The sequence below is a fragment of the Balaenoptera acutorostrata genome, chromosome 3, assembly GCF_949987535.1.
Source record: "Balaenoptera acutorostrata chromosome 3, mBalAcu1.1, whole genome shotgun sequence".
Taxonomy (NCBI): domain Eukaryota; kingdom Metazoa; phylum Chordata; class Mammalia; order Artiodactyla; family Balaenopteridae; genus Balaenoptera; species Balaenoptera acutorostrata.
This window is the reverse complement of record NC_080066.1, coordinates 39,010,970-39,126,501: the sequence shown is the minus strand read 5'-3', so window position 1 is coordinate 39,126,501 and position 115,532 is coordinate 39,010,970. Positions and strand designations below refer to the sequence as shown.

Here is a 115,532-nt window from a genome sequence, read left to right as displayed (position 1 = left end):
ATCCCTATAGAAATGGAATGGCAGGCGACACTTTTTTCCTTTACAGGAGTTACTGACACCTCCACTGGCACAAGAAGTAGGACACCTTCCTCCGCCTTCCAGACACTTCCAATGCAAAGACCTCTACAGCCATCACTAGATTCATCCCCTCTCTCACTGACAATTTCCCCAATAGTACACAAGAAGGCCTTAACTGGTCAAGACACCGTGGTGGCCACACCCAGGCCACACTGCCCTGGGTCACTCTGCGGTCCCGAATTGGAGTTCTTAGGCTGCCCCCCCCCCACAGTGAGTGGGATCGTCCCAGGAGTTCCCCACTCCCTTCTGCCTTAATGGTACGCCCCATGCGCGTGCTCCCGGGCGGCGGAAGTGAGCCGCGGGAGGCGGGACTCGCTGCTCCCGGTAACGGAAGTGCGGCGGAGTTGGGTTGAGCGGGCTTTTTGGAAGCTTGTGGAGGAGGTGAGGCTGCGGTGACCGTCTGGAGGGGCTTCGCGCGTTGCAGGGGCGGTGGGACTCAGCCCCGGGGAGGTAGCGGGTCTGGGAGGACAGGAGGACCCCACTTCCAGTGTGACGTTCTGGCGTTTTCCTTGGCCTGGGAGGGTCGATGTGCCCCGCCGTCTCCCTCCGCGTCGGTTGGCTCTCCCTGCTCCCCGGGCGTGCTACACTCTCGGCCCTCTTGTTAAATTCTTCCTCTCCATCAGCGTTTAGCTCCTACGCCTGAGAAATTTCTCTAAACCTGTTTCAGTCTTGTAGCTCGGTCACAGCGCACATCACTAGCTGCCTCATTTTATAGTTTCTCTATTTGTGTTTATTTCTTGCTCTCTGAGGAGCCCCGGTGCAAGACCCGTGGCGTTTCACTTCTGTGGTGCGTCACTAACCTCAGGGCCCCTTGACAAAGAATCTGCAGCCACCTATCTGTTACTCACCTTTGGTTTTAGGAAGAATTTAGCAAATGTACCTGCTGAAATAGAAAGAGTTCAGCATCTTCCCCTTAGGGCTGGACGTCTCTTTTAGTCGGTATGCCTTGTTTGCATCCTCTACTGTCACCCAGCCCCTAACAGAGGGTAGCAGGTAAAAGCATGGGATTTAGGGTCTGGAGCTGGACAGACTCGGATTTCAGTTCTGCTTCTACCCTTACTAGCCTTCTAACTTTGGGAATTTGGGGAAATTCCTGAATCTCTCTGAATCCCAAAAGATCTTTATCTAAATTGGGAGTAATAACACAAACCTCATAGGGTTGGTGTGAGGATCAGATTAATGAGTGTAAAGTGCTGGGCCCAGGGTCTTGCCCATTGTAGGGAGGGATTCAGTCATTCATTTGTTCAACAGATATTTATTGGGGACCTTTTATGAGCTAGATACTGTGCTAAGTACTGGAGGTTCAGTGATAAACAAAACCAGACAGGTCCCCCTGCCCTCCTGGAGTTTGTAGTGGAGTGGGAGATGTAGTTCCTAATCTAACAATTACAAATGTAATGTTAAAAGTGTGGTGATGGTGAGAGATTATAGTTGCCTTGAAAGGATGTAATAGGGGAGTGTTTAATCTAGACTGAGCTTCTAAGGAAGTGTGGATTGAGCTGAGATCTGAAGAATTTGTAGGAATTAACAATAAAAGATTGGCAAGCAGCAGATGAAAGGAGGGGTATTTCTATAAGTTCCAGACAGAAAATCATGTGTAAGGGTCTGTGGCGAGAGGAACTTGGGGGTTTGAAGGACTGAAAATGATTCAGTGTGGCTGGAGAATAGAGTGAGGAAGGGGAGTTAGCATGGACCAGACCTTTTTATTCTGAATTCAGGATTTTGGACTGATATGAGAGTAGTGGAAAGCCACTGAATAGTTTTAAGATGAGGATGGAGATTGAGAGAGGATAAGTCATATAATCTGGTTTGTGTTTCAGAAACATTATTTTAGCTACTGTGTGGGGGACAAGTTAGGAAACTGTGCAGTAGTTCAGGTGAGAGATGATGGTGGGTTTGGAGTAATATGGAGGTAGTGGATCTCAGAGAGAAGTAAACTTGAGAGATGTTTAGGGGGGTAACATCATCAGGACTTGGTAGTGGATGTGGAGGATGAAGGGGAAGTGGTTAAGAATGTTGTCCAGGTTTTTGGTTTAGCAGCTGAGTGGATGATGGTACAATTTATGGAGATTGGAAACAGGAAGAAATGCAGGAGGAGGAGCAGGTTTTCTTTCCATTAGTCTGCATTTCCCCCTTCCCATAATACTCCCATAGCTACACACTAACTCCTATCTGTCTAATGTGCTTCCATTTCACCCTTTCCTTTCTGCTCCCCAGAGTCACCACCCTAAGACAGGCCTTTGTCACTACCACTGAAATAGCCCCCAGTAGCCTCTTAGCCTCTGTTCTTCCTCCTTACTCCCTCCCTACTTTAATCTGCACATCGATGCCAGATTCAGTTTCCTCAAACACTGTTTCAATTTTGTCAGATTATCTTTTACTCCAGAAATTTTTGTTGCTATCTATTATTTACAGAATAAAATCTGAATTCCTTAACTTGGCTTTTAAGAGCTTGCACAGTTTAGTCCCACCCTTTCTTTCTAGACTTCCTACTCACTACTCCCCTACTTGAACTCTCTACTAATTTTCCCCAAATAAATTTTTCAAATTCTTTTATGAATACCTTTGTTCATGATACTCTCCTTCCCAATAATGTATACCATGTGGTTATCTTGACTGTCTAAATTTAATCTTTAAGTTCCAGTTTAAGCTTTCCTCTGCTGGGAAGCCTTCTTGATGTTTGAGCACACATTTATTTCTTAGCCTTTTTAACTTCTCATTTGTTTTTACACCATTTAATTGGTATAAATGCATTTACAGTGCTGTTGATTTATTCATTTATCAAGTGTTACTTTATTATATGTTATAATATTTTTGTGTATGTGTCAATAATAATTTTTTATATATTTGCTATACTGTTAAATGATAGCTTTGTTCTGGGCAGCATACTGGGTAGATGCTTAAAAAAAATGATAGAAATGTGACTTGGAATTAGGAAACCACTTGATTAGACTACAACTTTCTAATAAGGAAATTCCAGGGAATTCTCAAGATTATTTTGGTTTGGATAAGAATCACCTACTCACACTAGTTGGTAGTCCTTAGCCTGTTGAGTACCCACTGTGTACGCTGTCTATAATATGTATGAAATACTCAGTTAACAGGTAGAGAAGGGAAAAAAAATCAAACTTGTTTACTTCTGAAAGTTTCATCCAGCTCTGACATTTTCCCTTTCCAGTTCCTTGATATGTGCAACAATGGACCAGAAAATTTTATCTCTAGCAGCAGAAAAAACAGCAGACAGACTGCAAAAATTTCTTCAAACCCTGAAAGAAGATGATGTGAGTATTAGGATGTTCTGCCAAAAGCAAATGTCAAGCATGATAACAAATTCAAGGGACATGTTAGAAAAATTAATTCTGCCACTTCATCTATCCCCCACTCTCCTTAGGAGACAAGGATTTATTTGATAACAACTCATAGATACAAAGAAATGGGAGAGAGGAAGAGATATGGACAACTTAAGGGCATTTGTGTACATTTATACAACTGTATTTATTTGTTTGTTTATTGATTGATTGTTGCAACGTGCGGCATGTGGGATCTTAGTTCCCTGACCAGGGATCGAACTGATGTCCCCTGAAGTGGAAGCGTGAAGTCTTAACTGCTGGACCACCAGGGAAATCCCTACAACTGTATAATATTTAAATGACATTTATGCAACCGTATAAGCAAATTAGTACACTTTTTAGTTCTTAGAACAATCCTACTTGAAAGCAATATCCAAACTATAATTATTGATGTGAGACATTAGATTTGCCTGTTGATGCTTCTTTATTTATGTTTTTCCCTAAAGAAGATAAGTTCATAAGTAGTAAGATATTTTGAAATTATTAGTAAAAGCGAAAACCAACCAATTTACATTGTGTCTTCACTATAAGTATATGATTATAAAATGGGACAATAGTTACCTTCTATGTTAGGCTTTCTTTCTAATCTTTCTCTCCTGATATACTTCTCCTTATTCCATTATAAATGATCTCAGCTTATTCAGATCCCTACATGGAAAATAATCCCTCCTTAAAATTAACCTTAAACATTAGTATATATGTATAGACAAATTAAGACTTTGAGTATTATTATTTTTTTTTTAATTTCTTTAATGTTGTATCTATTTTATTCATTTTTGGCTGCATTGGGTCTTCGTTGCTGCGCGTGGGCTTTCTCTAGTTGCGGTGAGCGGGGGCTACTCTTTGTTGCAGCGCACGGGCTTCTCATTGCGGTGGCTTCTCTTGTTGCGGAGCACGGGCTCTAGGCGCGCAGGCTCGGTAGCTGTGGCTCACGGGCTCTAGAGCACAGGCTCAGTAGTTGTGGCGCATGGACTTAGTTGCTCCACAGCATGTGGGATCTTCCCGGACCAGGGATCAAACCCGTGTCCCCTGCATTGGCAGGCAGATTCTTAACCACCGTGCCACCAGGGAAGCCCCGAGTGTTATGTTTTTAAGGAACTTTTTATGTGCTAGTTTTTATGGTCATTGAAGCTAGGTGCATCTTAATCTTTGTTATCTTATGCTAACTGGGAATTGATACAGGGATGTGCTCTGATTTTTTTTTTCTTTGAAATTATCCAGAAATTGCTTTTTGTGGCACTTTTTAAGACAGCCTGTTGCATGAGTTGAGAGTTGAATCATCCTATAGACAATTTAAAATTTGGTTGAAACCTGCTTTCTATTTATTTATTTACTTAGAATTTATAGTTTACCTGCTTCCAAAAGGAATTTGAGGAGGCTTTAACATTACACTATAAAATAAGTAAAAAATAAGAAATAGAACAAAACCCATGAGAGATGCTATGAATTACTTCTCTGATTCATGCTTATCACAAAAAGAATTCCTATCTTGGTTTTTGTGAGGATGAAATGAGATACTGTATGCATCTAACATCTAATAGACCCTCAATAGGCATCCAGTAGACGCTGAATAAATATTAGAAAAGGTCCTTCAGCTCTTCCTGTTTTAAGTTTCTTCGCCAACATGAACACAGTCCTCTGAACATTTTTGTTTTGTTAACATTACCTTTAAAAGTTTTGTACCTCAAATTGAACACAGGGTTCCACATGTGTTCTACCACTAGAGTAGAGGGGCACTGATATTTCCCTAATTCTTCCATTAATGCAGAGTCAACTTTTTGGCAGCAATATCATATTATTGTCTCATTGCTCTTACAAGCAACTAAAAACCCCAAGTCATTTTTGCATATAGGCTAAATTTCCTTCATCTCTGAACTTCTATAGTTAGTTCTTAGAACCCACATTAAAATTTTTACTTTAAATCTGTTACTTATCTTTTTAGATTAATTTGATTTCACTCCATCAAGATCATCTTGTTGTATCCTGATTCTGTTGACCATTGTGTTAATCATCATTTTATATGCTCTATAAATTTGATAAGCATTCCAGCAATATATGCATTCAGTCCATTTGATAAAAATGTCCATAGAAGATGTGCTTAAGAGTAAAAAATTATAAAACACATAAGCAAGTCCATGACAAGGAAGACTGACATATCCAGCAGTGGGAAAATTTACATTCAAAGATTTAGAGAGAATAGAGGAATCTAAAAGGGACTGCTAGAATAAAAGTGGAAGTTAATAAAGTGGAGAACAGTAGATCAAATTAATACATAAAAATCCTGGTTCTTTGAAAAAATAGACAAAACTATTAACTAATCAAGAAAACAATGGAGTAAGCACAGATATACTAAATAAGAAATGACAAGGGGGAAATAACTATTCATATAGAGAAAAATCTCAAAAAATACTAAGAGACTACTCTGTATATATCTACTACAAATAAATTTGAAAATGTAGGCGCAATGGATAATTTCTTAGGAATATACAGTTTAATTAAATTGACCCAATTTGAGATGGAAAGCTTAACCAGATCAATTTCTATAAAAGAAAAAAAGAGTCATCAAGCAATTACTTGACACAAAAATACCAGGCCCAGAAGTTTCATAGGAAACGTCTACCAAATCTTTAGAGATCAGAGGTAAGAGATAGTCCCGATGCCACATAAATTGTTTTAGAGCATATATGATACATAAGGAAAAATGTGCATATATAAGGAAAACTTCCAAATGCTTTTTATAAAGTATAACATTGATACCCCAAACCTGATAAAGACAGCTTGAAGGGGCTTCCGTTGGTCAAATTTGAACATTGAAATAATCAAGTTCAGTTATGAATTATAAACCACTGAAAAATATAGAAATTTGTGAGTCCATATTGATAATAAATGATGAGAAGGGCTCTTGCTTACCACAGAGTTAGAAAATCATCATTTGGCAACCATCATGATAAAGATTGGATCAGGCAGGAAACATCAGTGGATGCTAAATCCAGGAAGAATTTTTTAACTCTTTATTTTGAACTGATTTTAGACTTACAGAAAAGTTGTAAAAATAATAGAGTTTCCATCTACCCCTCTCCCAAATGTTAGTATCTTACATAATAACTTTAGTAAAAATTTAAGAACCAGGAAATTAACATTGGTACAATGCCATTAGTGGAACTAAAGACCCTATTTGAACTCTACCTGGTAGTTTTTTCACTGATGTCCTTTTTTTATGTTCCAGAATCCCACTCAGGATCCTACACTGCACTTAATTGTCATTTTTCCCTGATTTTCTGCAATCTGCAACCATTCCTTAGTCTTTCTTTGTCTCTTATGGTCTTGATAACCCTGAAGAGTACTGATCCGTTACTTGGCTGAATGTCTGGTGTGTCTCATGATTGGACTCAGGACATGCATCCTTAGCAGAAGGACCACAGAAATGGTGCCATGCCCTTTTCACTGTGTGTCATATCATTGAGCTCACGATGTGAGTGTCCTTCCTGGTGATACTGACTTTGAGAACCTGATACCAGAGGTTGCTGCTGGGCTTTTTCATTATATGAGGGGAAAATTAGATGAGGAGCAAGATGCCTGCATGGTCTTAAAGTTTCTTCCTACGAACTGCATACTGGTTGCAAAGGGAGGGGAAAGAAGTAATTACAGAGTGGGAAAATCAGGCAGCGTATTTGGGTGATCAGACTCATATTACCAGTGAGGGACAGATGGATATCACATGCCTCCATGTGTGATACTCCAAGAAGGGCACAGTATCACCTGTGTTCTGGCCAAGAATGCCTAAACTCAATCTAGTCATGAGGAAACATCAGCACAAAATGAGGAATGTTCTGTTTTTTTAAAAATCTGTATTTGGACTGTGCCATTAACTTGGTAGTTCCAGTCTGTCAATTAAAAGAAAAAATTTTAAGCCTTCCAAAATAACAAGGATACTTAATCTTACTTGGTTTACTTCTGCATTTTAAAATGCAGTATAAAGCATAACTGAATAAGGTCAAAAAAGTAAGACCAAAGATCATGTAAGTAGGGGGAGTAGAGGACAGAGGGAGTGGAAGAGAACTAAATTTTGTTGAGTACCTTTTGTGTGCTAGGCCCTGTGCAAGGTCCTCTACCTGTCATCTAATTTAATCCTCATAACAGTCCTTTGAGGTAGGGAATAGACACCCATAACAGAGATTAAGTAACTTGAGGTTATAAAGTTAATAAATGGTAAAGCAAGGATTCATACCCAGCTCCTCTGATTCTGGGTCCCATTTTTTTCTCCTATGCCACATTGCCTTCTGTTGAAACTGAATTTTTTTGAGAAGAGTCGGGGTTTCTCAGTCTTGGCACTGTATTTTGGACTGGATAATTCTTTGTTGAGGGATGTCGTCCTGTGCATTGTAGGATGTTTAACAGCATCCCTGGCCTGTACCCATTAGGTGACAGCACCCTTCCAGTTATGACAACTAAAAATGTCTCCAGACATTGCCCTATGTACCCTGCCGGGGGTGGGGTGCAGATCACCCCTGGTTGAGAACCACTGCTCTAATGGTTATGTCAAAGGCTGTTGGAGGTTCCAGGCAGAAGGTTGGAGGTTTCAGGTACTTCCTTATTATGTATTTAAGAAGGTAGGGATGGACTCCAGTTGGAAAGACCAGGCACGTGTAGAAGAGATCGAATTCACTGTTTTATTAGTTTTGGCCTCTGTGACAGTCCTTTGGATATTACAACCTCACCTTCTCCGTTGTTTTTGCTGGCTGCTGCTTTTTTAATCGCTGAATGTTGGTGTCTCTTTTCTCTTTACATTTTCTCCCTGGATGATCTTACATGTTCTCACTGAGCTCCACTTTGGCATATTCAGTTATTGATTTGACATCTCCACTTGGATATCTTAAGAGTAACAGTTCTGAGCACCACATCAGATCTGCTGAATCAAAAACTGCAGGTGGAGTTCTCTGTTTTAACATTCTGTTTTAACAAGCCCTCTGGATGATTTAGATGCTTGCTTAATCCGAAATTTTCACCATGTCAGTAAATGGTGCCAGCATCTACCCAGTTAGTTGCTTAAGCCAGAAATTTGAGTCCTCCTTGATTTCTTCTTTTCCTTCATCACCACACCCATTTCACGTCTAAAGCATGAGGAAGTCTGTCTTAGTCCATTCAGGCTGCTATAACAAAATACAGTAGACTGGGTGACTTATAACAACAAACATTTATTTCTCATAGTTCTGGAGACTGGAAGTCCTAGATGATGGTGCCAGTGTGGTCGAGTGTGGGCCCTCTTCTGGGATGCAGACTTCACATTATACCCTCATATGGTAGAAGCAGCCTGGGGGCTCTGTGGGATCTCTTATAAGAGCACTAATCCCATTCAGGGGAGTTCCACCCTCATACCTAATCACCTCCCAAAGGCCCCACCTCCAAATACCATAACACTGGGTATTAGGATTCTAACACGTGAATTTTGGGGGGACATAAACATTCAGACCATAGCGAAGTCCTACTGATCAAGCTCTCAAATATATCTTCAGTCTACGGATCTTCCCCAAATTTTGATGGGGTTACATCCCAATAAACCCATTTTAAGTTGAAAATATTCTAAGTTGGAAATGCATTTAATATACCTAACCTACCAAACATCCTAGCTTAGCCTAGCCTTACCTTAAACGTGCCAAGAATGCTTACATTAGCCTACAGTTGGGCAAAATCATCTAACACAAAGCCCATTTTATAATAAAGTGTTGAATATCTCATGTAATTTATTGAATACTGTACTGAAAGTGAAAAACAGAATGGTTGCGTGGGTACAGAATGGTGTATCGGTTGTTTATCCTTGTGATCCCGCAGCTGATTGCTAGCCCAGGAAAAGATAAAAATTCGAAATACAGTATCTACTGAATGCCTATCACTTTCGCCCCATCGTAAAGTTGAAAAATCATAAGTTGAACTGTTATAAGTTTGGGACCATCTGTACTTTTCTTCATCTTACAAAGTACTACAAACTGAGTACCTTAAACAATAGACAGTTATTTTTAAAGTTCTAGGAACCAGAAGTCCAGGATCATGGTGTTGGCATTGTTGGTTCCTGCTGAGGGCTGTGATCATCTGTTTCGTGCGTCTCGCCTAGCTTCTGGTGGTTTGCTGACAATCTTTAGCATTCCTTGCCTTGTGTCACCCATGGTCTCTGCCTTCATTTTCACATGGCATTCTCGCTGTGTACGTGTCTCTGTCCAAATTTCCCCTTTTTCTAAGGACATTAGTCATACTGGATTAGGGCCTACCCATATGACCTCAGCTTAACTAATTACACCTACAATGACCCTATTTCCAAATAAGATCACATTCTGAGATGCTGGGGGTTAGAGCTTAAACATGAATTCTGGAGAGGGACACAGTTCAACTCAGGACATCTCCCCTGCTATTACCTTGCTGTAGGCCACTGTCATCTCTCATTTGATCGCTGATAACAATCTCCTAACAGATGTCTCTATTTCACTCTTAAACCCTCCCACAACCTATTTTCTACAAAAGGAATAAAACTGATTTTTTTTTTAAAAAAACATCTATCATATCACTCTCCTCTTTTCTCGTTAGTTACTTCTGTTGCACTTAGAGAAAATCTAAGCTTCCTACCATGGCCTACAAGATTCTTATTATCTGGTTCTTGCCCATCTCTCCAAATTCATATTGTGCCACTCTTTTCTTACTACTCTTCAGCCAAATTGGTCTTTTTTTTTTTTTTTTTCAGGCCATCCACTATGCCAAACTCTTTGCTCCCTCAGGGCCTTTGCACATAACAATACCTTTATCTGAAATGTTCTTCTTTCCTCCCTTTGCATAACTAGCTCTTTCTCATCCTCCAAGTCTCTATAGAAATGTCACCTACCTCAGAGAAGCTTTCTCCCTGACTGCTCTAGCTAAAGTTGCTTCCCTTTCCTCAATTATTGTCTCAGTGTTTTGTTTCTTTTACAAATTTTTTTTCTGATTTTTTTTCTTGTCGTACTTTTCCCTCCTGCTCTACTGTAAACTGAGTCAGGTTATCATGTTCATCCTTGTATCCCTAATGCCTAGGAAGAAGAACATGTTCAAAGAGTATTTGCTGAATGAATGTATATCCCCAAGAACATAGCTCGATACCTAGTGCTGATTAAATACTTAATAAACGTTTGTAGAATGTATGAATAAATTTCAGTCTTGACAACCCAGCATCATGTTAAGATCTACCCTGCTATATGTAAATAAATGTTACTTGTGATACCTGGAGTCTCTGAAGGATATGAACTTGACAGATGGGTGTTTTTCATACCGGGAGTTTAGGTCATTCAGGTAGGGAAATTGTTGCCAGGGACTTGTAGCTTTTTCTTTCTTTGCAGCTGGCTAATCTCCTTCAGAATCAGGCAGTGAAAGGAAAAGCTGCTGGAGCACTCCTGAGAGCCATCTTCAAAGGTAATAATAATGCCACTTCTATCTCTCTGGATTCATTGATATATTTGTTTACTTTGGGCGCATATTGCTACTTTTCTTACTGTTTGAAGCCCCACTGAGACTTTTCTGTTTTGGGGATTTTACAGAATCAACTAAAGCAGCAGTCTTCTGTCTTGTGGACTTAAATAATTTTGCTAAAGGGGGTTGAAGTGGCTACCTGAGATTGTATTGCTGGTTTTGGAGCCTGTAAAGGATGCACTTCATAAAATCCGCTTTGATTTATTTGTGCTTTTAAAATTGTGGAGAAGAGGACTTCCCTGGTGGTCCAGTGGTTAAGACTCCGTGCTTCCACTGCATGGGGCACGGGTTCTATCCCTGGTCAGGGAAGTTCCACATGCCCTACGGTGCAGCCAAAAAAAAAAATTGTGGAGAAGAGAGCAGCAATGTTTAATAGTTAATCTGTGCTTAACAGAAGAGGCTAGGGTGCTCTGAGTTTTAATGAAATGGAGTATCTTAGGTGACTTACGTAGAGATTCTTAATTCCCAGTGGGGCATATTTTTATTCCATATCTTGAACAAGGGCCAGTTCTACATTGTTGCTGGTTGTGACTCATAGTTGTTTTATAAATTGTAGTAGAATGAAATTCTACAAGCAAAAATTAAAACTCGCTTTACACTCTTAGCAGGTTATTTTAACTTGGTGTATTTTTCTTACCCCCTCAAGTAAATTGTGTCTCTTCTTGCAAGGGTTCAAAAACACATCTTCAAAAAAAAAAAAAAAAACATCTTCCTATGCATGAAAAAAAATTTTTTAATTGGTTAAAAATTGGAAACTTGCTAAATGACTGTTTTGTAGAAATATCAGAGAAAAGGAAATAATGAAAGATCAAAAGCAGCTGTCTATACATGCTAAGTGACAGTAATAAGAATAAGTGGAAGAAATAAGAGTAATTTCTTTCTTGGGTAGACAGACCTGGAACAGACTATCATGGCTCCCACTTCTGTAAATAACCTTATTTTTACCTTATTTAAAAACATAGATTTGGAAATCCTAGTTTAAAAGTAGCATGAATTACCAAGTATATATGGAAACTACCTCATAACCATTTTAATCCTGTTAAATCAATGGCGTAAACCAATAGTTAGCTAATGATGACATTTTAGAAAATTGAGATATAATCCACATACTAAAAAATTCACCCTTTTAAAGTGTACATTTTTTGTTGAGATATAATTGACATCGTACAATTCACCACTTAAAATAATGCATTTCAGTGGCTTTTAGTATATTCACAGAGTTGCACACCTATCACCACAATTTTCAAGTATTTTTATTACTCCTGAAAGAAACTTTGCATCCCTTAGCTGTTGCTTCCCTAAACTTCTGATCCACGCCAGCCCTAAGAAACCACTCATCTACTTTGTCTGTAGCTTTGCCTATTCTGGATATTTCATATAAGTGGAATCATACAATATGTGGTCCTTTGTGACTGGCTTTCACTTACCATAAGGTTACTAAGATTCATCCATGTTGTAGCCTGTATCAGTATTTCATTCCTATTTATTGGTGAATAATATTCCATTATATGAATATATCATACTTGTCCATTCATGAGTCGGTGGACAATTAGGTTGTCTACACTTTTTAACAATTATGAATACTGCTACAAGTTTTTGTGTAGACATATTTTCATTTCTCTTTAGTAAATAAGAGTAGAATTGCTGGATCATATGGTAACTCCATGTTTGTTTGGGGACTGCCAAACTGTTTTCCAAAGCTGCTACATCATTTTACATTCCCACCAGTACTGAAATAAGGATGCCCATTTCCCACATCCTCTGTCAACACTTGTTATTGTCTTTTTCATTCTAGCCATTCTAGTGAGTGTGAAGTGGTATCTCAGTGTGGGTTTGATTTTCACTTCCCTGATGGCTAATGATGTTGCGTATCTTTTCTTGTGCTTACTGGCCATTTGTATATCTTCTTTGGAGAGATGTCTATTCAAATCCTTTGACCTTTTAAAAATTGGGTTGTCTTTTTATTACTGAGTTCTAATATTTCTTTAAATATTCTGGATACAAGTCCCTTATTAGATATATGATTCACAAAATTTTTCTGTCATTCTGGTTGTCTTTGCACTTTTTTGATGGTATCCTTTGATGTGCAAAATTTAAAATTTTGATGCCTACTTAATTTTTTTGTAGCTTGCGCTTTTAGTTTTATATCTAAGAAGTCATTGCTTAATCCAAAGTCACAAAGATTTATACCTGTGTTTTCTTTTCAAAGTTTTATAGCTTTAGCTTTTTTTTTTTTTTTTTTTTATCCATTTATGGCTGTGTTGGGTCTTCGTTTCTGTGCGAGGGCTTTCTCTAGTTGCGGCAAGTGGGGGCCACTCTTCATTGCGGTGCGCGGGCCTCTCACTACCGCAGCCTCTCTTGTTGCGGAGCACAGGCTCCAGACGCGCAGGCTCAGTAATTGTAGCTCACGGGCTTAGTTGGCCTAGTTGCTCCGCGGCATGTGGGATCTTCCCAGACCAGGGCTCGAACCCGTGTCCCCTGCATTGGCAGGCAGATTCTCAACCACTGCGCCACCAGGGAAGCCCAGCTTTAGCTTTTAAATTTAGATTTTTGCTCCATTTTGAGTTAATTTTTGTATATGGTGTGAGGTAGGAGTCCAGCTTCATCTTTCCCCATTTTCGGTAGCACCCTTATTGAAAATCAATTGCCCATAAATGTGACAGTTTGTTTTTGGACTCACAGTTGTATTCCCTTGATCTATGTGTCTCTCCTTATGTCAGTACCACACTGTCCTGATTAGAATAGCTTTGTAGTAAGCTTTAAAACTGGGAAGTGTGAGTCCTCTAACATTTTTTTTTTTTAGGATTAGTTTGGATATTCTGGGTTCCTTGAGTTTCCATATGACAAGATTAGCTTGTCAATTTCTGCAAAAATGGAAGCTGGGGTTTTGGTAGTGATTGTGTTGAATCTGTATATGAATTTGAAAAGTATTGCTATCCTAATATGTCTTCCATTAATGAACATGGAATATCTTTCCATTTACTTAGGTCCTCTTTCATTTCTTTCAACAGTATTTTGTACTTTTCGGAGTACAAGTCTTACACTACTTTTATTAATTTATTCCTGAGTATTTTATTCTTTTTGGTGTGATTGTAAATGGGATTGTTTTCTTAATTTAATGTTCTCAGTGTTCATTGCTAGTGTATAGAAGTGCAATAGACTTTTGTATATTGATCTCATATCTTGCTACCTTCCTGTACTTGTTTATTAGCTCTAGTAGTTTCTTCTTTGTGGATTCCTTATAAACAAGATTGTGTCATCTGTGAATAGATACAACTTTACTTCTGTTTCAATCTAGATGCCTTTTGTTATTTTTCTTACCTAATTACCCCAGTTGGAACCTCCAGTAGAATAGAATTGGTGAGAGTAAACATCCTTCTCTTGTTCCTGATCTCACGGAAATCTTTCAGTTTTTTATTATTGAGTGTGATGTTAGCTGTGGGTTTTTCATGGATGCCCTTTATCAGGTTAAGGAAGTTCCCTTCTATTCTTAGTTTGTTGAGTGTTTTTTATCATGAAAGGGTATTGGAATTTTCAAATGCTTTTTCTGTGTCTACTGAGGTGTGGTTTTTATCCTTTACTCTATTTCTATGGTATATTACATTGATTTTCATACACTGAACCACTCTTCTATTCTTGGATTAAATCCAATTTGGTTATAAAGTATAATCCTTTTTAAAATGTTGCTGGATTCAGTTTGCTAGTATTTTGTTGAGGATTTTTGCATCTATAGTCACAAGGGATACTGTTCATAGTTTTCTTAGGATGTCTTTGTCTGGTTTAGGTATGAAGATAATAGTGGCCTTGTAGAATGAGTTGGGAAATGTTTCCTCCTCTTCTTTTTTTTGGAAGAGTTTGTGAAGGGTTGCAGTTAGTTCTTTAAATGTTTCGTGAATTCACCAGGGAAGCCATCTGGTTCTGGGCTTTTCTTTGTAGAAGAGTTTTGATTGCTAATTCAGTCTCTTTTTTTTGTAGGTCTGTTGTGGTTTTCTATTATCTTTTTTAGTCAGTTTTGATACTTTGTATCTTTATAACAATTTATCCATTTCATATAAGTTTTGTAATTTATTGGTATACAGTTATTCATTGTATTACCTTATTCTTTTTACTTCTGTAAGATTGGTAGTAATGCCCCTCTTTCATTCCTGATTTTAGTAATTTGATTCTTCTCCCTTTTTTTCTTGGTCAGTCTGAAGATTTTTCAATTTTGTTGATCTTTTCAAAGAATAAGCTTTGGATTTCTTGATTTTTCTCTATTCTATTCTCTGTTTCATTTATATCTGATTTTACTTTTATATTCTTTTCACTTGCTGAGTTTAGTTTCCTCTTTTTATAATTTCTCATGGTGGAAGATTGGGTTATTGATTTGAGATCTTTCTTCTTTTTTAATATAGGTATTTACAACTATAGATTTCGTTCTAAGCACTACTTTAGCTGTATCCAATAACTTTTGTAATGTTGTGTTTTTGTTTTCATTCATCTCAAGGTATTTTCTAATTTCTCTGTGCTTTCTTCTTTGACCCATTGATATTTAAGATTATGTTAATTTCCACATATTTGTGAATTTTCCAGATTTCCTTCTGTTATTGATTTCTAGTTTCATTCCACTGTGGTCACAGAACATAAGTGATATGATTACAATCCTTTTAAATGTATTGAGAATTTTTTCATGGCCTAATGTGTGGTTTATCCTGGAGAATGCTCCATGTGCACTTGTGAAGAATGTGTCTTCTGTTGTTGTGTGTAGTGTTCTATATAGATGTTTGTTAGATCTGGTGTGTTCAAGTCTGTTTCCTTGTTGATCTTCTAATTGTTGTTCTATTGATTATAGAAAGTGGCGGGTTGAAGTCTCCAACTATTGTTGAATTGTCTATTTCACCTTTCAGTTCTGTTAGTTTTTGCTTTGTGTATTTTGGAACTCTTTTGTTAGGTGCTTATATGTTTATAATTGTTATGCCTTGATTCTTTTATCATTATAAAATGCCCTTTTTTGTCTTTAATAGTAATTTTTGTCTTAAAGTCTACTTTTTTCTGTTATTTTTAGAGCTACTTCAGCCCTCTTTGGTTAACTGTTTTCATGGTATATCTTTTCTAAACAATTTGTATCTTTGAATCTAAATTGTGTCTCTGATTGACAGCACATAATTGGATTTTTAAAAATCTGTTCTGCCAATCTTTGCCCTTTTTTTAATAAATCTATTTATTTTATTTTATTTATTTTTGGCTGCGTTGGGTCTTTGTTGCTGTGCGTGGGCTTTCTCTAGTTGCAGTGAGCAGGGGCTACCCTTCGTTTTGCACAGGTTTCTCACTGTGGTGGCTTCTCTTGTTGCGGAGCATGGGCCTTAGTTGCTCGGGCTTCAGTAGTTGTGGCTCGCAGGCTCTAGAGCACAGGCTCAGTAGTTGTGGCACACGGGCTTAGTTGCTCTGCAGCATGTGGGATCTTCCCGGACCAGGGATTGAACCCGTGTCCCCTGCACTGGCAAGCAGATTCTTAACCACTGCTCCACCAGAGAAGCCCCAATCTTTGCCTATTGATTGGAGTATCTAATCCCTTTACATTTACCATAATTGCTAAGAAAGTAGGATTGATATCTGCCATTTTGCTGTTTGTTTTCTTTATGTCGTGTTTTTTTGTTCCTTTGTTATTACCTTATGTGTTGTATGTTAAGTAGGTGTTTTCTAGTATACCATTTTAATTCCTTTGTAATCTTTTTCACTATTTTTTTTCAGTTGCTTTGTTAGTGCTTGCCTTGGCAATTAGAACTGACATCTTAACACATTATTGACCGGAGACATATCAATACATTTTTAGAGAGTGCTACAATTAACATCACCATGAGAAGTTGTTAGAGCTTGAAATTGATCAAGGGTTCATTATACAACTTATGATTGTCATTATCATTCACATTTTGTTCTGTTTGGTTTTTGCTTCAATCTTGTGTATATTATAAATGTAAAATTTTCAAAAATGACACATCATGAAATTTTGAGTGAAAAATTTTTTGGTGAATTTTATGCAGATACTTTCTCTGATTGTCCAAGTGACATATATACTAGTGTCTCAGAAGATGATAGTTCTTCAGAATATAATTCTGATTCAGACGATGTGAATAATAGACCAACAAAAAGACAAAAAACCTTAGTGATTGATTCTGATACAGAAAGTGAAAATGAAAGTCATGGTGCAGGAGAATGCTCCTTTGCTTCTACAGAAGAGTGGCTTGAAGACAGCATTTTACAAAAATTAGAAGACTTTACAGGTGTGTCAGGTCTAGCTATTGAATGTAATAACCCACAAGTGTTAGTGAAATAACAGAATTAATTTTTTGGCTGGCCAAAATAAATATCGCCGGCCACAGGCATTAGTTTCTGCAAAAATTCCCCCAGGCAATAATGAGTTAATTTATAACAATCTAGTTCAGAGTAATACCAGCTTAGATTTAATAGTTATAAAACTTTGCTCTACATATAGCTTCATTCTTCCCCTTCCTCCTTTGTGCTATTATTGTCCTACAAATTACATCTTTACACATTTATTCCCACCAATGCAGATTTGTAATTGTTGTTTTATGCAGGTGTCTTATAAATCAGATAGGAGAAAAAATAATTACAAAGTACATTTATACTGTCTTTCATATTTTCCTATGTAGTTACCTTTACTGATGTTCTCTATTTCATGTGGATTCAGATTAGTTCTGGTGTCCTTTCATTCCAGCCTGAAAGACTCCCTTTAGCATTAGGGCAGGTCTTCTGGCAGCAAATTCTCTTTTGTTTATCTGGGAATGTCTTAATTTCTCCATTTTGGAGGGATAGTTTTTCTGGCTATAGAGTTCTTGGTTGACAGTTTTGGAGGGATAGTTTTTCTGGCTATTGAGTTCTTTCAGTACTTTGACTATGTTATCCCATTTCTGCCCTTCAATGATTTTTTTAAATGAGAAATCAGCTGTTAATCATATTGAGTACTCCTTTTACCAGATGAGTTGCTTCTCTCTTGTGGCTTTCCATATTCTCTTCTTGTCTTTAACTTTTTTATTTAACTGTACAGTTCAGTGGCACTAAATGCAATAATTGCTCTATTTAGAACTTCCAGTATTATGTTGAATAGAAGTGGCAAAAGTGGGCATCCTTGTATTTTTCCTATCTTACGGAAAAGTTTTCAGTCTTTACTTATTGAGTATGATGTTAAGTGTGGGTTTTTCACATATGGTTTTTTTTATGATGAGGCATCTTTGATTTTGATAGTTTGCTATGGTATGTCTAAATGTGGATCTCTTGGGTTTATCCTGTTTGGAGTTCTTTGAGCTTCTTGAATGTGGGTTTTGTTTGTTTGTTTGCTTTGTTTTTTGTTTTTTTGGTTGCACTGTGCAGCTTGTGGAATATTAGTTCCCCGACCAGGGATTGAACCTGGGCCCTCGGCAGTGAAAGCGCGGAGTCCTAACCTCTGGACTGCCAGGGAATTCACTGAATGTGTAGATTAGTGTTCTCATTAAAATTGGGAAGTTTTTGGCCATTACTTCTTTCTTCTCCTTTCTCTCTTTCCTTTCCTTCTGGGACTTTCATTATGTCTATGTTGGTATTCATGGCGGGATCCCGCAGGTCTCTGAAGCTCTGATCATTTTTCTTCTTTTTCTTTCTGTCCCTGAGACTGGATAATCTCAATTGCTCTATCTTCAAGTTCTCTGATTCTTTCTTCTACCAGATCAGATCTCCTGTTGAGCCTCTCTAGTGGATTCTTCAGTTCAATTATTGTACTTTTTAATTCCAGAATTTTTATTTGGTTCTTTTTTATAATTTCTATCTCTTTATTGATATTCTCTATTTGGTGAGACATCATTCTTATATTTTCCTTTAGTTCTTTAGACATGGTTTCCTTTTGTTCTTTGAACATATTTAAAATAGCTGATTTCAGTCTTTGTCTAGTAAATCTAATATCTGGGCGCTCTCAGGGACGGTTTCTATTGATTCCTTTTTTTTCCTGTGTGTGGACCATACTCTTGTTTCCCTGTATGTTTTTTATTTTTTGTTGCTGAAAACTGGACATTTTAAATGATATTTTGTGGGAATTCTGGAAATCAGATACCACCCCCCTCCCCCAGATCTGTTGTTGCTGTTGTGGTGTTGCTTTTGTTTTTATAGTTGTTCTTCTGAACTAATTTTGTAAAATATGTACTGTTTGTTGTGTATGGGCACTGTTCTATGTGGCCACTGAAGTCTCTGTTTGGTTAGCTTTGTGGTCAGCTAATGATTTGGCAAAGATTTCCTTTAAAATGCCTGGAACCAGTGAGTTTCCCAGCCTTTGCTGAGGGACCCTGTGCATGTCAGGTGCACACCTTCAGTTCTCAGGCAGGTTAGCTTATAACTCCTCCTTAGCCCTTCTGCTTGTGCAGAGCCTCAGGATCAGCCAGAGGTGAGAGATTAGGGTTCTCTTGGGTGTTGTCTGGGCATACACACAGCCCTTTCTATGTGCACAACCCTAAGTATTTGCATGGCTTTCTAGGTTCCCAGGAATATGTCAGAATGTTTCAAAGTCCTCTATGCACCTTTCTCCAGGCTTATATTTTAAGTTCTTTGGTCAGCTTGTTGCATGCCCAACTGTTATTGCTATCCAGGCAGCTGAAAAAGTAATCACTTGCAACTGGTTTAGACAAATGCCCCTGGTAAAAGATTGCACTGGGCGAGTTCTAAGTCAGGTCAAGTAAAGACAAGTCTTGCGAGTGAAAATTTCTAGGGAATAGCCAGACAGGTCAAATAATGACAGTAATCTGGGAATTGGGCTTTGGTGGAGCTCCAATCATATTCTGTCCCCTCCAGAGGCTGCTAGACTGATGGCTTGTACCATGAGTGTGAACTGTTGGTTTTAAAGACTACTGGACTGGTGGGGGTAGGGGTTAGGAGGTGGAATGAAGGCATGTTGAAACACAACAGAGCTTGCTATTCTGTCTTAGATTCAGCTGTTTATCTTAAATAAACTCTCCCTGGATTGTTGCAAGTCTGGTTAATTTCCAGAATTCTGAACAAGTTGGTTTTCACTATTTTTGTTAGTGTTCTAGTTGCTTTTATGGAGGAGAGCATTTTCCAAGGTCTTTATTACTCTACATTCCTGCTGACATCAATCAGTGATGATGTTTTGAAGTGAAGTATGTTAAAGGCACTTAATTTGGGTTTCTGGATCCCAGAAAAGCTCTAAAGTATATTAGAAGGTGTTCCTTCTTCTGCACTATAAAATTATTTTAAAAATTAATGACATGGGTGGAAGTAGAAAAGGTAATGTTTCAGTTTTCTGTCTAAATTAAGCACTTTTTCAAAGCTCCTAAATATTGCTGTTCTAAACACCATAGTAATAAGTAGTTTGATAATTCTGTTTCTATATTCAACTACAAAGCTGTTTGTTTTTCCTGTTTACACTTCAACCTTGTAAGAATTCTTCCTTTTTTCTTTCTTTGTTTCTGTACCACCTGTTTAAAACAATAAGGTTTCCCCTGTTCTGAGGAAGCTGGAGCTCTTAGGAGACTTAAGATATACAGTTGTTGTGTCCAATTGTTGGAATCAGGGGATTTGCAGAAAGAAGTAGCATCTGAAATCATAGGATTACTAATGCTGGAGGTGAGATGGAAAACAAAAACTTTTTTGGTTTTGGGTGGATTTTGGGGGGTTTGTAATTTGTTGAGGGAGGGAAAACTTAAGTGTGCCAAACCTACCATAGCTCCTATTTATGAATAAGAACTACTGTTATAAAACAAAATAGTTGATGGATGAGCCATAAACCATTTAGATGTTTACGTTACATTTCTGGTATCATGGACATGTATCTCTTTGAAGAGTTGGCGTATTTGAAAACATCAGGGAACTGGTGGAAGATCCTGATCTGTGAAATCCTTTACAATTATAAGTTTATACCAGAGCAGAATGATTCCCTGAATCACTTATAGGACCAGTTCTAGGTTTCAATGCCAGTTCTATTAATTCAGCAAAAGAGTATTTCTTAGAAAGAGATATCAAACATTTAGATTTCTGCTTAACATTTTTTTAATCCCATGAACTTTTAGGTTCACAATTTTCCAGGAGCATTATTGGTTGAATTAGCCAATGAGTTTGTTGATGCTATCAAAGAGGGCAACCTAACGAATGGAAAATCTTTGGAGCTATTACCCATCATTTTCACTGCCCTTGCTACCAAAAAGGAAGATCTAGCTTATGGAAAAGGTAATTTTCTTCCAATCTTAGTGGCTTTTACTCTCTTCACTGAATTAAATTTATTCCTCAGTGTATTTTGCATTTCTAGGTGAACTAAGTGGGGAAGAATGTAAGAAGAAGCAGTTGATTAACACCCTCTGTTCTGGCAGGTGAGTCTTTCTTATTAATATGTAGAACTTTCTCAGGACTACAAGTGACCAAAAAAAGAATTATCATTTATTTTAGGAATTTATACCACTCAAGTTTTTAGTCCATTTTGGTTTATGGTCTACCACTATAGAACCATTTAGTCTGTGATGAATTTTTGAGATAGATTATTTACTGTATTCTCTGTTCTAAGACTATACATACAGTTTCTACTTACTTGATTCTCCATCTTAACACAGCAGTTTATCCCTATAGCAGTATTTGGAGTCCCAAGGTCCTTAAGGCTGGGAAGTGACCCTACCACTATCTTTTATATTTTTTTGAGGGAGTGAGATGTATAAGTGATGTTTGTATCTTTAAACCAGAAATATGAGAATCTACCCTAAGGAGAAATTGCAACATAGAAAATCTTCATACATGAACATTTCAACACAGAAATTTGTGACCAACTTAAGCATACAATAATAGAGATATGTAAGTTATGGTATGTAAGCTATGTATCAGTAAGTTAAGGTAGAGCCACTCCATGTAAATTATACCCATTAAAAATGAAGTATATAAAGACATACATCAAAGATGAAAAATTCTTACTATATATATATCTCTGTGTGTGTGTATTTATAGTAAGAAATCCTTAATATATATATATATTTTTTTTTAAATTAATTATTTTTGGCTACATTGGGTCTTTGTTGCTGTGTGTGGGCTTTCTCTAGTTGTGGTGAGCAGGGGCTACTCTTTGTTGCAGTGCGTGGGCTTCTCATTGCGGTGGCTTCTCTTGTTGCGGAGCAAGGGCTCTAGGCACGCAGGCTTCAGTAGTTGTGACTCGCGGGCTCTAGAGCACAGGCTCAGGAGTTGCGGTGCACGGGCTTAGTTGCTCTGCAGCATGTGGGATCTTCCCGGACCAGGGCTCGAACCCGTGTCCTCTGCATTGGCGGGCGGATTCCTAAGCTCTGCGCCACCAGGGAATTCCCTTACAGAAATAATTTTAGGCGTGAATCAGCACATGTATATTTATCCATTTATTTGTTTTTAATTACACAAAAGAGTTTATTCATTACATTGTAATATACCTTTCATTTTTCATTTAACACATCTGTTCATGTCAGCATATACCACTTTACATCATTCTTTTTAATAGTTCCATAGTATTCTGTTATAATATTTGGCTAGTGTCCAATTGTTAGATTATTTGTTTTTTGCCGATAAATAATATTTGGCTATTTGGTTTTTTGCTATTATAAAAAGTGTTGGAATTAACATCCTTATATGTCTAGGTGACCTTTTATAAGCATGTACATGGGATATATTTCTAATAGTAAGTTGGGTGGGTCTTTGGTTATGTGCATTTTTAAAGTTGATAAGTAGTATTGCCAACTTGTCTTCCCAGAAGGATTATATCAGTGTACATCCCCTAAAACAGTATGTGAAGTACTTGTTTTGCAAAATCTCACCAGCACTGAATATCATCAGAGTTTGATTTTGCCAGTCTGATAGGTTAAAAGCTGTTATTTCATTGTTTGAAATGTCATTTCTTTGATCTTGTTTCCCAGTGGTACCAAGTCAAACTTGAAATGGCCCTAATTTTTTCCTTCTTACTAATTTTACAAAGTAATATGTCAGTAAGTTTAAATGACATAAACTTTCTTTGTCAATTTCTTTAATCAGATGGGATCATCAATATGTAATCCAACTCACCTCCATGTTCAAGTAAGCATCATCCTTCCCTTTTCTTTTTATATCCTGCTATGAGAACTTACCTACTAGAAACTGAAATGTAGCAAGCTCAAATACCACTGTTCCCCAAATAAGAGTATCGGTACCTCTGTTTTCTGTTACAGAATTTCCCCCCACTCTTTTTTGCTTTGATTTCTTATTTAAAGTATAACTTTATGATTTTTTTTTCCAAGATAACTTTGGTTAGGTAAGGTTATTGGTCCCCTTTAAGGTTCTGCATTAGAGAAAAATCAAAAGAGGTAGTTATAGTGATCTAGTATCTCCCAAATTAGGCTCTGATCTTTAGAATCTTTGATCCACAGGGATGTCCCTCTGACTGCAGAAGAGATGGAAATTGTGGTGGAGAAAGTGTTGACGATGTTCTCCAAATTGAATCTTCAAGAAATACCACCCTTGGTCTATCAGCTTCTGGTTCTCTCCTCAAAGGTATAAATGAAAAATTTGCTCTTTTAACTCTGGTGAAATGACCAGTTAGTACCATTCAGCTTATTCATACTCTTGTTTTATGTACTAGGGCATAGATGCTTTTATTTCATGTATGATGATTTGATCTAGTAGAAAGGTCATGGTCCTCAGCCAATGTAAACATACATTACCTCTTGTAGTACCATGTTTTGTGTGTGTGTGTGGTAGTAAAAGGGATAAAGATCTCAGAAAGGGTGGACTATAGGCCCCTTAAAATCTGATATTAAGATGTATTTCAAACTCAATTTCAACATGGAAGTGTTCTATAAATTCTTAGTGTGACTCTAGGTTATAATTTATCTATTTAAATTCATACTTGAAAATCCTTCAAGCTGAAAAGAACTTTAAGTTCAACTTGCCCTTTATGGGGAGACCTTACTTATTTTGTATTTTTTTCAGGGAAGCCGGAAGAGGGTTTTGGAAGGAATCATAGCTTTCTTCAACAAGCTAGATAAGCAACACAGTGAGGAACAGAGTGGTGATGAGTGAGTAATACAGTATAGAAATAAAATCATTTTTCCAAATTCATCTTATTGTTATCTAACTGTTCAGTCCGTACCTTCACCTCAGCACAGAATTTCCCTAGTCCCCTTAGCTGCTCAGTAATAAAATTAAAAGAATACTGTAGTCTCTTCAACTCTTTCATTTTAATCTTTCCGGGAAAACAGCAATAATTGTTCTGTAAGTTGCAAGCTTAAGAGCTATTTAAGTGTTTACTCTGTGCCAGAAACTATTTGGCCCTAGGACTACAGTGATGAACCAGTCAGACAAGGTTCCTGCTCTCATGGAGATATTTCAACGAGAAGAGAAAAGAAAATAAATAACAAAAATATTAGAGTGAAAAGTGTTATGCATATATTTCAAATTGATGATGTGATAGTGACAGCATAGCTACTTTAGGTTGAGTGGTCAGGGAAAACTTCTCTGAGAAGGTGCTATTTTAACTGAAGCCTAAATGATAAGAGCCACAATATATAGATCAGGAAAAAGCACATTCTCAGTTAGTGGAACAGTTAGTGCAAAGGCAGGACACAGCATGATGTGGCTGAAAAAGAGGATTTTTTTTTAAACAGATATTTACAGAGTGCTTGCTCTGTGCCAAGTGCTGTTCTACGCACTTTAAACCTTACAGCAACTCTGTTTTGCCTCTGTTTTATGCATGTAGAAACCAAGGCACAGAGAGATTAAGGAATTTCCAAGGGTTATGTAGCCATAAATTGGTGGACCTGGGATTTGAATTCAAGCAGTTTGGCTGCAGAATTCGTGCTTTTAATCCTGTTGCAGCCTACTGCTTCTAATCTGGAATAACTTTTAGTTATTTGGCTTGAGCCATTGATTAGAAGGTGGTCTTGTATACTGAGTTAGGAAAGACTGCCAAAAAGCAGGTTTAGGGGGAAATAAGTTCAGTTTTGACCATGTAAGTTTGAGATGTATATTAGTATCCCATATGGAGGTGTTGAGCAGGCAGTCTGGGGTTTTAGGGAGAGGTCAGGACAGGAGATACAGATTGGAAAGGACTAAAGCCTTCGGACTGGATAGGGTCACCTAGGGAAATCGTGAAGAGAAGAGAAAGAAACCCAAGATTGAGCTCAGAGGCATTCACCATTTAAAGGGAGGATGAGCCAGCACAAATAATTAAGAGGCCAGTGACAATGCCCCAGAAGCTAAGAGAAGAAAATGTTTCAAGAAAGAAGGGGTCAACTGTGTCAAATCTGCTGAGGCTTTAATTAAGATGAGACTTGGTTATTGGTTTTGACAGTGTAGAGGTCATTTGATTATTCTTGCAAGGGCTACAAATAGCATTGGAAGGGAGGTTAGGGAGGGGACAGAAGCCTAATTGAATTGAATTGAACTGGGAAGAGGTAAAGAAGTGGAAATAATGACTATAGACAGTTCTTTCAGAAAGTATTGTAAAAAGGAGCAGAGAATGAGACAGTAGATTTTGTACTTTGTGCCTGCCTCCAGTGAACATATTAGTTCAGCTTGAGTTTTTCTGTTTGTTCATATGAGCATATGCACTGTTGTCTCTTTCCCAAACTATAGCTCATACCGTTCTGTTGAATCTTTTAGGCTGTTGGATTTTGTTACTGTACCATCAGGTGAACTTCGTCACGTGGAAGGCACCATTATTCTACACATTGTGTTTGCCATCAAGTTGGACTGTGAACTAGGCAGAGAACTACTGAAACTCTTAAAGGTAGCCCCACACTCTTAAGGAGATCCAGGATCTCTTTATGAAACAGGGATGTTTGAACTCAAGCCTCTTTTATGCCGGCTAATGACAGGAAACAAATACATAGAAATATTGTAGAATGACCCTGGGTCTAGAGGATCTCCTTTTTTTTACTTTGAAAGTGGAAGATATATGATATCACTACATTCTTAAGCAAGTTCCGTTTTAAAACCATACCTTAAGTGTTTTAGTGTTTAAAAAGAAAAAAAAAGGTGAAGACTCTTCAGCAGGAAACTCAAAATTTAACCTTAACTCCATTATTATATGAGCTTCAGTCTTGACGTCTGTTTCCGTATTTGTGAATTGGGGAACTTGCCTATTTCTAGTACTATATTGTGGGGTTTTGTGAAGCTAAGTCATTCATCATTAAATATTTGTGAAGTAGTAAGATAAAAATTAGCAATGTTTTGAACTCTTTTTAAGTATTTTGCTACATTTACCTTATCTCACTTTCTCACAAGTATAGATTTTTTTTCTGAACCATTTAAAAGAAGAAATCATGACACTTCAATGCCTGAATACTTCCACAGATGTCTCCTAAGAATAAGGATTAATACCTTTTCATTGAGTTTTTTGAAGCATCCAGCCCAGTTTTCTTGTGTCTCTCATTGTCAGATTTGTCTGTTTCCTCATGATTAGATTCAAGTTAAACATTTTTGTCAAGAATATGTCATAAGTGATGCTGTATACTTTCTCTTGTTGGGGTCAGCAAGCTTTCTCTAAAGGGACAGACACTAACTATTTTAGGCTTTGCAGGTGATACAGTCTCTGTCAGTGCTACTCAGCCCTACTGTTGTAGCAAGAAGGCAGCCAGAAACAACACATAAATGAATGACTGTGGCTGTGTGCCAGTGAAACTACATGGGCACTGCAATTTGAATTTTATTTAATTTTCGTGTGTCACAGGATAGTATTCTTCCTTTGATGTTTTTTTTCCCCTCAACAATTAAAAAAGTGAAAATCAGTCTTAGCCCATGGGCTGTACAAGAATAGGTGATGGGCTAGATTTGTCCCAGAGGCTGTAGTTTGCCAACCACTATTCTATTGCATTATGTCAAAAGGCTCATAGTATCAGGCAGTCTTAGCCAAATCATTTGATCAAGACAATGACCATCAGTTTTCTTCATTTGCAAAGATATATGTTTCCCTTTGTAATTAGAAAGTAATCCATGGGATCATAATTCGAGGCATGCGAAAATTCTTTTCCTCAGCAACCTTTCACACAGTAGATTTTGTTTTCCCGTCTACTGATGATTCGTGGCCTAAATCACTAATTATACTGGGAGTTGCAAAATGGTAGAATTAAGATTAGAAATTTTTAATTCTGTCATTCCTTCTACATTATTAGCTGGTTTTCTTCTGTGAAAAGAGCCACCCCCCCATTTTTTTGGATATTGTTATGCAGCCATAAACCTTTTAAAATTCAATCTACTCGTATGCAGTACCCAAAGTGACCCATATTTGGCTAATTGGATCCTTGAGGTAGGCTTATGTGTCCTTCTGACATGGCCCCATTAGTCTTTGAGCACTTCTGTGGCATAAGCTATCCAAGACACACTTGTACTTTCCTTACCCCATCCTGATTTCTCTAAGGAGCCTTGGGTCCCTTTTGTAGGAAAGGATATTTAAAGACCATGATGTGGGAACTAGCCTTTAAAGCTCCTCTGTCTTCTCTGTATCTGTTCACTCTTCTTTTTATTTAGGTTTACAGTAACTATATTATTGATCTTTTCAAAGAACCAGCTTTGTTTATCGACTGTTTTATATTTGTTTGTTGGTTTTCTGTTTTATTCATCTTTGATTTTATATTTATTCCTTTTTTTCTTTTTTTTAAATTAATTAATTTATTTGTTTTCATTTTTGGCTGTGTTGGGTCTTCGTTGCTGTGCACAGGCTTTCTCTAGTCGGCGAGCCAGAGCAACTCTTCATAGCAGTGCATGGGCTTCCCATTGTCGTGGCTTCTCTTGCTGCAGAGCACAGGCTCTAGGCGCGTTGCGGAGCACAGGCTCTAGGCACGCGAGCTTCAGTATTTGTGGCATGCAGACTCAGTAGTTGTGGTGCACGGGCTTAGTTGCTCTGCAGCATGTGGGATCTTCCGGGTCAGGGATCGAACCTGTGTCCCCTGCATTGGCAGGAGGATTCTTAACCACTGCTCCACCAGGGAAGCTGTATTCCTTTTTTTCTTTTGTTTCTTGTCTATCATTTCTTTCAGGGCTCAAAGACCTATTTTTTAAGCTTTATTGAGGTACAATTTACATAACATAAAATACACCCATTTGGGGCTTCCCTGGTGGCACAGTGGTTAAGAATCTGCCTGCCAATGCAAGGGACATGGGTTCGAGCCCTGGCCCAGGAAGATTCCACATGCCATGGAGCAACTAAGCCCGTGCACCACAACTACTGAGCCCACGTGCCACAACTACTGAAGCCTGCGCGCTTAGAGCCCGTGCTCCACAACAAGAGAAGCCACAACAATGAGAAGCCCACGCACCACAACGAATAGTAGCCCCTGCTCACTGCAACTAGAGAAAGGCTGTGCACAGCAGCGAAGACCCAACACAGCCAAAAAAAAAAAAAAAGGAAAAACAAATACACCCATTTTAAGTGTGTAATTCATTGATTTTTCATAAGTTTACCCAGTTGTGCAACCATCATCATAATTCAGTTTTAGAACATTTTCATCACCTTGTAAGATCCTTCATGCCTGTTTCTATAGATTTACCTTTCCTGATTTCATATAAATAGAATCATACAATATGTAATCTTTTGTGTATGGCTTCTTTCATTTAGCATAATTTTCGAGGTTTATCCATGTTGTAGCACTTACAAGTACTTCATTCCTTTTTATTGTTGAATAGTATTCCATTGTATAGACATATCCATTGTTTAGCTGTTCACCAGTTGATGGACATTAGAGTTTTTACTTTTTGGCTATTATGAATAATGCTGTTGTGAACATTCACATGCATGTCTTTGTGTGGACATATGTTTTCATTTCTCTTGGGTAGATACCTACAAGTGGAATTTCTGGGTTATGTAATACATTTATGTCTCTCTCTCTATATATATAATGTTTTTCTTTTTTTCTTGGCCATGCCGTGTGGCATGTGGGATCATAGTTCCCCGACCAGGGATTGAACCTGTGCCCCCTGCAGTGGAAGCACGGAGTCTTAATCACTGGACCACTGGGGAAGTCCCATATGTTTATAATTTAAAGAAACTACCAAATTGTTCTCCAAAGTGGCTACATCATTTTACATATCCGTCAGCACTGTATGAGGGCTCCTGTTTATCCACATCCTGGCCAACGTTTGTTACTGTCTTTTTTTTTTTTTAATATACCTATTCTAATAGCTGTGAAACAGTATCTCATAGAGGTTTTACTTTGCAATTCCTTAGTGACTGATGATAACCGAACATCTTTTCATGTGCTTATTTAGCTCTTCTAATATCTTTGATGAAATGTCTATTCAGATCTTTTGCCCATTTTTTGATTGTGACTTAAAGAGTTTTAAGAATGCTTTGTATATCATGGGTACAAGTCCTTTATCATGTATGTAATTAGCAAATATTTTTTTCAATCTGTGGCTTGTTTCATTTTCTTAATGGTGTCTTTTGAAGCACAAAAGTTTTGATTTTTAATGAGATCCAGTTTATCAATTTTTTTCTTATATAAATTATGTTTTTGTTATTGTATCTAAGAAATCTTTAATCCAAGGTCTTGAAGATTTCCTACTGTGTTTCCTTTGAAAAGTTTTATAGTTTTAGCTCTTATATTTAGGTTTCTGATCCATCTAAGGACTTGCTTTAAAGTAGAATATGTTATACTTTTAAGATGTAAGTTATGACTCCTTTTTGGTTTATCTGTTCTAGGCAGGACAGCAAGGAGATTTCAGTAGTAATATATGTCCTTTCAGCATTGCCCTCTTCCTCTCTGTGACAAGAATACAAAGATATGAGGAACAGGTATTTATGAATGACTTTTTGGTTCCTTCTGTAGTTGATAAAGTGTACAATAGCCTGGTTTTTTTATTATCTTTTCCTAAACAATTCCACTCCCACCCTGCCAGCAGCATATTCCCCTATAAGAATGTAAGCCCACACTGTGCGGGCTGCTTGAAGACGTCTTCAGATACTTGGTTTATACCTCCACTTCCTATTTTGTGGTAAGCCAGGTGGTGAGATGGGAATAAGAGTGGAAACATCACACAGTCCAAGTAGCAAGAATGGGAAGTTTAGCTGGATAGTCACTGCTGTTGTATTATCTTGTAGCTTTCTAAGAAACTGTCCCTGATCAACTTGAAATTAATGAGAATATGTTATTTGAAAGAATGAAAATATAAAATCCTTTACCCTTTTTTCTCATATGTGTTTCTCTGGTTGTGGGTAATATTGATTTTTAGCCCTTTTTCTCTCAAGGAAGGCCTGTCTTCAGCTCTTTTAAGTTCCCACTGAAAGTCATAATTTTTGTATCATACTCATCAGTGAAACAGTTGTCATAGGGATATGAGTGTATGGCAGCAAGTAGGAACAGTTACAGGGTTAAGATTCTGTAGTATGGACTATCATTTTTTGCTTCATTTTCCTATTTCTTTCATTATATTAGGTATTTGACCTTTTAAAGTCTTTGGTTATAAAAAGCTTTAAGGATCTTCAGCTTCTCCAAGGCTCAAAATTTCTTCAGAATCTAGTTCCTCATAGATGTTGTGTTTCAACCATGATCTTGGAAGTGGTAAAGAATAGGTAAGTTCATGAACCTTAAGGTTCATAGGGTATTTAGTGTTAAGATCAGAAGATCCTTGAATCCCAAGGCCTGAGTTCTTGGCCACCTTGATAGCAAGGATACAAAACTGAAGTAGGTACCTTTGCTCCTTTCATGCTATTACTACTCTGTTGGCCTGAGTCTTCACTGGCTTTTTAGGTGAGTAGAAAACAAGAGTTTTATTTACTTTAACTGTTGGAGTTTGGGACTGATGGATGGAATTGAATTAGCAGTTTTAGACAATTAAATTAGCAGTTTTAGGCAAATCCATTTTAAATCAAATTGAAAAAACTGGTAACCATCCTGGTTGTTACTTTCATGTTTAATGTTGTATTTCAGAATATACGTTAGCTGTTATAACAGTCTTTACTGTGTCATGCTTTGTCTGTGGTTTGTCTCCATGGTTTGCTATATTTAGCTCTACTGACATACTTTGTGTTTACCTGCAGATACTTAGAGGTGCAGAACATTAATGTACTAGGAAAAAAAATCACCTATGAACCAATACAACTTCCAGGTTATACTTACTCCCCTATTTACCAATCATGTATGAGCTCTTTCATGTTACAGATAAACATTTTGTAGCAAACCGACTACAACTGTCTCCTCCCTCCAAGATGGGAACTTTAGCCCACAGCACACACTATTTCTCCATTTCATTCTTTTTTTTTTTTTAATTTAATTAATTAATTTATTTATTTATTTATAGCTGTGTTGGGTCTTCGTTTCTGTGCGAGGGCTTTCTCCAGTTGCGGCAAGCGGGGGCCACTCTCCATCACGGTGCGCGGGCCTCTCACTATCGCGGCCTCTCTTGTTGCAGAGCACAGGCTCCAGACGCGCAGGCTCAATAATTGTGGCTCACGGGCCCAGTTGCTCCACGGCATGTGGGATCTTCCCAGACCAGGGCTTGAACCCGTGTCCCCTGCATTGGCAGGCAGATTCTCAACCACTGCGCCACCAGGAAAGCCCCTCCACTTCATTCTTGTTAAGATTATTAACAGACTATACTTATTTAGACTTCATAATTTTACTGGTTTCTTTGTTTACATCTATCTTTTGAACCTCATACTTTTCACTTGGAAACATGCCATAAGTATATATTTTTTGCGGTAATCCTTTCTGATATGGTTTGTGGATAGTAAAATTTTCATATCTGAAAATGTCTTTGTTTTGCTCTTCCACTTGAACAATAATAGTTGGACCAGGTTTAAAACTCTGAGTTTATAATCAGTTTTACATTGTCTTTTTGCATCTAGCATTGCTGATGAAAAGTCTGATGGTTATCTGATTCTTGTATTATTTTAGATAATCTGTTATTTTTCTTCATGGGAACTTATAAGACTTTATTTTTATACTTGATCTTCTGAAATTTAACACAATTTGTGTTGATGTAAGTTCCTTTTTAATTCATTTCTGCTTGGTAATCGGTATGCCCTCTCACTGTAAGGAGTCATGTCCTTCCTAAACTCTGTAATGATTTTCTTCTTTTATTTGAGTACTGTCTCCCCTTTTTCTCTCTGTTGTCTATTAACTGTTGGAATTTCTTGATCTGTGTGCTGTATCTCTTAATTTTTCTTTCACGCTTTTCATATTTTTGTCTTTTTCTGTCAAGTTCAACAAAAATTCCTTAGCTCACTCTTCTCAATAATTATTTCTTCAGCTCTGCCCATTTTATTCTTAGGTCCATTTATTGAGTTTTTCACTCTATCCATCATGTTTTTTATTTCCAAAATTTCCAATTGGTTCTTTTTTTATAACAGTTCATTTTTTGTTTCATGCTATAATATTCTTTCTTATTTCTCTGAGAATATTCATTAGACTTTTAAAATCTTCTGTTTGTTCCATTAACCTTTTCCCTTAGTGATTAGTTCTCTTCGTTGAGTTTGGTGCTTCTCTTTCATGGTGATATTGTTTTCTTGTATTTGGTGGTTATTGCTTATCTCCTTATTATTGTTTTTGATATTCCCCATTAGTTTGTCTGAGAGTGCTGTATGTTTTAACACATTCTACCTCTGTGACTTGAGGATAGTGGTAGGATGTACCAAGGGCTAATCTTCTAGGTGTGGCATCGCCCTAATCCTCCAGCATGTTGTCATCCTCTCAGAGTGCTGCTCTGCCTCTCAGGCCCAAGCTCCTCTATGCACAGATCCCATCTAAGGACAAGCCTCATGGTTGCTTATTTCTTGGCATAAACTGCAGATGCAGTGAGGTCTTGGAGAAAAAGGTAGAGAAGGCTGCTGTGTACCAAACTGTTCATGCACAAAAGTTGCCCCAAGGCTCCTTCCAGTTCCCAGTATATCTGCCTTTGGTATCTGCTTTTGGAGGCACCCCTTCATTTTACACTATGTGTTCTGTGGCTTCCTTCTTATATTATGTTCACTTTTTAAGGATTCTTCATAATTTCTAGAGAGTCAAAAACACCTCTTATTTTTCCACATTATCATGGATTGTATGTATACACCACATACAGACATTCGCACACAGGTATATGTATCTTTTCTGTCATTTGTAGGTATTTGGGGTGGGAAGAATGGAGCATGTGCTCAGTCTATTATCTTGATCCCAGATCTCCAGAGTGTGACTATTATTAAAATCTGTCAAAGTGTTATGAGAATCTGTTCACAACTATCTCCTTCATTCTTTAATGCAGCATTATAATTTGTTGCTGTTTAGCAGGTAGATATAATGATATAAAGGTTATTATAAACATATCATTTCCACTATAGTGGGTAACATTAAGTGGTATAAAATCACCAAGGATTCTACTGCTTTACAAAGGCTATTTGTAGTTTCAGCTCATGCTTTTGAAACCCAGTCATTCATCAATTCATACTATAGATATGAATATGATATAAATATGAATATAAATATTCCTACTGTAATTATTTACTTAGTGCCTTCTATATGCCAGCCATTGTGCTAGGCTATATGGGTAAAAATATGACTACAGTGTACTCTCCATCGTAGAGAGTCTCAGTTTAGAGAGAGAGGAAAACTTGTAAGCATATGTATAGTGTAAGTGTTGTTATTGGTATGAGGGGAATAGAAGCAGCAGCAGTTAACTTCTAGTCATGAAATCTTGAATAGAAATCTCTAATGGTCAGTACATTGAGATATTCCAGTTTCTTCCATATGTGTTTTAATGTTCTGTAGTTTTTGGATTTTCTCGGTGTTCTGTCGGTAGAGATTGCTTGCCTGCCATTTGCATTACTGTTCATTAAGAAATTCAGAATTCATGTGGAGTGTTGGTTATCCAGGTCAAGTTTGGGAAATATGTAACATGGCAAAGAATATAGAGGTAAGGTATTTTACTAAGTTTTTCTTCTTAACTAAACTTTGTTTTCTTGCAGTGTTCATAGTTGGGATCATATTACTCAGGGCCTGGTAGAACTTGGCTTCATTTTAATGGATTCCTATGGGCCAAAGAAGATTCTTGATGGAAAGACTATTGAAGCCAGCTCAGGTCTTTCTAGAATGCCAAACCAGCATGCATGTAAGCTGGGAGCTAATATCCTGTTGGAAACTTTCAAGGTGAGACTCTAGCAACCATTCCCTAATTTTGTTAAATTATATTATAAATAGGGCATTAACTTGGGAGTTTGGGGGACAGGGCAATTTGAGTATGTAGCAGTTTCCCAGAACAGAGATTGGGATAGTAATTGAAACATTATAGACCCAGTTTGATGGAATAGTTACTTTCTCACTCTTTATTTATATGAGATTTTCATTTATTCTAATTTCTGTTCTTCCTGACCATTTCTTAGAAGTTTGAATATAAGTTAACTTCCTCATGATTTCCTCTTCTTCCTCTAGCAGTAAATCATTTCTGGGTTTTTTTAATTCCCTTATACAAAAAATAATCTTTTAGGTTGCTGTAGAACATCAAGCTTGAAGAATCATGCTTACTGGTTCATTGTTTTTGAAGAACCAAAAATGGGGAATTTACACTCTTTTAATTCATTACCATATTATGACTATCATCTCAATCTTAATTTCTGAAATAGCTTTCAAAAATTCATTTCAAGTTAAAAAAATCATATCTGAGACTAAACAAATTTGCTTTGCTAGTGATTTCTCTAAGACATCTTCTTTACATTCAATTGTTCACTGTATCTACACACCAAAAGTATCTGCTGAAAATGTTATTTGGAGGCCAATTTAAATGTAAATCTGATGTTCTGATCCAGAACTATGAAGTGAATGCCATATAATAGTCCTTGAGAGTTGTGTATTAGATACATATGACTCTCCTTAACCATAATCTGATTAAAAATATTCTTAGAATAAGAAAATGGTTTTTGTTTTTAAATTAATCTTTTTTAAAACTAAGAAGGTTCCACTTGATTTCACACAGATGTTGGCTTTGTCAAGGTATCTATAGAACATAGAATTTACTAATAATCAAATTATTAGTCCAAGGTCTGAAAGAAATTAGTCTGTACCCCAAAGTTATCAAGTTCAGGTATGAAATTTAACTAAAATTCAAGTAAAAATTCAAAACAGGTCGTTTTTTAGGCAATTGCTCTGCTTGTAGAAAGTGAGGAAGGGCTTGGTGAAGATTTTCTAGGTTTTCAGAAATTTTCATGGGCTTTTAAATTTTAAAATAAAAGTTGTGGGCTTCCCTGGTGGTGCAGTTGTTGGGAGTCTGCCTGCTAATGCAGGGGACACGGGTTCGAGCCCTGGTCTGGGAAGATCCCACATGCTGCGGAGCAACTAGGCCCATGAGCCACAACTACTGAGCCTGCACGTCTGGAGCCTGTGCTCCGCAACAAGAGAGGCCACGATAATGAGAGGCCTGCGCACCGCGATGAAGAGTGGCCCCCGCTTGCCGCAACTAGAGAAAGCCCTCGCACAGAAACAAAGACCCAACACAGCCAAAAATAAATTAATTAATTAATTAATTTAAAAAATAAAAAATAAAAGTTTTGCATACTGTCAGGAATATGGATGTTGGCATGTTATAGATACCTAGGTAGAATTATTCCTGTTTGATGCTGGACCTTATATGTGGCAGTACTTTCATATGATCTCTCTTTTAGGCTAATAAAAGTTTGCCCTGCTAATGAATTGTCTGAGCACAGAATGAGGGTAGAATTGAGTGATTCTTTCCAGATGATTCACATTATATTTGTCTTTGAAATAAACAGTCCAGTTTTACCCATATTCAAACTGTTCTTTAATCTGCCTAACATGCATTGATACAATTGTAAGCTGAAGGTCACCAAGGAATATTTTATTGGTTCTTCTGTTCTTTTTAGATCCATGAGATGATCAGACAAGAAATTCTGGAGCAAGTCCTCAACAGGGTTGTTACCAGAGGATCCTCCCCCATCACTCATTTCATAGGTATTGAACTTTGGAAGGGTGGATAAAGTTGTCAGGAACATTTTTATTTAAATGTCATAATGCTTTTGGTCCTGGAAAAAAAATTTAATGATACAGTAGATTGACATCTTTGATTATGATGCCAGTAAAACATAAATGCATTTATATTGTCTATGGTTGTCAAGAAGGAAAGGAGCATATAACTAATGAGTGAAACTTCTGTCTTGCATCAACTTTCTCTCTTTTTTGTTTGAATACTTCTCAGGTGAGTGCTGTCCTTCTGCTATCACTCACTGACCTCCCGTTCTCTTAACCCTTGACATTCTGACTTCAGTACTGGTCTCTTTGGTGACCTCTGAATGTTTGGTTCTTTTAATACGTATATCCTAATGCCTAAATCCACTGGTCTTATCTTAATCACCAACTTTCTTAATTTCTCTATCATTCTGTACTGTTTACAACTCCCCTGAAGTTGATAACTGTAATAATTTGCATCTTATCCTGCCTATGATCAGTTTTTCTTTCTTCTTTAGTGATTCCTTTTCTTTCTTCTGTCCTTAAATGTCAGGGTTCTCCAAAGCTCTGTACTTGACACTTCATTCTACTTTTTTTCTTTCTTTACAGCTTTACTGAAGTATAATTGAGGTATAACAATGTCCACATATTTAAAGTATAACAGTTTGATAACTTTTGACATATGTATACACCTGCGAAACAGAAAGTATCACCACAGTCAAGATGAACATATCTATCACCCACAGATGTTTCCTGGTGCCTCTTTGTAATTTGTTCCTGCATCCCTCTCTTCCTTCCCACCTCTCATCTCTAGTCTGGTCTGCTTTCTGTCACTATAAATTTTAAAAAATTTATGTAAATGGAATCCTACAGTGTGTACTCCTTTTTTTTCCCTTTCTTTTTGGTCTGGCTTCTTTCACTCAGCATAATTCTTTTGAGATTTTTCTGTAGTTGTCACATGTATCAGTAATTGATTCCTTTTTATTGTTAGTAGTATTCCCTGATATGGGTATAACCACAGTTTATTTATCCATTCACCTGTGTGCAGGTTTTAGGTTGTTTCTAGTTTTGGGGTATCATGAATAAAGCTGCTATGAACATTAATGTATAAGTCTTTCTGAGGATGTATGCTTTCATTTCTGTGTGGAAACATGTTATAGTGGAATGGGTACACCGTATGGTAGGTGTAGGCTTTATAGTTTAAGAAACTGCCAGACTATTTTCCACAGTCGTTGTACCATTTTACATTCCTATAAGCAGTGTTTCTAGTTGCTCCACATTGTGACCAACTCTTGGTATGATCAGTCTTTTTAATTTTACTCATTCTAATAGCTATGTAATAGCATCTGATTGTGTTTTTGTTTGCATTTCCTCAACGCCTAATGATATATTGAACATTTGCCATGCTTATTTGTCATTTCTGTATTTTCTTTGGTTAAATGTCTGTTCAAGTCTTCTGTCCATTGTTAAAAAGTTGAGTTGTTTCCCTTTTTATTACTGAGTTGTAAGAGTTATTTATATATTCTAAATACAAGTCCTTTGTCAGATATATGTTTTGCAGATATTTTCTCCTGATCTGTGGTTTGACTTTTAATTTTTGTAACAGTGTCATTTGAAGAACCAACATTTATAATTTATCAGTTACCAGTTCATCAGTTTCTTTGTATAGTTCCTGCTTTTTATGTCATGTATTAAAAAAAATCTTTGCCAAACCCAAGGTCACTAAGATTTTCTCCTATATTTTCTACTAGAAGCTTTATAGTTTCAGCTCTTATACTTAGATCTATGATCCATTTTTGTTAAATTTTGTATAGGGTGTGACATAACAGGGTTCATCTTTTTGCTTAAGGCTATCCAGTTGTTCCAACACAATTTTTTGAAAAGATTACCTTTTCTTCATTGAGGTACCATGACATCTTTATTGAAATCAACTAACCATACATGTGTGGGTCTATTTTAGGAATCTGTTCTATTCCAGTGAGCTATGTGTGTGTTACGTCTTGATTGCTATAGCGTCATAATGTGTCTTAAAAGCAATAGTGTAAGTCTTTTAACTTTGTTCTTTTTCCAAATAATTTTGTCTATTCTAGGTCCTTTGCATTTCCAAATAAATATTCTAATCAGTTTGTCAGTTTTTATAAAAGGTCTGCTCAAGTTTTGATGGAGAATGCCTCAAATGTATGGATTAATTAGGGAGAGAATTGGCATCTTAACAATATTGAGTCTTCTAACCCACGAACACAATGTATCTCTCCATTTATTTAGGTCTTCAATTTCTTTCAGCAATGTTTTGTAGTTTTCAGTGCGTGGATCTTGCATATCTTTTGTCAGTTGATCCCTATTTCATTTTTTTGACACTGTTGTAAATAGTATTTTTAAAATTTTCAATCTCTGATTGTTGATTGCTATTGTGTAGAAATAGTTGCTTTTTTAATATTGACCTTATATCCTGCAACCATGCTAAACCCACTTATTAGTTCTAGTCGCTTTTTTGGCAATTCCTTAGGATTTTCTACATAGAGATCATGTCATCTCCAAATCTAGACATTCTTGATATCAGTGATATGTCTTTTTTCTTTTTTTCTTTATCAATCTGGCTTAGAAGCTTGCCAGTTTTACTAATCTTTGAAAGAATGAGATTTTAGTTTGAATTTTCTCTTTTTTTTTTTTTTTTTTTTCAATTTCACCAAATTCTGCTTTTTATTATTTCCTTCCTTTTGCTTGCTTTGGGTTCATTTTGCTCTTTTAAGTGATTGAAAAACATCAAAAGAAGAATATATCATGATACATGAAAATTTTAGACTTCAGAGTTCATAAAATATAGTATTATTGGAATACAGCCATGCTCATTTATGTGTTTTCTGTCTTGCTTTTATACTTTACCAGCTGAGTTGAGTTGGTATGTGTGTGTATATATATATATATATATATATATATATATATATATATATATACCAACTCATGATATATATATGTATATATATCTCACATGACCCATTAAGCCTAAAATAGTTATTGTCTGGCCCTTTACAGAAAAAGTGTGCCAACTTCTGGTCTGTTATATTTACCTAGATATTGATACTGCTTTTTTTTCCTTCCTGATGATTGAAGTTTCCTTTTGTTTGTGTGAAGGGTTTTAACTACAAAATCCATTCTTTTAATAGAAGTAGGGCTAGTCAGGTTATCTAAATCTTCTGGGTGAACTTTGGTAGTTTGTGTCTTTCAAGGAATTTGACCATTTCATCTTAAGTTATCAAATTTATTGTCATGAAGTTGTTCAGAATATTCCATTTAATGTCTCTAGGATCTATATTGATTTGCCCTTTCTTACTCCTGAAAGCCGTAATTTGCATCTTTTCTCTTTTTCCTGATTAGTCTAGCAAGAGGTTTATCAATTTTATTGATTTTTCTCCAAGAACCAGCTTTTGGTTTCATTGAGTTTCTCTGTTGTTTTTGTTTTCAGTTTTATTGATATGTGCTCTTTTTTGTTTTATTTCTACTGCTACTTTGGGTTAGTCTGTGCTTCTTTTGATTAAAAGCTTATGTCATTAATTTGAGACCTTTCTGTTTTTTTTCAATACAAGCATTAAACTATAAATTTCCTTCTAAACGTTGCTTTAGCTGCATCCCATAAATTGTGTTTTTTATTTTCATTCCGTTCCAAATACTTTTAATTTCTTTTGTGATTTGTTCTTTAACCCGTGGGTTATTCAGAAGTGTTGTTTAGTTTTCAAGTATTTGTAGATTTTCCAGGTTTTCTGTTATTGATTTCTAATTTGTGGTTATAAAACATACTTTGTATGATGTGAATTTTTAAAAATTTATTGAGACTTGTTTTATTCTCAGAATATGGTCCATTTTGATAAATGTTCTGCATGCTATTGAAAATAATATGTATTCTATTATTAGGTAGTTGTCTATAAATCACTGAGGTCAGATTATTCAAGTCTCCTGTGTCCTTACTGATTTTCTATCTACTTATTCTGTTAACTATTAAGAGAGGGGTGCTGAAATCTCTGACTTTGTATTTATAGAAATGACTGTCTGTGCCTTTCAGTTCTATCAGTTTTTGCTTCAGGAATTTTAAAGCTCTGTTATAGGGCATAAACATTGAGGATTGTTATGTCCTCTTGGTTAATGGATCCATTAATTGTTATGAAATGACCTTTTTGTTCCTGGCAATATTATTTACTCTGAAGTCTACTTTGATATTAATATAACCTCTGCAGCTTTCTTTTTATCAGTGTTAACATGGTATATTTTTTCCATCTTTTTAGATTTAACTTATTTATGTCTTTATAGTTAACTTGGGTTTTATTATAGACAACATACAATTGTGTTTTACTTTTTTTATCCAGTTTGACAATCTCTGACTTTTAATCAGGGCAGGCCATCTACATTTAATGTGATTATCATCCGGCTATTTGTTTTCTACTTTGTCTGTCTGTTTTTTGTTCCCTTTTTTTTCTTCTCCCTTCTCTTGAATTGAGTTTTTTTGGTTTTTAATGATTCCGTTTTATCTTGCTAATTTGATTAGTTATATCTCTTGTTTTATTTTCTTTTGGGTTGCTTTAGGGTTTATGATATACATCTTTAACTTATCATAGTCTACCTTCAAGTAGTAGCATACCTCTTTACATATAGTATAAGAGCATTACAACAGTATACTTCCATTTTTTACCCCTACTCCAGTAGCTTTTGTGCATTCTCATGCATTTTACTTCTCTGTCAGTATATTGAATTATATCTACATTGTTGTTAATTTAGCTTGTTTTTATTTTTATTTTTTTTTAATCTTTGGCTGCATTGAGTCTTCGTTGCTGTGCACAGGCTTTCTCTAGTTGCGGCGAGTGGGGGCTACTCTTTGTTGTGGTGCTTGGGCTTCTCATTGTGGTGGCTTCTCTTGTTGCGGAGCACGGGCTCTAGGGCATGCGGGCTTCAGTTGTTGTGGCACACGGGCTCAGTAGTTATGGCTCACAGGCTCTAGAGCACAGGCTCTGTAGTTGTGGTACATGGGCTTAGTTGCTCCGCGGCATGGGGGATCTTCCCGGACCAGGGCTCGAACCCATGTACCCTGCATTGGCAGGCGGATTCTTAACCACTGCGCCACCAGGGAAGCCCTAATTTAGCTTTAAACATTTATCTTTTTCAGAATTTTTAAAAATAATAAGTCTTTTTATTTTTACCCATGTGTTTCCCATTTCTGGTGCTTTTTCCTTTGTGTAAATCCAGATTTCTATCTAGTATCACTTTCTTTCTGTCTGAAGGACTGCCTTTAATTTTCTTATACTGCTCATCTGCTGACGATGAATTATTTTGTGTATCAGAAGAAGTCTTCATTTCATGTTACTTCTTAAAAGACATTTTCATTGGGTATAGAATTCTAGATTGACATTTTTTCTTTTTTTTTTTCTTTTTTTAGTTTTTTAATTTATTTATTTATTTATTTATTTTTGGCTGTGTTGGGTCTTCGTTTCTGTGCGAGGGCTTTCTCCAGTTGCAGCAAGCGGGAGCCACTCTTCATCGCGGTGCGCCGGCCTCTCACTGTTGCGGCCTCTCCCGTGGCAGAGCACAAGCTCCAGACGCACAGGCTCAGTAGTTGTGGCTCACAGGCTTAGTTGATCCGCGGTATGTGGGATCTTCCCAGACCAGGGCTCGAACCCGTGTCCCCTGCATTGGCAGGCAGATTCTTAACCACTGCGCCACTAGGGAAGCCTGACTTTTTTTCTTTTAGTGCTTTAAAGATATTGCTGTACTGCATTTTGGCTTTCATCATTTCCAATGAAAAGTCTGCTTTCATTCTTCTCTTTTTTCTTCTCTTTATAATGTCTTTTTTCTTTTTAGATTTCTTCTTTATCAGTGGTTTTAAGCAATTTAATTATGATGTGCTTTAGTGTTGTTTCCTTCATGTTTCTTGTGGTTGAGGTTTGTTAAGCTGCTTGGATCTGTAAGATTATGGTTTTCATCAAGTTTGAAAATTCTTCAGGTATTATCTCTTCAAAAAATTTTTTCTGTCATCTTCTTCCTCACTGGTGCACACGCACGCACACACAGACACACACACACACAGAGTCTTCTGCAACTCCAGTTACACATATGTTAAGTGGCTGTAAGTTGTTACACAGCTCATGGATATCCTTTCTTTAGTCTTTTTTACTTTGTGTTTCATTTTAGTTTTTATTGCTGTAAATTCAAATTCCAAAATCTTCTGCAGTGATCTTATCCATTAAATTTTTCATTTTTAGATGTTTGATTTATGTCTTCCATATCTTCCCTGTCTCTTTTTTTTAAACATGCTTCCCTTACCTTTTTTTTTTTTTTTTTTTGCTGTGCCACATCTTCTTGCAGGATCTTAGTTCCCCAACCAGGGATCGAACCTGGACCCCTGGCAGTGAGACCACCAAGTCCTAACCACTGGACCACCAGGGAATTTCCTTCCCTTACCTTCTTGAACATATATTTATTTTAGTTCTTTTAATGTCCTTGTCTACTAACTCTATCATTGTGTAATTTCTGATCTGTTTTTATTGATTTATTTCCTCTTCGTCATGAGTTGTGTTTTCCTGCTTCTTTGCATGATTAATAATTTTGATTGGATGGCAGACACTGTGAATTTCACATTGTTAATTTGCTGGATTTTTTTTTCCTTCAAATATTATTGAGCTTTAAGTTTCTTGGAAAGCATTTAATCCTTTTTATGATTATTTTTATGTTGTGTTATGTAAGACCAGACAGCATTTAATCTAGGGCCAACTTGGTGCTACAATTAAAGCAATGCTCCTTGTATATTATGAGGTGTCTCCACTGTGGAAGTTGTGAATATAAACTATTTCCTGTCCTTTATGACCTCTGAGAATGGATTTGCCTACTGCTTGCCTGTGATTTTTTCCCTGACTTCAGGTTGTTTTTTCATACAGATGCACTGACTAGCATGCAGCTAACATACAAGGGGAGCTACCTGCACATCTCCAGGGCTCTCTTTCCATGCAGCTCTTTCCTTTCTGGTACTCTGCCCTGTGAATTCTAGCTGCCTTGGCTTTCCTGAATTGTCAACTCTGTCTCTCTAACTCAGGAAGACTGCTGGATTCTGAGTTTCCCCTCTCTGTGCTACTGCCTAGAAACTCTCCAGGCAGTAAGATGGGGCAATTATATAAGCCTCTCCTCATTTATTTCCCTTCTCTCAGGGATCATTGTCTGTACTGCTTCTTGTCTGGTGTCTGAAAATTGTTGTTTCATGTAATTTGGCTTGTTTTGTTGTAGATGTTTAAAGTGGGAAGATAAATCTGGTTACTCTTACTCCATCCTGGTGGGCAGTGTCTGTCCCTCTTTTTATACATTCTCTCACTTGCAGATATCATACCCTTCTCATGATTTCAGTTATTTTGGTGGGGTCTTTTGTGGGCATGGCTCCCAAGTCTTTATGTCAAGACTCTCCTCTTTCCTTAGTTCAGTACTTCAATGACTTCATTCCTGCTGGATATTTCCATTTAGTATTTTTTTTCCTTTTATTTCAAATGCAATACTGTTTCCTTCAAACAAATTCCCCTTTCCGTTGTCCCTATTTCTGTTATCTGAAACACGGCTCTGAGTCTCAGAGGCTAGAATTCCTTTTAGTCTTCTCAAATACACTTGGTACCTAAGTTCTTTCATTCTTTCCCTCATACTGTTACCTCTTTCTTCTTTTTTATACCCTCCCCCACACACGTACACGCATTGCCTAATTCCCAGTCTTATAACCTTGCATTTAGACTACTACCACAGCTTCCTAACTGGTTTCCCTGCTTTCTTTTTTCTCTGCAGCGATTCTCCTTGCAAATTGCCGCCAGATCAGTATTCCTAAAATACCACTCTGTCATTCAAAACTCACCAATACCTTCTTTCATAAATTACCAGCTCTTTATCCTGGTATTTAAAGTCCTTGATGGAATTCCCTGGTGGGCCAGTGGTTAGCACTCAGTGCTTTCACTGCCATGGGCCTGGGTTTGATCCCTGGTCGCAGAACTAAGATCCCAGAAACCATGTGCCACGGCCAAAAAAAAAAAAAGTCCTTGACAATTTGATCCAACCTGCCTTTCCAGCATTAACTTCCATTATTTACTTTTCTGAATGCTTCACCCTATCTCCACAGATTTCCCCACCATTCTCTGTATGTCTTACACTTGCCTTTCCTGTACTTTTACTCATACTTTTCCCTTTAAATATAATAGTTCTTTCCAGTTCTTTGTGCATCTAAATGTTACCTATCTTTTAGAATCCAGCTTAAATTCCTTCTTCTCTTTGCTCTCCTAAAGCGCACCATCTCATAATGATCTCTTCCTTTGCACTCCTGTTTAAACTCTCTCTTTACCATTTGCTAGACAATAAACAATGTTTGGAATTATTAGATTTTTGATATCATTCTATTACTTCTTTCATTCTTTTAAAATATTTTTTTCTTGACTTCCAGCTAAATTAACATTCTTGAAGGAAGAGAGACCAGGTTTTGTGCTTTTGAATATTCCTTATAGGACCATATTATTATGCTTGCACATAATAGAAATTCATAAATATTTATTGATTTATTTCAGTTTGGAAATATGAAGACAATGTGTGCTACGTATTCAGGCAGTATAATGGGTTTCTTCCTTTCTTTTAGACAGTTTAATTTTTATAGTCTTACACTATCACCAGAAGAAATTTTACAAGTATCCTGGTTACATTGACCTTAAAGTATTAATATATAGAATCAGTAGAAATCTATATTGCAGTGTACTTGGCTTATTTGAGAAAGAAACAAAAAACTTTTTACCATTTCTTTCTCCATTTTATGTTCCTTTTATTTGAAACGTTTTTAGTTATTAGAGGCAACTGATTATAGATTCTGTTTTTCAGACCTGCTTTCAAATATCATCATGTATTCACCCTTAGTTCTTCAAAGTTGTTCTTCTAAAGTCACAGAAACTTTTGACTATTTGTCCTTTCTGCCCCTTCAAACCGTACAAGGGCTGCTGAAGGCAGTGCAGGTAAGTCTTGACTCCTAAGGAGCTTACCACAACTGAGGTTGAACTGCCGAGTGGAGGTCTGATGTATTTCTTACACATATGTACGTGTAAGAAATACTGTTTCCCTTGATTCTAGAACATAAAACTTTCTATTAAAATAGAGTCTATTTTCCAAGTTTACCCCCTCTTCATAGTGCTATTCTCTCCCCTTTGATTCAGTTTCAAGTTAGTGAAGTAATTGAAAGGCTCTTAGGAAATTATTAATTGAGGACAGTAGGTTTAAAGGTATTCACAACTAGTTTCAATTTAGCATTTCAAAACATAAAATTGTCCTTATTACTAAGTGTAATAAACAATGCAACTTGTTTATAAAACAGAGCCAAACTTTCTTATAAAAGCCAAATGGTAACAGTATTGAGTAGAAATGTGCTAAGGCTAATAAACAAATTGCTGTTTTTACCTACCGATTCTTCCTCTTTCAGCCCCTTCTAAAAGTCAGCTTGTCAATAAGAGACTCCTTGATACTTGTCCTTCGGAAAGCTATGTTTGCCAGGTATGTAGCCACCCGTGCGATCTGAGGAAGTGATGCTTTCTCATGTTACTTAGAGGCCTCTCGGCAGTCATCTCTGGTACAGCCTGTTCACAGCAGTCATGCAAATTCCTAACCCAAGCTAGAGATGACAATACCATCTCCTAAAGATATTATGAGATGGGTAATATGTGGGAAGCATTTGTTACTTTAAGGATAAGATACCAAATTCATATCACATTGGCCATATTATAATACACCCATGGATATTCAGAGGAGCAGCTAGTAAGTAGCCATATGCTATTTATCCCTAGTCTAGAATTGACAGTTTGTTGTTACTCCTTACCCAAAAGCATGTCTGATAGGCCAAGGTTGTATATTGTAGCATCTATAACATGAATTAATCATTGAGCCTCAGTGAGATGAGTGTATCATTTTTCTGGATGGAGGGTTTATAAGGCACCAAGCACTGCACTCCTCTATGAAGAAAGGAAGTGCTCCTTTAAACTCAGAGAAAATCAGCAATTTCCTTTGCTATATTTAGTACTTACATTTGAGTTATCAACCCATTGTCCAGCCTTTCAGCACTCTTGTTCTCATTTCCCTCATAGATTTGTCAGCAGGATAGAGGAAAGTATAGATAGTGTCATGAGGTTAAGTAGATAATGTAAAATTCAGCTGAATTCCTATACTACTAATTGCTGTGAACAGCTGATGCCTTATTTTGAGTATATAAATTCAATTTATTTTGCTTTGTGCTTCATTGTTTATACATATTCCCTTCCTGTACAGAACTAACTGAATTTTTCTGACCCAGAAGCCTATTCTTGTGAAATCAGTACTGTTTGGTAACTTCTTCTGTGTCTATTCCTGAGCTAGCCAGCTTGATGCCCGAAAATCTGCAGTTGCTGGGTTTTTGCTGCTCCTGAAGAACTTTAAAGTTTTAGGCAGCTTGTCGTCTTCTCAGTGCAGTCAGTCTATTGGTATTAGCCAGGTAAGGATTTTTTTTCACACCAGCTTATAGTGTGTGCACTGATGCAGGAGCTGATGATGTGCAGACTCTTTTCTTTTAGTCCTGTTCTGGTTGTACAAATGATCCTGAAACTGAGAGTCTGATGATGATGATGATATCAGCCAACACTTTTTAATGGAAAATTTGCTGTGTGTTAACTGTGCTTTTCAATATGGTAGTCCCTAGCCTCAAGGTGGCTGTTGAACTGAATATTGATTGAAATGTGGCTAGTTCAAATTGAGTGTTGCTCTATGTGTAAAACACACACTGGATTTTGAAGACTCTGTGTGAGATAAAAGAATGTAAACTATCTCATTAATAATTTTTTATTTTGATTATGTGTTGAGATAATATTTTGGCTGTGTTGGGTTAAATAAAATATTAAAATTAATTTCACCAGTTTCTTTTTACTTTTTTGATTTGGCTACTAGAAAATTTAATATTATATGTGTGGCTTGCATTTGTGATTTGTATTGTGTTTCTACTGGACAGCACTGTGCTAGACTCTATGCTAAGTGCTTTACATTTATTTTCTCATTTAATCTTCACGGCAATTCTCTGAGGCTAAATACTGTTATTGTTCCCAGTTTTAATAGTTTATTTACTTTGCACATCTATTAAAACCTGTAACCTGAGAAAACAAAACTTTTTACAGTAATTTGATAATCTAGGTTTTGCAGCAATAAAATTGTCTTTGTCATTTAAATTCAGTAATATACGATTTGTAAATAAGAGACGTATCTGTTTACCAGTTTCATTAAGAATCCTTTATTGCTCTGGTATAACTATACAAAACTTTTGTTTATAACATATGGCATAGATTAAATATTATTAACACTGGGTATCATTTATGTATTGTTATTATCCCCAATTTAAGGGTAAGAAAACTGAGACTGAGAGAGGTTAAGTAACTTGCCCAAGGTGATATGGCCAGTAATGGGTAGAACTGGGATTTGACCTCAGTCAGTATTAACTTCCTCACTAAGATGCCTGAAGTAAGGATTAGGAGTTCTTGGTCTATAATGGCTGAATTTATTATGTGAATCAAACAAGCAGTGTTATTCTTTGTCAAGTCCAAAACAAAACAACTACCTACCTGTAAAACTCTCAGGAGTTCACAGAACCAAAAAGAGCTCAATTCTTCTAGCTATTGAAGACATTTAAGGAAGTCTTTTAGACCTTTTATGTAAAATCAAGTTTATTATGACTACTGAATTCTAGAGGCATGAAATAATCTGTGTGCCTTCCTAAGCAGGTGACATTGCCAAGGAAAATCTTAAGGAATAAGGAAGAGTTAATTTTTTTAAGTGCTTGAAAATTCTCTTAGTCCGAACTAGAATAAGAGTGATAACTTATCATGGCCTAATAATGATTATAATGTCGGCCTCAGTCCTGGGTTTTGGCATATGGGGAAAGCTAAATGTAAGGTTCTTTGACCAAGTACATCAACTCATTTTACCCCCTTAATAGAAACTACTTACTCTGGTAAGATAGACATGAACTGGCCTCTCTTCTTTTCAGGTCCATGTGGATGTCCATAGCCGTTACAATTCTGTCGCCAATGAAACCTTTTGCCTTGAGATCATGGATAGTTTGAGGAGATGCTTAGGCCAGCAGGCTGATGTTCGACTCATGCTTTATGAGGTAAATCAGCAGAGTGAAGAGATGTAGTACTTCCCTCCCCAACTCCACTAATAATCCGTTTAATTTTAATAATTTTTTTTCTGATTATCAAAGTACAGTAGGTATGCTCTTATTTAATGCAGTTAGGACCAGTAGTTAGTGATGCTTAGCCAAAAAGTCGTTTAAGGTGAGGAATCATAAAGAATAGTTAAAACACCTTAAATGTTTTATTTTAATTTGAAATATTTAAATGTACTGTTAATTTACCAGTCTTTAGTTTTAAGGCCAAGTTCTTTTGGTTTTGAGTATGAGTCTGCCATTTGGAACTTCCTGTCTCTCAGACAAACCATAACTTTAATGTATTGCCTATAATTTCAAGGTTTTGCTTACGTAAAGTAGGATAAAAACTTTAAGACACTTCAGATACAGTCTTAGTATAGAAATCTTCTAGATATGTTCAGTTTTTCCCCTAAGTTATTAGAATTGTCTTACCCCTAATTCATCAGAAATTGGTTTTAGAGATTTACTTTTATTAAGTCTTTCCAAAACATTCAACTTAGTTTTTATAAAAGCAACTTCTCGTTTTTTTCGTTGTTGTTGTTGTTTTTGGCCATGCCACGTGGCTTGTGGGATCTTAGTTCCCCGACCAGGGATTGAACCTGTGCCCTCGGCAGTGAAAGTGCAGAGTCCCAACCACTGGACGGCCAGGGAATTCCCAGAAACAACTTCTTTTTCGTTTTGCACTTGGTTTCCAACAGTTTACAGAATGTCTGGTTAGATCACATAATTAACAACGATGGTACAGTTAGCAAAAACTGAGTGGAACAAATATTACTACTGACTTGTGATTAGGATATAATTCAGCCAGTGGGAACAGAAGTTTGCAGTCATGAGGGATTGCACTACAATTGCTAGCATTTAGTATGCTGTGTACTTCAGCATACATATTTTATAGGATGGCGAGCATTAGATAATCTAGCAAATAGATTAAGTGGAAGTCATTTCAGAGAACAGCTATTGTAATACTTTTATTTGCCCTTTTTAAAATAACATTTATTGAGCTACAGTGGTTGCCAGGCACTGTACCAGACATCGGATTTTTCAGGTTCATTGTAGAAAATACAGGAAAATATTTTTAAAAATATTATTACTAATCCCAGCACTCATATATGTATATTTATACAAAATTGGAATCATAAGATTTATCTAGCTTTTATCTCTTAATATTATGTTTTAAGTATTTTCCCATTTCATTAAATGTTCTTTGACACATAATTTTTAATGCTAAAAAGTGTTCTTTATGTATACAGTAATTTATTTAACTGTTTTGGAGCATTTCTGTTGTTTCCAGTTTTTCACCATGAATGTTGTTGTACCTGAATATTTGACCACATTGCTGGGTTAAAGATTAGAATATTTTAAAGTCTACTGGCATACTCAGGCAAGCATTGAATTTTTTTTTAATAATTAAAAATATCTTGGACTTCCCTGGTGGCACAGGGGTTAAGAATCTGCCTGTCAATGCAGGGGACACGGGTTCGAGCCCTGGTCCGGGAGGATCCCACATGCCGCGGAGCAACTAAGCCCGTGCGCCACAACTACTGAGCCTGTGCTCTAGAGTCCGTGCTCTGCAACAAGAGAAGCCAGCACAATGAGAAGCCCGCGCACCGCAACAAAGAGTAGCCCCCACTCTCTGCAACTAGAGGAAGCCCACGCACAGCAACGAAGGCCCAGTGCAGCCAAAAATAAATAAATAAATTTAAAATATATATAATAATAAAATTTATGTGGAGTGTAAACCACCTAAAATGAACAAAACAATTGAACAAGTATAAAGTTGGTCAGTTGAGTTTTTTCTTTTTTCTTTTTAATTAATTTATTTTTGGGCTGCGTTGGGTCTTCGTTGCTGCGTGCAGGCTTTCTCTAATTACAGTGAGCGGGGGCTACTCTTCGTTACGGTGTGCGGGCTTCTCATTGCGGTGGCTTCTCTTGTTGCAGAGCACGGGCTCTAGGCGGGCTTCAGTAGTTGTGGCACAGGGGCTTAGTTGCTCTGCGACATGTGGGATCTTCCCGGACCAGGGCTCGAACCTGTGTCCCCTGCATTGGCAGGCGGATTCTTAACCACTGCACCACCAACGTCGTCCCTGGTCAGTGGAGTTTTGACGGAGATCCCAAGGTAATTCAGTGGAGAGAGGATGGTCTTTTCAACAAACGGTGCTGGAACAATTGTTTGTTGTATTGGGGGTCCCCAAAACCACCTCTGTGTTTAAAGATTTCTTTAGAAGGACTGATAAAACTGAGCGTAAATTTGTTCTCATGGCTGAGATTTAGAGTTAAAGGATACAAAGCAAAAAACAGAGGCGTGAGGCACATAGGGTGAAGTCCACAGGAGACCAGGTGCAAGCTTCTAAGAGTCCTCTCCAAGTGAGATTGCACAGGATGCACTTAATTCTTCCAGCAAATGAGTTGTGATAACGTATGCAAAGCATATTCAAATAAGTTGTGATAACATATGCAAAGCTTATTCTACTAGGGAAGCTTATTAGCACCCAAGGTTTTTTTTTTTTTTTTTTTTTTTAATTTATTTATTTTATTTATTTTTGGCTGTGTTGGGTCTTCGTTTCTGTGGGAGGGCTTTCTCTAGTTGTGGCAAGCGGGGGCCACTCTTCATCACGGCGCGCGGGCCTCTCACTATCGCGGCCTCTCTTGTTGCAGAGCACAGGCTCCAGACGCGCAGGCTCAGTAATTGTGGCTCACGGGCCCAGTTGCTCCGCGGCATGTGGGATCCTCCCAGACCAGGGCTCGAACCCGTGTCCCCTGCATTGGCAGGCAGATTCTCAACCACTGCGCCACCAGGGAAGCCCCCCAAGGTTTTTTATTGGCAGCTGGTCACATAGGCACCCTTACTTAGCATGTACCAAAATTCCTAACTCCCAGAAGGAAATCAGGTTTTCAGCATAAACTATATTGTTTGTACAAATAGTTTAGGCACAGTAAGTAAGCTTCTCATTGTTTAGGGAGTTTTATATCAGTATAGGAAAAAACTGTTTACCAGGCAAATTCCCAGCCACCAGCCAAGGGCCAACCTTGGAAGCAGACCTTTCTAAGGATAGCAGTCTCAGACCACTGTGTTAATAACTCTTCTGCACAGTCATCCATATCAAAAAAAAAAATCTCAATCTTATCTACCTCCAAATTTTAAAAATTATCTTGTAACTGCCACCCTTCCCGTCCTGCTCTCCTCCCGCGTGGGGCTGAATGGGCTTCCGCGACGCCCTCTGCCATGAGGCGTTGGCGAGTCCTCAGCACACTGAGCACTGCTGACTCGTCTTCCTTCGGCCAGAAACCCTCCTCCTTGGGCCTGCGCGGGAGGAGCGGAGCGGCGAGTCCGCTGGCCCCAGTCTCTTTCCCTGACAGTCGCGGCTTCTTCTGTAGGACAGTATGTTCAAGAGAATGGCCGAATTTGAGCCTGACTCCGGCGGGAGAGTGAAGGGGGTTACTGTCGTTAAACCAATAGTTTATGGTAATGTTGCTCCATATTGTGGAAAGAAAAGAGAAGAGGATGGGCACACCCATCAGTGGACAGTATATGTAAAACCATACAGAAATGAGGATATGTCAGCATATGTGAAGAAAATCCAATTTAAATTACATGAAAGCTATGGCAATCCTTTAAGAGTTGTTACTAAGCCTCCATATGAAATTACTGAAACAGGTTGGGGTGAATTCGAAATAATCATCAAAATATTTTTCATTGATCCTAATGAAAGACCTGTAACCCTGTATCATTTATTAAAGCTATTTCAATCAGACACCAATGCAATGCTGGGAAAAAAGACAGTGGTTTCAGAGTTCTATGATGAAATATTTCAAGACCCAACAGCAGTGATGCTACAATTATTAACAACATCTCGTCAGCTTACCTTAGGAGCCTATAAGCATGAAACAGAATTTGCAGAACTTGAAGTGAAAACCAGAGAAAAATTAGAAGCTGTGGGGAAAAAAAACAAACTTTGAAATTGCAGAGCTTAAAGAGAGATTAAAAGCAAGTCGTGAAACTATAAATTGTTTAAAAAATGAAATCAGGAAACTCAAAGAAGATGATCAGACAAAAGAAATATAAACGGTTCTGAAGAGAACTCGTTAGGAAGTGAAACTAAAAATAAAGTGGAGTTTAAAGGAGAGATGGACTACAAATACTGCGATGTTTCTTAGAGGAACTGCACACATAGTTGTCAGCCATAGATTTCTCAGCAATGGGGTCAAAGTATTTGTACTTTACAAGCAATTTTTAATGTGAAATATATCTGTATAGTGCTGTATAGGCATTTTATCAACCCATTTCGGGGTAGTTCTGTGATACTAAGCACAATTTTAAAACATTTTTTACTGCATTGTATGTATAACTTATCCTTTTGACAGATATCAAAATTTCACTATAAAGTATAACTTGTACAAATTTGTACTTCCCTAGTAGTTAAATTAGTGGTAAAATTAATGTGTATATTTAATTTCTTAAGTTCTTACCTGCCCCCGTCCCAACTCTTTTGTATCTGATGTGCCCAGTAAGCACTCTATGAATGTAGTTTACAGATGCTGGAAAAAAAAAAAATACCTTGTAATGGATCATAGACCTAAATCTGTTAGGATATTGTTGTTCATTTATTCATCAAAGAGCTTATTTGTCCTCTGTTTGATTCCTTTTAGGGGTTCTATGATGTCCTTCGAAGAAATTCTCAGCTGGCTAATTCAATCATGCAAACTCTGCTCTCACAGGTAAAATGTATTTTTATGGATATAAGGGAACAGATACTAAGGCATTAAGAGGCGATTGACAGTCTTCATAATTTTCAAAATATGAAATAGTTCCCAACTAGTGCAGTGGTACATTGTGACCATGCCTGAGGTATGTGATGCTATTTCATGTTGTTTTATTTTAATCACCACTTATTGCCATTATCTGACAGTTATCCCTCTCAGTTAACAGTCTACATCCTAAGTTAGAAGGACGTTCTGAAGAACCATTTGTATAGAGGCCATCAGCAGCTTTATCTATTATGTTTATTTCTGAAAGAAGAAAAAGAGAGATTTGGAGAAAATATAGCACAATATTGACATTTGTTAAATCTGAGTGACATATTCATGAGTGTCTATTAGGTTATTTTCTGTATTTCTCAGTTTTAAAAAAAGCTTTAAATTATGAAATATTTCAGAGGATTATCAAGATGAGAAGAATTCAACTGGAGAATATCTGCTGTAAATAAGACCTTTTACTCAACGTTTATTCATTAAGCATTTATTTGAATTTTTTTTAATAACAGTTTAATAACAGTTTTGTGGTGATATAATTCACATACCATGCAGTTCACCCATTTAAAAAAATATAACTCATATATTTGCAGAGTTGTGCAACCATCACGATAATCAATTTGAGAACATTTTATCACCTCAGGAAAAAAAACCCTACGCCATTTAGCTACCACCCTCTAATTCTCCCATCCTTCCCCTATCCTCCTACCCCTAAGCAATCACTTATCTTCTTTCTGTCTCTATAGATTTGCCTATTCTGGACATTTCATGTAAATGGATTCATACAGTGTGTGGTCTTTTGTGACTGACTTCTTTCACTTAACATGATGTTTTCAGGAGTCATCCATGTGGTAGCATGTATCAGTGCTGCATTCCTTTTTATGGCTAAATAATATTTCATTACATGAATCTTTTTATATATTGAGAGAGTTCAAGATACTATTATGTACTAATAGTAATAACAACAGTACCTAATGTTTAGCACTTATAGAAGGCCAAGCAATTTATGCAGCACTATATGGTGGATGATCTCATTTAGTCCTCACAAAACCCTGTGAAATAAGAACTGTCATCTCCATTTTACAGATTTATATTTTAAGGGTCTGAGAGATTAAGTAATTTAATTTGCCCAAGGTCACACAGTTAATTAGCGGCAGAGCTGGGATTTGAACTCAGATCGTCTAGCTCAAGAGTCCAAGCATGTTTTTCTCCTATTTGGAGTTGATTAAGCTTTTTGGATCTCTAAGTTGATGCTCGTCACCAAATTTGAGAAATGTCCACTGATTATTTCATCAAATATTTTTTTCTATCCCCCTTTTCTCTCCTTTCCTTCTGGGACTTCATTGGTATGTATGTTGGAATACCTGATACTGTTCCACAGATCTCTGAGAGTTGGCTCATTTTTCCTCAGTGTTTTTACACTATTTTCTTCAGATTTGATATTTTCTCGTAATCTATCTTCAAGTTTACTTTCTCCTCTGCCATTTCAGATCTGTTGTTTTACTTTTGAATGTATGTTGAATTTTATCAAATACATTTTTGTATCTATTGAGATGACCGTTATGATTACTCCTTTAACCTATTACTGTGATGAATTATATTATTTAATCTTTTAAAACAACATGGCGGGGGGACTTCCCTGGCAGTCCAGTGGTTAAGACTCCGCACTTCCAACGGCAGGGGGCGCGGATTCCATCCCTGGTCATCAGGGAGCTAAGATCCTGCCTGCCGTGTGGCACGGCCAAAAAAAAAAATTGCATTCCTGGGATGAACTCAAATTGATGATGATATATTACCTTTTTTATACACTACTGAGTTTGGTATTCATTTAGGACTTTTACATATATGTTTATAAGAGGGAATGGCCTGTAATTTTCATTTCTCATACTGAACTTCCTTGGTTTAGTATGAGCTTAATAAAATGATTAGGGATGTTCCCTCTTTTTCTAGTTTATGTAAAATTTGAAATTGTCTCTATTTCCTTTTTTCCATTTTTTCGCTTAGCTTTTCTCAAAGTTATATGTTATCTTTCTTTAAACTTTCAGCTAAATTTTTGGCTTTTGATTTTTCGGACTACACAAGTAGTGTGAATTCTAGCCCCATCTACATTTGGAGACTGGCTTGTGGTTAGAAAGTCCCAGGAGAGACATTTTTCCCCCTTCACCTAAAGTCAGGGGTCAGTTAGGCAGGTACATATCCCTCTACCATCTTCCTCCATGTGGTGGATTTATTTTTTAGGTTTATCCACTAAGAATATCTCCTCTGAGAATTCAAGCTTTATGTGAAGGTTTCTGATCCAACCTCCACCCCATGAGGGCCCTAGGCCTTGTCTTTAATTTCATGATTCCTTTTTACTTTCCTTTTCCTTTCCTCTTAGCTATCTATTTAATAAATATGTCTATATAAAATTTTTAATGCAATATTATTTACCGTTCTTTACCTTGAGGATTTCTCTAAACCCTAGTCCACCATTTTGCTATAAATGGAACTGCTCTTTCTCTCCCTCTCCCTCCTTTTTATGCCGTTGCTTTGTGATAATTCTGCTAAAGAAGCTCCTTTTTAAAGTAAGGTCTTAGATGTGGAGAAATTATTGGAAGGTCCTATACTATTCATCAGAAGCTTTTCAGTGGGCCTTGGACCTGATCCTATATAAAATCTGTATCCTGTTATATTGTGTCTGTGAAACTGTAATGATCAGTCCATCTACATTTGCACATTTAACATTGCAAATTATGACTGAAGGCATAGACCAGTGCTTCCCAACTTAGGTTAGTATGTGGACCTGTAAAATTCTACAGACTCCAAAAGTTAAAAAAGAGAAAAATGATAACTAACTTTTTTTTTAATGGAAGTATAGTTGATTTACAATGTTGTGTTAGTTTCTGGTATACAGCAAAGTGATTCAGTTATATATATATTCTTTTTCATATTCTTTTCCATTATGATTTATTACAGGATATTCAGTATAGTTCCCTGTGCTATACAGTAGGATCTTGTTGTTTATCTTATATACAGTAGTTGATATTTGCTAATCCCAAAGTCGTAATTTATACCCCCTCTTTCCCCTTTGGTAGCCATAAGTTTGTTTTCTGTATCTGTGAGTCTGTTTGTTTTGTAAGTAATTTCATTTGTATCATATTTTAGATTCCACATATAAGTGATATCATATAGTATTTGTCTTTCTCAGTCTGACTTACTTCACTTAGTATGATAATCTCTGGGTCCATCTTTGTTGCTGTAAATGGCATTATTTCATTCTTTTTTATGGCTGAGTTAACTAACAGTTTTTTGAGCTCTGTTATGTGCCAAGTAGTATTTGAAGCTCCTTACGTGTGTTAGCATGTTTAATCCTTATATGAATTTATACATTTATATTAATAATATCCTCATTTCACAGATGAGGAACCAAGGCATGGATACCTTTATTGAATTAATAAGTGGTGGTACTGGGATTTTAGACTCAGCCAGTCTGACTCTAGAGCCTATATTCTTTTTTTTTTTTTTTTTTTTTTATGGCTGCGTTGGGTCTTCATTGCTGTGCGCAGGCTTCCTCTAGTTGCAGCGAGGGGGGCTACTCTTTGTTGCGGTGAGCGAGCTTCTCATTGCGGTGGCTTCTCTTGTTGCGGAGCATGGGCTCTAGGCCTGTGGGCTTCAGTAGTTGTGGCACGTGGACTCAGTAGTTGTGGCTCCCAGGCTCTAGAGCACAGGTAGAGCCTATATTCTTAACCTTCAAGCTATACTGAAAATGCTGATTGCCTATACAAATTTAGGAATTGGTGTGAGAGAGTATGATGTTTTATAGGAGAGGTTATGAAGTGGAAATAGGAGAGAAGATCTCAGTTAGTACAGTGCCTAAAGCAAGGGCAAAGGATATGGTTGAGCCAAAGCAACACAAATTTTGCTGCAATGTTCTTTGGACAGTTGGGAAATAATGTCTTAGAAAGCATTAAAGGTGCCATTAGCTTGACCCGCTAAAAAAGTGAAAAACATTCATAAGCCATGGTATCTTTTTCCTTACTATACACAGTTAAAACAAGTCTATGAGCCAGAACCTGATATGCTGCCACCTCTGAAATTAGAAGCTTGTATTCTGACCCAAGGAGATCAGATCTCTCTACAGGAACCACTGGTGAGACTTTTTTCCCTCCTCCCAGAACCATTATTTTTACTCTTAAGTAAAACTATCAGCCCTGTTGATATGGTTGATCTTCAGAAACAGATACCTTCCCCTGTGAAGCGCTCTTCCTGGTACTCCCAATGAATTTTTACTCTTAACTGCTTATCTTTTCTGACCCATCTTCACCTTGGTTTTCTTGGTAAGATATCTGCATGTCAGCACTTTACTAAATCAAGGCATCCATTGTTTCTCCCAAGGAGCATTTTATCTCCCGTTTATGGCTCTTTGATTACATATACTAAATAAATATACTTTAGAATGGAGAGAAGGAGGTCGCCCAGAAGCAGATGAACCCAGGGGACCTGCTTCATTAGTCTGGGGTATATGATTTAGGCTGAGCTAAGAATTGGCATTCTGTCGAACCTTCAGAGGAGCTAGGACAGGTTGGTTTTCTATTCTAGTTGTCTAGCCTCAGAAAGAGAAGAAAAGATAAAAACTGAAACTCTCTCATCCCAAGTGACTTATAACTGAGATGTCCTCAGCCTGGATCAGAGATGCTAAAGATTGGTCTCCCAAAGATTCCCTCAACATAAACCCCTATCTTTAGAATAGCCTCTGGGACTCAAAGGAGCTAGAGAGGATTTAATTTCACAACCTGGCTCCATGGTGTTTGTACCAGATCAGAGGCAGCACATCTGTTGCATTCTTAGGTGTCAGCTGCTTATGAAGCCAGTGCCTTTGGGAGAGGCCAGAAAACAATGCCTCTGTTAGTTCAATTATTTTTTTTCCGGTTTTGTTAATCCAGATTGACTGAACTTGTGCTGCTAATGAATAACTTACTTTAGCCTTATAGATAAGGATTATTTGTTGATTATCAACAGCTTCATAGGTTATCCTTTAACAAGAATATTCAATTATTATTTTCTTCTGCAGGATTGTCTGCTATGTTGTATTCAACACTGTTTGGCCTGGTATAAGAGTAGAGTGATGCCCCTACAGCAGGAAGAAGAGGAGGAGGAAGAAGAGGGATTCTACCAAGACTTAGATGATATGTTGGAGTCTATTACTAGTAGAATGATTAAGAGTGAACTAGAGGACTTTGAACTGGTAATTGCTAAGTCTCAGCTGTGTTGAATAATGGAGGTTTTTAATAGCTTATTAATTTTATCTTCTGTCTTTTAGGACAAATCATCAGATTTTTCTCAGAGCACTGGTATTGGCATCAAAAACAATATCTGCGCTTCTCTTGTTATGGGAGTTTGTGAGGTTCTAATAGAATATAATTTCTCCATAAGTAATTTCAGGTAAGGTATTGCTGTGACTCTACTTGTAGTTCATTTTATGTGTGTGTGTGCGTTTTTTTTTTTTTAACACTAACAATATGCTAGGTATGAACAGACCACAGACCATACATTATGTATTAATGGACATGTAGCCTAAGACCAAACTATGTTCTTTCTACCAGGGAACACCAAAGCATATGCCAAAGAGGCTGGTGAATTTTGTCCCTCCAGCAGGCTTTAATGTATTCAAAATTCCTCGGACCCTGAACATAAGAACTCCTGATTTTAACAGAGAAATTTTGATTGGTGGTAGTATTGAACTTTCATTCTCTGCAGTGACTGGTATAAATAAGGGAAGAAAAGAAATAACCCAGATTGGTATGACCTGGGAGTGCTATGTTAATGAAGATCCATTCATTTGTAATGTTGGGTCTAAAATATGACCTCTAAAGAAGCATTGTGATTTCTTTATTACTGTATGTGAAAGTAAACCACAGTATTCTGATGCTTGTCCTTGGTGGTCTCTTTTTCCTTTTTACACAGTAAGAATAAGTTTGAGGAGGTTCTGAGCTTATTTATGTGTTACAAGGAACTCTCTGACACCCTTAATGAAAAAGCTGGTAAAGGCAAAACTAAAATGGCCAACAAAACAAATGATAGTTTTTTGTCCATGAAATTTGTGTCTGATCTTCTCACCGCTCTTTTCAGGTAAGGTTCTAACAGAGTGCTTAAAGACAGCAGTGTGGCGAAGCTAAAAATCCTACCCAGGCTCACTGATATTACCTAGCTTGCATTTACAATTCTTAGCACATATACAGTAAGAAGTAAGGTAGGAGGTTTGTAATTTTCTTGAAATGAAGGCAGAACAATCCTACCTAGGCATTAAAGAGATACTTTGAATTATTAAAGGAACAATCAGAAACAGTGGACTAGTGAATGAGAAAATAGGATGAATTCCAACAATGTGTTCTAAGAAAATCAACCTAAGTAGCTCAAACATGCTAACAGATAAAAAAAGAAGAAAGAAAAACCTGAATTAAAAAAACAAAGGAACAACAACAACAAAAAACCACTAAAGAAAACTAAGACTGACATTTAAATTTCATCAGAGTTAAAGGAGTGGGGGAGGGGGAGAAGGTGAGGTAACACTGAGAATGATATTTGTAGGACAGCCATGGCAGTGACTCTGGCATGGGCTGCCTAGAGTCTGTCATTTAGAGCTTGCTGGGTACTATTATCCTGAACAGTCCCTAGAAAACCTAATTCCAGGTCCCAATAGCTGTAGAGGAATCTTTCTTTCTCTCTCTCTAGGGACAGTACCCAAAGTCATGAAGAGAGCCTGTCTGTTCTAAGGTCCAGCAATGAGTTTATGCGCTATGCAGTGAGTGTGGCTCTGCAGAAGGTACAGCAGCTAAAGGAAATGGGGCATGTGAGTGGCCCTGATGGCCAGAACCCAGAGAAGGTCTTTCAGAACCTCTGTGACATAACTCGGTAAGCCCCACTCACCCTTAGAAACCGTTTCCACTTGCTGTGGAGTCTCCAAGAGAAGAAATTGGGGGTGGGGATGAAGGTGGGTTTGAGGTTGGGCATTGCCCTAAAGGTGAAAGTGCAGTCACTATATTGGGGTTTTTTTCCTAGTCATGTTTTGGTGTGGATTGTTAGTCACATATAAAATGTTATTCTATTACCAGGAATAAAGAGGGATATTACATAATGACTAAATAATTTATCAAGTAGACATAACAATTTTAAATGTATATGTACCTAACAACAGAGCTTCGAAATACTTGAAGCAAAAATGGATAGAACTGAAGGAGAAATACACAAATAATAGTCTACCTCTGTTGGTAATCAGTAGAAGTAGATAGAAAATCAGGGAGGACGTGGAAGACTTGAACAACACTATCATCCAGCTTGATTTAATTGACATTTATAGAACATTAAATAAGTTTCAAAATACACATTCCTTTCATGTGCATATGGTACATTCATCAAGATGGACCATATTTTGGGCCATAAAACAAACAAACAAACTTTTAAAAGAGAAATCAGCATATTCTCTGACCACAACAGAATTAAACAAGAAAGCAGTAACAAAAATATGTGGATAATCCCCATATATTTGGAAATTAAATGCATTTCTAAATAACCCATAGTCAAAGAGAAAGTCAGAAATGTTAAAATATCTTAATAGAATGAAAATGAACATTTGAGCGTGTCAAATTTTGTATGGTCCAGCTAAAGCAGTGCCTAGGTAGAAATTTAGAACAATCAGTGTTTATATTAGAAAGAAATCTGAAATCTCTAATGTAGGCTTTTACATTAAGAAAATAGAAGAGCAGGTTAAAATGCAAGTGAGCAAAAGGAAGGAAATAATAAAGACAAAAGTAGAATCATTGAAAATAAAAACAGGGGACTTCCCTAGTTGTCCAGTGGTTAAGAATCCGCCTTCTAATGCAGGGGACACAGGTTTGATCCCTGGTTGGGGAACGAAGATCCCACATGCCTCAGGGCAACTAAGCCTGCGCTGTAACTACTGAGCCCACGTGCCACAACTAGAGAGAAGCCCATGTGCCGCAATGAAAGATTCCACATGCTGCAACAAAGCTCCTGCGTGCCGTAACTAAGACCCAACGCAGCCAAATAAATAAATAAATCTTTTTAAAAAAAGAAAGGAAAAACAGCAAAAGCAATAGAGAAAATGAGACCAAAATCTAGTTGAGATCAATAAATTCAATAAACTTTAGCCAGACTGACCAGGAAAAGAGAGAAGACACAAGTTACAAATATCAGGTATATGAGGAAGAGGAGACATCACTACTGATTCTACACATATTAAAAATTCATAACAGAATGTTAACTTTATGCCAATAAACTTCATAACTTAAATGCACAAATTTCTTTAAAGCTCACTCAAGAAGAAATAGGTAACCTGAGTAATCCTATCTCTATTAAAGAAATTGCATTTGTGATTCAAAATTTTCCCTCAACAAAAACTCCAGACCTACATGTCTCCACTGTTGAATTCTACCAAACATTTTAGGAAGTAATACCAATTTATGCAGACTCTTCCAGAAAATGGAGGAGGGAACATGTCCCAACTCGTTTTATAAGGCCAGTGTAAATTACCCTGATACCAAGTCCAGCCAAAGACATTAATAAGAAAAGTACAGACCAAATTCTCTCATGAATATAGATGTAAAAAAATTAGCAAATTCATCCCAACAGTTTATAAGAAGAATAACATATCATTTAAGTGGAATTTTTCCCAGGATGCAAGGTTGGCTCAAAATTTGTAAATCAATCAGTGTAATTCACCATGTCAACAGACTAAAGAAAAAACCATATGTTCATCCCAGTAGATGCAGGCAATCAGAATTCAACATAAACCATGATAAAATCTCTTGGGAAACCAGGAATGAAAGAATTTTCTCAATCTAATAAAGGATATCCACAAAAACCCTATAGTTAAGAACATACTTAATGAAGAAAGACTCAATGCTTTCCCCCATGTGCTTTCACCACTACTATTCAAAATCATACTGGAGGTCCTAGTCAGTGCAGTAAGACAGGAAAAAGAAAAGACATCAGATTGAAAAGGAAAGAATAACACTGTCTTTATAGACATAATTGTCTACATAAAAATTTCCAAAGAATTTTTTTGAAAGCCACTAGATCTATTAAGTAAGTTTAATAAGGTTGCAGGATTCAAGGTCAGTTTTTTCAAAAACTGTATTTTTGTGTACATACTAGTGGTGAACAACTGGAAATTAAAATTTTAAAAACAGTACCATTTACTGTAGTGTCACAAAATGAAAACTACTTAGTGATAAATTTCACAAACATGCAAGATTGATGTGATGAAAACTATAAAACATTAATGAGAGAAATCAAAGAAGTCCCAAGTAAATGGAAAGATATACAGTGTCCAGGGATTGGAAGATTCAGTGTGTCAAGGTGTGAATTCTTCCCAAATTAATCCATAGATTCAACACAATACCAATCAAAATCCTATCAGGCTTTATTGTAGGAATTGACAAGTTTATTCTAAAACTTATATGGAAAAGTAAAGGACCTAAAGTAACTAAAACAAATGTGAAATAAAACAACAAAGTTAGAGGACTCCCACTACGTGATTTCAAGTCTTACTATAAAGTTGCTGTGTTTAAGGTAGTGTGGTATTGCCAGAATCAATGGAACAGAAATAGATGGTTCAGAATTGATCCACACAAGTGTGGTCTTGACTTTCGACAAAGGTGCCAAGGTAATGCAATGGAGAAAGAAAAGTCTTTTCAACAAGTAGTTTTGGAACAGTTGGACATGAATATGTGAAAAAATGAATCTTTTATCCATTCCTCATGTTATATACAAAAAGTTGACTTGAAATGGATCAGAGACATAAATGTAAAACCAAATATTGTAAAACATCTAGAAGAAGACAGAAAGGGCTTTGCAACCTTGTTTTAGGTAAAAATTTCTTAGATGAAATACCAGAAGCACAGTCGATATTTTTTAAAAACTTAACTCTGTTCTTTGAAAAACACTCTTAAGGAAATGAAAAGACAAGCCACAGATGAGGAGAAAATATTTGCAAAACACATGTCTGATGATGGACTGGTAACCAGAGTATATAAAGAACTCTTAAACTTGTTAAGAAAACAATCAAATTGCAAAATGGGTAAAATACTTGAACAGACACTTTACCAAAGAAGATGTATAGATGGCAAATAAGAACCCAAAAGGATGGTCAACATAATTAAACACTAGGTAAATGCAAATTAAAATCACAGTGAGATATCAGTAAACACCTGTTAGAATGCCTAGAAGTTTAGATTGACCATACTAGAGTGTTGTCATGGATGTGGAAGAATTTGAACTCTTATACACTGTTGACAGAAATGTAAAATGGTGCAGCCACTTTGGAAAATAGTTTGGCGGTTTCTTAAAAAAGTTAAGCACATACCTACCATATGATATTCCCACCCCACTCTTAGATATTTACCCAAAAGAAACAAAAGTAGATGTTCATATAAAGGTTTGTATACGGCAGCTTTATCTGTAACAGCAAAATCTGGAAACAACCTAAAAGTCTGTCAATAGATGGATGGATAAATTGGTGAATGGATAAGCTGTGGTACATCCATACCCTGGAGTACTACTCAGCAATAAAATGGGACAAACTACCAATACATGCAGCAACATAGGTGAATCTCAAAAGCATATGCTGTTAGCAAAGGCAGATTCTAAAGGCTGCATAATGAATGATACCATTTTTACTTTTTTTTTTTTTAACTTTGGGTTTATTTATTTTATTTATTTATGGCTGTGTTGGGTCTTCGTTTCTGTGCAAGGGCTTTCTCAAGTTGCGGCAAGTGGGGGCCACTCTTCATCGCGGTGCGCGGGCCTCTCATTATCGCGGCCTCTCTTGTTGTGGAGCACAGGCTCCAGACGCGCAGGCTCAGTAATTGTGGCTCACGGGCCTAGTTGCTCCGTGGCATGTGGGATCTTCCCAGACCAGGGCTCGAACCCGTGTCCCCTGCATTGGCAGGCAGATTCTCAACCACTGCGCCACCAGGGAAGCTCCCTGAATGATACCATTTTTATATGATAGTTTGTAAATAGTAAAATCACTGGGACAGGAAACAGACCAGTGGTTGCTTACAAAATCAAGGAGAAATAATTGACTACAAAGGAGCACATGGAAACTTTTAGGGTGATGGAAATATCTTGATTGTGGGGCTGAGTACACAACTGTGTAAGTTAGTCAGAATACATAGAACTATACATCTATAGGATGGGAATTTTACTGTATGTAAATTGTACCTTAGTGAACCTGACTTTGAAAATAAAATCACTTTTCCCTAGGGTGTTGCTTTGGAGATACACTTCAATCCCTACTTCAGTGGAAGAGTCGGGAAAGAAAGAGAAAGGAAAGAACATCTCGCTGCTGTGCTTGGAGGGTTTGCAGAAAATATTCAGTGCCGTGCAACAGTTCTACCAGCCCAAGATTCATCAGTTTCTCAGGGCTCTGGGTGGGCATTTCAATTCTGATAAATTGGCTCTCTCTGAGTTTGTCTTTTTTTTTTTTTTTTTTTATTCATTTATTTAATTTTTTTGGCTGCATTGGGTCATCGCTGCTGCACGCGGGCTTTCTCTAGTTGCAGTGAGCGGGGGCTACTCTTTGTTGCGGGGCACAGGCTTCTCATTGTGGTGGCTTCTCTTGTTGCAGAGCACAGGCTCTAGGCGTGCGGTCTTCAGTAGTTGTGGCGCACGGGCTTAGTTGCTCCACGGCATGTGGGATCTTCCCGGACCAGGGCTCGAACCCGTGTCCCCTGCATTGGCAGGCGGATTCTTAACCACTGCGCCACCAAGGAAGCCCTGAGTTTGTCTTTCTTAACCAAACCTCTTGATTCTAGTTGTTAACCTACCAGAGGACACCTGAGAAGTCCTAATGTTGCTAAGGAGTGACATCTAGTGGATTCAGAATTGGCACTTACTGGATTACATTTATCCGCAAACAGCGACTGGAAAATGGAATATAGTATTAAGAAATTGCAGAATGTTAGGAATATAATTAAATCTGCCTCCAGACTTTTTTGGCTTCCTAAAATTTTAGTATGAAAAGGCAAAAAAAAAGCCCAAGCCCATTTCAAAGAAGGTAGAGTTCTTTTCCTTTCCTAGATGCCACAGATGAGGAAGAAGAGGTGGAAGTCAGTGTCACTCAAAGAGCAGCATTCCAGATCCGGCAGTTTCAGGTGAGAAGCCTGGGAAACTGCAGTACTTTGTGAGGGTCCTTGGAAAGGGACTGTTAGCAGGGCCAGCTGGTGAGAATGGGCAGACAGTGAGCAAGCAGAACAGGAATTTCTTCTGGGTCATCATTCAAGCAACAAGACAAAGCTCTTAGAATGAGAGAGAATGCATTTAAGAGGATTCTAGGAAGGATGTGTATTTAAGCCACCCCAACCTGCAGGAATCATTGCCTCTAAGAATCACTGTTTGAGCTGATACAGAGAGATAGCCAGGAGCCCATTAATGCATGCAAATATAATTTGTCTTTGTCTGTCAGATTGCATAAAAACTGGACAGTGAAGCCTATTAGCTTCTTTTTTTTAAATTAATTAATTTATTTATTTATTTATTTATGGCTGCATTGGGTCTTCTTTGCTGCCCACGGGCTTTCTCTAGTTGCAGAGCTTGGGGGCTACTCTTCGTCGCGGTGCACGGGCCTCTCATTGTGGTGGCTTCTCTTTGCTGCGGAGCGTGGGCTCTAGGTGCGCGGGCTTCGGTAGTTGTGGCTCACAGGCTCTAGAGCACAAGCTCAGTAGTTGTGGCTCGGGGGCCTAGCTGCTCTGCGGCATGTGGGATCATCCTGGACCAGGGCTCGAACCCGTGTCCCCTGCATTGGCAGGCAGACTCCTAACCACTGCGCCACCAGGGAAGTCCCTCCTATTAGTTTCTAACCACTAGTTGTCACAATATCAGGATCTTTTATCACAGAGGACTTCTTTAATAAATAATTTTAAAGTTCCTATTATATGCCAGGGACTGTTCCAGGTGCTGAAGATATAGCAAGGGATAAAAGAGACAAAACCCTACCCTCACAGAGCTTACATTGTAGTGGGAAGAGACTAACAGACAAAATACAGTGTTTCAGGTGGTGAGAGAGAAACAGAGAAAAGGAAAACAGGGAAGGTGTGTAGGGAATACCAGCATTGGGGCGTGGTCTAGCCCTGAGGTCGGCGGATGGGCTTCAGGGAGTTGCAAACCACCCAAAACTGGGTGCACGGGAATTCCCTGGCGGTGCAGTGGATAGGACTCAGTGCTTTCACTGCCATGGGCCCGGGTTCAATCCCTGGTCAAAGAACTAAGATCCCGTAAGCTGTGTGGCATGGCCAAAACAAAGAGAAAAAAAAACTGGGTGCACAATTCATTCCTGATGTACATTTGGCAGGGGGTTGGAGAAGGAGTCCATAGTTCTCAAGAGAACACTTAGACCTACGATCAGAAACAGGGTAGGAAACCACCTATTCAATCCAGGTTTATTTTCAGCTTTTATCCTCTTGGATTTTTGGTGTTTTTGAATCCTTTCTGTCCCAGCCTTAGGAATCTCCGGGTAGATGTCTCTTCTCCCTGCTAGTAACATGTCTGCTAATGTTTCTGTGTATACTTTTACTTTCTCAGAGGTCCTTGTTGAATATACTTAGCAGCCAAGAAGAAGACTTTAATAGCAAAGAAGCCCTCCTGCTTGTCACTGTTCTCTCCAACTTGTCCAAGCTACTGGAGCCCTCCTCCACTCAGGTATGAGTACCACTCATTCACTCCCACTTAGCATCCCTCAGAAGGCAAGGAGTATTATGTCCTGAAGTGTATATCTAAATGTCTGCTTGAAATCTGGCTTATTTAAAATAATATATTCAATTATGCTTCTGAATTAATATAAGATCTATAAGATGTACCTTTCGCTACATAGTGTTTCTACCATGTTATAATTACTGCTTTTGTTTGTTTGGCCACTGTCAAGGGTAAACAGTGAGCACTACAGAAAAAAATCTTGTTTATCTGTGTTCAGCCTTCTTAATGTGGGCTTTTCCCCACTCTTGGTGTTTTCTGTTCTTTTCTAAAATGAAAGTATGTTAATTATCAAGAAGGTAGCTGCCATTCAGCAGTTAACTTTGTCATCAAGGTTAGCTGGTACTGAGTTTGGGGGAGATTCAACAAAAGGTGATAAGTCAGAAAGCATGATCATAGTCCTAAAACAGAATCAGTTCTGCCTAGATAGGTTTTAGGTATATGTGTATGGGTCTGCACACATACACGAAGAATGTATGTACCCACGTGAGCATTCACACATATAGAATAAGAGAAGTGCCACATTTTGTGGGTCTGTTCCATTCAGGAGTGATTTCCCTAGAGGATGATAAAGAGAGTGCTTGAGAGCCTAGGGCTGTGTGGTTCTACCAGACCTCCTTCCTGATCTGTGAGGAGACAAGTTGGAGTGCTGAGATGCAAGCCTTCTTGTGTAAGGCCTTGCTTTAGGAAGAGCTAGCCAGACCATAGCCCTGTGTGTTATGGTGTTTGAGCACTGAAAAGCAGACTTGATTTTCCTGTTGTCCTAGTTCCAGGTAGCCCAAAGAAAATCCCTTTTGTTACTTATGTCATCCTAGATCAAAACAATGCATCTCTGCACTTTACTTTCAGCTTCATTCTTTCGTATTGCTACTTTTGCTGCAAGGAGCCCAGGATTAGGAAAGAAACACAGACAGAGAATTGGAACATGGTGACATCTGAGGGAAAATAAATAGATGTGGAAAGGCTAATATAAACAGGAAATTTTTTTAATTTAATTTTCATCACGCACCCCCTCGTAACTTCAGGTAGTCTGTTTAAAATTTTTTAATTTAATTTTGAATGGGTAATAAAGTTCTATGATTTGAAAACCAAAAATTATAAAAAGATTTACAGGAAATGGTCTCCCTTCTATCCATGTCCTCCATCTGTTCAGTTCTTCTTCTCCCCAGTAAGTAAATATCTTCTTTTAGTTTCTTATGTAAAGAGTTTTTTATTCCTGTAGAGCAATATGAATATAGATTCTTATTCCTGACCCTACCCTTTTCACACAAAAGCTTGTTCAGCATCCTGCTTTATTTATTTGTTGCATTTAATACTGTATTCTGGAAATCAGTATTCTACAGTAATCACTGTATTCTGGAAACCCTTTTTGTATCAGTTCGCCGAGAACTTTCAGTTAGCCTCTAAATTGATCTTTTTCCCCAACAGATCAAAAACTAGATTCTTACTCATCGTTTTACTCTTAAGTATCACTGCATTTCAGTGCCTTTGTGGCTGAAAGCCTATCCCAAACAACTGCTGAAGCAGAAAGCTGAGTGTGTATCTGGAAACATAGGACCTACTATCCCAAGACCTTAAGCTTCCCCGAACTCTGTTTTTTGGCCTCTTTTCTTTTTCTTCTTCTTTTTTTTTTAATCCCTCCTCCCTTTCAACCTCCTGTGGCCTCTTGGCTCCTAATAGCTAATTCGACTATCACTATGGCCAGGATCTTACTCTCCTGCACCTCTGTTAGCTTACTATCCTTAAAGATGCCTCAAATGCAGAGAGTGTGGGGCATGGGAAGAGGAAAAAGGGTACTTTAGCCCTAGACCGTGGTGGTAGGGGCAGAGGAAGCTCAAAGGGTAAGAGCCCAGACCCCAGGACCTTTGGCCCTTAATGAGGGCATTGAAAATTGAGTCATATGCTATATTTGAGAAAAGTATCAATAATTCTTCTCATAACTTTGGACTTATTTTTATGCTATTTTTAGTAGATTACCACTTTAGATCCAGGCACGTGTTTTAGCAGGTGATTTGCTTAGACTTGGAAAGGTCTAGGGCTCTTTTAGTCTGACAACACCTAGGTCTGTCTTTTGGCATGATTCTGTAATATCTGAATGATCTCTAGTTTGTGCAGATGTTATCCTGGACAACTAAGATTTGCAAGGAAAACAGCTGGGGTAAGTTTCCTGACATGTTTCCTTTTAGGCTTTATATAAAATCATCACCACCAAACAACATTTAGAAAATTACATATTCACCAGAGTGGCCAAAATGAAAAAAACACACACAATACCAGTACCAAGTGTTGGTAAGAATATAGAGCAGTTGAACCTCTCATTCGCTGCTGCTGGAGCTGTAAGTTGGTATAACCACTCTGGAATACTGTTTAGCAATATCTAACTACTAAAATTAAACATATGCTTATGATCCAGCAGTTCCACTCCCAGCAAAAATAGGTGGAAGAATTCTCACAGCAGCACTATTCTGATAGGCAAAATCGAACCCAAACATTCATCAGCAGTAGAATGGATCAAGGGATTGTGCTGTATACACATAGTGGAATACTGTAATGAGAATGAACAAACTCCAGTGACACAACATGGAGGAATCTCACACACATAACATTCAACAAAAGACAACAGACACAAAAAAGAGTACTTACTGTACGATTCCATTTAGATAAAGTTCAAAATCAGACAAAACTGGATTACAGTTACAAGGCAGAATAACAGTTTCCTTGGTGGGGTGAGGGGGCAGTTCTGGGGTGCTGGTAGTGTTCTGTTTCTTGACCGGTGTGCTAGTTATGCAGTGATGGTGACTAATAATGGGAAGCATCTCCCTGTTTGGACTCGTGGATAGAAGTGCACCTTTGTGGGAGAGCTGCCTTGATTGGAGTGTGTGCAGCACAGGGATATTGTGCCTGAAACATGACGAGCTACATGTTCCAGTTAGGCACCCCACACCCCCCAAAGGACTGACTTGGATTATAACTTACCTTTTCTTTCCTTCCTACTCCTAGAGGATGCCTCATTTTGCAAGGGCTTGATGAATTTGCTCTTCAGCCTCCATGTTTTGTGTAAGAGTCCTGTGACCCTGCTGCGTGACTTGTCCCAGGATATCCATGGACATATTGGAGACATAGACCAGGTACCATAGTGAGCCTTTAATACAACACCCTGAGTTGGGGATAGAAGCCAGGGGAACAGCCTTACTGTCATTATATCTCACCTCTCTTTCCCTCCCCAGGATGTAGAAGTGGAGAAAACAAACCATTTTGCAATGGTGAATTTGAGAACAGCTGCCCCTACTGTCTGTGTAAGTGTTGATCCCCGACCCTTGGGAAATAGCCTTGTCATACCTTCCTTTTTTTTTTTTTTTTTTTAAATTTTTTATTTATTATGTTTATTTTTGGCTGTGTCGGGTCCCCGCCTCTGTGTGAGGGCCCTCTCCAGCTGCGGCGAGCGGGGGCCACCCTCCATTGCGGTGCGCGGGCCCCTCACCACTGCGGCCCACCCCGCCGCGGAGCAGAGGCTCCAGATGCTCAGGCCCAACAGCTGCGGCTCACGGGCCCAGCCGCTCCGCGGCACGCGGGATCCTCCCAGACCAGGGCCCAAACCCACGCCCCCTGCATCAGCAGGCAGACCCCCAACCACTGCGCCACCAGGGAAGCCCCATACCTTCCATTTTATTCCCTGTGAAGAGTGAATTATAGTGGCTCGCGTCCTGAGGCCTGTAACCCACCCGCAGGTGGCCATGGTTATCATATTACACCAGCAGCTGTGTGCAGTGAGCCATGCCAGGCATTCTTTTCTTTCACAGTTACTTCTTCTGAGTCAGGCTGAGAAGGTCCTAGAAGAAGTGGACTGGCTAATCACCAAGCTTAAGGGACAAGTGAGCCAAGAAATCATACCAGGTAAGTTAACTAAAATCTGAATTGGAGGACTGCATAAAAGCAGATACCCTGAGCTCTGTTTGTTTGTGCTAGATTTTCAAAGTAATGAAGGAAGTAGAAGGTAGTGTGCCTTATGACAGCATGATTATTAATGTATTTTGCATGATGAATTAAATACATGCTCATTTTCCCTACAGACTTCCTAGTTAATGTTTCGTTGGTTTCTAAATCTCTTTCACTTGAACTAGAAAATAAGGTCAGTTGGGTTTGAATATGCCAGTTTCCTTTCCTTTCAGAAGAAGCCTCTTCTCAGGCAACCCTACCAAATCATCCCATTGAGAAAGCCATCATCATACAATTGGGAACTCTGCTTACATTTTTCCACGAGCTGGTGCAGACAGCCCTGCCGTCAGGCAGCTGTGTGGACACCTTATTAAAGGACCTTTGCAAAATGTACACCATTCTTACAGCACTTGTCAGATATGTGAGTATTGGAGAGACAATCACTACTATCATTCTGTCCCACCCAGCCAGGACATTACCCCCTGCTGCAGAACGCCCCTGTGCAGAGAGCTCTTGACTACATCTTTGCAAATGATGGTTTGATCAGTAGGTGGCAGCCGTCTCCACAGGCCCGGAAATAACGGTTGAGGCATAATTCTAAATCTGTTTTTAGAGGCCCTTATTTCTTTAGCATATGAGAATGTAGCACCTGATGGAGAGTAAATGCCTCTTCAAATACCTTCTAGGACTCAGTCTAAACTATAGCTATAGAACTTAATCTGATTCCAACTGCACAAAAAATTAGACTATTTCAGACCAGTCTGGGCACTGAAAAGGTGTTTGTTCCTTTAACAAGTGGGTGTTAAATGCCTCACAGGTCAGGTACTAGGGTAGGGAATAAGTTTATTTTTAAAAAATAAAAGGCATAACTTGCCCTGGGTTTAAGTTAATGCTTCTTAGTATCTGTTAACAAGAAACTCTTTTTGTACTTGCAATATTTTGATTCTCAGCAGACATTCAGAGAGTGATAAGAACTAGGTAATTTAGTTCTGATTCTAGCAACGACCCATATTAAATACTTAGAAAGGCACAGACAACCCAAGAAAGATAGTAGACCACCTCACACCATGTACCCAAACAGCAGTGTGGCCATTTCTGAGAACGTGCAGCTCTGGCTACAAGGTATGGCTACTAAGCTTCTGTGGTAGAAATACTGAGAACCTCTAATCTTTATTGGCTTTTTCTAAAGCAAAAACAGCAAAGTCATTGGTTTTCTAGATGCAGGGACTACCAGCCTGAAGGATTTTTAAAGCAATAAACGGAACAAGTCAGAAACAGAAACCCTTTATTGCCTGCTGTCTGGGAAGCTTTGGAGCTTAGAGGAGGGGAAAAAGGAAGCCTTGAGTCTTGGATTCTCCATGAATATGGTAGCTTACTTTCTTTTCCCTCTCCAGTCAGAGCAATAAGTCATACTCCATTTGCTCACTGAGTCACTACCTGTAGTTTCATGGGACATTTATATAGGAAGGCATGCTAAATCTTGGAATCTTTTGTTAGTATCTCCAGGTGTGTCAGCACTCCAGAGGAATTCCGAAAAATATGGAAAAGCTGGTGAGCTGAGAATGCCTTTCCTAGGAATGGGGAAAGCATCTTATTCATACAGTTACATTGATTTCCTTTTCCTTTGCTGCAGGTGAAGCTGTCAGGTTCGCATCTGACCCCGCTATGCTATTCTTTCATTTCTTACATACAGGTAAGTGATTCAGAGTCTGTACCAAAATGCATCTTCAAGTAAGAAAGGACTCCTTATATTCCCAGGGGACTGCTAGGTCTCCTGAGCTAAGCGTATATAAAGTTTCTTCCCTACTTAAAGTAAGCCAAAGGTGCCCATATGAGAACAAGCCAAGGTTTGAAGTCTTTACAGAAAGGAAATCTTTATATATAAAAAAAAAAAAGTTTGATTTAGAGAGAAAAGGCATTTGATACGTGTGCACTTGGAGCAGGGGAGAAACAAACATGCTTGGGCTCAGTGACTTGGTTTATTTCTGGGTGATTCCAAATCCATGCCTTTGGGCATCCTTTGGGAATGTAAGTAAAGTAGCGGCATAGTGAGAATGAATGAGGTGATGCATGGAAAGTGCTTAACACAACACCAGGCAAGTGTTCTCTAATGTTAGCTGTTCTAATAAAATGAACGTGGCCTTACAGCATCATTTCCCAAGCTGAACTCTATGGAACGTTCTGCCAAATAGTAATATTAGGTATTAAAAAGACCAAGAACAGGACTTCCCTGGTGGCGCAGTGGTTAAGAATCTGCCTGCCAACGCAACTAAGCCCGTGCTCTGCAACAAGAGAAGCCACTGCAATGAGAAGCCCGCACACTGTGACAAGGAGTAGCCCCCACTCGCCGCAACTAGAGAAAGCCTGTGTGCAGCAACAAAGACCCAACGCAGCCAAATAAATAGGTGAATAAATAAGTTAATTAATTTTTTAAAAAATTAAAAAAAAAAAAGACCAAGAACAGCTAGTTAAGAGGCCAAGCTGAGACTTGAACCCAGGTACTTTGACTCTACAACAGGGGTCAGCAAACATTTTCTGCAAAAGGCCAGATGGTAAATGCTTTTAGGTTTTACAGACCATACAGTCACTGTCACAACTAAACTCTGCCGTTGTAGCATAAAAGCAGCCATAGTCAATACACAAATGAATGAGCTTGGCTGTGTTTAATAAAACTTTATTTTGAAAAACAAGCAGTGGGCCTCTGGGTTTTAGTTGGTCACCCCTTGCTCTAGAATCATACTTGGTACTCATTGACATGTAAAATGTTGGGAGGTTTTGGGGTTTTGTGTTTGACCCCATTCTCAAGCTCTTCTTTTGCTTATCACCAGGCACCTTCTAGACTATCTTTTTTTCTACACTACACAAAAACCAGTTTATGTATTCCCTGGATATTTCCCCCCTTCTCGATTCATATTTGACTTAAAGCCTTACTTGACAAGTCAGCTGATCCACAGGCAAACATTTTTCTCTTTGTGAGATGTGCTTAATGAGTGACCTTGGGCAAGAGCCCATGGTTCCACTAACTCCAACTTCTATCTAGAAATCTGGATTGCATTTGCTGCATCTTTCAGAGAGCTGTTTATTCTCTTATAGCCCCTTTCTTTTTCTCATAGCCTTGGATCTCAATGGGAAGAAAGCAATGAAAGTCATTGCTCCAAAACCGTTAGCATCCTGCTCAGAACTGTATATACCTTTAAAAGATGCTTCTCTTCCAGCTACAATTTTAGTCCTACCTGAATCAGCAGAAATGGGCAGTAGATGGGGTTGATTTAGGGAGTTCCAACAAGGTCCCATGTTGGGTACAACTTTTAGGAAGATGGCTCACTTCCCATTTGGTCCACATGAGTTCTATCTATGGCTGCTACTCTGCCCCTCCCTTAAAAAGTCTTCACCCTCTACCCTGCCTTCCAGGGCCAAAAACAAGTTTCTTCATACCAGCATCTCTGGGATCCCTACATTTTCTTATTTTCCAGAACATGCCGTGTGGACTAAGCCTCCCGCCTTTCACATAGCTCCAGTAGTATAATTTGTCTCCATTTGCAGGTCTCTGTTTTTAATTCTTTTCCTTGTCACATGGAACGTGGTAATGTTCCATTCGTGGAGGGCACAGAACTCCCCTTCAGGTAAAAGGTTCCTGTTTGTGTACCTCACACTTGGGTGGTCTCTCCCGACTCATGTCTCAGTTCTCTTCTGCCTTATCAGAATCCTGTTCTTCTTGGTTCCCTTATTGGTTCTTCCTTTTTCCAGGAGCTCTTTATTCTCTAATTATGTACAACATAGGGAAATAAGTGTTCCTGTGACCTTTAAACCCTTCTGGAGCATGTAACCACTTGTCATGTAAGATACATTGCTCCGGGAACAGCCTCTCCAGCTTCCTCTTCTTTATGCAACCCTTTTAGCTAACTTCCCAGTTGGGAAACACCTATTCCTACTTAACCGTGACAGTCCTTTTGTGCCTCACTAGTCCCTTGGCTGCCCTGCTATAGTAATGGTTGGTCCTGCCCTCACTTCCATGTGCTAGATGTATCCAAGAGCAAGATGGTAAACCTCCCAACAAAAAATAGAAAAATATCTGAGGATTATAAAGCGTCCCAGAATGCTTCCCACCTTCCGGCATCTGCTGCAGGATAATCTCTTCACGCAGACTTGGTCCCCCTAAGAGTTCCCCCATACTCCACTGTAATCATCATACTAGAAATTTACCACTAGCCTGCTAGCTCTACAGAACAATCTTCAGAAATGACAGAATTTGTTTCTGTTTCTTTAGAACAAGAATAGTAAGAGCCTAAAACATACAGGAGAAAAGAAAAAGGAGAAAACCGCTGCTGGGCCCACAGCCATGGTAAGCTGCTGACAGTGATCAAGATGTGGTTGCTGGGACCTCCCTGGCAGTCCAGTGGTTAGGACTCCGAGCTTCCACTGCGGGGGGCATGGGTTTGATCCCTGGTCAGGGAACTGGGATCCCGCATGCCGCGCAGCACGGCCAAAAAAAAAAAAAAAAATGTGGTTGCTGATGAACCTTGAAATTATTATATTAAGTGAAAGAAGCCAGTCAGAAAAAGACTACATGAATCCATTTATATGAAATGTCCAGAAAAGGCAAATCTAAAAAGACAGATTAGTGGTTGCCTAGAACTGGGGAGTGGGGGGAAGGGGGGGTGTTGGAGAAACTGGGAAGGTGCCTGCTAAAATGGGTGTAGGATTATCGGGGGGGCGGTGGTGGTGAAAATGTTCTAAAATTGATTATGGTGATGGTTATACAACTCTGTGAATACACAAAAACACACTAAACTGTACAATGTAAATCGGTAAATTGTATGGTATATGAATTATATCTCAGTAAAGCTGGAGGGAAAATGTTTGTGTATGGCTCCTTCTCAGCTCATGGACTTTATGTTCAGATGGAACATCTTTTTCCTCTGAACCAAAAAACATACTTTATTCAGGAAGTACCAGAAAATCTTGAGCTCTTTCTTTAAAAATAGAAATAGCTTAGGATAACCATTGTGAAGGAACTGGTTTTAAGAAAAGTTAGTGAGTGCAACAGGTGCTCCCTAAAGGATGTGAAAGAGTTGGAGAGGGTGCAGGGAAGTGGGTTCTCTAGTGCACTGCTGGCAAAGGTGAGAATTCAGTACTCTCTCACGGGGGCAGTGTGGCAGTAACTGCTCAATTTTAGACCTATGCATTCACACACACACACTCTTTACTGCAACAATTCCATTTTTAGGATATAGAAATTGTAAAGGCCTATGTATAGAATAGTCCTAGCAGTGTTGTAAAGTAAAAGTGAAATATTGGGAAAACTAAGATACCCACTAATAGAGGACTGGCTAAATGGGTTTATAGTATATTTATACTGTAGAATACTATGCAGACGTGAAAAAAATACAAATCTAAATGTTCAGATATAGGATTCTCTCCCAAGATAATGTTAAAAAGAAAAAAAAAAAAAGATGAGAACAATGTCCTCATTTGTAGTTTAAAAAAATATATATAGAAACATGTCTATATACATAAGAAACATGGAAGGATCTACAAGTTACAATTCAAGTTGAGGGGAAACTTAGGGGACCAGCAATGAAAATTCATATGTAGACTAGAGAGAGGAAATAGAGGTAGTGTAGAGTGGGCTCATTGTTACGAGAATATCAAGTCAGGCAACCAAATATCTACAAATGGTCCATCCCTCAGCCAGTTTCTAGATAACAAATATTTAGGAATTATAAATAGGATTCATTGCGATCTCCATTAGCATTTAGCTCCTTTGCTGAGAGTGAACTGTTAAAAAAATCTTAATTACTGGTATATAAGTAAAATTGCATTTGATTGGAAGACTGACTAGCTTTCTCCCAAAGCCATGAGCAGTTCTGCTACAGACAGCTTCAGAGGACTTCAAGAACCCTTGAAGGGACTTCCCTGGTGGCGCAGTGGTTAAGAATCCGCCTGCCAATGCAGGGGACATGGGTTCGAGCCCTGGTCTGGGAAGATCCCACATGCTGTGGAGCAACTAAGCCCGTGCGCCACAATTACTGAAGCCCGCACGTGTAGAGCCCGTGCTCTACGAGAGAAGCCTCCGCCATGAGAAGCCTGCACACTGCAACGAAGAGTAGCCCCCTTTTGCCACAACTAGACGAAGCCTGCATGCAGCAACAAAGACCCAACGAAGCCGAAAATAAATAAATTTATGTTAAAAAAAAAAAAAAACCCACCTTGAACCCAAAATTTAGGTGGTCTTCTCTTCTTTGCCCCGTAGGCCAGAGCTCTTCGGGAAACCAAGCCAATCCCTAATCTCATCTTTGCCATTGAACAGTATGAAAAATTTCTCATCCACCTTTCTAAGAGGTCCAAGGTAAACATATTCTGTTTTCTACCAATTCCATTTACCCTGTGAAGGGACCTGGCAAACTGAAGCAACACAACTGCAGTGGGGGAAAAATCTACTGTTTTCTGTTTCTGATCTGATGGCCTGAATCCAAACATTCATGGATTCAAGTGGGTGTGTGCCTTCCTAGAGGAACTGAAGGGTTTGTCAGAGATGGTTTAGGCTGTCCTGGGCAGGACCTATCAGTAGGAAAATGTGTCCATGTTTACAATCCTGTCACAGGTGAACCTGATGCAGCATATAAAGCTCAGCACTTCACGAGACTTCAAGATCAAAGGGAACATCCTGGACATGGTTCTTCAAGAGGATGAGGATGAAGATGAAGAGGTCAGTGCCTGCTTCTGACTGGAGTGCAGCAAGCCCTAGCCACCCTTTCTAACTGGGGTTAGCAGCCTGTCTGGGGGCAGCCACGGGTTAGTGGAGGGGCAACAACCATAGAGAACGGGCCAAAAGGTGGTCAGACAAAGATGAAACAGGCTCCTCAAGAGAGGGGCTGTAAACTTGGAACAATACACAGTTGCCCAGGCTTGTATACATTTTGGGTAGACATTCCAGAAAGGGGGTGATGAAAACAAGGCCTTCCTGTGGGTCTTCCCCTGTGACCTTTTGAGCCATTGGAAAATTACGAGCCCAAGCATTCTGGCTCAGAAAGTAGTTTACTTCCTCTTTTATCATGCCCTCATTCGAAGGAGGGCCACTCTATGATCAGCTCAGGTAGTCATGCCAGTTTCTTATCCCCCTTTTGCCCTCTGGTAAGACTAAAGGGAGAGGAACAAACCAGTTACAACAGCACACCGTGAGCCCTATAGCATCTCTGAAGCGGAACTCAATGTTTCCTTACCTCTAGTGCCTAAAATTTCTATCACCTCAGGTTTGTCTAACATAAACTGGGAGTTTACATAAAACACCCTGAATTTCTAGCTTCTCAAAAATTTTGAACTTACATTCTTCAGTTTATCACACTCCAAGCCATAATGCACCTGGCCCCGTCCACTCCCTTTGCCTACTAGGCATTTGAGTTCAGGGGAGTTATGTAGCATCTTGATGCCCCTTCTCTGTCATCTTGTCCCACGCATCTCCCCAGGTATAACAAAAGCCCCAAAAAAAGAAGTTAGCACCACCTTACTCTACTGTAGAACTCTCCCCATCTCCAACATAATTAACTCCCAGGAGTGGGAAAGGGGAGAAAGCATGACTAACACAGGCTTTGATGAGAAGATAAAGGATCTTTGTTTTTATTTCCACTGCCTCCGAGCAGGCTTATCACATTTAGAGCATTACTTCTCTCCCCTAGGGCACTGCATCAGAGCATGAGGGACAGAACAAAGAACCAGCCAAGAAGAAAAGGAAAAAATAAATGAAATGCCTGAGTTAATAACTTTGGGGCTTCTGCTTTCTTTTTACCCAACAAGCAACAATGCCCCCTTGCCCCACAGCCTGCACCAGTGTTGGCATCTTGGTTCTGAACTCAATTGCACCGTCAGAGGCAATCATTCTTGGCAGGTCCTGCTACTGAAAAATGGCTGGCCTTAGGCAAGCCCTTTTGCAAAAAGCACAGCTGAAAGCCTGAGTTTAGGAGCCTGCACCGCCCCGATGAAGCTCCACGGGAGCAAATACAGAGCCTCCAGGCAGAGCTATGGTCCAGGCTGGCTTCATTTTTCCAGGGAGCCTTTGGTGAGTTCAATTATCTGGTAAATATCCAGTGCTTCACCTGAAAAATAGTGCAAATTGGTTAGGATGCTTCCTCAAGAGTTGTTAACTCACAGGTCAGAAGTGAGAAAAGGAGCTTAATTAATGTTAAGGTCAAAAAGGACGGAAGGGTTCAGAGTAATTGCCAGGAATGGTAATGTTAACATTTGGGGAGGATCTGTTTTCTTTTTTGTATAAAATAAGTTTATCTTAGACACATAGAAAATAAGCTTTCTGATTTACTTGTTTGGCACTCAAAGCACAGTTTTTTCACTTAAGAATGTACTTTGACTTTATACAATAAATCTTCAAACATTTCCGTTGTGGTTGAAGAGGGAAGGGAACAGATGGAAGAAACCAGTTTCAAACATTCCTTCATTTACTATGAACAGCTTTCTAGAAACACATGCCTTTGTGATTTGAGCATCATGCTCACTTTGGAGCCAGGGCACATTATAAACTGAAATAGCCCAGTACACAGCACAAGCAGCAGACTTCTTATCCGCTGATGCCCCAAGCTTCGTGTTGTCCAAGACCACTTTCTAGTCTGCCTCACGTCCTACAAGTAAGGAGGAACAAAGGTGTTGTGCTCACCCTCGGGAATCCCGTATCTCCTTTCCATCCCAGTTGGGTTGGAAGGGGTTTTACAATCCATGGTCACTTCCTTCCTGAGGCACTGGTCGATATCAACTGTACTGAAAAAGGCGACTGACTGGGGCAAGTCATTCAGACCCAGCTTGTAGGCAAACATGCACCTGAAAGAGACCCAACCTCCTCTCACAGTCATGTCCCTGCTGTGAATCCAGGAGAGATGACCTGCTATCAGTACAGCAGAGGCTCCCCCAAGCCAGCTCTGTTCACTTAGCAAAGAAAGCTGAAGGACCAGCACTGCCCGCTATCCAGCAGCCGAACACCTCCCGCTGAGACACTCACGTGCAATTATGGACTCAAAACACACCTTTTTTTTTCCAGTTTGGTACACTTTATTGATTGATGTCAAAAATTTCAATTATTGGGCCAGAATTTGAATATACGAGGACTTTCATTAGCTTTGTTAAACATAACCCCCCAGGAGATGATTAAGAGGGCAGCGGAGACAGTGTTGAGTATTGTAAACATTCATTATTTACCCCTTAATCAGGATAGATCATGGTTCCCAAACTGGTTCTGAGGGGCAGATCAACATGGAACTGTAACATCATTTAATGCAACCATATAAACTAGGAATTTTACTACAAAAAAATACAACTCAATATATAAAAAAATATGTTTTTAAAATCACATTTGAGTTTCCCCATTAACAATGTTTTCTGTCAGTATTCAGAATAACAAACTTCTGGCACTTAAGAATTAACATTTACGAATGGAAGAAAATATCTGTTTTCTACGGGTTGAGAAAAGCCTCTGTCATTTGACTTTCACAACAGAAAGGTGTGTTCTGAGGGGAGCACAATTTGAGAACTACTCTTCGGAACAACTGCCCTGGCTTCTACGTTCTCACCACCTCAGTGATCTAGTCTTGGTATATGACACTTTCAATCCCAAACAAATTTTTTTTTGAAGGTTGAGGCCAGTCTTTTTTAAGACTGCTACAAATTTTAGAGATAAAAGTGGGAACATTTATTTCTGGGGGGATGAAAATTCAGATCATGCTCAGCCCGGTCCAAGCCCCACATATCTGGTATATGGTCAGGCCAGAGAGGCCATGGGCCTTGCCTACCTGGTCAAGAGGTTGGTGATCTGCAGGGCGAGGGCAGCGCGGTAGCGGTCCTCCTCCCGCACCAGGTAGCGAACCTCATCGTGGATGCTGATGCAGAAGCGCCCATCGATGGCAAACTCCTCAAACAGCCACTTCATGGCCACAAGCATGAGGTGTAAGTAGTCCACAGCGGAGCTCTGCACCACCCAATTCACACGGCTGGTCATAAACTGGGGAGGGAAGGTAGGCACAGGCGAGAAGCGTTAAACCACATACCAGTTCACTAGAGTAGGAGGTAGTACAGGAGCCCTGCCCTCCCTGCGACCCTCTCCCCATGTTCCAAGGGTAGGAGGCTACCTCCCCCTGGACAGCAGAGGGCTCCAGGGCTCGGGTGATGCGGCAGCCCAGCACCGGGGTACGTGGTGTGTCAGACATCGCAATGCTCTCCAGCTTATTGAACATTTCTGACTCTGTGCCCCCCATCCAGGCTCGTTCAGCAACCACCTCCCACTTCTTCCATTGAGATCTGGGGGGCGAGAAACAGAGGGCAAGCTTTGTCTTTTAGCATCTTAGAGCTAAAAACAAAGCATCCCAGCTTTCCCCGGGCCAGCCCAGACCCGCCCTCCATCCTTAACAGACAGTTCTCACTTCCTAGAAGCTTCTCTCTGGATCTTGCGTAGATCCTGCAGGGAAACCCAGCCATCCTCGGTCCTGTCCACAGGGAGGTCCAACTCCCTCACCAGCCACTCGCCCTCATCTGACAGCCGATACCTGGGGTGGGGGTGGGGGTGCAGTGTCACAACTGTCATTCCCACGGGAACGCCTCTTCTATGCCAAACCCTGGGCTAGGAGTGTTCAATCCCACCTCACTCCACTTCCACAACCACCCTGGGGTCATGCCTATCCCCTACAAGCTCCACTTCAGAGGGGGAAAAAGCTCAGAGATGCTAAGTGACTTTGTGGGATCACATAGCCAGGAAGAGGTAGAGCCTAGACAGGAACCCAGGATTTTGGGGACTACATGAGGGTAGCCCAATAAAAGACAGACTCCAACACGAGAACCACTACTGTTATTACTGTCCTAATGCCTTAGACACTGCACTGCCCCATGACCAACAGGTGGCATGTAGTAGTCCAGGAGGTAGCAAGAGCTATCACCCCACACTGGGGGGGGGGGGGGGGGTGCGCGTAGTGGGGACAGAACAGGCTACTCCCTGAAAGGGAGAGGACAGAAGACAGAACCTACAGCCAGGCCCGACTGACCCTTCTCAGTCCCCACTGCCCCAGACTCCCAGCTTCAGTGCAACTTCAGACATCACCAGGCTCATCCCCCGATGGCTCCAGAGCCACGTCACTCACCTGCTCAAAGGTGCACCAGGGTTTCCCCACCACCCCTCAGTCCAGACTCCTCTGTGAGGCCAGCAAAGGTTTCCACAACTAAGGCCCAATCTCTTCTGTCGTCACTGCCTTGCCTCCGCCGCCCACGGTGCATGCCACCCCCAACCCCATGTCCTCCTCTCACCTCCGTGGACAATACTCGGCTCCCCTTTTCTGCCTTTATGCAGTTACTACTGAACTGTTATCACTTACTTTTAGTCTTTCCATGAGGTCAGCTAATTAAACACAGACACCGTATATTATACCCACGCAAGTCGTAAAGGCACCTCTCCTCCCTCACACTCGATTCAGGAACGCTCCTAGGAGGCTGCTGAGGCCCTGAGCAAACAATAGGTACTATGGGCAGAAGCAAACTGGAAGCCTGGGAAGGCTTTCTCCTCTGTCAAAATCAGTTTAAAGTCTCTGGTTTTCCGCAGGCCCTCCTGTCAGCTGTCTTCTACTAAACCGCCTGCTGCACTTGCTCTCACTCCCTGTAGGCACGTGAGTTTGCAACCCCATGTTACTGTTTACTCTGCATGACCAGAGCTCTGACAGCATAACAAAAGCACAGCTTTAACTCTATGAGGAAAACTGACCATTAAGCAAGCAAATGTCACAACCCAAGGACAAACCACCCTAGAACTAGGTCACAGGGGTCTGGAGGGAGAGGGGCCAGGTGAGGACTCAGGTAATGGGAAGAGGTAGAAAAGAAGGGGGCAGTAAAGGTAGTAAAGCAAGCCCGAGGCCCTGGGGTAACGTGGCTGTGGATGGGAGAGGCACCCTCACCTGCGGAGGCCCTTGGTGACCGCATACATCTGTTGGGCCTTCTCAGCTGCCTCCTGCCGCGTGAGCCGGTGGTTGAACTGCATTAGCAGGCGTTCAGCGAAGGGCTGCCCGGCCCCATAGATGCGGCCATAGTTGAAGACCTTGGCGTGCTCACGGCTGATGCCCACTGTGGCAGCTGTCTTACTGTGTAGATCGGTGCCCCTGCTCTTCCTGCCCTGCAGTGTCATCCACCCAAAGGCTGTGCAGCCTGGGGAGCAAGGCAGAAGTGAGAAAACAGGCTTCAGAAATATTCCTCCCGGCGAGGCATCAGGCTGCCACCGCTCTGCTCCAGCCCTGGCTCCTGCTCACCATGCATGCCGGCAAAGTGGGCATCTCCAAGCACAGCTGCAATCCACAGCTCCTGGGAGTCCACATCAGCACCCACGAGGACGTAGCCGGGCGGGGCCTGCACCATGGCCTTCAACTCACTGCCTACTCGGTCAGGCTGCAGGAAGAGTGAGGTCAGACCCGACCTAGATATCCCAGTAGACTCCTCCCACCCATCCCTGGAGCCTGACTAGACCGAGAATGCTGGAGCCCTTCCTGAGGGGATGGTTTTAAGGAATGCCAGCCAGCAGTGCCCCAAACTCCACAGTTCAGGTAAAGAATCCCTGCTCCGTACCTGGCTCTATACCTGGCCCCATCTAGACTCCACAACAGCTGTGCCTAGCATGCCTTGTCAATGTCTGGCCAGGAGCAGGTGCCCAGAACATATTTGCTGAACAGCTGGATGAGTTGTGAAGCTAGATTTGAACTTGAGTCCTGCCTGACCCAGATTTTAGGTTCCTTTTCATGCTCCTCAGCAAAGTCCCTCTGCAACCCCAGCTTCTAGACACAGGAGAGGAAGGGCGGGACCAGAGGTGCAGAGGACACATACCCGGGCGTTGCTGGCAGTGAGCCACGTGGGCTCTACAGCCCGTCGAGTGATGGTGCCAGCGGTCACGACCTGGGGCAGGATGGCCCCGTAGCGGCCTTCCTCATCATAGTGTGGGTGCCTGGGGGGAGGACACGAGGCTCAGCAGCTTGCTTGGGTCCTAGGACCCGCCCCCATTTTCCCGTTCCCACAACCACTTGCCAGGACATACCTGGTCACAGCACGGGGCAGAGCTGACCTGGGCAGCCACACCACCATCTGGGAGCTGTGGGGACAGACGGATTGCTCAGCACAGCCATAGGGAGCACACTCCATCCCCCATCACAACACGGCCCTCATTTGCCCAGCTTTGGGGGCTGCCGTGCCCCCTCCTTGCCCAGCCTCAACGCTCTTCCCATTGACTTAGGGTGGGCCTAGCATCCACCGTCTAGGAGCATAAGCCACCGGGAACTGGCCAGGCATCTGAGGCAGCTTCGGCCCCCATCCTGGAGTATCCATGAGACACCCAGCACCAGCCCTGCCACCACTGCCTTTTCCAGGCTCAGGGCAGACTTTACCAACCCATCACAGCACCCTTGTCACAAGAGTGTGCCGCTGGCAGCCACAAACCCCTCGGAAATAGCCTTCGATCCATTTGCCATTCCCAGCCTACAGGACCCACTCCCAGGCCCCAACAGAGCTTACAGGTTACTAGCCCTCCATGGAAGGGGCTGCAGAGCTGGGAGGGGCCGCCAAGGTCCTACAGTACCAATCTTTTTACATAACAGGGAAACTGCAGCTGGAGAGGGAACGAGTCTTGCCCACGGTCCCATGGCACCAGGACCACAAGCAGCCAGGCCTCTAGACCAGGCTGTCCCTCCACTGCAGCACAGGCTGTCAGGGGCCCCTGGGTGGGAGGCAGGGGAAGGGATCCCAAGACTGCAGTAACCCGGCCAGAGGCACGGACAGACAGCATGTCTCTGCCCTCCCACGGTGACCCACCTGATACGTTTATGGGCGTTCCTCCAAAAAGAAATCATTTTGTTGATTTCCAAGGCACGGGGCCCACTGGCACCTCCTGGGCCAGCCTGCAGGGTGCCGTCCTCCATCTTGGGCAGGAAGTCTTTGGCAAAGGGGCTGCCCACATTGCAGCTGTTACCATCCTGAAAAGAGCAAAAGAAGCAGGGGCTGGAGGCACATGGCAGACCCCTAGCTGAGGAACTGATGCCCTGTGTGCCTGGGCTCTGCCCAACACTGAGCCCAGAACCTCAAGCAGAGCGGTCTGGGGCAAATCCCCGATTGCAGCGCGTGCGCACACACACACACGCACACACAGGCACTAACACACAGACACAAACAAACCTAGCTCCCCTCACAGTAACAGTCATCAGTCAACAGATCCTATCATGTACCAGATGTGGCACTAGACACCTGACATGCCCTGTGTCATTTAATTCCACCACCATGCCCCTCACCACCCAATTTTCAGAAGGAAGACAAAGCCTCAGAGAGATGGCAACATTTGTCTGAGATCATACTCTGCGCCACTACTACCAGCATTCCTGCAAAAAGGGAGTCTCCTTGTTTGAGTCACTCTGGAGGCCTACTGTGCTCCCTGAGCACAGCGAGGACACCACAGAACAGGCATGAACCAGGACACACACCTTGTGAGGCAGCTTGAAGAACCAGCAGCCGGGGATATCCACATCATTGTAGGGTCCGTTGCCATGGTGATAAGCTGGCTGGCTGGCTTTTGGGCCCCCAGCAGCAGTCTGTGGGGGCCACACACCTAGATCAGGCCCTGCTCCAGCACCTGCATTCAGCGAGGGCCATGGGGTAGGGGGTGGGAAAAGGGCCTGAAATGGCGAGCAGGTAAGCTGGGAAATGACAGGATGGCTATGAGGTCTCAGGCTTCCTCCTTGGCCTCCAACAAGTATGGGGCCACCCAAAGGCAGGGCAGCCATCTCCCAGCTCCCCAAGACCCTGGGAATTCTCTGGGGGGAAAGAGCTACTTGGGCACAGGAGGAGGGCCCTGCCACCCAACACCCACCCAGACAACCCCTGAGCAGGTACCCAGCTCACCAGAGCTGGGGGTTGACCTGGAACTGCCACTCGCAAGTTCTCCATCCTGGCCTCGGCCTCCACTTCTAAGCAGCCCATTTCTTCCACCTGGATGGGCCCAGGTACCAAGGAAGTGAAGCAGGGGGCTGGCTTGGCCCAAATCCACCACCCCTCCCTGCGACACGCAGACAGCCCAGGACAGCCTGGGGTGGGCAACTGAGCGCATCCGGCACCCCGCCCCCACCCAAAAGGCCGCCCCTTCCTAGAGGGAACAGAGCCCCCTCCCCAGAGCTCAGGCTCAGAGCCCGCCCTCACCGTCTGCCACATGGCACTGCTGTCGGTGAGCAGAAACTCCTCAGCCAGGTCTGCCTCCTGTAGCTCCAGCTGCTGCTTCCCCTGTTCAAGACAGTGCTTCCTGTACAGGGACTCGATGGCTCTGCGCAGAGAACAGCAGCAGCAGCCTCTGATTACCGGGTGCCCCCTCCGGGCCAGGCAGCTCGCTGGGGGCCTTCCGCGATTCCCTCCATTTAGCCTCAGAATCAGCTCTGAGGCGGAAGTGGACAGCACTTCCCCTGGTTCATAGACAGGGAGTGACAAATTGAAAACGACAGCACAATGGTGGCAGGCTGGGTTTCGAGGCCTGGGCCGACTCAAATCTAAGCGCTTCTCCCCAGAGCCGCCACCTCCCCAGGGAAAAAGTCTGGGAGCTGAGCAGTGGGAAGTCAGGGCCGGGCCCTGCCCCAGGCTGGCTCCTGCCCGCTCATCCATCCTGCAGCTCAAAGGAGCAGGCTGATCCCTGCCCCTCTGTCCTAAGGCCCCACGGGTGGTTCAGGCTGCCCCGCAGAGCCAGGACTCTCAATTCTGGGCCACTTCAAGTGCTATGGCTTCTCCCCAACACCTGCCTGTCAAAAGCTCAAGGGTTTGTGAGCTCAGACAAGAAACTGACTTCCCTAGGCCTTTGTTTTGCCAACTCTAAAATGAAGATAACCATGGGACTGCCTGGGGAACAAACGAGAGAAGCACTGTAAAAGGTTTATTAACACAGAGTATAATCAGTGCTCAATAAATTCTAAAAAAAAGGGGACAAAGCTCATCCCCCCTGTCACTTCCAACAGCCCTCCCTCTGCACACTCCTGTGAGGGCAGCTGGGCTGCCAGGCCCAGGAGCAGGGCCTCAGTCCCACCCACTCCAAGCACCACGCCCTCAGCCCCACAGGGCTCTGAGGCCCAGACAGAAAAGGCAGCCACCAAACAAAGAACTAGAACCCAGACTCTCAGACCCGAGCTCTTTCCACTAGCCTGAGCTGGGTTTGCTCTCTCCAGCAAGGGGAAGGGGTCCCTAGCCTCCAGCCCCTTCCTCCCTGAGCCAGAGCCTTACGTGTAGGGGCAGGCCACCCCAGCCGACGTTAGGCCGCTGCCTGGTGGCACCTTAGCCAGGTTGTCCCGCCGCCCGGGCACCAGGTATCCCCAGCCATGCCGCTCCGAGTAGTGCAGAGGGAAGCCGTCCCAGGTCAGCGCCATGAGTTTAGGTGTGACCCGCATCTGGAGACTGAGAAGACTGGGGCCTGGGGTCCACGCAGGGTCATCTAGCCGGGGACAGAGCTTCCGATACCACCTATGCCCCGCCAGAAGAGAGCAGTGTCATGGTAGTCGGGGGAGGACAGTGTATGACGGCAAGGGCCCCACCCACTCTCCAAGACCCCAAAGCTTTCTGGTGACCTCAGCCTACAGTCACCATCCCTTCCCTCTGGGATACAACCAGGACCCCCACGGAGTCCCCTAGAATAATTCGAATATCCCAGAAGGAAAGATCCTATGTCAGCCCCCCTGTACTACTCAGAAGCCAGGATCCACATGCATAGCCTAGGGCTGGACTCCTTCCCCAGCTCCATTTCATGCAGGGAAACTGCCCAGAGGAGCAAGTAGATCTGCCCTCCCACCGCTGCTCTAAAGGCACACCAGGGCCTTCAGAGCTCCATCCCTCACGTGCTGTTCACCAGAGACAACACAAGGGTGAGGCAAGTAAGGCACTCAGGGCACAAAATTTAAGGCGGCCTCATCTCAGGCAAATGTAAAGTTGGCACTCTGCTGTTCACCCGGGCTGCCCCTATTTTCTCATCTCTGCCACTCTATGGGGTGTGAATGAAGAGTCACCTCCTCAAGGAAGCCTTCCTTGATTTCCCCAGGCAGAGTCAGGCACTGCCTCAACACTGATGGATATAAACTCCAGCTGCGCTGGCTGGTCTGCACAACTGGCTCCTCCCAGGGAGAAGCTACTAGAAAGAAGGGAGTTATGTTCCTATTTGTACTCTCAGAGGCTACTATGAGGCCCAGCACACAGCAGGTGCTTAGTGCACTTGTACTGTTTGAGTCCAGTGACCCAGGGGTCAGAGCAAACTGGAAGACGGCAGGAACAAATGGCAGCAGGTTACTAAGGGCCCATATGCACACCACCCCCTGTGCTGGGGCCCAGAATAGGGGTGTCCCAGGGTGGAGGGAGGGGTAAGGATGGCCGCTGGACATGTTAGGGAGACAGGGCTCACCCTGGGTGCCCAGGAAGGTGCTGGGGCCGCTTGGGCAGGAGCTCTGTGGTCCCTCTCAGCTGCTCCAAGCAGGCGCGGGCCATGACATCTCGCTGAAACTCCTCCTCCTCACTGGGGGGGCCAGGGTCTGCACAGGGTCGGGGAGGACAATCAGGACCAGAGAAGGGTCTCTCACAAAGACCTGCCCAGCCTACTCATCTCCGGAAGGCTGGAGCAACCCCTTCCAAGGGACCCCCGGGTCCCAGGACCTTCCCAGGGTCCATCCCTGCCCCACCTCCCGCCCATGTTCCCCACCTTCCTGATCCTTGGGATCCCCAGGGGCCTCGGGCCCCTCGACAGGCAACTTGCTGGCTGTGGCCGGCTCCTTCCTCTTCACCTTCTTTGCCTTCTTCTGCTTAAATTCCTGTAGGTCCCACTCTAGGTCCCAGAGCCAGGGATCTTCTTTGTACCTGCACAGCCAGTCCACCAGGGCAGGGCTAAGGCCAAGCCGAAGGCCAGCCCTCCCACCTGCCCACCCCCTGCAGGGGGATCCAGCCCGCCCAAGGCCTGGCTACCTCTCTCCTGAGAGCAGCTGGCAGGCATCGTTGGCCAAGTCCATCAGTGACTTCTTCATCTCCCACTGGAGCTCCTCGTAGGTGCTCTGTGCCTCCGCCAGGTAACGCTCCCAGTTCTGGTTGACGGGCAGGTAGGAGACACCCATCTCCAACATGCCAGCCAGAGTCACCGGGTGGGGACACCTTGAGGACAAACACCAGGGCTGCCATAAATGACCACAGGAGGCAAGGCTTTGGCCCAATCCCTGGGCCAGCCTGGCAATCCTCAACCCAACCACCCACGTCAGAAAGACAGGGGTTTAAACCCCAGCTCTACCGTTTCCCAGCCATGAGACCCTGGGTAAGTCACTTCATCTCTCTGAGCCTAAGTTCCTTCATCTATAAAATGGTAATAATATCATTCCATCCTCAGGGGTAATGGGGGAATGACAGATCACAAAAATGAAAATGGCTGCCATTTGCTGAGTAATGGCTAAGCGCCAGGCACTGTGCTACAACCCCATACACACAAAAGATCATACAAGAACCTCACAACTGTAGTCAAGTATATTTGTGTATGCTTCACAGATAAGAGCATTGAGGCTCAGAGAAACCAAGTAACTTGCCCAAGGTCAAATGAGTTGGATAGGATAATCAAGATTAGAACCAGGTCTGGCTGACACTTTTGACTCTGACCACATCATAAAACTGACTCACTAGCAAACATAACCAAGACGGATGCGAAGTCCTTGGCTCAGGATCTGGGTTCAGAGACGGTGCTTAGCAAACCAGGACCACGCACATGAAACAAGCACAGCCTCAGTGCCCCCCTCCAGGGCACTGTAGAAACCCCCGAGTCCAAGGCCCAGCTGGGCACCCCTGGACAGAGTGGCTCCACGCTCTCAGCCCAGAAAGGCTAAGGCCCCCAGCCTGAGAAAGGCCCGGCGCCACCTGGTTACGGTGGGCCTGGGTACCAGGAACCCACTGACCCCCATGGGTTCCCAGAGGGGCTCTCCCTCACCTCTCCAAGAAGAGCGGTAGCTGCTGCTGGAAAACCTCATAGGTGGCCCACACGTCCTGGGCACAGTACTGCATCAGGTCCTGGCACAGGCGACAGGAAGGCGCTGGGTGGGCAGCCATCCCACTACCACCACCGGGCCTCTCAGGGTCAGGTCTGGCAGCTACGCTCCCCAGGGTCGCTAGGGGTCTGCCACAGCCCATGTCCCCAGAGCCCCTCTCCACCACCATACCTGGAAGTTCTCACGGATGTCCTTCATGCTACCCTTGACAAACAGCTCGCGGGGCTCCTTCTCTAAGCGAGGCCCCCCCACGTAGAGGCTGTGCACGTCTGCCAGATTATTGACACTGCTGATGTCCAGCCAGTCCCAGGATGAGATCTGGAGGCCAGAGCAAGGGACATGGCAGATCAGCTCGGTCTCAAGCCAGACAGGCAGGCCGGGGAGGGGGTCACCCCCAGTGTGCTCTCACCGCTGGGCCGTTGGCTTTGCTCTGGGATTTCTGGCCTCGCTGTGTGGGGTGCCGGGCCTTGCGCTTGCCCTGCTTGGCTGCCATCCACAGACTGCGCTGGAAGCTGCTTAGCCCTGAGATGGCCATGTGCATGCTCATGGTGTCCAGGAAGCGCATGCGGGAGCCCTGAGGAGGAGAGGCTGCAGCTGAGGGGCCAGCCTACTCCTGCTTCGGCACTTCAGCCCACCAGCCCCACCTCAGCCTCCCCTCCCAGCCCACAGCCTCCCAACGCTAAAGACAGAGTGTCTTCATGCTTGCCAACGCTTGTCCCTCCACCTGTGAGGGGCCTGCCTTCTCAAACCCTAGCCACCCTTGAAGGCGCAGGCCTGGTTGAATCCCAACACACAGGCCTTCCCAGCATCTAGCAACAGCTCCAGGGGCACCTTGGGAACACAGTGGCCAAAACGAGGCCTTCCAAGCTATCAGGCTCGGCCCCCAGCCCTGCCGCTCAGAAGCGCTGTGGCCCTGGGCAAGTCAACAAGGCTGTCTGAGCCTCAGCACCCTCAGCTAGAGGTTAAGGCTACTCTCACCTGCCCTTTCTCCTAGGGCACTTTTCACAGAATTAAGAATTGCCGCAACTATGGTTCTGAGTGTTTGATGTGTGCACTGTTCAAACCCTCTCAACAATCCTATGAGGTAGCTTCTGCCATCTCCCTCTCTTTACAAATAAGGAAACTGAGGCTCAGTTTCCTTAGTTGTAAAGGGATGTTAAGAGGCTCGTGCTGCTCACCAGTGGCCGAGGCAGGATGGGAGCCCAGGCCGTGGAGCCCACGGCCTCCAAAGACCCAGGCTAAGCTCTAAAATGCCGCACAGAGAAAGGGCCATTAGTACCCTGTGACAACTCAGGTCCTGTGCCAGGCAGACCCTAGGGACAGAACAGCTGGGTACAGGGACCACGGGCAGGGCTGGTCAACAGGAGGCCCTGTAGCTTCTACAAAGGCGATGGAGGCACTGGCCAGGAAAAGCAATGCCTTCCCTAGCCACTGAGAGCAGGGCTCTTAGCCCACCCCGTGCCAGAGCCTGCATTTGGCCCCATGAACCATACCCGGATCAGGTACTGCTCCCTGACATGGGCCCGGTCGAAGGACACGTTGTGCCCCACCACTAACTGCTCCTGCCAGTCTCGCTGGGTGGGGCCGCCGGCACTGGCAGGGACCTCCAGGGGAATGAGGTCAGCCGGCGACAGCTGGCTGGTCCAAGAGTAACGCTCTTCCACCAGCCGCCGGCTGCACCAGGAATACCTGAGGGAGGTGAGAGGCAGGCAGGTTCAGCACGGAGGCATTCAAGTTCCGCTCCACAATCCCCACTGCACACCTACCACCACATGCCAGGCCCTACACTAGCAGCTGGGGGTACAAGGGAGACCACGGGGTGCTCCTATTCCTCACAGAGCTAGAGGTCGGATGGGGTGCTGTCCGGGTATGTGTTGGGAGCGCGGAGGAGTTACAAAAGCTTCTTTACTTTTCAACCTCCACAGAGAGAAAGGGAGCTAAGTGCCACAGTCCCGAGTGTCCCGGATGGGCATTCAGCCTGGGCCATCAAGGTGTTTGTTACGCCCAGGGCTCATCAAGTCTGTGCTTGGCTCTGAGGTGTCTTAATGACCATTATCAACCCCTCACGTCTATAAGCACAAAATGGCTAATGTTCAAAGTGCTAGTAAAGAAGAGAGACAATTATAATAAAACCCAGAGTGGAATTTTTTTAATTGAAAGTGGCAAAAAAAAAAAAAACCAAAAAAGACAAATGCTGCACACATGTACAGGATGAATCATCTGACGACTGGAAAGATTCTGAAGGACAAAGAGCGAATCATGCACCTTATAGAAGGTGCTGTCTCTCTGAGCAACCACCCTCAGTGAGAGACCAGGGAAAGTGCCGGAATGGAGGAAATGTATGCACACGTGCTAGGAAATATGTGCTAGGGTTGGGGTGGGAGGGGCAGGGGATGAGTGCTGCCTGCTGGGGGCCGGACACTGATTCAGGAAAAGGCTGGAGTTTGCGCAAGATCCACAAGACTAAGTGTGGGGAAATGGCCACTGAGCAAAAGCTTTTTGTGAACCACAGATTACGCCAAAGGGTCAAGGCCACTCAGCATCAAAGTGAGTGACGAGACCACATGTGTGGCCACCACAGCTGCGAACAAGCTGCCTGTTTCCCTTACGGTGGGGAGGAGGGGTTATCTGCCGCAACAGTTACAACAAACATAAAACTAGTTTCTTTGGGGGAAGGGGTTACCAGCAAAAAGAGGTTCCTAGTGTTAAACGTGGTAAAATCTAACTCACACTCCAAATGATGGGAAAACACTCAGGGGCTCAAGTTGAAACCTCCTCCCCTTTCAATTCAACATGTCAAAGCCCTCAAACACAACACAGAAGAAAAGGCTGAAGGATGTCAAATATTTGAGGCTGTGGTGATGACAGAGACTTTAGTTGCAATAAAAAGCCAGAATGGTGTCAAGATCCGGGTCTGCAGCTGTACATGAGAACCATCTTGTTAAATTTATTTGTGATAAAAAAAGAAGAAAGCCAAAATGCAAACACCTCTGGCAAATTTAAGATGAGCCAGAACCAATGCCGTTAACACTACACTTTTCCTGTGAATCTTAGATCGGTGTTGACAGCCTGTGTAATGTCCCTCTGGTCTGATGACCAAAGCCCTTACCAGCAGCCTTCGGGAAGCTGCCCTCTGGGCCATCCAAGGCTTCTCCCTCCCACTGGAAACCGCGGGCTGCTCAGGAACCTGATGTTACGCAGCCACGCGGCAGGGATGTGCCCAGGTTAAAAGTGGACTGCTGTCAGGGCCCCATCTGGCACCCCCCACCCCCCCACAGTCAGGCTCCCAAAAGGAAGGCCCCAGCATGAGCCCAGTCCTCAGCAACGGCTTCTGCCGCCAGGCAAACTGCACAGTGCCCCCAGTACCACCGGCAAGAATGCAATGAGAATGAGAGGAGGATGGGAAGGACAGGGAGAGAAAGAGATGAAAAATTAGCAGAGGAAGAAGGAGGAAAAGAAAAAGGGGACTTCAGGGAAATTGGCCAAGAATGACCAAAAGATCAAAAAACAAGTCCTTCTTGTCACTGGTTTCCTAATTTCCTTTCAGCCACCACAGTCTACTTTACTTCCTCAAATGATGGACAGTATTCCCTCTATTTTGACCATCAAGTTACACAGTAAGCACTGAGATTCTCATCTTAACTGGAACTAAGTCAATGAGGAATCATCTAGTTTTGCTCTTTTCAGCCGTTAATGCCTACCTTATCTATTTAGCCATGTTTTCACCATTTTCAACTGCATATTTAACATTTCGCAGCTTTCTTTACAAAGATGTAGCTTCCAATAGGAATAAAGAAACTGCCAACTTTTTTGCTGGCCATGCCTGAAAGCATTAAGGTTGTAAATAGTATTTTAATCCTGGAATGAAGAATAAAAAAGGGGAGAAACAGTACTGCCATCATTGTTTGAAAAAGAAACTTGGGTAGCACTTAGAAAGTTATTAAAAAAGAAAAGAGAGATCGGATATACCTTTTGGGGACAAAAATGCTTGCAAGCCTGCTTGGAAGGCTGGGGGAAGGAAGCAGTTTCCCAACTGGGGGTGGTCACGGGGCTGTTACCTGAGGGGAGTGGGTATCTGGAAACAATGAAATGCGTCGGGCGGGGGGGGGGGGATTTGGTCTGGCATTTAAGGGAGCAGTTGGGGATGCTGAGTGTCCTATACTGCCTGGGACATTCCCGCAAAAAGGAGCTTCCTCCTGCCCAAAATTACCAAAAGCATCCCCAAACGGAAACACTGTTCAAATGTCTTGGACTAACTTCTCAGGAAGCTACTAGGGAAAGGGGGAAGGCACCAAATCAAGGTGATTTCAAGTGGTCTCCCAGTCAGTCTCAAGTTCAACACTACTGTGATTCTCTGCACAGCCCCTATCACCACGTGACATTTGCTTGGGTGTTGTTTACTACCCATACCTTCCTACCAGAAAGTAAGGTCTGTAAAAGCTGGGGTCAAGCTTGTTTTAGTTCACCACTGAGTCCACAGTCCCTGGAAATCCGCCCACCAGACACATAGTGGGAGCTCACCAAACTATTAAGCTGGGCCCCCCCACGTGTGCTCACGTCCCCTGACCCCCGCCCATACTCACCAGGCCGAGGGGGATATGGCCACCGCCAATGTGGGGCAAGTTCCCTCTGCCAAGCAGACCTCCACGTCGAACACCAGGGCCCGCTCCTCGGGGATGGCCACGGGTTCGGCCTCCCCCGCGGGGCCGTACCGGGTCCAGCCCTCCGCCCAGGCCCAGCTCGGGGGCCGGGGGGCCAGCTGGGCCTGCAATAACAAGTTGGCCGCCTCCAGGTAGGGCAGGCTCTGCTTCTGGGCCAGGAGGCGGAAGTGCTGGTCCAGGCTGCCCCCGTAGAGGGGCGGCAGGCGCAGCTCCACGTCGGGCAAGGGCGCGGCCGGCTGACCCCAGAGCCCGTGCTTCTGCAGGTGCTCGACGCTGCGGCGCACCGCGGCCTCGCCGGGCATCTCCCCGCCGTGCCCGAAGATTTGCTCGTGAAGCCCTCTCGAGAGCATCTGGATGTGCAATGGGTTGTGCCGCAGCTGCCCGCCCTCCGAGGACGGCACTGGCGGCGGCTGCGGCTGCGGCTGCCCGTCGCTGGGGACGGGGACGGAGGCGGAGCTGGAGACCCAACGCCCCGGAGCTGGAACCGGCCCTGACCCGACGGTGGCGCCGGCCACCTTCCTCCAGAGCAGGCGGCTCATGGTTGGTGCAGGGAGCCCCCCGCTGGGAGTCAGCACACCTGGCTTTGGGCTCCAGCTTGGCAGCTTCTACTGGCTGAGAGACGTGGTGAGAGACACGTCCTGTCTCTGTTTTCCTGTCAGTGAAATGGTTCTGACCATGCCTGCCTTCCACCCACAAATCCTAAAGGAGACAGATGATATACAGTGTTACTAATTACACACGTAACATGTGTGATATTAACAGCCATCATTCCTTGAGCATTTTCTGCAGCCCAGGCAGTGTGCCAGGCGCCTTTAGGTACATTCTCTCAGTGAATCATCAGACAACCATGGGAAATAGCAATACCCCTCCTGAGGAAAACTGAGGTTCACGTAAGTTCATCAGGGAAGGTTGACAGCCGTGGTTAAGAGGGCAGACTCTGGATAGAAGGACGCGGGTTTGAATGCCGGCTCTGGCTCTTACGAGACGTTTGACCTTGGGCAAGCTCCTTAGGCCCCAATTTCCTACTCTGTAAAATGGGGTTACGGATTCTACCTGTCATACAGAGCTGCTGTTTGGGTGACACAGGGCGAACACGCCGCGCGGCCCGGCCCTCGGCAAGCCCTCGTCAAATGGTGGCTGCCGTTATCGCGACCGCCGTAGCCCGAGGGCCTAGCGCCTTTAGGAGACAGCGCCCGGATTCGAACCCGCCAGGTGGGCCGCCGTCCCGCGGGGCCCCCACCCACGCCCGAGCCCGGGCCCAGCAGGCCGAGGGCGCCCTGCAGGGGGCGTCGGCAGCGGCCCCCGCGCTCCCGGCCGTCCGACCAACCGACCGCTAGCCTGAGCCCGGCGGCCGCGCCGCGGTGCGCCCTGGGACCAGCCTCCGCCCAGCTCAGGGCCTCGCTCCCTGACTGGAGAGGGAGGGGCCGCGCCGCCGCTCAGGGACCCGGCCTCCCCCCAACGCCGAACCCGCCGGAAACCTCAGTCCGCCCGGTGCTTCCTGGTCTGCGGCTCCCGACCCCAGGCCGGCGGCGCGGCGTCTCCCTCCGCGCGGCCTATGCAGCCTCGGGGTGGCGTGTGGCCTGCACCGGAGCAGTCCGCCTCGCTGGCAGCCTCAACTTCCCGTCTGCGCCCCGCTCACTCCCGCGGCTACCCGAGAGGCAAGAGGGAGACTCCCAGCGCGACCAATAGGAGAGCCAAAAGTGGACCGGTCCGCCCGTGGGGTGGGGAGGAAGGACTTCCGGGTGGGCCTTCCCTGCGGAACTCTGGGAACCAAGGTCCAACCTCCCCTGCTCAAGAAGCAGGTGGATTGGTCCTGGGCAAGCCGGTGGGCGGTAATAATACTTTTTAGATTGTCCAAAGAATCTTAACTATCGAGCGGCCGCGTGGCCTAATGGATAAGGCGTCTGACTTCGGATCAGAAGATTGCAGGTTCGAGTCCTGCCGCGGTCGCAGGGGTGTCTCAACCTTTTTGGGTCATTCCTTCTTCGGAATTAAGTACCGGAATACTACGAAATGCTGTCACTGATTACCACCCCACGTGGAAGTCTGGGAACACCAAGATTTGCCGACGTAAGTACCCCCACACTCCACACCCAGTATGTCCCACTGAAATTGCTCCCTTGCTTCCCCTGGGGGCGGGAGTGGTGGTACTTTTCTAAAATGTACCTTACGCGCTCACACCCCCACGCTGGTAGAGTCGGGGGGCGGGTGGGCATCCTACGCGGAAACCCCAATTTTAAATAAACTGATACGTGGGAATAACAGAGACTCACGTTTGAAGGGAACCCCCTCCCTCTCTTCATCCTGGGCAATTCTGATGGGTAAAAATACTGCCTTTCGTTGAACCCGAATCTGCCGCCCGGTAGATTAAGCCCTCGCCCCGGCGCGTCCGGCTCCCCCCCCCCCGCCCCCCCACCCCCCCCCCCCCCCCCGCCTGAGGAGCTACCAGAGGTTGCCCTCCAGTCTTTGCGGGCTCCTGTCTCTGCATCCACCTCCTGTTGCTGCAGGTGCCTCTGATAAACTGTAAAGCGCCGCAGAAGAAGGCCCACGTGGATAACGAGAGCCTGGGAGTTGGATCCTGGAGACCTAGGAAAGCGAGGCTCAGAGAGCTTTGAGACAGACCTGAGGACACACAGCTGACTAGGGACAAAACTCAGGCCTCACAGAAAGTGGGCGCCCATCTCCCAGGCCGTGCGTGTGCCAGGACACCGTGAACTGACTGGAGAAACCGACTTCGGTATTTTTCAGGGGTGTGGTTTGGAGATACCCAGGGAAACACACTCCTCCGCCTGTCCTGCGGACTGATCCCGCCCAGAGAGGCGGAGAGAAGCCCCAGACCAAGGCTTGCGAAGGTTGCACTAGCATTGAACCTAGATCCTTCCATACATTTTCCTTTTCTTTATTTTTAAGTATGAAATATTGTTTATACATTGTTCTAGATGTATTTAATATACACACAAATGTATTTGTTTCCTTCTTTTGGCAAAAAATATAAGCAACTGAAAATTCAGCGTCTTAGAATCTGGGGTTTTCCACGTAAACTTGTACCACTGATATTTAACAAAATGCGAGAGAAGAGGTTCTCAGCTTAAATCAGGGACTCCCTAAATGGCGAAAACATTTTCATTATTTCTTCTAATCTCCTACTGCAACTTAGCATTTCCTTCAATTATGAGGTTAGGCTACCAGCCACAGTAGTATCAGCAGCACCTGGGGCTTTGTCCCCAGTAGCAATCACAGATATTTCCATGACACATTACAGTTGCTGCAGATTTTTCAAAATATTGTTTACACTCATCTGTACTTCATTTCTTTCTTTTTTTTAATTGGGGTATAGTTGTTTTACAATGTCCTGTTAGTTTCTACTGTACAGCGATAAGTATCCCCTCTTTTCTGGATTTGCTTCCCATTTAGGTCACTACAAGGCACTAAGTAGAGTTCCCTGTACTATACAGCAGGTTCTCATTAGTTATCTATTTTATACATGTTAGTGTATATATGTCAGTCCCAATCTCCCAATTCATCCCACCCACCCCCTATTTCCCCCCTTGGTCTCCATACGTTTGTTCTCTACATCTGTGTCTCTATTTCTGCCTTGCAGACAGGTTCATCTGTACCATTTTTCTAGACTCCACATATATGCGTTAATATACAGTATTTGTTTTTCTCTTTCTGACTTACTTCACTTTGTATGACAGTCTCTAGGTCCATCCACATCTCTACAAATGACCCAATTTCATTCCTTTTTATGGCTAATATACACTCATCTGTACTTCAAAATAACAGTGTGGTAGGCCACCGCCCTGATCTCCTTTTTCATGAGTTAACCAAAAAATTACATATTATATCACCTATTTGTTTTTTCTAATATTTCATTATCTTTGTTTTCCTTTGTAATCCTATGTGTTTTATGCATTTTAAAAACATTATTCTTAGAAGGTGTCTATGGTACAAAAAAGCTAAGCTCTCTTGGCCTAACTGAATGTCACTTCTGGGGATGGTGTTGCTGGACCTGCCTGATATCCATTAAGAGAACAGCCCTCCCCATAGGTTCAGTGTCAGGAAATGTCCAGCAGGATGCCTGCCCCTCCCAGAAGGTACTTCAGGCCAGTCTGGTACCCTGGCCCTGGAATTAGAATCTTCAGCAAGGATAAAACTGATTGACACTGATTCTTGCTGAGGGAGGGTACCCAGAGGCATAAGCCCTTCCTGCCCAGCTGCACTGTTTCCAGGGTTCTGAGCCCAGCTCCCCAACCTTCCCTCCTGTCTTTTCTGGGAGCTCCTGCGAGAGTGTGTCCTTCTAGAAAAGTCTATTTTTGCCAGTAATACTTGAGAAGCCACATACATTTCCCTACAATTCTCTGGACCTCTCCTCCCACATAGCAAGAGACAAATTTATTAGGAACCCCCTGTCCAAATCGAAACACTGTACTTTTTTGGAAAGTGGTGTACCTCAGTTGTAACAAAAGCTGATTTTTTTTAAATCCCGCCTTCCACTGTTGTAAATTCCCAGGAAGACTGACCTTGTGTCTCACTGGATGCTCTGCTCCAGGCCCTGGCTGGAGCTTGGTAATAACAACCAGCACTTATTAGATGTAAGGTTCTGGCATCTAATTAATTAATCCTCGCATTGACCACTAGGATAGGGGTACTATTATTATCCCCTTTTACTGATGAGGAAACTGAGGCACAGAGAGGTAAAGTAGGGTGCTTAAAGCCCTACAGCGGGTAAGTGGTAGAGCTTCCCCAAGATTTGAACCCAGGGAGACCTGCTCTAGGGGCAAGGATTTCAATAACTGCGTTACACAGTAAACACCCACTCACCCTGAAAGCTGAGGACCCCAGCTCCAAGGTTATGTGCCAGACATGGGCTGGTGCTGGAGATGCAGGTTGGTGCAGACTCTGCATCACTGCTGCTGACTAAGGGACTCTTCGGTCACGGCCTGCTCCTCCAGGGTCCCTCTAGTGAGCTTACTTCCTGATGACTGTTTTCTGTCGTGTTTGCCAAGCCCAGCTTCAGCAGTTTCTGCCTCAGAGAGAAATTATCACTGTTCTACCTCTATCAAAAGCTACCACTGCCAAATGAACCAGGCTAAACATTTTAGAGTACCATCTGCTTTAATCCTCTCAATAACCCCTTTGGTACTATTGGTACGTAGGTACTATTATTATTCCATTTTACAGAGGAAAAAAGAAAAAGTCTCCAGTAACAAGTATGAGGTTGACTCACTTATCCAAAAATTACACAGTGAGCGCAGGGCCTGGAATAGGACCCAAGCACTGTATGATTCCAAACCCACCAGGCATTTCTGCGAGCCCACTAAACTCCCCATGTGAGAAAGGGAGTCTGAGAAGACAGAAAGCCAACCCTGATCCTGGGTTTGCTACTGGCTCACACCAGAGTGACTGGCGTAAGATCCCAGGTCATGCTAATAGCTGCCCCAATATTTGTCAGAAGGCAACATGAGTTTATTTTTATTATTTTTTTAACATTTTATATTTGTATCTGAGTGATACAGGTCTTTTTTTTTTAACTTTTTCTTTTATATTGGAGTATAGTTGACCAACAATGTTGTGATAGTTTCAGGTGTACAGCAAAGTGATTCAGTTATGCATATACATTTATCTATTCTTTTTCCAATTCTTTTCCCATTTACGTTGTTACATAATATTGAGCAGAGTTCCCTGTGCTATACAGTAGGTCCTTGTTGGTTATCCATTTTAAATATAGCAGTGTGTACAGCATGTGAGTTTATTAATATTTTTCATGAGTCTTCCTCCTTTGTGCTTGACCAGTGGGACCCCCAAGGGAGTTGAACAAGAGGAACAGGATGAAGAAGGGGGGGGAGGGGTCTTTTAACCAAATATTATTTACCATGCAGTTCATAAGTCTCCTTATCTGTAAAATGGGGACAGTTATAGCACCAGCACCATGGAGTTGCTGCAAGGGTCAAATGAGCTCTACGTGTAAAGCATTGAGAACAGCCCCCGGCCCAGAGTAAACGCTCACAAAATGTAAGGTGTGATTATTCTTATGTCAGCAACTCCATAAAAGCTGTGCCAGCACTATGAGCACCTCCAGGGCACTTGTCCCTGAAATAAGCAGACCTGCGCTACCAGCCTTCAGAAAGCAGAAGGCGACCATCTCTTTTGAGCTGTTTCTAGCAAAAACACATGGGAAGGGGAGGGCTCGTTTGGGGTCAGCTCCTGCCGTGCCAGGTCTCCATCTACCACCTGTGGGATCAAGTTGGCATGTGTGTAAAACTGGGAATGAGAGGTGTGGGCTATTTTCAAAATGTGCTTCATATTTCAGAGGGGTAATTGTTGATGTCAAACCTGTGTAATTTAAGGGAAAAAGGGAATTAACGGAAAGGCAATCATTGGTTTTGTGGATGAGAGGCTTCCTGACCAGAAGAGACCATGTCCCGTGCATTTGTGTGTCCCTAGCGTGGAACCTGGCACATAGAGATGGACGTTTATTGTCTCCCTCCACCCTACCCCACGCCCGGCCAACACCAATAGTCCCTTCCTGACTCCTGGCCAGGGCTGAGGAGCTGAGTCAGTCCCCACAGCCAGGGACTGGGCTCATTAATGAAGCCAAGCCAGGCAGGCATTCCACCAAAAAGTGAACAGTATTTCCTTACCATCCAATAGCCCATCAATGTTGAAATTTCCAATGGCAAGAGCCCCTTTTTGCTTTAGCTCATTTGGGTTGATTTCCTGTTGCTTGTGATGGAAAGAACTCTCACGGATTAAGTACTCATTAAATATTTGCTGAATAAATGATCGAGCTTTTCTTTTTTATCTCTTTAGCTAAATTTCACCGAAGTAAATTTCACTGAGATAAGACCAGGCCATACACAAGATTCTCCACAACAATTTATGATACTGGAGATATCTCTGATACAGAGAAGTATTTAAAAAGAAAACTTGATTTATTTCTACCATAAATTGAAAACTATCACATCATAAATATAATTTTAATATATATAGCTATAGAATACCTAATTTATATATTAAATATGCATTGAATGTATAATTCAACATATAAAATTTAAAAATAACAGACACCAGCAAGAAATTCAACCGGTTTACAAAAATCCACACCTGAAAATAAGTTCCTCTCTCAGAAGAATGAAACATTATGAACACTATGTAGTAAGGATACACTCAGTTCACGTATCTTAGTTTAAGATAAAGATGAGGTTCTCGGTCAATAAGACAATTTCATTTTTAAAATGTTGATGTTAATCAGCCCCAAGCATCTCAATCCACATGTGCATGCCACAAGAAAGGCAACCGAACTGCCTTCTCTGATATACATTTGCATACTTGTACATACTTCACATACTAAACAAATGCCAACTTCTGGAAGTGACATTTCTACAAATCACTGAAAAAAAAAAGTCCCCACAAGGATCCATCCTGGGGGCCATGGCATCAGTGCAGTGTGTCCTTCCAGACAGAGAAGGGCAGAACCCTCAGTTCCTGAAGGATTGAAATATCCACGGGCTCCATCCTGGGGGCCATGGCATCAGTGCAGTGTGTCCTTCCAGACAGAGAAGGGCAGAACCCTCAGTTCCTGAAGGATTGAAATATCCACGGGCTCCAAGCCCTGGCCAGGGCCCTGTGGCCTGTTTTGCCAGCTGCACAATTGTGAATCCCATGTCCTAATCTATTAGATCCCGGCCAGGCCCAGCTTGGCGAGCAGTGCCCCCTGTGGGATGAGCACAGCACCGCCCACGGAGCCTTGACCTGCAGTGACTACTCTGCACACCCGCCAGAGATGCTAAACGGGTTTCTTGCCATTTGTTTGTCACTAGGGATTTTAAGCTCAAAATATAGGCTGTGGGATTAAAAGAAATACATATTTCTCTCTTGCAGAGACATTTCCTTAAGTTGGGCTAAAGTCGAAGCACCTAGAACCTTTGTGGAGATTGTCTTGCTCTCCTGTTAATAGGGGACAGACCCCATCCCATCCCAGGTACAAAAAAAGGATGAAGTCATTCATTCATTGGGGGATAAATGAGAGCAAGACTCTCTGAGATCAGGTGTTTACATGCAGGGGAACATCTCAGGTACCCTGCCTCTGGAAGAAAATGGTCATCTTGCCTTGGCATTTAATTGTCAGGGTTTCGAGAGAAGATTCTGTCTGTTGTCCTTCTGGGGAAATTGTAATGTCTGGTAATTGTAATGTGCCATTCAGTTTAGATTGGTCTGGTTATTTATTTATTCCCTCCCTGCTCTGTTCCAGAAACACTTTCAGGTGGCAGAGGTTAGTTTCAATCACATAATCATTATCGTCAGAGCATAAAGCTGGGAAGCAGCTCAGGTTGGCATCTGGTGGGGTCAGTGGCCATGGGGGGATCCTGCCAGGAGGCTCACAAAGGCCTGCCATGCCCAAGGCCCCACTCCCCAGCAAACCAGCTGTGCTCCCCTGGCCACAACTGGCTGGACTCAGGCAGGTACCTGAGTCAAGGTAGCTGTGGACCAACCAGGTCTGAAAGAGACTAAACATCGATGAGGTGAGGCTTAGCCCATGGGGGTGATCCAAACCAGACGGTGACCAAGCGTCCTGACTGCATCCTCTTTCAGGAAGCGTGGAGGGGCCATGAGCATTCTCATCTGAGAACACAAGATGCCCAAGATCACCAGAGCTACTGCTGCACCCACGTGGTGATGAGCCTGGCAGGCCATCCCAGCCTGGGAAGCTCAGGCAGCTCTCCCCACGACGTTGGAGTGCCACACTGATGCAAAGTTGTAGGCATGGCTGTGACTGTGGCAGGATGGTCGCTTTGCTAGAGGCCCAGTTCTGGAAGTCATTCTGGAGGCCCAGCTGAGAGCCCATCCCCCAGCCCTTCCAAAGATCTGTAAGCACCTAATTCCCTGTACTAAGTGCCTTTTGTATTAAAATATCTGGAAAGGTCTCTGTTTCCTGAAACTGAACCTGACTGATGCCAGGACCCTCCTCTGGGCTCCCAGCACACCCTGTGGTGTGGATCACATGGCCATGGTGGCTTAGCTTCCCCCGCCCTCACCCACACGCCCACCCAGCTGTGAGCTTGCTGAGAGCTGTGTCTGGTTTCTCTTGTATCCCCAGCACCCAGCACAGAGCCTGCAGGAAGGAGGTGCCCAATCCATATATGTTGCACGAACCAATGAATCTCCCCAGTGAGAATAAATTCTTTTTCACCTTCATACCCGTATCATTCAGAGTAGGAACTAAGAAACACTCTGGTTATTTCAAGCAAAATGAGATGTGGTACAGAACTTCACCAGCAAGAATAAAGATGGCTGGAAGGGCTGGCATAGTGGGTGTTAGAAGGTGACTTGCTTCAAGGTCACGCCACTGCAGCTGGAATCTGGAGCCAGATTCTAGAGGACAGGAGGCCACTGTTGCCACGGCTACCACCGTTGCTGCCACCACAATGCAAATTCAGTGACTAGAGAGTGACACGCCGAGTTGGGCTGTGACAACAGTCTTGTCCGCCAGAGCTGGTCTGTGCCAGGGCCACAGGAAGACGGCCCCTGCCTCTCTTTGGCCTCTCAAATCTCTCACGAGTGTATCTCACAGGCAGAATATAAATCACACCCAGAACCCTAGCTGCAAGGGCATCTGGGAGATGCACACTGGCTCCCAGCACTGAGGGCAGGGGCTGTTTCTTCATTACCCTGGGCCTGGCTCATGCTCGGAGGACGACAAGGGCTCCATCCATGTTTCTGGCCAAGTTCTCTGCCAATTTCTGTGGGTTCCCAAGAATGGGGATCTAGGAGAGGGACTGCCGGGCTACCCTTAAAACCTGCCAGCAAACCACCAGCACTCCCTGACCCCTACACACAGGAAGGGAGAGGCCGCAGGGAAGAGCGGCTGAATGCCTGGGCCTGGGGCCTGAGGCACCTCAGCTCAGGGACCGGCAGCATCTTGGAAAGCAGAGGACACAAGCTGGTAGGAGGGCGGGCCTGGACCAGGCAAACAGAGGAAGCCTGGGGACCTTGCTGAGGAAGCCTGCTGACTCCAGACAAGGGGGATGCCCAGTGTGAGGGCCCTGGGCAAGGTGTGTAACCCCAGGAATCCACAGGAAGGGAAGACAGGGATCAGCTGCCCCTCCTTGGGTTTGCAGGGAGACTCGGTGACTCCCAGCTGGAAGCAAAGGCCGCTGAAGTGTGATTGGGCTCTGAGAGGCAGGACCCCAGGGAAAACTGTGCCCCCACTGCAAGGGTCAGAGAGCAAAGGTGGCTGCTCTGACCCACCGGCACGGGGCTCCTCACCCCTCAGCTATCGAGGTGGCGGGGATTCGGCTGTTCTGATTCACCACCTCCGAACCAGAGTGGGTCGGTGTGTCTCTGGTTCCTTCAGCAACCCAAGCCTGGCAGCGAGCAGACTCTGCCCACCCCGTCCAGGTGCCCTAGCCTCCTGCCAGGCCGGGGTCTGATGGGCTAGGAGGAGACCTGGGGGTGGGGGAGGCCACGATGAGGCCAACCCTCCGGATTGGAATCTAAGCCCCAGTGGGGCGGGGTGGGAAGGGGAGGGCATCGTGGAAGCTGCTGACACACTCCAGCCCCAGGGTCACCCGCGCCTCTGCCGGGGCTCAGCTTGGGAGGACAGAAGGGCAGGGGAGGCCCGGCCCACCAAGAGGCAGGCACGCCCCCAGGACCAGATGGGAGCAGCAAACGCTGCCTCTTGGTCCTCTCCGTGCCTCCCCTCCACCCTGGAAGTCCTGAGGGGAGTTCCAAAGGCTCTTTACCTTCCCCAGAATGCAAGAAACTGACACCATCGATGACCACCTCCAGGGGGCGGGGACACGGGGAGACTTTCCACTTCAATCCTGCGGTAGCTTTTGAATTTGGAATGGGGGACTTGTTATTGGTCAAAAATCATACATTACACTAAACTTTACAAAGAAAAAGAAGTCATTTTTCTCCCTCCATACATTATCTACTTCCATGTTTAACACATATTCACCTTGAGCGCAGGGGACAGTCAAATCACTATGGTTCCTTGGGCAGGACCCTCGGTGTTAACTGCTCCCCACCCAGCCCATGCACACACCCTGCCTCCCTCAGGTGGTCTGTAAGAGCTGCAGGCCCCACCTTGGCCACAGGGACAGATCTAAAGGTGGCAGGTGGGCCAAAGGGGGCCCATCAGGCTCTTTGCCTGGGATTTTTTTTAAACGGTAGCTAGAAGAGAGGGTCAGGTCTCAAATCTGCTGCGGCCATGCACCTGTGGTGTGGAGAAAGCTGGTCTGACCCGCGGGGAGGGGAGAGGAGAGCCGGATAAGACCCCAGTGACGTCAGGTTCCTGTCATCCTTTCCCTGTCTGCAGTTTGGCTGTGTGAGCCAAAAAATTCCCCCTTTGTCTGCCAAAACTGGTTTGAATCAGGTTTCTGGTGCTTGTAGCCAGAAGAATCCTAAGTGACTGGCCTTCCCCTTTGTAAAATAAAGGGGCTAGACAGGCTGGTCTCCGGGGTTCCTGGAGGCTTTGGCATCCGGGGTCCCTGTGCCCTGGAGTGACATAGACCATTCGCCTCCATGTCAGGCAGAATGGTTCATTCTTGGGACACTGCATTCAGGAGGATGGGCCAAATGAAGAAAAGCATTTGGCCACCTTCTCTGGCCCTATCCTGCCATTACCTACCCTGCTGCTGGGCCAGCCAGCTTAGGGGAAGTGGACACACAATCAAAGCCTCTCCGAATAGGCAATCAGCCCATGTTACCGCAGGTAAACCCCACAAGCTCCCTCTGAAGCCGTGACCTTCCCCTTCTAGAGATGAGGACACTGAGGCCCAGGGAGATCCAGCATAATTTGCTTGAGGTCACATAGCTTAGACAGGTAGAGTCAGGATTCAAACTCATTTTCTTCATAGACCTCTACTTGGCATTGCCACAGGCCTTCCAGGTCCTCTAGCCAGACCCACCTGGAAGGGAAGAGAAAATCCACTCTTTTCCAGGGGCTTGGCCCCGAAGGGCCCCGAAGCAGCACTGACTCCATGGATGTCAAGGTAAGAGGCCTGAGCCAGTGTAGGTCACGTCCAGCACTACGTGGCCTCAGCAGGGGACCTCTGAGAACTGCCATCGCTCATCTGTGAAATGGGGAGAAAATGTCTCCTCACGATCAGGTGAGCCCTCAGGTGTGGAAGCCTCAGGACACTGTTCAGCTCCCTGCCCTCGTCAGAGTTCTGTGTGCCTTGTGGGGAGAGCTGTGGCCTCCCACATCCCCTGGCCACAGCCCATGCCAAGGGCCACCTCCTGGGACCAGCTAGGCTGCTTCCACTTTATCTCTGTATGAAGGACCAGAGCAGCAAATGGAGTTAACAGGGGAGGTGAAAGCTCAACCGCTCCCCCCAACCCCTGCCTTTTTTTTTTTTTTAAGTAACTAATATTTTTTCTGTTTACCACCCCCCTACACCGAAAAACCCCCGCAGACTAATCATATAAATTTTAGAAAATATATCTTAATCTATATACAGTCCACACACATTATTCATGGATTCTGTATTTGTGAATTCACCTATTCTCTAAAATTTATTTGTAACCCCAAAACCAATACACGCTGGGATTTGCACAGTCATTCTCCAACATGGGCAGAGCCGGGAAAATTTTGAGTGGTGGAGCGCTGGCGTTTCCAGCTGAGGTCCAGCAAGGCAGCATTCTGCCTTCTTGTTTCAGCTCTCAGATGCCAAACAAGTGTCCTTTTCGCAGTTTACACAGGGCCACTTTTTTTTCCACATCTATACGCTTTTTGTGAGTGATTTCGCTCTTTGAAATGACCCCCAAGCCTAGTGGTGAATGAAGGGCCGTCTGGTGTTCCCAAGTGGAAGCAGGATAAGATGGGCCTTAAGGAGAAAATACGGCCATTCGATTAGCTTTGTTCAGGCATGAGCTGTAGTGCTGTTGACCCTAAGTGCAACGTTAATGAACCAACAATATATATTAAATAAAATGTCTTTAGGTAGAAATATCCCCCAAACAAGGCTATACAGTTACCTATTCATCCACTGAGAAAAATGCGGTGACCTGAGGCTGGCAGGAACCCAACCCCGTGCTGCCCTAGGAGCGCTGGTTCAGCCTTCTCTCCTTCCCCGTTTTCGCAGGATTTTACAGAGTGTGACTACTGAATAATGAGAATCATCTGTTCACTAATCTAGACGGAGGCCATGATATTCAGTTCAATGAAGACTGAAGGTTGCACAGTACTGAGTATAGGATGATCGCATATTGTAAAAAGTAAAATAAATAAAGCAAAGTTAAAAAAAAAAAAATCCTTCACCTGTGCGTTTGATGTTTGCTGGAACTTGGAGAAAAGAGTGGAGAGGTTCAACCTGACTTTCCTGGGTGGATGGAGAGCAAGGTGTGTATGGGGGATGATGAAGTCTTTTCTTTATACACCTCTGCCTTGTTATGAGAGGCGTGTGTCACTTTCGTAATTTTTAAAAGTTTCATGCAACAGAAAAAATCAGTATCTCTTTCTCCTGGTGGCGCCACCTTGTGGGTACAGCTGGAATTACTGACATTAGTGATCCTTGCTCTGACAGGTGTCAGCCGGGACCCCAGCCCTCAGCCCCAGGTACCCCTCAGAGCCTCTGGGGACATCTCACATGGGTTCAGGAACAAGCCACACAGTTTGACAACCCATCGAGGCCTCTATGCATGCCAGCTGGCCCCCAGCACGGCACCCTGAGCGCCTGGCTCCTCTGATGGGAAGATGGAGGGCGGTCATTCCCAAAACCACAGGGAACTTTGAAGGGTGGTCAGAGTGAGTGGTTAAAAGCTGGGTTCTTAGCACTGTGTGACCTTTGATGAGTTACTCAACCTCTCTTGGCCTCAGTTTCCTCATCTGTAAAACAGGGATGCCAGGGGTACCTATGCATCAAAATCAAAGCCAACTGCTTGGCAAATACCTGGCCCCTTGTAAACACCATGAAACCTAGCTATTATTATTGTTATTACAGAATTTGTCAACTTTCAGAAGATTCCTGTGATGTTGTGATTTATAAGAAATGAACATTTGGTCCTTATCCATGCTTCCTGGCTCACAGCTCCCAAAACCCTTGGAATTTCCTGAGCAATAAAAGCAATGGGAACATCTTTTGCTATAATACTTGGTCTCTTTTCCTCAGTTCCTGAAATCACTTCAGAGCTATAAAAGTGAAATGGGTGAAAAAAAAAAAAAAAAAAGTGAAATGGGTGTCTGATCATTCACAAGCCCCTTTCCACCACAACTAGCTTTATGTTAATGAGGCGACTTTGGGAAATCCTCTAAAGACGGGGAGCTGATTGCCAGAGGAAGCAGCCCTGAATAGAGGGGTGGAACTTTCAGTCTCACCGTCGATTTCCAGGGAGGAGAAAGAGGCTGGAGGTGGAAGCAATCACCAATGGTCAATGAATTAATCAATCATGCCTATGTCATGAAGCCGCCATAAAAACCCAAAAGGAGAGGGTTCAGGGAACTTCCAGGCTGGTGACCCATAACCCTTCCACATGCTACCTTGCCAGCCCCCATACTCCCCAAACTTCACAGGGGCAGAGGCTCCTTTATTCAGGGCCTCGTCCTGTGTAACTCTTCATCTGGTTGTTGATTCACATCCTTTAATATCCTTTGTAATACACCATTAATCTAGTGAGTAAATGAATTTCCTGTGTTCTGTGAGCCGCTCTAGCAAATTAATCAAACCCAAGGAAGGGGTTGTGGAACCTCTGATTTATTTCCAGTTGGTCAGAAGCCTAGGTGACAACATGGACTTGCAACGGACATCTGCAGTGGAGGGTGGTCTTGTGGGACTGAGCCCTTAACCTGTGGAGTCTGATGCTATCTCCACAGTGTCAGATTGAGTTGAATAACAGGACATCCAGCTGGTGTCCAACAATTGTGTGCTGATGTGGGAAAACCACTACACACATTAGACTCGGTGATCAGAATCCTGGTTGGTGGGATTGTGGAACTAGAATTGTAGTTCCCAAAGGTCACATGAAAATAGCCTTCTGGCTGTAAGTCCTGTTAGTCCACAAGGCCAGCCCAGACTGTATGAATCCCATTTAGACCCAAGCTGGCCCTCACCACCACCCCCATACTGACAAACAGAAAGAAGAGAATTCAAACCTTCCCCAAGCCCATCACCCAGAGATAATCACTGCTGACGCTTTGGTGAGTGCACTACATGAAGTTGGTATATTTGTACTTTTCAGTACATGCAGTGGACCTACACCCGTGGCTTTCACCTGACACTACAGAGTGGTTATTTTTCTGTGCCCGCATGTAATCATTTACACAAGAATATATGTGACTGCCTAGACACTCGGCTGTTTTCCACTGATTTCTCGCTTCACTTGGATTTCCTCACTCCAGATGGTTTATGTGGATCTGTGGGCTCTGCCAAGGTGATGACTAACTGGTCAACAGGGCTGGGAGGTGCCCCTGTGGCACAGAAGGGTGGCATCGCTGCGTTTCAACTTAGCTGAGACGCAAACACCCACAGACGCCACTGGCACAGGCTGCTGGGAACATGGCCCTGATATATGCCACAACATCTCTCCTGATCTGGAACCAGCGTATATCTAGAACAAAAAGGCTTTGGATAGATGAAAATAGGCCTTTGGGGAGATAGGTCTTATGACCTGCTCTAGCTTGGAGTGAGATGATGCCCACTGCTGTCCCTGGCTGGCCACAGAGCAGGGACAGGACAGGAGAAATGCAAAAGAACAGAGCCTCTCTCCCCAACCGGGCAGAAATTGGGGCCAGCATCAGTCTGGAGCAGTCTGAGTTTCCAGGGTGAATGTGGGACTTGATGGCTAAAAGGAGCCGATGGCAGATTTCTGAGCATGTGTGAGGTGGGGACAGGTGAGTGTGGATCAGGGAATGACAGCGGGTCCCTCAGGGAGCCACGCCAGGCTTCAGGGAAGGAAGGGGAGGGGGAGCAAGAGAATCCAGTGACCTGGTGACCAGGTAAGACCTGTGGACCTGGACCGCATACCTTAGGACATGGATGGGCAGGGTCTTTGCATCGTGATGACCCCTCTGTCCCAAACCCACACTGGCCCCAGCAAGCTGGAGTTCACCAGCCAAGACGGGAAATGGGGGTGGGATGCAGCTCATCTATTATGGGTTAAACTGTGTCCCCCACAAATTCATAGGTTAAAGTCCTAACCCCCAGTACCTCAGAATGTGTATTTGGAGACAGGGTCTTTAAAGAAGTAATAAAGTAAAAATGAGGTCATTAGAGTGGGCTCTAATCCAATTTGACTGGTGTTCTGATAGGAAGAGGGGATTAGGACACAGCCAGCACAGAGGAAAGACCATGTGAAGACACAGAGAGGAGAAGACAGCCATCTACAAGGAGGGAGGCCTCAGGGGAAACGAACCCTGATTTACTAAGTGCCAACTCCATGCCTGGAACTGTGTGGGGGCACGTGGTCCCTGACAGGGAATCCACTGCTTGTACTTAGAGTGCATGCTCAGATGACCTCTACAGCACAAAGAGCTAGGCCACTTTGTTTCCTTCCCCTTCTTCACACAGGATAGGATCGTGATTGTTGGTATTCTTTGGGGTGTCTATAGAAGGCTGTTGGAGGTTAAGCGGGGCCTAAAGCCCCCCCTTGGCCGACCCCTCCTGCTGGTGGCCGGGACCCCTGCCTTTTTACCCCGTTTGGCCCTCCCCCAGCCTGTCCAGTGCCCTCCACCGTACATTCACCCCCTGTTGAACACCAGAGGTGGCAGCCAGGAGCTCGCCCACTCTTTGGGACAACAAGATTTCTCAACGTTTTTCTCTGATCGCCTTTTAACAGACATAAACATCTCCTGCTCTCCCCGACCAGTTGCACACACCATTGAGAATCAAGATCTTCGCCACAGGCCCCATCAGAAAAGAAGATTTAGTCCACCTTTACTTTCTATGGTTGTCTTGCCTAAACAATGCAGGATTTCATTTTCTCAAAAGGAAATTATTTTTATATATTGGATATATAAAGATATATCCAATGATGGATATATTTTTTAGGATGACATTCCTCCTCACCTAAAGGTTCTGATATGCTTCCCTTCCCCCTGCAATAAGCAACCCTGGGAGGAAGGACCAGGGCACCCCCTGGAGTAATGCAGTACCCAACCTGCACAACTGTGCATGGTGGCCCTGGCTCAGCAGGCAATCCTAGCTGAACAAGGTTGCTCTACAAGCTGTCAAAACTGGACTGTCATGGTGCTGGGACTGCAGTCACCAAGACAGGCAGAGATGCCTGCAGAGAAGGAGAGAGAGAGCCTGCCTGGCTCCTTCTGAAGCCAGAGCAGGGACCTGAAACTCCTTGTTTCAGGCCTGAGGAAGGTATTCAGGCCTTGGCTGGCATCCCTTGGCCTTAGCTGGGAGGGTGACTTCAATCACCAAAAGGGACGGAGAAGCAGCCAAATCACAAGGGCTTGGCAGAGAGAAAATCAGGGCATGAAAGCAAGGAGATGGGAACCAGCAACCCATTAAAGGCTAAAATCAGGAGGGGCCTTCATAGGCTGGACACATAACACACAAGCTTTAACACAGTTCCTGAAGCCCCAGAGGAACTGTAGCCTGAGGGCATCCCTCTCTGGTTCACCCATCCTCTTGGCTCTGTTTACATACCTCCAACAACAGGGAGCTCACTACCTCAAGCAGGAAGCCCATTTCTTGTTTGGGCAGATCAGGTTACTGAAATCTCTGACTTGTGTAGTCCTAGTATCTCAGAACGCACTCAGAAGGAGAGTGGGGCTGTTGCTATAGTAAAAGCTGGCAGCTAACATGGACTGATCACTTACGTTCAAGCATTATCCTCAGCGCTTTCTAACGATTATCCCATTCAATCCCTTCAATAACCCCCATGAGGAGGGAACACCACTAGCCCCATTTTACAGATAGAAAAGATTCAGGTGCAAAAAAGTTATCAGTTGCCAAAAGTCCCACAGCAAATAAGTGGTGGGTGGAGATGAGAGCAAGGACTATGAGAACGTTGGTCTCAGGCTCAGGGTCCCCAGTGGTGCTGTTGGGGAGCTCCAGCCCCCTCCTTGGCAGGTGCCACAGAGGTCAACACACATCTCCCTGGTGATGCCAGGAACGGCTCTGGAGTTGGCCACCCTGCTCCACTGCCCTGTGGCCTCTACTCAGTTGCTGAGCTGGGGTCTGGGGTGGCAGGCCTATCCTCAGTGAACCTTTGGGATTGGTTCCTGCCATTGACCTGCATGTCCCTGGGCTGTTGGTCCTCCCCACCTACCACCCAGGACCTGCACTGCCCTGTCTTGCCAGCCTTCCTGTGGTGGACCCCGCCGTGGTGCTATCAACATAAAGCCTGCCCCTGGCTTGGGGCATGTATTAATCAGAGTTCTCCAGAGAAATATAACCAATAGGATAGATATATATTAAGAGATATAATATATATGAGAGAAAGAGAGAGAGGGAGAAGGAGAGGAGGAGAGAGAGAGAGAGAGAGAGACATGTATTTATAGATATGGTGGCTGGCAAGTCTGAAATCCACAGAGCAGGATGGCAAGCTGGAGACCCAGGGAAGAGTTGATGCTGAAGTCTTGAGTCCGAGGCAGTCTGGAGACAGAATTCCTTCCTCTTCAGGGGACCTCAGTCTTTTTCTCTTAAGGCCTTCAACTGATTGGATAAGGCCCACCCAAATCATGGAAGATAATTTGCTTTACCCAAAGTCCACTGATTTAAATGTTAATCACATCTTTTAAAAATACCTTCACAGCAGCATCTAGACTGGTATTTGACCAAAAAACTGGGTGCCAAGGCCTGGCCAAGTCAACACACAAAATTAACCATCACAGGGCAGTTCCGGCTTCTGGATGCATCCCATGCCGTTCTGCCTGCTCTTTCACAGCCTTGCCTTTCAATGGACGGCATCCCCTTGGTCTCCTCTTTCTAGGCCAACCCCCAGCCTCTGCTATTTACACAGCTTGAGGACCAAAGTCCCTAAGGCCCTGATCACTCTGGCAGTCAATGTCCCTTTTAAGTTAAGAAGCCATCTTTGGTCAGCTTCCCCCAAAGCAGACCCCAAGGCAAGGATCTGCAGGCTAATGAAGTGCTCCAGGAGAACTGGGAAGGGAGTGGCGGAAGCAGGACAGGGGAGGGGCAGAAGCCCAGCAAAGATGGGATTTCCAGCAAAGTCCCAGCCTCAGTGTATTTCTGCAGAAGGCCCTGGGATGTGAGTCACACCTCAGAGTTTGTCCTTGAGGGAGCTGGGCTTTCGTACTTCTGCACAAGATATCATCGGTTACAGGCTGCTCTGGGGCTGGAGTCGAGGCATAAACTCCCAGGCACTTCAGCCCTTCAGTATGCAGCTGACAAAGCTCCAGTCTTCTGAAGGAGCTTGCAGGTGCTTGGCCTGGAACGTCAGATGCTATGAGAGGAATAGGAGGGGAGCTGGATGGGGACCCAACAGTGTCCACTACAGCACCCACCTGAACACAGTGCCCCAGAGTGGTGTGACCACACAGCTCTGGGAGACTAGCACGAGGTTGGGCCTCCTTGAGGGCAGGAGCCGTTTCTTTATCACGGCACTTCCTGGTCTGTGTCCCCTTTTCAAGCAACATTTGGGAAATTAACAGAGGAAGGAACAAAAGTTATATCAATCAGGCATCTGCACAAGAACCAGAAACCACTCTGATATGTTAAGCGGAAAGGAATTTCAAAGAATTTAATGTAGAGAATTAGGCAATTATAAAACTGTTGGAAGGACTGGGGAAGCAGTTGGAGGCTAGACTTGTAGGAGTGACTCTCGGAATGCTGCAGAGCTGGCCTGCCAGAGGAGCTACACTTCCACCGCTGTCTGGAAGGTAGGAAGTTAAGAGGTGGCCCATGGAACTGTTGACTTTAAGAACACCCTGCTGCGGTTGAGATCCAGGAATCAAATAGTCACCACCCTTAACTATGAAAACGCCTATAGATTCTCAAGAAGCTGAAGACTGTACACTGGAACATCTTGCTGGAAGTCCCACATCTCCGCTGCATTGCTCAGAGGTGACCAGAATATGGCCCTGGCCTCACTTCCGCCTTGAAAATTGCTTCTATCCAGAATACGAGATGCCAGGGAGTCTGGATAAAGTCGTTTTAGCTTTCCAGTTTGTGCAGTACCACCTGACAGTTCATGACCTTTGTTAGCGCCCTTGCCACCAAACCGTTGGTTTATGAGAAGTTTGTGGTCCACCAAGAAGATCCATTTTTTTTTCTCCAAAACCTGGTCTAGAGTATACCGTGTGAGGATGTTTATATGCAATAATTCAAAGACTTTTGTTGCTGTTTCTGGAAGAGAGATGTCAGAATTTGCCATGGGAGTAATGAAAATAAGCAGAAATATGCAAAGTACTTAGGCAGCTTCTTGTCTCTAGGAGGGTGCAGCTTCTAGAGACGTTGCCCATGTCTTCTGAGTTAGGAGCTGAGAATGTGGAGGTGAATAAGACACGATCCCTGGACTTCCCTGGTGGTGCAGTGGTTAAGAATCCACCTGCCAAGGCAGGGGAGACGGGTTTGAGCCCTAGTCCGGGAAGATCCCACATGCCGCGGAGCAACTAAGCCCGTGCGCCACAACTACCAAGCCTGCGCTCTAGAGCTCGCGAGCCACAACTACTGAGCCCACGTGCCACAACTACTGAAGCCCGCCTGCCTAGAGGCCGTGCTCTGCAACAAGAGAAGCCATTGCAATGAGAAGCCCACGCACTGCAATGAAGAGTAGCCCCCGCTCACCACAACTAGAGAAAGCCCGCGCGCAGCAACGAAGACCCAACGCAGCCAAAAATAAATAAATAAAAAATAAACACATTATTCTGAGCTGGCTGTGGAGTGGACTGCAGACTGTGTCACAATTGCCACACAGTGACGTCCTGCAGCTGGCTCAACAGAAGCACTTATATTATTTATGCCAATTGTGAATCATGCCAAGTCCTCAGGAGGCCTGCTTCCGTGAGATGTGCCCACGGCCAGGTGCTGCCCACGTGGGAAGGCACACGAGGTAGGAGGGCCAGGCTTGACAGGAGGGGTTTGGGTCAGGGAGCTGGCAGGGGCAGAGAACAGAATCCTCCTCCAAGCAGGCCAATGGAAAGGGGTTTATTGCAAGGCCCTCCTGGGAGGGGAGGGGCAGAAGCCCTCTGAGAAAGTCTCAGGCACTCTCTCCCTGGAGCCCCAGGGCCTTTTCTCTGCTGACCTCTTTACCCATCTGCTCCATTCTCCTCTCAGCTTCTCCGCTCCCTCATCACCTGGGCTGACACAGCACCGACTCCGTCAGGCTCATGCAGACCTTCTCAGCCTGGTCTCACTTCAGTGCTCAGGAGAGACTCAGGTTGGGCCAGGGATTAGTCCCGGTGAGCCAGTGGCCATGCCTGACAAAATCAATGGATCGTCAGGGGGAGGAGAGAATGCAGGAGGTGCAAACATGGCCACTTA

At 42.7% G+C, this 115,532-nt stretch overlaps 2 protein-coding genes, 1 non-coding gene and 1 pseudogene across 6 annotated transcripts; 3 read left to right on the top strand and 1 right to left on the bottom strand.

The window, feature by feature from the left end:
• The first annotated feature begins 373 nt into the window (after positions 1 to 373).
• FANCI (FA complementation group I) lies at positions 374 to 78,244 on the top strand. 2 transcript variants are annotated; one of them, XM_028161894.2, is made up of 38 exons: positions 374 to 459; positions 3,257 to 3,359; positions 10,784 to 10,856; positions 20,386 to 20,516; positions 20,960 to 21,116; positions 21,196 to 21,256; positions 22,923 to 22,964; positions 23,294 to 23,417; positions 23,856 to 23,941; positions 25,527 to 25,653; positions 29,563 to 29,655; positions 30,296 to 30,432; positions 33,802 to 33,982; positions 35,710 to 35,797; positions 44,663 to 44,793; positions 45,255 to 45,325; positions 46,181 to 46,295; positions 47,835 to 47,957; positions 52,644 to 52,712; positions 56,773 to 56,874; positions 57,796 to 57,969; positions 58,045 to 58,166; positions 58,689 to 58,853; positions 59,457 to 59,636; positions 64,011 to 64,177; positions 64,827 to 64,900; positions 66,327 to 66,443; positions 68,601 to 68,652; positions 69,495 to 69,622; positions 69,722 to 69,790; positions 70,295 to 70,388; positions 70,667 to 70,851; positions 71,928 to 71,981; positions 72,064 to 72,123; positions 74,698 to 74,772; positions 76,684 to 76,779; positions 77,035 to 77,139; positions 78,107 to 78,244. In XM_028161894.2, the coding sequence occupies exons 2-38, from the start codon at positions 3,276 to 3,278 to the stop codon at positions 78,167 to 78,169; spliced, it is 3,975 nt and encodes a 1,324-aa protein (XP_028017695.2). In that variant the 5' UTR covers positions 374 to 459; positions 3,257 to 3,275; the 3' UTR covers positions 78,170 to 78,244. The 2 variants fall into 2 exon arrangements, with proteins under 2 accessions (XP_028017695.2, XP_007194409.3); XM_007194347.3 differs by having other exon boundaries at positions 70,664 to 70,851.
• Positions 51,377 to 52,133, top strand: LOC103006758 (YEATS domain-containing protein 4-like; annotated as a pseudogene).
• Positions 78,032 to 95,770, bottom strand: POLG (DNA polymerase gamma, catalytic subunit). 3 transcript variants are annotated; one of them, XM_007194348.3, is made up of 23 exons: positions 95,610 to 95,769; positions 94,054 to 94,830; positions 90,964 to 91,159; positions 89,880 to 90,044; positions 89,642 to 89,788; positions 89,413 to 89,492; positions 88,413 to 88,595; positions 88,153 to 88,307; positions 87,859 to 87,985; positions 86,694 to 86,930; positions 85,632 to 85,752; positions 85,338 to 85,424; positions 84,920 to 85,027; positions 84,258 to 84,418; positions 83,488 to 83,541; positions 83,280 to 83,397; positions 82,712 to 82,847; positions 82,364 to 82,610; positions 80,849 to 80,971; positions 80,558 to 80,726; positions 80,222 to 80,430; positions 79,096 to 79,256; positions 78,032 to 78,523 (listed from the first exon to the last, which is right to left on the bottom strand). In XM_007194348.3, the coding sequence occupies exons 2-23, from the start codon at positions 94,668 to 94,670 to the stop codon at positions 78,465 to 78,467; spliced, it is 3,660 nt and encodes a 1,219-aa protein (XP_007194410.3). In that variant the 5' UTR covers positions 94,671 to 94,830; positions 95,610 to 95,769; the 3' UTR covers positions 78,032 to 78,464. The 3 variants fall into 3 exon arrangements, with proteins under 3 accessions (XP_007194410.3, XP_057398444.1, XP_028017697.2); XM_057542461.1 differs by lacking the exon at positions 80,849 to 80,971 and having other exon boundaries at positions 95,610 to 95,770; XM_028161896.2 differs by lacking the exon at positions 79,096 to 79,256.
• A 238-nt stretch (positions 95,771 to 96,008) lies between these two features.
• Positions 96,009 to 96,081, top strand: TRNAR-UCG (transfer RNA arginine (anticodon UCG)). The gene has a single exon. It is a non-coding gene; the product is annotated as a tRNA-Arg (tRNA).
• The last annotated feature ends 19,451 nt before the right edge of the window (positions 96,082 to 115,532 follow it).

Bases quoted from the DNA above. Each gene is read 5' to 3' on its own strand.
- POLG (XM_007194348.3), bottom strand. From the start codon at position 94,670: ATGAGCCGCCTGCTCTGGAGGAAGGTGGCCGGCGCCACCGTCGGGTCA. The intron at 85,753-86,693 runs GTAAGGCTCTGG...TTCTCTGCGCAG, and splicing joins GGGGTGGCCTGCCCCTACAC to AGCCATCGAGTCCCTGTACA. The intron at 80,972-82,363 runs GTGAGGGTGCCT...CCCCCACCCCAG, and splicing joins GTCACCAAGGGCCTCCGCAG to GTATCGGCTGTCAGATGAGG.
- FANCI (XM_007194347.3), top strand. From the start codon at position 3,276: ATGGACCAGAAAATTTTATCTCTAGCAGCAGAAAAAACAGCAGACAGA. The intron at 20,517-20,959 runs GTGAGATGGAAA...ATGAACTTTTAG, and splicing joins TAGGATTACTAATGCTGGAG to GTTCACAATTTTCCAGGAGC. The intron at 21,257-22,922 runs GTGAGTCTTTCT...TTCTTTAATCAG, and splicing joins AACACCCTCTGTTCTGGCAG to ATGGGATCATCAATATGTAA.